Genomic DNA, 144179 nt, shown 5'->3' with positions numbered 1-144179 from the left:
AAAAACATAATAAAAGTTTTTGCTTTTTAATAAACTCAAAACTATTAAAAGTTTGTTTTTGCCAAATAAATTCATAGAGATATTAAATAAATTTGACTAATTAAAAGATATTTGTTACTGAATACTTGAATTTGATTTTATAGTTTTATAGGTTCAAAGGAAAATTATTTCTAGAATTTATTTGGAAAATAAAAATAAAGTTTTTAAGAGGTTTGGAAAAAATTTAAATGTTTTTGTAAAGTGTGTTTTTTAAGAGGCAGTGAAATATTAAATTGGCAGCACTGTGACAGCTTATTTGACAGTTTTTGGTTGTTTTGCGTTTAGTTTAGTTTGGCAATTTATCATTAATAGACTCGCGCCAGAGCAAACTCTTCGGGCATTACGTGCATTTTATGGTGCTTTATAGTCCATCAGAGCAATTAATTCGAGAAACTATGGATCGTTTTCGGAAAACGTTTGAGGATGAAAATGTATCAATTCGCCATCGTGCTCAACAATTAAACATCTGCTCATTCACTTTTTGGAACATTTTGCGTAAGAATCTTGGTTTGCGTGCTTACAGGAATTAAACTCGTACAGGAATTGAAGCCTCACGATCATCTTTCGGGCTGTACATTTGGCGAATGGGCCGCGGAAATATCGCTGTTAACCCACAATTTCATTTAAAAATGTTATTCAGTGTTATGTCAATATACAGAAATGCATCATTTGGAGCGATGATAAACATCAAGCCATTGTCGAAACGCCCTTACATCCAGAAAAACTCACTGTTTGGTGCTCTTAATGGACCGGCTCAATCATCTATATGACTTCACAAATAACGATGGTCAGAACGTTAGGGTCATCGGTGAGCGCTATAGAGACATACTTAGTAGCAGACATGTGCTCTCAGCAGGATGGTGCCAGAAACTTTTGGCAAATGAATAAGTTCGAAAAATCTTGTTCATGTGATTTTACGATATACATAAGATTTTCCTTTAAATAAACCGTATTCTTTTAATTGTAAACAAAAGCAGTTTTGTAGTTTAAAATTGTAACAATTCCTTATTTATTTAAATTTACACAACAACTTAAATAGGTACTCTCTTTTAATACACACACTTTAAAAACAAACGTTATAATGTACAAGAATACAGTTGATGTTAAGTCTAACAGCACCCACAATACACTGAATCAATCTGTAACTTGCTGTTATAATTTACACTGATGGACAAAATTCACCGCCATTTCCCTTTAGAATGTTTAAAGGACTGCCACGTTATAAATATAATTGAAACACAAAATTTTATTTTTTCAACAAAAACAATAATTCATTTTAATTATACTTCAGTTAAAACAAGTTAAATTATATGAGCAAACACATTTTTTGTATTTTAAAATTTTAATAATTTATTTTCGTGAGTGAATTTTTGAAGTATTTACCGATCGTCATAATATTTGGTCGTGTAATTTATATCTATATGAAACTTATTTATAGGATTTTACTCTAAAATTAACTGCTTTTTGATCCATATTAATTTTCGTACAAATCAAACTCAATTATTTTTCTATGCTAAACAAGTTAAATTATCTTCAACACAAATTAAAGTTTTAGCAAATCATATTCAAATTTTTTTTTTTCAAATTAACTTCATATTCATATTTTTAATATTGTTACCTTTAACCTTTTCAAAACGTTGGTTTATTTCCTTTAAATAAATCGGATACTTTTGATTGCATATAAAAGCCGTTTAGAAGTTTTAAAATTGTAACAACTCTTTATTTATTTAAAATGTACAACAACAGAATTAAATAGTCACTCAATGTTTTTTATACACGTTTATAAATTCGCAGATATACAGACACACTTTATAATGTACACGAATTCACTTGAAAAACACAGCACACTTTAAGCCACTCAGTTGATGTTTATTCCAATAGCGTCTCTGATAAACTCACTGACGACTACAACCTCTGCCACTATTTATAACACTGCCATCTGTTCTCTAGATTGCTCTTTAACTGTCTAGAGCTTTCTAATACATACGCCATCTGTGGTGTACTTTCTACAATGTTCTTAAACTGAATGTTCGAATATACGGTCGCAGCAAACAGCGTTACCAACTTACGATCAATGGTCAACTGAAAGCTTTTATTCAATGTTAGTAATGCCCACAGATATGTTACAGTTTGCTATTACAGCACTGCTATTTGAAAGCATTATGCTACTTTTAAATCAGCCGTGTTAAAATCGTTATATTTGAATTCAAGTACAATTTCGTAACAATATAAAGTAAAATACTTAAAACATAATTTTTTTATCTTAAAATTTAGACAAAGTTTCCATTACTTGCTGTATAAAATATTAATTTCTCCAGATGCAAATTATGATAAAGTCGTGGTCATGGATTCTATGGATTCTGGTCCATATTACTCTCTGGATCTATTGGGTTAAATATTGGGAAGAATGAAGACAAACTAATTTATGCCCACACTCACCAAGTCTATATATTCAGCAATTGTGTTTTGTGTATAAATTTACATTGTAAAGGATCAAGCACCTGTGATCTTGTATTCAGGTAATCATCCCTATCTCGAATCAATATTTCACATGAAATATTTTCCCTTTTTCTTTTTTCATTCATCAACTTTGTTCACGTGAAAAATTTCCCCTTGTTGTGGAATTTTTAGATGGAATTTTGTAAACAATAAACAGCTGTTACGAACAAAATTAACTACTGTGAATGAAAAGTTCATGGGAATATCACGATAGCAATTATCCCCTCGAGGAACATGGATATTTCATGGGGACAAAATTTCATTTGTTATTGCCGATAGGGGTGAATATGTTCAATAATTATCCTCTGACGGTAGGAACAATTACATGTGCTTCTATCTTTACATTGGATCTAGCCTTCTATTTCTGAAGGTGGTAATTGAAACCGGATTCGTCAATGAATATTATTTTTCACTTTCTTTTTGGGGCGTTTTGGACAAAATCCAATGTCGCTGAATTGTAACATCGAAATTTATGCGATCTATGTTAATTGTAGCAATTTTGAAGGCGATTTGCAAAAAGATTTTAATGCAATGAGTATAGTTGTTATACTTGAATTCAAAAACAAATTAATTTGTGTTCCAAAAATGTGGTCTATTTCAAATGTTTATCTTTTATTTTTACACATTTGCAAAATATAAATTTATTCAAAGTATTGGCCATTGTTAGCTATGGAATATTCCCATATTTCTGGTCCCATCAAATTCAGAGTATTACCTTAGCGCTATTGGTAATTTGGCTTTGGTGTCGATTCGGCTGGTTTGCCGGGCTTCTCGTTATCAAAATCCATTTTTCATCGCAAGTAATGATATGGTGTAAAAAATTATTTTCTTTTGTAGCGCATCATTTAAAATTGCTGCTTGAGTAACTCCCAATGATTTTGCAAGCTCTTGTTGAGTTTTACAACAATACTCATGTCTCCAATTCTTGGTTTTCACACTTTTTTGGCAGCCCTTTGCGATCTTTGTCTTCTATTTCAAAATCACCACTGCTAAACAGCCCAAACCATCCATCGCACGTTGAAAAATCGATGTGCTTCAGCGGCACTTTTTTTCAAATTAAAGAAGAGTTTTATTGAGTTTATTTCTAACTTATATGAATGCTATTTTCAAGAATGCACCGATCACAATGACATTAGATCTCTTTACTTCTTAACTAAAATACTTTTCATATAGAAATAAATCTCATGACGGTAGGTCTGTAATTGTTCATAGCTCTCATATAAGGTCCATTTCCGAAAATCACTCAGGAAGAAAAACTTATTGACATTTTCAAAGCACAACGATTTGCTCATGTACTCAGTTTAGGGTATAATATGTTCGGGCTTGACTGACTATACTTTCTTACTTGTTTTTATACATATATTATAAATAAAAATTATTTCAATTAAGTAGATATTTGTAAAAACTTATTAAGTGCTAAAAACTAAAAGTTTACACCTAAAAACCAAAAATAATTTCCTTTAAAACCAATTACAAACAAAGTTTCTTTTAAATTTCCAACATTTTGCTCAATTGCTTTAAATTTGACCGAAAACACCAATATGAACTCTGCTGAACTTTTAGTCAATACATTTTCTTAACCACATTTTTCAATAAAGCAGACGATTGAAAGAAAATTAAACTTCTGCTTGCAGTTACCAAAAATAAAAACAAAAATATTATAGACTAGATAAATCAAATATCTCTTAGCAAGAATTTAAGTACTATATATTTTTAGTTTTAGTTTTTTTTTTCCTTTCATACAGACGCAGTTATTCAACTAGAAAAAGCCAATGTAAAGTTGTTAAGGTTTTCAGGCAACAACAATTTGCTTTTGAAAGTGATTTGCAATTATTTTACAAACACACACAAAAACCACAAACACATTCATGTTTTCTACCACTAGAACTTTAAAAAAAATAACACCCTAACAAATGCAGTTGTAGTGCTTGCATTCATGGTAAAAAGTTGGGGGAAAAAGTTGGGAATTTACCCTATCAAATTTAACTAAAATTAAAATAAAAGCTAACTAATTCCAGTTTTATTTTAATTTAAATTGAGATATTTAGCACAAAAGTGTTGTATGATGTGATATTTTTAACTATGTATATGAGATAGCTGAGTGAAATCACCGCTTGATCATTGAAATATGTCCATATTTACAAAATGGTCAAAGTTTTCACAACCCGATGTGGTCAGTAGATTTCTATGTCCTCCTTTACAATTCGTTCATACATCATTTTGCAATTGGACCAGTAGTTTAGAAGATTCAGATTTATTACCACTTGTTTTGCTATTGACCCTACTGTATAACGTTAAGAGGTGGCCCTTAATAAACGAAAATTGGATTTTGGCCATTCTCACCCTCCAGTTTGGTGAACATTAGTAAAAAAATCATTCTGAAAAAATTTTAGGTAAATCGGTTGGGGTTAAGACGTGCCGCAAGCCCTCTGAAGTTTTGAGATGCATTTACAAGAGGAAAAAATGAATTTTTTTCAGTTTTTGTAAAAATTTTGCCATTAAAAAATTACTTTTGTAATTTAATTTAAAAGAATTGAAATGTGTACGTAATTGTCGTTCTAATGAGATATAAAAAATTGTTAGAAAATTGTCAAAAAATGTTAAAGTTATTAAAAATTCGCCAGGCCATTAACGTGTCTCAGGCCACTAGAACAAGAAATGTAGGAACTAAATTAACATATTTTGATAAATATTAAAATAAAAGCTCATTTTTACTTAAAATATGTCCATATATACTTGTATATGAGTTTTTGTCTTCGTAGAATACCGTTAACCTATTCTTAGGTATGAACAAAAAAATAAAAATTTTTTAAAGGCAGTTTCAAAACTAGATTTTCAAATTTTTAAAAATTTTGTTAAACAAATTTCAGAATTTTTTGATCATCTCATTGGGATTTATTAAGAACTAGTATATCCCGGTGCACTTCGCTACCCCTATCCTAGTAAAATTAAACTACGTACAATGGTATGAAAATAACACATGCAAAATATTGAGAATCTCTCAATTACTGTTTAGTTGATATTCAAACATTAACTAATTTGGTATGGGAGATACTACTTCACTGTTCTGATCCCAGCCATTTGTATGTACTTCATGTAAAAAAAATAACTCATATTAAGCTTCACTTTAACTTTCCTTTATTTGGGAGGCGTCATTCCAACTATGCCAATCATGTTTACCTAAACTTTGTAAAAGGATCAAGAATAAATTCGTTTTTAATATGGAAATAAATTAATTGATATACATTTTAAATACTTTTGGAATTATAGTTCTCCAGATATTCGAAATTAATTATTTACTTTGTATGAGAGGTGCCACCACTAACGCAATCCCGACTATTTTCAGCCAATCTCTGTAAAATGGTAATAACAAAGTTTGAAAAATCATGTAATAATAACTTTGTATGGGACGTGACTCACATCCTTTTCCGACCTCCCATTTTGGTTCCCCAGACATTCGAAATTAATATTTACTTTGTATAGGAGGTGCTACGTCCTTTAATCCAATTTCGCCTTTTTTCAGCTAACTCCGCACAGTAATAAGAAATTAATTCCCAAAAATTTTAAACACTTTTATAATTGTAATAGTTCTCCAGATATTCGAAATTAAATATTTACTTTGTATGTCACGCCCACTATTCCAATCCCGAACATTTTCAGCGAAACTATGCAAAATATAGAAGAGCCATATAGACAAAGTCTGAAAAATCTTGAAATTATAGTTCACAAAATATTTAAAAATAACTATTTACTTTGTATGGGAGGTGACTCGCCACCTATTCCGATCCATCTCATTTTTGGTTAAACTTCATGCAGTGATAATAAATTGATTCGTATAAAGTTTAAAGCCCGTCACAATTATAGTTCTGCAGATATTATAAAATAACTATTTACTCACAATTACAATATTGAGAAAATAAAAAAAACCTACAAAATATTTCTTTCAATCGACTTTAAATTATTAAAATATTGTTACGTTTTAACCTTTTCAAAACGCTGGTTTATTTTCTTTAAATAAACCGGATACTTTTGATTGCAAATAAAAGCCGTTTAGTAGTTTAAAAATTGCAACAACTCTTTATTTCTTTAAAATGTACAACAACAACAGAATTAAATAGCCACACAATGTTTTTTATACACGTTTATAAATTCTCAGAATTACAGACACAATTTATAATGTACACGAATTTATTTGAAACAAACACAACACACTTTAAGGCACTTAGATGATGTTTCTTCGAAAAGCGTCTCTGATCAACTCACTCAACTGCAACCTCTGCCACTATTTATAACACTGCATTACCATCTAGAAAGCTCTTTAACTGTCAAAGTTCGAATATTCTAGATCATACGCCATCTGTGGTGTACTTTCTACAATGTTCTTTAACTGATTATTCGAACTCGAAAACAGTGTTGCCAACTTACAATCATCAACTGAAAGCTTTTATTTAACAATGCCCACAGATATGTTACAGTTTTACAGCACTGTTACTTGAAATCAGCCGTTAAAATCGTTATATTTGAATTCAAGTACAATTTCGTAACAATATTCTTCTTCATTGATTTCTATAACAACTCTCACTTAAAACAGAGCGAAAGGTTCACATGTACACGTTTTTGCATATGTGTTAGTAACACCTTTAAACGCGTATAACTCCTAAAAAACTAAACCGATTTCAATAGAATATATATTCAGCACTTCTGTGAATAAATCTCTTTAAAATGGTATATTTCTTTCCCAAATTGAATGTATAATGTGAGCGTAAAAGGGGTCTAAAGAAATCGACTTGCCTATTAATATTATGATATAATAGGGAATAAAAATGTGAACAAATTATGAAAATATCTCTTATAGTTTTTCCGTACCTGCGATTTAAATTTTGAAATTTTCGAGAAAAACCAATTATTTGGCAATTTTTGGGCCAATGAGCTCTATTTCCTTACTCTTATGAATTTTAAGTAAATCCTATTGGGTTGTAAAATTCTGGGACAATACTAACCAGAGTACGAAAACAAACGTTTGCAAAATGTACAAAACAAATTAAAATTTTTATATTGTATTGTACATGAGCAAAAACAAAACAAAAACTTTTCAAGTGACAAAGAGAGAAAACGAAACGATTGGCTTTTCACTCATCTGCATTATTTAATTTACCGTTACAATCGTACATTTGAGTACAAAACTATCTGTATTTTTTATTCGTTTTGTTTGTTATTGTACTGTGTTCTCTATTATAATGAGTAAATCAATTACCAAACGTTTGGTAATTGATTTAGAATGTTTCAATATTGTTCTTACTCTTTTCTTTTATAGCTGCGTACGTTTATATTAATGTACAGTTTGCGATCATGAGCAAAACAATGCAAAACAAAATGGGACAATCATTCTCATTGTTTTTGTTTGGTTTTTGTTTTATATACTGCAAAGAACAAAACAAAACGATAGCAAACGTTTCGATTTGTTTATTTCCGTATTCTGATACTAACCCCTTAATATCTGCGGTCAAAATTGTCTAATACAGCAAAGCTAAACATCTACACTAAAAATTATTAAAAATGTTAAATACACAATTTCTATACTGTATTGAACTCAACTATTACGAAAGTAATATATTACTTATGTTTGTAACATATCGAAATATTGGTAGAACCAAAAAGTTTGTATATATGTCCGTCCGACTGAATGTTTATTGAAAATACGAATGGGCCCAAACGAAAGCAACTAGCTGGCTGAAATTTTCCACAAGTACTCTCTGTTGAGTATTTTTGTATGGTACTAAGAATGTGCAATATCGGTTCATGATTTCATCTTGCATACATAAAACTTTTTTCCTGTTCAAGAAACACCGCTTTTTGCCATACTCGAGACGTTATCACAGCACGCATTAAGCAGTTTTCATAAAATTTGTTATGTTGTCTCAAAGACCTAACTTCCCCAAAAAAAATATTAATTTACAAATTTATGTAAGTATTATAAATTTCTGTTTAAAATTCTTTTCCTGTACAAAAAATCGCAAATATACATTTCAGTTCTCAGAATTTGGGAACATCTTAAGAATTATAAAACAAAATGTTCTACTTCATTAAATATTAATTTGCAATTAAGTAATACTAAGTTTTTTACGTTGTTGCTTTAGTAATTGCATAACCTAATTTTTTTTGGCAAATCATACTGCCGAAAAGATTTTGTAAAAACCATGCCATCTATTGAAAAAGAAACATGGTTGACATTTAAAGATTGTTACGCGTCGTATACGAAAACAATAACAAAAATTGTCGAAGATTCGCCTTGATAGAAAAGATAGTAATATTTATTAGAATACTTGGTTAAGGGCAAAATTATGATGTTTAGCTAGCTCAGTGGTATTAATGGTTCTTAACCCGGTTTCATAGACGCTTAACATATAATACACTATTTTGCTTAAACTACCACAGAGTGTAAAAAAAAATCTTCAAATATTTTAAATAACAAAGCTATTGAGATGGCAAGATGTTGTGCCGATTGGGGTACATTTTTCCCTCCCTACTGACTAATAGACTGCCAGACGCCGTGACAGAACACATACCCTGAATTTAATTTCTGTCCCTAAAATGACATTATTATTTATTTACCAAAAGAAACATTTTGTATTGTCTATCCTTCCCATATAGTAAAAAAATTTAAATTGCATCTTTTTATATTTCATAACAACAATTAAAAGTATTTATTGAAAAAAATATTAAAATAAAAAGATCATAATGTAAACAAAATAAAGATCATAATTATTCATTCATAAAAACAGAATTGCATGAATGAGAAAGAAATTAAAGAAAACAAAAAAAAAAACTAATGAGTATCAAGAAACAAGGTGGTAAATGAACCAACAAACAAAAAGAGAATTACTTATGATAATAATACAAATTACAAAAATAAAGGGTTTTATAATTTACTCACAACCAAAATAAAATTTGTGTTCCATTTCATGATGTTCCGATTGTAGGGCCCAGCGATCAATTCATAATGATGGTGATGTTGTTGTTGCTTGTAAAATAAAAACTTTTTCTTGTAATTAAAATATTTTAAGATGTAGGTTTAGCAAATAATAAAATAATATAAAAGATATTTTATGTTACACTCGAAAACTTATGTTAGTATAATTTAAATTATAGTTATATTTTACATTATGATTTCATATACAAATTCAAACATTTAAAAGTATTAGATAATAAAAATTAATTTTAAGTTAATATAGTTGTTTTATTTCATCTTTTAATTCATTTTAAAATTATATATTGTGTTTTAGTTATGTTTTTATATTTGATTTTAATACTTTTAAATGTTTTCACATATTGAATTTGATTTATAATACAATAATTTAGAGTTTAATGTTAAGTTATTATATTAATTCACAATCAGATTTTTATTTTTGTAGTTTTGTTTAAATAATATTCATTTGTTTAAAGAAATGATGAATTAGGTTTAATTAATTAATGTTGTGCAATAATAGTTTTAAATATAAGTTAGATTGAATTTGTGTGTTTTATGAAAAATTAGGTTATTTTAAGTGCATGATTAGTTTAAGTTTTAGAATATATGTATGTAGTTTTATATGAAAATCTCAATTATGTATTATTAATTAGAAATTTTGAATTAGTTTAGCAAAGTTTTAGCAAATTTAGGTATTTTAAAAGAATTTTGTTTCTGTATGTGAAAATGTGGTTTTTCTTAAATTCTGGATTATGACCAATGATCACATGGTGAAGCTCAAGACGGTAGATTTTGGTGTCTCGCTAATAAAACGTGTGGTTTATGTGGAAACCTTCCACCACGAGTTGGAAATTGGGTACTGAACCAGACTTTTGATGTTTTCCAAATGATTTTTGGGTCGAGGAGAAATCCACTTAATAGAATTTTGTAAATGTCTTTATTTGTTGTTTTTATTAACACAGTGTGTTTTCTTTTTGTTTTAATAAAATTTACAATATTTATATAAATTTTCTTTAAATTTAAACACAATTATTAATTTTATGAAAAAACAATCAGTTTTAGCAGAATATTCACTTCTCTTCACTTTGACTTTTTGTCTTTACGGTCACTTTGATAATGAATTTGAAAGTTTTAATGAGATGATTAAGTGCATTTTAGAACAAAAAAAATGCGTTGTTAAATTAATATATGTAATAGGATTGTAAAAGACAATGGTATGTATATTTGTTTGGTCATTTGTGAGAAAAAGACAAAAAGAAATAAATTTATGAAACCAAAGTTATTACCAGTGTTGCCAGTTTAGCCTTTTTGAGGCTAAATTTAGCCTTTTTATTTACTCTTTAGCCTCGAAATTTTGGTTTTAGCTTCGTGGCTTTTTTCTAGCCTTTTCTAAATTTCAAAATAGCCTTTTTTTAAATTAAAAAAGGCTAAAAATTTCGAGACTAAAGAGTAAATAAAAAGGCTAAATTTATATTTGTGAACCATTTTCATTTTAATTCATTACTGATTTTCATTTAGCTTTTCAACATACTCAAGAATTGTGCAGTATTAAAAGAACAAATAACAATTGCCAATATCAAGTGGTTCAAAATGAAATAGAGTATTTTATATCTGAAAGCTTAAATGTCTAGCAAATTCTCTTTCAAGACAAAATTGTTATTACACATTATATTCATCATTATATAATGGACAAGAGCCCCACAAACTCTTGAAGGCTTGTGATACTCGATGGCGATCAATAGCCGTTAAACGTCTTGTGGATCTATGCTTCCAGTTAAAACCTATTTTGTTTTAATTTCGTCAAACCAGCAATTCTAAAAAGCCAAACTTTTAAGTAATTAATACACTGATTATAATTTGGCGTACCATCTTTTTTTAAAACCAGTATTGCACAAAGTACAAAATTAAATAAATCATTTGCTGTTTTCTGATTTAAAATTCAAGGAATTTGATCCATTATCGTCGCCAATTGAAAATTGTTTAATGTTTTTGACACATTTTTCATACTAGTTTGATGAATGAGAGATAAAAAAAAGAACGTTTTAATTAGTGAAGATTATGACAAAAATAATACGACAAACTAAACTAATTGAGCAATTGCGACAAAGATTACCATATGAAAACTCTACGCAAAATCAATTTTTTCCCCGTTGATAATAAAGTAGTAAAACCAAAAAAAATATATTATGTCATATTGATAGTGAAAAATTAAAGTGCTAATATAATTACGAAACTTAAGTCTCAGGGGCAGAATATATTAAACTACAAATGGACAAATATAGAACCAACAATGTCCATTTTCTGACATGGTTAATCTAGTATTTAACTTTTTAGTACTTCCTTTAAGTAAAGCAGATGAATTTTATGAACATATTTTCTAATTTTTTATTTAAAAATAAATATAAACCAAAATCTTAATTTATAATATTTTAGCTTTTTTTGGCTTTTTTTCTAAAGCAGTTTAGCTTTTTCTGGCCTTTTTTTGAAGCCAATATAGCTTCTTTTTTCGCCAGATCCTGGCAACACTGGTTATTACCATATATGGTAATGAATTTGATGATTTCAGTGAGTGTAATTGCAATGTTACAAACATAAGTACATACCTACACTAATTGAGTGAGAGAATTGATAGACTTAAAAAAAAAAATAAATAAATCTGTAGCATGCTATAATGAGGGAAGTAAGACCTAGTAGTATCAACCAACATACTGTTTAAATGTTTTCTAAGCAAATGTTAGTAATTGTAAAATAATCAAAATATTTCACAATTTAGCAAAAAAAAATTCATAACAAGATGTAGAGCCATATGCATAAACATTTACAAAAGGTTTATAAACCAATTATAAGGAGTGAGATCGAAAAATTCTTAACACACGTTTTTCATTACATTTTTTAACCCAAGTATTATTTGAATTTTTTTTTGATCAAGTTACCTTTGAAAAACATGTCAGTTATTATGTGTAATGTCAATTATATTAATTTTTTTGTTAATCTGATTAAAATGAGTGACCAGAAAAAAGTGCGTACTGAAATTATTAAATATTTTCAACAAAACCCAACTTGGTCTTACAAAAAGTTGGCCAAGCATACAAAGGTCTGCCGTCAAACTGTTTCCAATGTTATTAAACAGTACCGGGAGAACTTGTCAGTTGATAGAAAACCTGGTTCAGGTAGAAGGAATGGTCCACATGATGTTTCTAAAGCCAAAAAAATAGAACGCATTTTCAAAAGAGCTCCCAACACATCCGGTAGGAAAGCAGCCCGGTTAGCTCAGTGCTCGGACTATTTGGTACGAAAAGTTAAAGCTAATGCAGGTTTAAAAACATACAAGGCTCAAAAAGTTCCTGACAGGAACGCTACTAAAAATTTAGAGGCCAAAAACAGAGCACGGAAATTGAAGTCAAGTTTTATAAAAAAATATTCTTGCTGCATAATGGATGACGAAACGTATGTTCTGGCAGATTTTTCGCAACTTCCAGGTCAAAAATTTTATGTTGCTGATGCTCGAGGGAATGTTGAAGAAAAGTTTAGGACCCAAAAGCAGACAAAATTTCCCAGAAAGTTCTTGGTATGGCAAGCAATATGCAGTTGCGGCAAAAGAAGCCACTCATTTGTTACAACGGGCTCTATAAATACCGAAATTTACATCAAGGAATGTTTACAAAAAAGCTGCTTCCATTCATAAGACTTCATAATGTGTCCACTTATTTTTGGCCTGACTTGGCATCCTGTCACTATGGCAAACAAGCCCTTGAGTGGTACAAGAACAATAATGTGGTATTTGTACCAAGAGAGGCAAATCCTCCAAACTGCCCGGAGCTAAGGCCAGTGGAGAGATATTGGGCTCTTGTTAAAAGAGAATTGAAGGGTACAAAAAAGGTGTTCAAAAGTGTGGTAGATTTTAAACGGAGATGGACTACATGTTCGAGCAAAGTGACAGAAAGCACTATAAAAACGTTAATGGAAGGGTTTCCGAAAAAGGTTCAAAATTTCATCACTAGTGATTAAAACTATAAAAATAATTTTTTTTGTAAATTGTAATAATAATTTCAATCAAATAAAAAAAAAATTAAAGCTGTAAGTTTAGTGGTTTCTTTTTTATAAACATATATGTATGTTAAGAATTTTTCGATCTCACTCCTTAGGAAAATTTTCATAAAGTTCTATTCATAAACGATTAATATCTTAAAATAAATAAACAATTGTTAAATGTAAAAATTTTATAGTAGGTTCGACCCTACTTTTAACCTACTTTAAGGAATTCTTTTTGCTTTTTATCTTAAAAAAGAGGATTTTAAAGATAAATTTGGAATAATAGATAATACTATTGCAATTGCTAAACACAATTTCTACTCCGCTGGCGATTAAATTCCATTTTAATAGTATATGATTTTGTTTGATATTCCTCCGGCAGTGAACTATATGAGGTTCACAAGTGAGTTTGATTGGCATTTTTTTCATTTACTTTTAACCCGCAACGCCATATAGTAATAAAATGTGTAAACATTGTGGAAGAAGGTCCACAGAATCTAATATACCCACTCCGGAATTAAAACTATGTACTTCCACATAGAAATTCATTAAATTTTGTTAAAATTTAACAAAATGTCAATAAAAATAAATTAATAAAACAAATTATAAAACAGTGATGTTTATTTTATCACAGAATATTCGTCATTCGATTACTTTAAATAATAATTGAAATAAACTATATAAAAAAGTTTGTACATTAATACATTTTAGCTTAATATAAATTTACTAGAATCAGATATACATTTTTTTATCTAAAAATTAGTTGTTATCTTCAAAAATGTATTATTACTAAAAACAATTAATGAAAAAAATTAAATTAACGAATATTTTATCCTAATTGAAAGCAACACTAACAACAAAAAAGAAGCATTGCCAGCTTAGACAAAAATCAGTACATTAGTTATTGTACCTTTATCAAACTTTTATGAATACAATACTTTTATAAATGGTTTTTAAAGCTAAAGTGTTCGTTAACAATATTAAGGGTCCTCATGTAAACGCTTAAAAGCCTCGCAAACTGTGCAATCTGTGCATTTTTACACTCTCGCAAATGAAATGTCAAAAAATGTATGGAAATTCATTTGCACAACTCCGATAAGTTTGCGCTACAATTTAGACTCGCAAACTTGAATTTATTGTGCATTTGATGAATCAGCTGCTTTTGTTTACTTTTATTTATCAGAAATAAAAATCAAATAAAATATAAAAATTTTGTGCATGTGAAAATTGTGTATCTTTGGAACAGAATGATTGTATTAAATGACATTGTGTATGAAAACATTAACCAACAGCTAGAACATAAACAAAGTCCTCCAAACTATGTATACCACCGTTTGTTCCAAAGATTTAACTTTCATTCAACATTTTAAAATTAAAATTTACAAATTTGAAAAAAAATTATTAAAGCTTTTGTTGAATTTATGTATTTTTATTTGACAAATATAAATTTTCTGTATAAACTTGCACAAAATTGAAAAGGTGGGTTCATGAAACATGTCGCGCAAATTTGCCCATTTGCACAAATGGGAAACTTAAGCGTTTAAATGAGTACCCTTATTGTGTTTTAAATCTACAATAAGGTTTTTTTATGCATATAGCCGGCAGTATATAATTTTTTAGGAAACAATCGGTAACCAAAATTTAAAGCTATTGTGGCAAATATGTTAATAAGTTTTAAACGATTAGGTTGTTTAATGAGCTACATTTCCTTTTTTCTCATTCTGGAGAATGTAGGAGCATTCAGTGAAGAGATGGGAGAATATTTCCATCAGGACTTTAAAAAAATAGCGATGTTATCAAGGTGTTATATGGCGGTCTATTTGCTGATGTTTAAAAAGTCTCTCCATCGATCATGTGCTAAAGTTTTCTTGAAAGACAGTCATTTTTTTTATAGAATTTGTAAAAAAATCAAAAAAAAATATCTTACTTAACAAATTTTATCAATAAAGGTGAATTTGAGCTGTTATAATATTACGAATATGGCGAAAACCTAGTTTTCTTAAAACTCTAGGATAAGATATTTCAAAAACTGGTCCAATTCTGATTAAATTCGGATTAAATGCAGCTCTAACATTAAGAAAATTATACTCTGGTTTCAGGGTTAAAAATTTGTTGGCCTGTGTAATTTTAGATCAATATTATATTGGAAATTCTTTTTGGAAAATTTATGAACTTTTCGTCTAATTTTGGTTGGGTATTTTGCAAAATTTCATAGGAATCATGAATTTATATACTTTGAGGGGTCTTAGATGAAAATTTCTCAGTATAATCCTATGAATAACAAACAATCATTCACAACGACTGCTGGTGCAGGGTATAAAAACGCAACGCAACTGCTTAAAATAAAACAGTAAAGTAAACATCATGGAACTAAAGATGAAGTGGTTTACTGTCATTCAAATAAAAGTGTAAGTATACATAAACACTTTTGCTACCAATGCATATTTTAGCCTATGGGGGTCCTTTGTGAGCTTTTTTTTTGTGCTTATCATTTTCAACTGCTGAAGCCACACATTTACACTACACTCTTAGACCTAGAATTACTTTCGGTCTTTATGAAGGAAACGAGAGGAGAAAAAAATGTGAAACAGAAAACGAAAAATAAAATCTACAAAATTTAAACGATACTTAACCTAGATTCAGTTTTAGTTTCTTCTTCATTTCAAACCACAAAAGGCAAGAACTATAGTTGGATGTGATGCTCATACAACAATAACAACAACAACAGCAACGATAACAACAATCATAGGAACTATATAGACATACAAACAACCATTCATAACGCTATAGTAAAACGAAAATATTTCACTATGGGATGATGTTTCAAACAACTAATACTATGTGACAGAAAAAAAAAATACATGGGAAGTGAAAAAGATGGGGGATGATACATCCAAATATTTTGTCCATTAAAATAATGAATATTATCTATGGCTCCTTCTGTATTTGAGTATGTAAATTGCTCTTTTTATTATAAAAACTTTTTTTTGAACGAATTTGTCAGAACCGGACGAATCGTCTCAAACCACTTCTTCCACACCAAACAGTGACTCTTTAGGCAATATTGTTTGTTAAAGTACCCATTCATCCAGCAATGTGCCCCACCGGTAAATAAATTTATAATTTTGATAAAACAATGCAGAATCTCAAGGAATTGCTATTTATCTGATCACCGCTATATACAGGAAAGGTACAAATTGGGATATATTGACCTGATTGACCAACGATTTCACGCGACCTGACAGACTTCAGACGAGCAATAGGATGAATTGATTTAGGACTCAAGTTGATTTAGCAATCAACTTCACCTATGGAATATCCACGTGTGTCAGCAATTAACTGCGTATTTAATCAAATATTAAAATTGTCAAGAAATCTTAAAGCCCCGATCTCAAAATAATACACAAGCGAGCAATAGAAAATATAGATTTCTACTGAAAAACATAACTCATCCAATCCATTGTGCTTCGCTTAAGCCGAAAAGCAAGTGCTAAGAAAAAAATCAACAGTTGTACAAAGAGCAGAAAGTAGTAAATTTACATTATGAGAGGAAAAAAATTAAAAAATACTATTAATAGTAGGGACAAAAAGTAGATATGAAATTGTTTTTTTTTTCCTATTATTTCTTTGAAAATACAAATCACAACCCAGCCTAGTGTTAGGAAGGTGGCGATACATATGTATATGCAGGCATATATAAAATCCATTTTTTGTTATAATCATCTTAATATTGTACCAAAAAAAGTAAAACTACTTGGCCTCATACTTCTATCAAACAGGCTGTTAGTTGTCGTTGAATGTCTATGAGACTATTAGGAAAATATCTTTAGTGACTGAAATTTAAAAGTGATTTTTATTCCACCACACATAAGTATAGTCCCATTTGTAGGGAGGATATAAGGTATAGATATTCCAAACTAAAATGAAAGTTTAGTTATTTCTGAAAATGTTTGTCCTGGCTTTAGTGTATGGTAAGCTGGCTATCACCAAATTCTGAGCCCATGTAACAAATTTTTTGAAATGGTATCTTCAAATTAATTAAGTTTTTATTTTGGTTCGAAACATCTAGAAATTTTTTTTGGTGCCATCCTAATGTGCATGTACAATATTAAATGCATATGTATGTGCTGGTAAATGTCTGCATACATTAACGTGCAACCGTTTATTGTTGCATGCAAGTGTTAAGAGTCGTGTGGCTGATATGCGGCTCCTTGTACCATATAGCTCTTCTTATAACATAGATTTGAATATTTATGAGCAACAATGAACAACAATGACAGAGGTATAGTTAAAAATAGCTGAAAAACGAAAATAATGTTAAAGGACATATATAATAGTTTAGGGTAGTAAAACGAATGTAATGAAAAAAATAATCAAAATATATAGTTAAAATAACTGAGAGTTTTTTAAATTAGTATTAAATTTTTAATATTCAGAAAATTTGTGGAGTGAATAGTGTATTCTACAATTGTTGCTAGTACTAATAATAATCTTAATAGTTGCTTTAATCATAAACTCATTTGTGCCGAAATTTATTTCGATACCACCATGTTTAACTAAAGAAAAATATTAGAAATTATCTGTAAATATATCGTTTAACATAGGCTATAACAAACTTTATAACAACTTCGAACCAATTTTAAACCAACTATTGCAACCGCCACTATTGCATACACATCTTATTCTAACACTTTATGTAAAATGGCCTAAAGGAGGTAAATTGATACATTTCGTCACTATCTGTAGGTCATAAATGTAACCCAAACCGATTTCTTCTGTTTTGGTTTTAATTTATATTACTGAGTGTTAGAGTGATTTGCCAAAACGGCTCTTAACCCTTTGATGTCAAATGTTGCTTATAGGCAACATTGTATATTTTCGGTCATAGTTCCTATTAGGGTTCTATAGCTGAAACAAAAAGTCGACTTTTCGACCTTTCGACTTTTTCCGTTTATTAAAAAGTCGACTTTTCGAACTTTCGACTTTTGGTAGTTTATGAAAAGTCGACTTTTCGAACTTTCGACTTTTTAGTTCATCGACTTTTCGACTTTTTTGGACTATTTTCGACTTTTCGACTATTTTCGACTTTTTTCAACTTTTTACCATTTCTTGTAAAAAATACATGGTTTCTGCATTTATTGATGAGCCTTTTGTAATGTCTAGCACTAAAAATTAAATTTCTCAAAGCGATAATAGTTAGAATAATGTTGTAAGAATTTTGTGTAGAAAAAAGCTTTATTTTATAAACATTTAATTATTTATTATTTACATATATTAGCATACACTATAAAAAATGCAAGTGCAATATTTTTTTTTAACAATCTAAAAAGTCGACTTTTATCGACTTTTATCGACTATTTCGACTATTCGACTGGAATAAGTTGTTCTACAAAAATTCAAATAAAAACATATCACTCCTTTTTTTTTTGTTTATAAAAAGTGAATTTTACTATAAATAACAGATAACAGAAAATAAAACAATGTTTGCAAAACTTAAAAAAAAATTATTTTATGTCAGGAATTTTATGAACACAATGTTGCTTATAGGCAACATTTGTCCATAGTAGTAATTTATTTTTTTTAAATGCGCTTAAAAGGTCTCACAGAATCAGAGTTAAAACAGAAAATCGATTTCGATTTGAAAATTCTGATGATGCAGACGGTGAAGAAGAAGAAAAATTATAATTTGGAGAGAGTAATTGAATCAATAGTTGATCAAGTAGCTGAAAATCCAGTTTCAGAATGCAAACGCTGATGTCGTAACCAAAGAAGTATATGAATATACCTCGATCAAGACAGAAAAATGAAACATATGTCATTGTTGAATTTTCAATTGATGATAGCAAACGAGCTTCTACAAGCATCTGATATTATGCCAATAAACCAACGCAAAAAAGGCAATCCCTTCAAGCCTGCAATCAGATTCACCATAACCATCGTCTCCAGCATCATCTAACATTTCAAAAGTTTCATCACAAAGTTCATCGTCGCACAGTGGTATGAGAAAAAAAAAGGAAAATAAATCTGTAACTTCTAAACCCTTAGTCCGATTTTAATCAATTAAATTTTACATGCGCAAAGGGGAAGTGTCGTCGAGTTTGTGTTTTGAATCTGGACTTCATGAGCCCACCAGGAGCTGGGCCAGGGATCCCCAAATTGGGACACCTCGGGTATGGTCAATTTTAAAAATTATTTCTTCTTTGTGTTCCGATTTCAAAAAAATTACATACATATGTATATAGAATCTTCTCATCGAGCACTACATAAAACCGCGTAGCTATCAATTATCTCTTACAGCTTAGGAGATATCCGCATTTTAAAATTAAATATTCAACATTTTTACCAACCCTACTCCAGTTTTTTGATGACCGCGGTGTAAAATATGTCCCGATTTTCGCCATTTTTCTTTTATAGGATTAACAACAGATGTGTATATCATAAGAAGAAAGAATTGTTTAAAAATTATGACTGAGTCCAAAGTGACATGCATTTGAATTTAAAAAAATTAAAAAAATTTGGGAAAAAAGTACTTTTATTCTTTTTAAGTTATCTAAAAAATGTCTAAAAGGATGTATAATGAATTTGTACTTATTGAAAAGCTAACTTTACATCAAATATTCTAAATGAAAAAAACTGTATAATTTTTGATACCGAGGGGACCAGGTCCATTTAAAAAACGTCTATTTTTTCTATAAAATTCAAATTTAGGGCAAAAATTCTCAAATCGCATAGTCGATATAAAAAAATATAGTAACCCATTTTAGATGGCCCAATATGTTCTTAATTATTTTGTACAGGGTTCCGATAACCCCGTCCCTAGTATGGATATTATAGCCAAAAAACGATAAAATGTCATATTTGGAATTTTTCAATACTTTTTTGGGAATTGCGGGATTCCTCATTACAAATTTCAAAATTTGTTTTCATTTTTCCATTTTCAATAAAAAAATCTATGTAAGTGTAAAATAACAAAATATTCATAAATAAAAATTTTATTTCAATTTGAAAATTTTTATCTGTGCAAAAATTCAATAAAAAGCATTTTTTGTCATATTTTTCAAAAAAGTATTCCATGAATTTGTTCATTGTCAAAAGTTATATACATTATTGGAAAGTAGACAAAATCTTCTATCCATTGATATATAACATGTCATTATGTTTTTTACGTGGCAAATTAATTACGGAAAACTTAACAACTCGCAGATAATTTACCTAACATAGAAATTCATAAAAAAATGTACCTATTGTTCTCAGCAAAATGTGTCCCAAATAGTTTAGATAGCTATTTCATCAAACTTTTGAAAAAAAAAATAAAACAAAAATTTTGAAATTTGTTTTCCGAAATCAAAAACTGTTTTTTTTCAAAATGGGCATCTTTTCAAAAGATAACTTAGATATTTTCCTTGAAGTTCTATTTGGTCGCTTTGTGGGATGAGAGTTGACTTTTTTCTCAAATGGACCCTTTTTTATTTATTTTTTTGCCTTGAAGACCTTTTCGGCCGCTTAGTGGGATATCTATCAAAATAAATACATATTTTGTAACTCAAGACATACAATTTTAAACTTTTTTTTGGCAAAATCTAACTTTTGTTCAATTTTTTTTTCACAAATGAAAGCTTAGTTCCAATCCTTTAAGAAGTTTTTGGTGGGATGCCATTGGGATATATATTAAAATAAATGTTTTGTAATTCAAGATATAAAATTTTTAATATTTTTTTTGGCAAATCAAAAACTTTTTTGACTTTTTGTTTCAAAATGAGCTGTTTTTTTTAATTTTTAAAATGTGAAAAAAGTATGACAATTTTAGTGTACTTTTGATTTATTAAATTTAATAAATAATTTGAATGATTCAAATTTAAAAATTAGCACCATTCATATTGACTGCGTTTTTCGTGATTTTAAAAGTTGAGGGTCATTTTAACCCCTAGTGCTATTAAGAGTTAATTTAAAATGTTATGCTGTTTTTGTAAATACAAAACTTTGTGTTATATTTTTCTTAAGTTTCATCAAATCGTCCCAAAAATATATAAAACTTCGCTATCAGAAATTCCAAATATTGAAAAATTTGACTTTTACGAATTTAGGGTTAACGTTTTCCGATTTCAGTAAAACTTTCAGACTATATTTCAAATTACCTGGACTATAATATTATGAACAGACTTTACTTAAAATTGGGCTCATTCGCCAAAATATGGCAAAAAAATAGTTTTTCTCGAAAATCCCAAAACTTAAATCGCAGGCACGGAAAAACTGTCATTATCAATAAATTGCAATGTGATGATTAAAAACTTCTGAAATTGATTTAACAAAATTTTTAAAAATTTTAAATTGGAGTCTTGAAACGGCCGTTGAATGATATATTTTAAGAAGAGTAAGTTTTTGTTTTAATATTCCAAAATTTCTTGTTCTAGTAGCCTGACCTCAAAACTTTAGCGTTGTTGCGCCACCAGTTAATGTTATCCAATCATTCTAATATTGTATGCAACGTGTTTATACAATACATAGAGCAATTCTAGAGGGGGCACGGTCATAATTCGTAATTTTATTTTCGTGGAACACTCTAATATGTACATTTAGTGCAAAATCTAGAATTATCTATTGAAGGTAAATATTTAAAATTTCTTAATATTAATATTAGCTTGTAAAAAATTAATAATAAATATAAAATTCTTATGGAAATTAATATTTATACCACATTTCCTCAAGTTTTTTTAATTTTATTATATAAAATACTAGCACGACTTAAATATTTGTCATACGAATGAAAGGATCATATAAATCACAATTAGACATATTAAATCTGTGTTTTTGCTTAAACATTTCAATTTCATAGATTTGTCTGTTCTGTATCACTACTTACTCACAACTCATACCACTAGCGAAATAAAGAACTTGTAAATTTAATAAAATTAACAAGACACAGTCTATGTATAAATCATTTGAAATTTTATTGCACAATAAGGAGATGTCTCGTAGAAGAGGAAGAAGTCATTGTCGTCTTTCAAATAGACATAAAACTTATAAAGATAGAGATTTATTAGGGTGTGCAAGGTGAACATTTTTAAGTGAAAATGGGAAAATTAATGTTTTTGTGAGAGCACTGTAATTGTTTATTACACAATTTCTGCATTCTTCCTTAAAAATCTTATATTGAACACCTTAAGATTGTTTGGGACTCCCTAGTAATCTCATTTACACTTACACGTATTACATGCTTACATAGAAACTCGTACATATTACACAAAACATTTACATGTAAAAATACAATACATTTATTTATTTATATTTCTAAATTTATGTTTGCTGTTATTTATTTTAACCTCTTAAAACCTTTTGTAAATTTTAAACATAATTTATGTTCAACTTCCCAGCCAAAATATAACGTAACTTAAGAAAATGTGGGAATGAAGTGTCTGCCTAAAACATTTAATAAATTACCGCAAGCTAAATACAGAACATTTTCACATCGCATACATATTTGATGTAAAGATTTTATTAGCTTAGTAATGTCGACATATAGACAGATATACACGTAAATTAAATATAGCTGGCGACAAAATACAAGAAATCAGAACGAGAATGTAATTCAATGTGGAGAGTTATTAGCGTGATTAGTGAGTTAAAAGAAACTAGTCACGTGACTGGTTACTTAGGGATTGGGACAAGTTTTAGTTAAAATGCTTTAAAATGGTATTGTTATAGGAAAAGCAATTTTAATGATTTGGATACACAAATCGACAATTTTAGGAAGCGAACTACGAGAGCAGTTTAGTAAATTTGTGAACTTTTAACTGTCAACTAGAATCTGTTAATATATGTAAATCTGTATAAATTCGTTGCCTAATTCATGGATTTTTGCAATGGAAACTGCACTGTGTATCCTTTTATACACCCGATTGTCAGCAAATGTGTAAGCTATCTTCGAAAAGCTTACTCATTTTCAAGTGATCATTCAAAAATTTAAACCACTGAGCCATATGAGATACCTATGGCTTACACAATATCTCGCACTTTCAATCTCCGATTGGCCAACAACATATCGTGATTATTTTCCATTGTTTAATGTGTGGAGACCTCAACTGGGCGTACAGCATCTTTCGTGCTTGTATGAAAATTCATTGAACAGCTTTTTTACCATTGAAATTGATGGTGCAGAGTTCCCAGAGTATTTATCAAGCTTAGTCTTTATTTGAGTGATGATTTTTCCGCAAAAAATTATGCTTAACGAGCAGACGAAATTCACTTTTTTCCAGCTATGAAACCCAAACAGGCTGTAAACACAAACTAAATGACGCTGCTTGTTGAAATTTGAACAGGAATCAACTGACAGATGCCGGTTTGCAGTAGAAGTGTTGCCCTATCAGTTAAGCGCCGAGATATTAAAAAAGTCGCGGACTGACCCATCTTGTATGCTAGTCGACAGATGTGAATGTGATGTACTAAAAACGTATATCAATCTTTACATTTTTTTTTTAATTTTTTATTTATTGTATCTTCACAAAATAATAATTTGTTCAAATCTTAAATCCAAATATTAATTTTTATTTACGTCCCACCACAGTTGGACGAAAAATTACGTTTAATTTATAGATCTTATCATCAGCGCAGGTCTGTTGGATTCCTTCTTCTTACTGGATGTAGCCATTACTTCTCATTAATGTTCGTGCAAGTGTGTTAGGCTGAACTTCTAACTTTTTCAAATATGACTCCGCTTGCTTTTTTATTTCATTTATCACCAGGAAGGCAAAATAAGGTATAAATACAATATTTTGCCGTTTGAAAAATGTGTGGTCAAATTTGAACAAAATTGTGAACATTTTTCAAAATGGCTTCGTAATACTGTTTTCTAATACACAATATTTTAAAGTGTGTTTCCTATAAAAATAAAATGGTGTAATTTTAACCCCAAGTGCTATTATGGGTTAATTCTAACTTTTCTGCTGTTTTTGTAAATACTAGACTTTGTGTCATATTTTTCTTAAGCTTCATAAAAACTGGCCCAATAATATATAACATTTCGCTATTTTTCCAAGTAAGGAAATTCGGCACATGCGCCAAAATATGGGAAAAAAATTAGTTTTTCTCGAAAATCGCAAAATTTAAATCGCAGGTACGGAAACAATTTAGGAGGTATTGTCATACTTTTTTCATATTTTTATCCCCTATAATGTTCAAAAATTTGTTTAACAAAATTTTTAAAAATTTGGAAATGGAGTTTTGAAACTGCCGAAAAAAAATAATTTTTTTGGCTGTACCTGCGAATAGGTTAACGGTATCCTACGAAGACAAAAACTCATATACAAGTTAATATGGATATATTTTAACTAAAACTGAGCTTTTATTTTAATATTTCTCAAAATATGTTCATTTTGTAACTACATTTCTTGTTCTAGTGGCTTGAGACACGTTAATGGCCTGGCGATTATTTAATAACTTTAACATTTTTTTAACCAATTTTTTTGTTTTATATCTTATTAGAACGACAATTACGTACACATTTCGATTCTTTTAAATTAAATTGCAAAAGTAATTATTTAATGGTAAATTTTTTACAAAAACTGAAAAAATCTTATTTTTCCCTTGTAAATGCACCTCAAAACTAAATCGCAAGTCGGCACGGGTTGCAATCATGATAGAAAGTCAACATTTTATATTTAACTATAGTTTTATAATTCCAAAAAAAAAATTTTGGGACACTCTAACCTAGGTCCTTATGAATGTTAATATTTCTCACATACCAAGGCGCTGCTGTTATCATTCTTTATATTTTATATTGGAATCTTTGAATATTTTCAATATTAGAAGCTGAGGCCGTGCCCCATGTATCGAAAAATCGGACTATTGGTGTAAAAGTTACAGATTTTTTACCACTTTGGACGTAAAATATGTATCCATCTCAACACACCAGATATCAAAGAATAGTCAAAGTATTGCAGGTGTACAAACTTTACAGATACAGATGTGCAGATGCGAACAATCGCAAAAAATTGCATTAGATTTGCTCGGGAACACTTGAATTGGACTTCTCCTCTATTTAATACCTTTTAATTTTTCGATGAATCTAAAATTTATTTTGTGAATTTTTAGGAGTTCAACACTTGAACAGACTAAATCCCAAACACTATACTGCAACAGTTAATCATGGATCCTGACATGTTATGGTGTGGGGTTGCTTTTCTGGTGATAACTTATGACATTTACACAATATTTACAGTACTGTGAATAAACAAGCGTATTAGAATATATTGCAGCCTCAAGACCATGGAAAATTACCCACCAATGGCCAGATTCGACATTGATTTGAACCAAAAAAACAAGACCTCATTTGACGGAAAGATGTTGCCTTACAATATTGTTGACTTTACAGTTGAACGATATTTGATAAATTTCTAGTCAGTACACATACAAATCTTACCAGGGTCCAAATGTGGTCCTAGTATGCAGAATCCAAAAATTCCCTTTAAGGTATTCTTTTACATTTTTGTGAATTTACATTTTTGCCCTTTAAAAACGGTGGTTTATTTCCTTTAAATAAACCGTATTCATTTAATGGCAAATAAAAGTGATTATTAGTTTGAAAATTGTAACAAATCTTTATTTATTTATATTAACTCAGCTATTTAAATCGGGAATCTCTTTTAATACATACACTTTAAAATCAATCTTTATAATTTATAAGAATACACTGGTAACACACATGATGTTAAACCTAATATCGCCTATGACATACTGACTTTTCTACAACTCGCTGTTCCTATTTATATACACAGTGCCATATTCTAGTAGTTTCATGTATTATCTAACGAACAAAACCAGAATTAAAGCAAATTTATAGAAAATCTCCATCTGTAACTTTAATTTCTTGGTTAGTTATCTAGATTTTCAAAATATAGTACCAGGTTTCCTTGAACTTTTTTTGTCACTAACTCTATATCCTTCCATATGTAAATTTTACCAATGTTACTTACACATATCCATAGACAGGGGCTTGCACGCACACAGTAAAGATACTTACCACACCACTACCAAATTCTTTAGATATTTTGTGATATAAATTCATAAGTGTCATACACTACTATGTCTATTGCTTTGTTGCTTTCGATGTCTTCTCTTTAGGTACATACTCGTATCACTTGATTTTAAAACTGACATATAGCGGTTTCTTGGAGATTTACGGAAGAAATTAATACGTCTATTAATAAATCACAAACACACTAAATGCCAAATGAAAGTAAGGAGCTTTATATGCAAATGTAGTAAGTCGAATGTGTATGAAAATTTTAGTTTAAATACAAAAGTGAAGTTAGAACTTTAAGTAAAATACTTCAAAGATTTAAAATATTTAACAAAATTATCAACTTGTATACTGAGTAAAACTGTACATTCATCTTTACTGCTTCCTATCTTCCATATCTGATTAAACGTTAAATATCTCACTTTTTATGCTGTTGACACTCATCATAAGTAAAACGTCTTCCAACATTAATTTCCGAACTTTGACAGATAGATCTGTCTAATTGGCTGTCATTTATTCAGATTCAATGAAAATGATAGGAAATGTTTTATTAAAATGAGTGTTATTTTCGGGCAAAGTTCCGAGTTCTGCACCTATTTGACGATATGCCTTTCGTACTATTTGATTCCATGAATAAAGATTTGTTGTAAAGTAAGTGATAAGGTAAATAAACTCCAGTTTATATCACTAAGTTATCTCTTATAGTTTAAAAGATATTTAAGATTAAATTTTAAAATTTCCGTTTTTTACCATGATAGTCAAATTGAAAAATGTTCAATATAATTGAAAATATTATAATTATAGATCAATAGTTACAAAATCCTGTAGTAAAATCTATACATATTTCAAAGAAATTTGTGTTACATTTTTTGCGAGATAATGGATTTTACGGACGCACAGTGGGAGAACTGAAAAGAAGTGGAAATAAATCTGCTACTTCTAAACGAATAGTTCGAAATTTCCCACGGCTATAGAGGAAGTGTTGTTGATTTATGTTTTGAATTTGAGCTTACAACAGTAAAAGATGGCCGAGCCACAGTGCGCCAAAATGAGGCACCTCGGGTATATCAAAACTTAAAACTGATGACAATTTTTTTATGGCTATGGTCAAATATGGGCCGATCCAAGCAAGATTTCATTTTGGTGATTTTTTTAACATATAACTTACGTTTGCTGAATTTTGTATGGATACTGCTATTATATAGGAATTTGTGTACCATAGAGCCACATTTCGGGATGAAATTTGTATGAGTATTGGAAGAAATCATGGACCGATTCTTGCAATTTTCAATAGAGCTTGTTTTTTTATCAAAATAATAATGTGTGCAAAGTTATAGATATTATATGTAATTTATTTAAATAAAATAGCAACATATTATTGATAAATATAAATTTTGTTGGTGATTGTCCTACATATTGGTCCATAACTCTGATTATATTTCAACCATTTAGCGTTTATAAAAAACCGACTTTTTAAAAAACCGGTTTGTCGGTTAACCGAAAATTCGCCTTTTTTAGAAAACCGGCTCTTCGGTTAACCGACATTATGTAGAAAACAAAAAATATCCAATACATTTTTAGTTTTGACTAGTCAAGAATGGTTAATATTTAATAACTATAAATATGTAAAAGGGCTAAGTCCATTTTATTTTGTATAAATGTCAAAACTATTATCTCAGTCAAATGGAATTGAGTATAAATATGTTACTAAATAAATAATACTTGTTACAGCTCGTTTTTTGTCTTTCCCGTAATATTTGTGAAAAAGAACATAGCACGTTTGTACACTAAGCTAATGAAATGATAAATAAAATTAAATTTTAAGAACAAAACACACTAATGAAGTCAAATTTATCAAATTCTATTTAACATTTGGTAAAATCACCATTAGGTTTTTAATTAATCATTAGTTAGATTTTGCCTAAATTTCCAGAATTATGCGGAATTTAATGTTTCATAATTGAATTGTGTGTAATTGATTCTGAAAAAGTTTTTAAGGAAACTCATCGTACTCTACTATTTACAATCATTGTAATTATTAATCATTTTTATTGAAAGATCTTTATATCATATCAGAACAAATGTTTGATATAAATTGTATAAAATGACTATAAAAAATTCTTCAAAACATGAGATTTACTGATTTTAGTCCCAAATTTTAAAAACCGGTTAACCGAGTGGTATAATCCGGATAAACCATTTAACCGAAAATCAACATTTCGCACCGGTTCGCAAAAAACCGTCATTTTGAAGAAAAAACGGGGTTTCGGTTAATCGGTTAACCGGATTATAAACACTTCACCCATTTGGCCATTCTTCAATACCAAACATTTCTTATCAAAGGAAAACATTAGCAAAAAATTTCATCCTCAGACGTCTTTACCTCGATGCCCTATCGTGCCAGCAACAGTCGGGCGGACATTTTACTTAGTATATATACGACCAATATTTGTATATGTTACAAACGGAATGACAAACTATATACACCCCCCCCCATATTTTTGACGGTGAGTATAAAAAGTGATCTAAATTGACTCCAAAGAGTTACGCCGGAGAAAAAAAAGCAAATTATTTGTCTATCTCCCTGTGCACAGTGGAGAAAATGAACAAAGTATTATTTTAGCGATTTTTTTTTAGGTAAGGGGTGGGACATTTACCTATTTTAAATTTGAATCGGCTATAAAAAAGTACTGATTATTGTTTAAAATTTTTGGTTTTATTGTTATTTAAGAATGGAACACAACATCATTCATATGACTACCACGCCTGGCTCGGCAGTTCAACCCAATTTGCAAACATCGATGTTTAACGCACTGTTTTTGAAAATCTAATAAATTATGACGTCAATTGGCCGCGTTGGAGCTGTGAGTTGAGCTCTTTGGATTATTTTCTGTGCAGAGGCATTAAGGATAAATGTTACGCAAACCATCCATAAAAAATTCACAGTTTCGAATTTACAGATTTATTGCCACTTTTTCATTTCCTCCACTGTGCGGCATTATTATTAATATTCATACGTTATAGCTGGATCATAACGTATGAGTAATATATGTTACATATGTATATTAAGTACACTTCACATTTCTAACAATTAACACATATTAATCATACGCTACAATGGTCAATATAAATAAAATTACATCCGAGTTCAAATGTAAAATTTTGGAATTTTTCACAATTTACCTGAAAAACTAGTTGTTCTGTTAAATGCGAGATTTGAAAAGGAATTTATGTTGCATATTAAAATGAATTATATAGTTTACAGAAAATACTTTATTAAGCAAATTCTTATTTTTGCTTTCAATAACTTTGTAATTTTTTAAATAAGGACAATATTTTTTCAGTTTGAAAATAAAATGTGTTCAAAATATATTTAAATATGTTTGTGTCCGTTATAATAAATATAAATATAATTTATTACATCCGGAAGATACAAATAAAATCGTAATATACTTATATATGTTAGTAAGTTCATACGTAGTCCATTTCAAATGAATGTGAAATATACTCCTGGAAAATTGTGAAATATTTATAAAATGTACACATGTGTTTTTTGTATTACAAATATTAAATATCTAGTTTAATATATTAATATGTCAGTGCATTATATAATATTAATTATATTAGAATTATGAAATCTATTAATTAAAATAACGATTCAAATATCACAAAAGAAATTCTAGGAAAATGCTTTTTAGTTCATGCAAACAATAATATAAATATAACTCCAATATAATGTTTAAAGTTATTATTTTCAAATAGAAATAATAACAATAATTATGGTCTTTTATGCATTTGTATGAAAGTATTGTATAAATATGTGGCAGTTTATTCCTTTATTGTCCAAAACTTCAAACTCCATCATCGGAAACGTTTATATGCGAATTCAGGTAAAAGCTTATTTATGTTTAAAATCTTGGTTTAGTATATTTTTTTTTTTTTTTTGTAAAAGAAATATTGTGTGTTTTAAAAGCTAAAAACAGTTTCAAGTTTTAAGAGCAACACACAGCAACGACAAAAAAATCATAAAATACTTAAAGCCACATTATGCTGTTTCTCTTGATTTCTTTCTTTATTTTTATTTTTTATGCATTTTAGTTGTTGCTGTTATTTTGCCTTTAACCTACTCAACAATATTTTTATATATAAACTAAAAAAAAAGTCTTAAAGTACTTCCTATTGTACTACACAATGATTATGCATACATATCCGTTTGTGGTTGGTTTTCTTAACCTTACTTTCAGTTTTTTTTTTGTATGCTGCCATTTTATATATACTTAGTACCCTACAGGGGTGATGAGAGAAATTATGTATGTTGAGGACTTCATCACATTTGTTAATATTTTGGTAAAGCATCTACGAAACTCCTCAACATAAATTTTAAAGAAACTGTATTCTTCTGAGAAATACGCAGGCTTTATTTGATTTTCCGATTTTTTTTTATTTGAGAGCCCCAATATAATTTTAGACAGTTGGCCAGATTACGACAGATGAGGTGGTCATATGACAAAGTTGTAGCAGATATCTATATGTACAGTTCCATGATATGCCCTTAGAAAAAGAAACGAATGTATTTAAGTCAACTGGGATATTATATATGTATATAAATTCATCTTAAGGCCAGGGGATATACAATGTTTCTTATTTGGAGTAAAAATATTTAGATTATTTAGTTTGCCAACTCGGGAGCAAGCCAAATACAATTGACCGTGTGAAAACCATGAATTTTCCAAATGTAAGCCAACAATAGTCAACGATTGGCCTTGTGCTTTGTTAATGGTTATAGCAAATGAAAGATGAAACGGGAACTGGAGCCGATAGAATTCAAATTTTAAGTCGTTGATAATCATCGGTATGCATGGAACCTGTACGTTCCATTAAAATTAAAGACCTGTTTACACATTATGAAAGATGCTATACACATTCCACTCTGCCTGCTCTCAGTTGACGTTCTAGAAGGGCTTTGCTTCTCTTTCCAAAAACCACATTCAAAACTGCATTGCAAAATCAAACATGCTTGTTTTTGCAATGCGGCTGGCTGTCCTTGTGTCTGCAAAATAAGGCATTTAGGAAGGCCTCTTCACTGAACCTTTTTCCCGCTGGGAATACATAATTTTTGGTGGAATGTTGCGGATAAGCATTATAGGTGATCCAGCCTTCAATATTAATACATGTTGTGACATTTCGGCTTGTTCCAATAAATTCAAAAATTCAGCAGGATAATTGACGGCTTGTTCTTCGTTCATTACTGTATCAATCGATTTGTGTTTCATTGTTACGTCAATTGAATTTGCTAATTGTTAGTTTCAATTGAATCATTTTTTGGTGTCAAATTGCACTTTCCCACAGCTAATCCGAATTTTTGTAGTTGGTTGTATTCCTCGATATCGTGATTTTTTTTGACTCGATTCCAAAGGTATGAAGATTTAAATTTTGCACGTTTTAAGGATTATGGTCATGCTGTAGTTCTTGCTGATTGTGCAAGTTGGTGATTCTGTCTGGTTCAAATTCAATGGGAGTTGGTAAGTGCATCTGCTATTCAATAACGTCGATGAATTCCCGATTATGCCGCTGCGAATTCATTCCAATTCAGCATTCGAACCGACGCCAATATTAAATTGATGAGGAATACTTTGCCTGTCCCTCCTGGTGTATCGAGGAAAAAAAGTCCGCCATTTTCGTTTGCTATACGTTGCATAATTTTCTTCAGGAACCAGACGTTTAGTTTGAATTTTCTTATATTGTTTTTGCTGGTTCACATCAAAGTGCTGTTATCTGTCTTGTACTGTATATGTTCCGTATTGAAGCTGGCATTCCTAGATTAGTTAAGATATGTCCTCAATCAGCAGTAGAGCTTGGTTGAAAATATCGCATAAAAATGTCTTCACTTAAGATTTTCCCACACTACTCTTCTATGTTGTTAAAATAATCGCAAAAAAAGTGGGTATTTGTTTTGGCTGACATGTGAGTGATGCCTCTGTTTGTGTTGTGTTCAAATGGTGGTCACTTTCAAGCAGCCCCAATCAGAAAAACGATTCTTGATAAGTTTGGCATTCGTTTCCATCGATGGTTCTTAAGGCGGTGAATGATGTTGGAAATTTGATCCTATGCAATAACAATCGCAAATAATAACATTCAGCATTATTTGAATGAATGGTGTAGACACGTCTCAAGGCATGAGAAGAATACACACCAACATATTCTGAGGCAATGGCGCCATGAATTCTCTTCATTCATTTCTTTGACGAAGTGTTCCAAGTGTAATATTTGGGAGCTTCAGGATAAATCTTGTCCTGAAGTTTAAATTGTTAGTTCAACACAAATCGAATAAATCGGTGAGAGAGTTGTGTGACGGCTGCTCTGCTCTTTTTGTTTGCTGAAATAAACACGCTGGCCATTTTCCAAATGAGCAGGTAGATGAAGCCAAACCGCATCATTGCTGCTAAATACCGCGATGTCAATGCCTTTGTTGACGTATTTGAAAATGTATTTGATTGAATTTACAGAATTGTAGTACTCAACATTGATACATCAGACATTTTTGAAAGCAGCGGTTTGTAGTACATGATCTTATTGACGTCAACATTTTGCGCATTTTGATTGTGGTTGTGTACCCACCGTGATTCGGCTTTCTTCGCCTATACAGAGGATATCCATCGCCTTCAGTTTTAGTTTCTCGGAGCAAGCTCATAAGGATAGCGCTTTTTACAATTGCTTTCGTTCATGCATAGTGAATTTCTGTTCTGTTCACCTCAAAGCCTTAGGATAATGTATTTTCGGGTTGTTTCAGCTGGAAATCCCGTTATCGATTTGAGTTGGCATGATTTTTTGTTTAAGCCAGACTAAAATATGGGCGTGTGGCAGGCCTCGCTTTTGCCGTTCATCCCAGTACATCCATCATTGAGTTTCGCCAAATATGTGACTTTTGCTGATGATATCCATCTGCCTAATCAACTTTTGTTTGAATAGTCGGACGAGGAGTTCGTGTATATGTGTTAAACTTTGACCGGTGAATAACAGGTCGGTGATGTCTTTCCATGCTGGATTGCACGTGAAAGTGATAAAGAGCCATATTTGCGCACAGCATCTTGAGTGTACCCGTGAATTTGTTGCGAACTGCCGGTGGCAAGATCACCATTTGGCCGATATTTGCAGCGTTTCCATCATTGATGATCGCATCACTCAAGTGAACATATTCCTTGACGCGTAGCTTTTTCGATTCAACCAAATGAAGATCAGACGTTCAATGAATTTATTGAAGAGTTCGCGATATTTCAACAAATAATTATATTCATTTGGCCTGATCATAAGACGATAGGCATAAGAGTCCATACATAAGGTCTGAAATTGTTCTTCGTCATCTGAAAATCTAATGCCAAACATATGAGCCAAATCAGATAAAGTTTCAAAACAATTTCATTAAAAATAAAAACCAAACAAAAACATTTTCTGACCTCGATAAACAATTACAATTTGATACCATAAAAAATGTGAAATTTCATGCCTATTTCAAACCCTAATTTTAAATTTCAAATTTTTTTAATAAAAATATCGCTCAAATGTTCATCATTTGATTATTTTTCGATGACAGGAAACAAAAAATGTATGTAGCTCGCAATTAAATCAACCATTAGCCTACTGCCAGAATATCATACGTATTCTTCTATAAACATAATTTGTGTAGTTTTATGTTGATTCTTTTCCCCCAGCTCCTGGAGTATTGTTTCTAGTTAAAAATAGAAAAGGAAATTTTGTACTTAGTGTAGAGAACAAAATGTACTTGTGGCTAAAAAGGGTTCAAGCATATTTCAATAGAAGTACAAGCAAAGAACAAGTAAAATACAAGATTGCAGAAAATTTTTCAACAGAAGAAAGAAAAAATACAGAAAAACACAAAAACGGAAATGATGTTTTATTAAAGATTTGCTTTAAAAAGAAAAACAAAACACACTCACACATACACAGGCACACAGGAGAAAACGCACAAAAAAAGGATAATGTGTTAAAGAACTTTCTAAGAAAAATATTTTCTTATTTAAGAATTGTTGTAAGTAGAAGCAAATAGTTTTATTTTACAAAGATATTCACTTGTATTTTTAGAATAAGTATGTACTTAGTATTGAGGTTTTGCAAAATTTAGCTTTTGCTAAATATAATATACATACATTATGTTCAAAGTTTAGCTTTACAAGGTTTTGTATTGTGATAATAATTGTGTTAGGTTTTATGGTAAAAAACTTGAAATGCAATTCATTTTAAACCCCAACTGTGAAGGTTAGTTAAAAACATTTATTGACCTGTAGCAGATTATTATCAAATGTGAAGTCCATGGAAATATAAAGACACTCTTCTTAAGTTTAGCACATTCTTGTAACGTTTATAAAAATTTTACTTTTTGGAGCACTAGCACAAAGTAACATTGGGAGAACAGTGTAACTTTTGGTACACTAGCACTGGTTTTTGATTTATTTAAAAAATATTAACATCGTAATATTGACAACAGCTAAATAGGCTGTCCTATTTTGATGGCTCAGATCACATTTATTCAGTGGAATCTTCCTAATTTGCTAGACTTTGGCCAACTCTCTTAAGAACTTATAAATGGCATGAGCTATCCTTTTGAATCATACATAGATGACTCTTACCGACAGAGGCCAATATCCTGATAAGTTGAGCTTAATTGCAACAACCGAGCTTTCGTTTTAAATAAGTTCAGCTCTAAACGGAATATCATGAAGTATATGAAGACATCAAGAATGGCTTTTTATTAGAGTATTCAAAAAACCGAAAAATTTCAAAACCGCGGTTTCGGTTTTAAAAAATAGAAAACCGATCGGTTTCGGTCTGTTTTGTGATAATTTATTAAATATCAAGTATTATAGAAACAAAATCAGTTGATAATATAGGAAAAGCTAACAAATTTAAAATTCAAACTTGACGGGCGTTCAAGAGCATAAAGGAAAATCGGTACTTTTTATTTTAATGGTACTTTTTTAATATATTAAATTAGTTAGCTTATATGCACTAATGTTGGCTAATATGCTTCTCAGTAAAGAAATAATCAAGAATAGGTATTATGATACCAAACAAGGAGAACTAAACCAAACTAAGGAGTACTTTTTCGTTCTTCAAAATGGTACTTTTTGAATTTTCTATAATATTGAACCTATAATCAGGAAATTACTTTAATTACAAACTTGGCGGGGATTCAATTGTGGAAAATTGTCACTTTATCTTCTATTTTAACTTTTTATTATATTAAACTATTTTACTTATGTACACAATAGTTGGCTATAGTACTATTTCTTTATTGTAATAGTACTTTTGGAATATTTTAAAATAATAAACCTAAAAATTAGACACACATGATTCGCAAAAAGTGAGTTTAGTGGTACATTTCTTTTGCATTTTCAATAATAATCGGCCCAGCAATATGAAATTAGACATTAATGATGCTGAGTGGGAATACAAAATGAGGGTATTCATGGTACTTTTTTAATTCTAATAATACATTCTAATGAGCTAGAATCCACATTACATTGAACCAATAAACTTGAAACTAGAGATATGTTATCCTGAATTATTATTAATTCACAAAGGGAGACTTAATAGTACTATTTCTTTCTTCTAATTGGGGTGGCGAAGCGCACCGTGTCATCCAGTACTCCATACTTTTATTGGATATTTGAAAATAACTAAGTCTTTGTTAAAAACACTTTGGATTCCTTTTTTTAAATTAAATAAATAAACAGTTATTTGAATTTTAATTGCCAGGAAATACTTGGATGAATCTTTGGATGAAAAAGTTTGTTTTTTATTTCTAAATTTTTAATTTTTCTACTGAAAATAGATTAAAAGTAAAAACCGCAAAATAATTGTCGGTTTCGGTATTGGGCCTTGAAGAACCTCGTTTTCGGTTTCGATTAAAACCGAACACGAAACTCTACTTTTTATACCCACCATCAGAAGAAATTGACATTAAATATGACATTCCGTTTACATTTGTCGAAGACCCACCTAGGTATATATATTCTGGGTCTTCATTAGATTTCAAGACGATCTAGCTATGTCCGTCCGAAATACCTTTCCAGAAATACTCTCTGTTGATAGATTTGTTTGGTATTGAAAATAAGCAATGTCGGTCCATGATTTCACTAAGCCCCCATACAAATGTCCCCCTAAATACTGTTTGAGCAATGTAAATATGTTGATTATGCGCAAAAATTAGTTCTGAGTACTCTAAAATCATACAGAAAAGTATGGTGAAAATCGGGTAACATTTTTTCCTAGTCCCTGTACAATAGACCGTACATCAAAAAAAAATGGCCGTACACTCCCTAATAAAATGCAGTTCTGCAAGACAGTTTCGAAGAAAAACTTTGGAACAAGCTTTTCTATTGCTCCAAGAAGAAGCATTCGGACAATCAATTCCCCTATTCCCCATAAAATTGCCCTATCTAAAAATAGTTAAGTTCCCATAAATATCTTAGTTATACAGAATTCAAACCAAATTCAGCACTAATAAGTTTTAAATAAGCCGAACTCGCCTCACCAAATTTTGTGCGATCGATCCATAATTAGTCATAGCTCCCTTATAAGGCCCACTTCCGAAAGTATTCCGACTCTTTGACAGCATTGCAACATTAGTAACAAAAATGTACATTAATGCGTCCCAATTATTTTTATTTTTTTATTTTCATGGGTGCACAAACATGACTTAAAAGCTTATAGGGTAAAGTATTTTTGATTTTTTTTTTTCAGATTTTTTGGAAGAGGTTTAGAGATCGCTCAAGTCGAGTTTTTGCCAAAAATCGGATTTGTGAAAAAACCTAACAATGCAGTTTGAAATATCAATTAATCTATATATGTATATAAAAATGAAATGGTCCATGTATGTAATGGCATCACGTGAGAACGGCTGGAGTGATTTGGATGATTTTTTATACCCTGCACCACCATAGTGGGGAGTGTATTATGCGTTTGTGCAGATGTTTGTAACGCCCAAAAATTATTAGTCTAACACCCACCTATAACTATACCGATCGACTTAGAATCACTTTCTGAGTCGATGTCCGTCCGTCCGTCCGTCTGGTCGGCTGGCTGGCTGTCCATGTAACCTTGTGCGTAGAGTACAGGTTGCAATTTTGAAGATATTTCGATCAAATTTGGTACATATTATTTTTTCGGCCTAAGGAAACTGGCTGAAATCGGTCCATTATTTCACCTAGCCCCCATACAAATGTCCTCCAGAAATGGGACTTTATCGGTCATAAATTTTTAATTTATATATGTATCTCCACAAATTCCGCTCCAAATTAGTCATAGATCCCATATAGACCCGCTTCCGAAAATCACTTTAACGTGCATAAATCGCTTAAAAATTTTGGTATACTCACAAAATTCTGCATAATAAACTTTCAGATAGACATAAATCACACGACCTACTTTCATGATGATCGGTACATAATTGGTCATAGCCCCCATATAAGGCCCACTTCCGAAAATCACTCAAAAGTACAAATTATTGAAATTTTAAAAGAAAAATGTTTTTACTTTTTTACTTAGTGTAGGGTATTATATGGTCGGGCATGACCGACTATACTTTCTTACTTGTTTTTTATTCGATTCGAATTTTTCAGGAGATGGTTTGTAAAGAAAAAAAATTAAAAAATTCCGGGTAAAACTCGGAATTCTTTTTTTTTTTTGAGTCCAGTCAACTGTAATACAAAAGCTCCCGAAAGTATGCAGTATAAATTTAGATATTTTATTTTCAAATAAATAAGAACAGGCAGGTGAAGAACTAACATTAGTAAATGCTACCGGGCGAAGCCGGGGCGGTCAACTAGTTCTTAATAATTTAGGGATAACAATGTTCTTTTAACAGTTTTCTTTTAAATTATACCAACATTTTTAAGAGATATATGCCTGAAATCGGGAAGATGAAGAAAAATTTTTTTTATTTTTTTTTGAAAAAAGATTTTATGACAAAATAATTGTTTTATGAAAGAAAAAAAAACGGGTTAAAAAATATTTTTGCCGATTTTGACCCATTATAGGTTCAACTTAATATACTTATATATACCGTTGTTGTCTATATTAATCCAAGCTTATTAATCCAGATATAGATCAAAAATAGGCCAACAATCGAAGTTGTCCCGGTTTTTTTCCTTATATCTCAGCCATTTGTGGGCCAATTTTTTCGATTTTAAACAGCAACTGAGCCGGGAGAATTTCCGATATATTGATGTATGAATCATGTATGTAGTTATTTGGGGTATTTGATTTCAACATACCGACGGACATGGCTATATCGACTTCGCTATCTATAACGATCCAGAATGTATATACTTTGTGGGGTCGCAAATGAAAAATGTAGAAATTTCAAATGGAATGACAAACATATATATACCCTTGCCACTTATGGTGAAGGGTATAAAAAAAATGTACCAATAACACTTCTATCAAATTATTAAAATTCCCTTGCAATATCACATAAAAACATGAATGTTCCGTAACCAAAGTGACAAATAAACAGAGAGTTAGTTAATTGCAAATAAGTTATATTTGCGAACAAGATAAATTTTAATGCATTTAAATTTTCATATATTTTCAATACTACAAACAAAATAAAATTTAAAAAATTAATAAAAAAAAAAATATTTTTTAGTGCGAAAGGACTTACTAATTGTGTTGAAAGAAGTTATAAAATAATGTGTGTTAATAAATTCACAAACACAAATTTTACAGGAGAAGTTTTTTTTGATTATTTTTAAATTTATACATAGAAGTACAAATGTTATGAGCGATATAATATAATTTCTAGCTATTTGTCTATTTTTCAAAAATATTTATATATAACTTTTGACAATTAAAAATTCATGGAATACTTTATTGAAAAATATGACAGAAAATGATTTTTATAGAGTTTTTGCAAAGATACAAAATTTTCAACTTGAAACTAAATTTTTATTTATGAATATTTTTAAATGAAATTTTACAGTTATATAGATTTTGCTTTTGAAAATGGAAACATAAACACAACTTTTTAAATTTGTAATAAAGAATCCCGCAAAACCTAAAAAAATTTTCAAAAATCTCAAAAATTGGATATTTTAGTTTTTCGGCTAGAATACCTATACCAGAGGAGAGGTTATCGGAAATGTTTACAAAATAATTGAAAACATATTTGGTCATCTAAAATGGGTTACCATATTTCGATATCGACTATGGGATTTGACAATTTATGCCCTAAATTTGAATTTTACATAAAAAATAGGCTTTTTTTGATGGACATGATTAGTTTTTCAAAAATTATAAATTCCTTATACATCTTCTTAGGAATTTTTTAGATAACTTAAAAAAAAATACTCACCCTTATCGTGGTTGGCTAACCGTCATACACCTACGGCAGTTTCGTACTAGATTAAAGAAACAGTTTGCATTTTATCTTTAATCTAGTACGAAACAGTCGTAGGCGTAAGACGTTTATACCAACCACGATAAGGGTGATTATTTCCCAAAAAAAATATCGAAAAATCGATTTTTGTCAATTTAATGCAATTCTATTTTTATTTGACAGGTACATTTTTTATTAGGCCAACAAATAAAAATGGAGAAAATCTGGATATATTAAGACCCGCTGTTATAAAAAAAATGGAGTAGAGTGGGTAAAAATGTTAGAAAATAATTTTCAAATGCGAATATCTCCTAGTTATAAGAGATAATTGATACTACGACAAGGTTTTTTGTAGTGCTCGATGCGGAGATCGTTTTTATACCCTACACCACCATAGTGGCGAGGGCATAATGCGTTTGTGCAGATGTTTGTAACGCCCAAAAATATTAGTCTAACACCCACCTCAAAATATACCGATCGACTTGGAATCACTTTCTGAGTCGATTAAACGATGCCCGTCCGTCCGTCTGGTCGGCTGGCTGGCTGGCTGTCCATGTAAACCTTGTGCGCAGAGTACAGGTCGCAATTTTGAAGATATTTCGATCAAATTTGGTACATATTATTTCTTCGGCCCAAGGACCAAGCCTATTGCAAATGGCTGAAATGGGTCCATTATTTCACCTAGCCCCCATACAAATGTCCTTCCGAAATTGGACTTTTTCGGTCATAAATGTTTAATTTATAAATGTATCTCCACAAATTGAGCTCCAAATAAGTTTTTTATATACAAAATTCATGTCGCCAAATTTTGTTACGATCGGTCCATAATTAGTCATAGCTCCCATATAGACCCGCTTCCGAAAATCACTTTAACGTGCATAAATCGCTTAAAAATGTTGGTATACTCACAAACTTCAACATAGTAAACTTTGATATTGACATAAATCACACTACCTAATTTCGTGGTGATCGGTCCATAATTGGTCATAGCTCCCATATAAGACCCACTTCCGAAAATCACTCAAAAATATAAATTATTGAAATTTTAAAAGAAAAATGTTTTTGCTATTTTACTTAGTGTAGGGTATTATATAGTCGGGCTTGACCGACCATACCTTCTTACTTGTTAAAATTTAACATACATACCTGAAGTGTTCTAATTTGGGGACCCCTGTGCGCGCCCCTGGTAGGCCCATGTGGTCCATATTTAAAATTTAAACATCACTTCCTCTTTGCGCATGTGAAATTTCATTCAAACCAATCTAACCATTTAGAAGTTACAGACTAATTTTGAAGTTACTAACAATTTCGATAGTCTGAGAACGCTAAAATATTAGTAGGTCCATACAATTTTAATTTCTGCAATAAAAACAAAATTGAAAATGTCGCTTACGACAATTTGGCGCTAAGGGCTCGATATATTAAACATTGATTATACGAGTTACCGTGAAATAGCTCCCAAATGAAATAACTCCCAATGAAATAATTCCCATCAAAAATGAAATAATTCCCAAACTTGAAAAATTAAATAACTACCAAAGGGTAAAATGAAATTACTCCCAATAATTGGCGGTTTCATAATTTTAAAAATATTACTCCCAAAATAGCGCAATAACTCCCAATGAAATAAATCACAATAGAAAGGAAACAATTCCCAATCGGAAGCAACTTATTTATGTAATCTAAAAAAAGGAACTACAAAAGTGAAATTATTCTTCGCTTACCAAACATTTTTTGTATTGCGGGCTTGTGGCGTAGCGCAAAGTTTTATTCCCCTGAGATGTGTCAAAAACTGGCTTCACTCAGAAAATTTGTTTTGCATTGCCGGCTTTCGGACAGGCGCTATGGTTTTCTCCTCTCGGGTGTATCAAAATCTGGCTATAATATTTCAGAAAGCCGATTTTCATTTCGCACCAGATTAAGAAATCGTTGCAACCTGACAAAGGCCGACGATGCAAAAAGAATATTTTCTGAGCGAAGCCGGTTTTTGATACACCCCAGAGGAGAAAACCTTTGCGCACGGCCAAAGGCCGGCAATGCAAAAAACTTTTCTGAGCGAAGCCGGTTTTTGATACACCCCAGAGGAGAAAACCTTAGCGCGCGGCCGAAGGCCGGCAATGCAAAAAACTTTTCTGAGTGAAGCCAGTTTTTGATATTTATTGGTTCTGCTTTTGCAAAGTAGAACCCAACAAAAATGAAATAACTCCTAATTCCCAAAATAAAATGAAATAAAACCCAAAAAAAATTTCATTCGGAGTTGTTTTATTTTGAGTTATTGCATTATGAAATAACTCCCAACAAAAAATTATGAAATAACTCCCTATGCGTTAGGAGTTGTTTCATAATGAAATAAGTCTAAGATGTGTATGTAATTTGTGGTATGTTATTTAATTTTTTCTTGGGGAGTTATTTCATTAGGGAGTTATTTCACGGTACCATTATACGACACATTATAGTTAACATTTCGAGACTTATGAATTGTTTACATCTCCCACAAGGGTGTTGCGAGAGTAAAATAGAAAAATAGAGAGACGGACTACTTGTTATATTTTAGTTCTAACAGTCTTACAAACGACTGACAGAAGCCTATTAAACACGAGAATACTCAGTATTGTAATACTGAGTATTTATCAAAAACTTATGTAGAATAATACAATTTAATCGTCTAAACAGAAATTGTATTAGATTTTCAAATATACAATTTTTCGGATTTACAATTGAAACAATTTATATACTCATATTTACGCGTATGTATTTATAAATACAAAAAAGGTACAGTATGTCATCTGTTAATATCTTTAATATAAAAAAGTATTACCTAATGACATATTTTTGTAAAAGTAGAAGAAAATAATGATTTTTTTTAGATTTAACTAATTTTTAAGCACTGCCTTCACATTGTACTTATTTTTAATGAGAATATTTTCTCTCAAGTTTATTTTCTGATTGAATTTTTATTTACTTTTTATTTTAATTTTAATCATATTACTTTATATAATTTTTTAGAATTTATTTTTTATTTTATTTTCTAAAGTCAGCAAATACTTGTTCATCATTAAAAGTTTCGTACTTCTTGTACTTTTTCTTGCAAAACTTTCAAGAATGTTCACAGTGATTGCATGCATGATGATGAATGGAGAGGGAACAAACATGAGAAAAAAAAGAATAAAGTACTTCTTGTGCTACGAGTAGATGGATGGATAGAATGGATGGATGTATGTTTGTACTTGAACAAGATGAAAACATGAACATGTGCACTATAAAGACAAACTCTCGTTAATGTGACTTTTATAAGATTTGAGTTACATTAAAAATTTAACCCTTAAGGGAGAATAATGTTATGAAAGGTACACGGGGAACATAAGTGTAAACTTAAGACCTTCCTAAGACAAATGCTCTTAGGTTAGCTGGACAAAGTAAGTAGGTTGTCATTACTAGTAACAAATAAATAGCAATTAGGATATTTCTGGTACTATTGAAAACCTGCTGGATTTATCCTTTGGTATCCATAGCACTTTCGTTTACATATTTAGTATTGAATTGCTCCAAAGTGTAAACATTATAGCTTTAAAATTAAATATGTATATTTAATTTATTTGCATACTTTCTCAACACAAAAGTCAAAAGTGGTTTAAGACTTTTCAGAATACATTTAAATCTTTATTGCTTTAATTAATGTATGTACAATGTACAATCAATAAAAATAATAAAACATTTTTATTTATTTAACAGTTTCTGAGTTGCAAATTTTTAAAACAAGTACTACAACTACAAAAATGAACAGAATTATAAAAAAAGTCCATGTTATGAACGTAATTAATAATTGCAACAATTAACATTAATTTTAATGGACATTAATAGTTTTATTTTATTTAATATTGTATTATTAAACACTGGTAATAACGGCTTTAAACACTCATACACAAACAAGCAAACTCATTCATACATTCACAGATACACACTTACGCATACACCCATGTAAACAAAATAATGACATGATTTTTTAAACCATTGAGGGCTGGAAATAAAAATAGTCACATAATTGTTAAGTGGTAAGTTGTAGGACTTCTTAGCAAATCGCAGTATAAACTTAGGCTATGAAAATTGTTTTGAATAACTTAAACCTCTAACCCGCAAGATTGCCTCAAGGGATTAATTACAAACCACCAATTATCTCAAAAAGTAATTATAATTTTTTTTTTAAATTTAACGGTGATTTCGTTATAGATTTCTTAACATTTCACTCAAAGGTAGAAATGAATTCTGACTTTTAGTTTTTGTTCTGTCAGCTGTTGTGTGAGTGATGTCATAATTTTTGCACATGAAATTTTTGTGTTTAGTTTTTATACCCTCCACCACCATAAGTGGTGAATATATAAGTTTGTCATTCCGTGTGTAACATTGAGAAATATTCATCTGAGACCCAACAAAGTATGTATATTATTGATCCTTATGAAATTCTAAGTCGATTGAGCCATGTCCGTCTATCTGTCCGTCTCTGTCAAACACGCTCACGTCCAAAATACGCAAACAAACTTAGTAGAGTTGCAAGAAAAATGTTTATAATTGTCCTAAGCAGTTTGGTATTGAAATTCAGCGAAATCGGTATAGTGGAACCAAAGTTATCAATTAAAATGTGGGACAACCTCAAAAAAAAATTGATAATTTTCACATACTTTTGGAAATTTTTTGTAAATATATTGCAGCTAATATCATGACATTTTGCACTTGTTACTTTTATGATAAAAGGTAAAAATTATAAGAATCGGTTCATGATTTCTCCTAGCCCCCATACAATTTTCTTCCCGAAATATGGTTCTATTTTCTATAAATGCCTACCAGAATAGGAAAATCCATATAAAATTCAGCAAAAATAAGTTTCGTGGTAAAAAAATTATATTACAAAATTTTTCGTGTATCGGCCCATATTTGACCATAGCCCACATATAAAGTACACTTCCGAAAATCTCTTAAATAAGCATAAATGTCTTATAAATGTCGCTATCAAGTTGAAATTCGACACAAATAATATTTATATATACCAAAATCGCTGTACCTAATTCTATGAAGATCGGCCGATAATTGGTTATAGCTCCCATATAAGGTCCACTTCCGAGAAACACAATAACCTACATAAATATCTAAAAAATATCAATATCAAAACAAAATTTCACACAGATCCGTAGTTTATATATAGAAATCATACTGCAAGATTTTGTGAATATCGGTCCATATTTGACCATAGCTCCAATATAAGGTCCACTTCAAAAAATCAATTAAGTACTCATAAATCTCTTATAAATACCTTTATCATGCTAAAATTCGACAAAAATAATACTCATATCCATATATATGACTGTACCAAATTTTATGTAGAATGGCCGATAATTGGTCATAGCTCCCCTATAAGGCCTATTTCCAAAAATGATATTAACCTTAAAAAATATTTAAAACATATCGATATCAAAATTGAATTATGAACAGATCAGTAATTTGTATCCAGTAATCATACTTCTGGATTTTGTGAATATCGGTCCGTATTTAACCATAGCTTCCATATAAGGCCAATCCCGAAAATCACTAAAATCCTTATAAATTTCTTACAAATATAGTTATCAGGTTGAAATTCAAAACAAATTTATTCAATATATACAAAAATCGATGTGCCAAATTTTATGATAATAGGCATAACCTACATAATTGGTCATAACCTCCATATAAGAACCACTTCAGGAAAACACATTAATCTGCACAAATATCCATAAAAATCTATACTGAACCAAAATTTTACACCGATCAGTAATTTGTACCCAAGAATCGTACTACAAGATTTTTTAAATATTGGTCCATAATTCGGCATAGCTCACATATAAGGTCCACACTTGTTAACAGCGTTGTTTATATGAAATTCTACAAAAATAGCCCTCAAATACTTAGGACCATAATAGGTCATAGCATCCATATATTAAACCAAAATAGTACACAGATCAGTAATTTTTATTCAAAAATCATAAAACTGAATTTTGTGAATATTGGTCCATAATTGGCCACAGCTCTCATATAAATACATAAAAATCACGTTAAAATATTTTATGACAATCAAACGATAGTAGGTCATAGCTCCCACATAAGTCCCACAACCAAATATTTTGAAATTTGTCTAAATATATTTGTATACTCTGTTTCTTCACTTGATGTTAAAACGGAAAAATGTTGTTCCAAACGTATTAACTAATTATTAAGTATATAAATAGGAATTTCGGTTATAAATTGCTGAATTAGATACAATTTTTTGTACATTTGAAATAAAATATAGTCTGCGTAAACTAGTCTTTCTAACAATTGAGATATTATTTCAGTTGCTATACCATCATATTTAGGTGGAGGGTATTTAAGATAGTACTCTTACTTGTTTTTTTTTTAAAAAATCAAAGTTTTTCTAACTTTTATTCGCCCGAAGTATTTTTTAAAAAAAGTAAGATTTTCTTCTTTCAGTCTATGAATTTGTAAATGTTAAACAATTAACAAAAAGTGTGTTGAGAACTCAAAAACTAAGGGGTGCCTCAGGGCACTGTTGCGTATTGTGGCTAAATTTATCGGCGTGTTATATTGTTTGGTATTTTACTTGTTTATTATATAACAATTAAGAGAGATATATTCGGCTGTGCTGAATATTATATACCCTTCACCAAATTATACTTCAAAATAAAAATTTTAAATATTTTTAGTCAAACAAAATTAATTTTTTGGAAAATTTTTTTTTCGAATTGTTATTATAAATTTGTTTTCTTTAATTTTAAAACTTGTTTTTTTAAATTTAAAATTTTTTTTTTTAAATTTTAAAATTTTTTTTTTTGTTTTTTCAGTTTTTTTTTGTGAAAAAAAAATTCGGTTAAAAAAATATTTTTTCCGATTTTGACCCATTGTAGGTCCAATTTACTATGGTCTTATAAACGTCGTTGCAAAGGTCTTTGAAATATCTATCATTAGATATCCATATTGTCTATATTAATGACTTAGTAATCCAGATATAGGTCAAAAATCGAGGTTCTCCTGGTTTTTTCCTCATATTTCAGCCATTTGTGGACCGATTAACTGATTTTAAATAGGAAACTTCTCGAAAGCATGTCTGACAGAATTATTGAAGATTTGGATCCCGAAGATATCTGTGGTCTTCAGAAAATTGATTTCAACAGACAGACAGACATGGACTAATCGATTCCGCTGCCTATAAGGATCCAGATTATATATATTATAGGGTCGGAAAATTATATTGTGGAAATTACAAACGGAATGACAAACTTATATATACCCTTTTCACGAAGGTGAAGGGTATAAAATGATAGCAATGGCAGATAAATACCGCAGACGGATAATTTAATCCGCCTTGAATCATGATCAGTTGGTACTCCACAAGAAGATCAACATCCAGTCATTGACGTCCATTATGACAATATCGACCACTTTCCAATCTGGTTAGATAAACAAGATGGTGCAATCTATGCAAAAAGTCACAAACAAAGTGTGTTTGCTCAAAATGCGATCTGCATTTATGCTTCGCAAATTGGGTCAAATTACCCTAAAAAAAATTATTCGACAATTTGTTTTTAGCTTTTTAAAGATTACGGGTAAGATGATTAATCGTCAAGTAGGGTAGTAGTGGTATCATTTGCCATAGGGGCATATCTGCCAACACCGAATAACTTAAAATCCGAGTAATCAAGTTATGTTTTCGTTTATCGATTATTTACCAACCCTGAAAGTTGGAAAATTTAATTTTACATATGATGTGAGTAGGGTTTGGGGTTCCGGGAATTCCCGTAAAATTATTGCCGGGAATTCCCGGGAAATTTAAATTTTTTTCCCGGGAAAAGCGGGAAATTTAAAATAATTAAACATACTTTAATACATTTAAATATAACATCTCAGTTTGATGAATGGCTTGTTCCAAATATTAGTGGAGGGTTTAAACCCCATTGAGGATACAGTAGAAGCATTAAGCCGACATTTTGCTATGATGAACACTCTTTATGAACAGCTGTTATCTAAAAATTCTACGATTTCTCAAAAAATGGTTCATGCAATAAAATGAAAAGTTAATAAACAATATAACAGCAAACTTATGTAAATTTTCTAATAAATTCACAACATAATAAGCTAAATTATAATACAAAAAGTCAATGTTCACACATACGCCTATTTGACCGCAATGTTCCCTCATCAGTTCAAAGCGATGATGATGATGTTTCCGAAATACAAATGGAGCAAAATTTTAAAAACGAATCAATATTGAAAAAGAAAATCCTAAACATTTAAAATCAAATGCTGAAAGTAGTTTTAAGCGGGAATTAGCTTTAGCAATCGTAGAAAAAATTTAGTTTGTGTTTATAATGATTTATTAACGATAAAACCACCACCTGTTTAAAGCGAAAAAGTTTCCTCGGTGTCTGAGAACTTTGCCACTAAAATAAAAAATAGTCAAATGACTTACCGAATGGATTTTGAAAACTCAATTTTTTAAAAAAATAGTTCTATGACGAACATATAACATTATTTGTATGAAATAATAATAGAAAAATTAAAAAAATGAAGCTAAAAACTGCATTGCAAATGCAATTAAAATATTGATCGACAGTGAATTATAAAGGTACATTCACAATTCATAAAGTTCTGTGAAACTTTTGTGACACTTAATTGTTCTTTTGCTCTATTACCAGCACAAGAGCTCTACATCAATGAAAATACAAAACTATAAATTCTGTTTTACTTTTAAGAGTTTCAATGTCCCTTAAAGGGTTGAAATAAGCACAATATTTATTCACTTAATAAACGAAAATTATAATAAGCAATTATGTATTAATGCGTTAAAAATAAAAACTTGTATCGATAAAAAAATACATTTTATTTAAAGGAATACAATTTAAAAACGTACATAAATATTTTAATATGAGAAAAATACAAAATATTTGTTGAATCGTTGAAACTGAATTCAGACGACTCGCTATTCTTTTGGGTTTCGAAATGAAAACAATCAGTAAACAATAAATGAAATTAGTGTTTATTCAACGTTGTTTAATTAGAAAATTATATGTCCAATTAAAATTTTAATTCTCAGTTTTTAATATTCAGTATATTTATACCCACACCACCATAGTGGGGAGGGTATTATGCGTTTGTGCAGATGTTTGTAACGCCCAAAAATATTAGTCTAACACCCACCTTAAAATATACCGATCGACTTAGAACCACTTTCTGAGTCGATTAAACGATGTCCGTCCGTCCGTCTGGTTGGCTGGCTGGCTGCTGGCTGGCTGCCTGGCTGGCTGTCCATGTAAACCATGTGCGCATGGTACAGGTCGCAATTTTGAAGATATTTCGATAAAATTTGGTACATATTACTTTTTCGGCCCAAGGACAAAGCCTATTGAAACTGGCTGAAATCGGTACATTATTTCACATAGCCCCCATACAAATGTCCACTCGAAATTGGACTTTATTGGTCAGAAATGTTTAATTTATCTATGTATCTACACAAATTTCGCTCCAAATAAGTTTTATATATGCAAAATTCATGTCACCAAATTTTGTTACGATCGGTCCATAATTAGTCATAGCTCCCATATAGACCCGCTTCCGAAAATCACTTTAACGTGCATAAATTCAAATTTTTCAATATTTGGAATTTCTAATGTAATGTTATATTTTTTTTTGGGCCTATTTTAATGAAACTTCAGGAAAATATACATTCGGGTCTAGCATTTACAAACAATTTTTTTTATTTTTTTTTAAATATGTTTTTTCGAAAGATTGAAGAAAGAGCTATCTAAACTATTTGGGACATATTTTGCCTAAGAACAATAGGTAATAAGTTACATGGATAAGAAAAAACACCTGCTTGAACAAAATGTCAAACTTTGACCCCCTCTACCTCAGAGAGTTCTCGACCGATCTTGTTGAAAAATTGTGTCTGAGTTACTATCCCGATCGGAAGACATCGATTTCAAAAGTTGGTTCACTTGACATGTATAATTTTCCTAATAATACCACTTACCTTTAACATATTTGAAAAATATAACATTTCTCTTGACTGATTTTATTGAAACTCAGAATGCGTTCTTCTTTTGTTTCAAAAAATATATGTACCAAATTTCTAGACTTTTACTTGGATAGGATAGAATTTTATGCGAAAAAATCTATTTGGATTGTATGGGAAGTGGGCGTTGGGCGTGGTCGGTTTTGATAAAATTTAATTTTTTTCTTAATTTAGTTCATATAATTCTTATAATTTTTGGAAACAAATGTATGAAGCCATCCCTCTGGATCAGCGAAATGCAAACTCACACCCAGCGTTGCCACTCATAAAATATTTTTCCTACCAAATTTCTAATTAAAAACTACCAAAACCTACAAAATCCTACCAAATTTAAAATATTTGAGAAATGCTATATGGATTCGTTTCAAAATTAATAGTTAACTTAAAATTATATTATTGCTGCTATAAAATTACCCAGAGGAAGAAAGTTATTTAATTACACTACCATCATAAATATGTTAAAATCGTTCAGTTTTCGAGATTTAATTTTTGAGTCGATTTAACGATGTCCTTCCGTACGTCTGTCTGGCTGGTTGTCCATATATTTCACATAGCCCCCATATAAATGTCCTCCAGAAAAAAGACATTATCCGTCATAAATGCTTGATTTATATAGATATTAAATAACATTTTTACAAATAAATTACACCTAAAAATTGAATTCATAATTGACCATAACTCCCATATAAGGCCCCCTTCCGAAAATTACTTAAACGAACATAAAACACCTAAAAGTGTTGGTATCCCGAAAAAATTCAACACAAATAAGTTTCATATAGAAAAAAAGTACGCGTCCTAATTTCCATATTTAAAGTGTCAGATGAAACTGAAATATTGAAGCAGAGTTTAACACATATTATTAGAAAATAAAAGTTTTGAGAGCCCTTTGGCATTTTTTGAACTCAACACTACTAAATAAATACACATTGACCTGACTAAACTAAATATTTAAGAAAAAGCTATCTTCATATTTTGCAAATATGTAGTTTTATTATTTTGGCATAACATAAGTAGTTTTTCGTTATTATTTTAATTATTTTGTTCTTAAAAATACTTATGTATTCAGCAATATCGTAGCCTACCAAAATTCGACAAATATCGGAACAAACCAACCAAACTACCAAAAGTCAATTTGTTAACTTGAAACTACCAATTTTGGTCCAATTGGACCAAAGCGGCAACGCTGCTCACACCACTACAGTTTTTAGATATTGTAGTTGTATGAGTTGAGTATTATTCTCTGGCAAAAACAAATAGCTGAAATAATGAAATAAACAAACACAACCTGCTTCTATCAATGCTCATGAGAGACTGACTGTTTTTATACAATGTGTGTGCTTGCGTACATGTGAAAACAAAAATCAAGAGAGCTCATTTGAGAGCTCACTGGATATAGAAAATCTACTTAGGCGTATGAGTTTTATTTTATTTTCACGATAATAATCATACGCCTCAGTGACACGCTATAACACATTTTTAATGTATTTGCAAATTGTTAATAAAGATCTAAAAGAAATTGTAGTAATAGAAATTAAAAAAATAAAATTATTGAATAGACAAATTTTTGATAATTGATTAACTACTTAACAACTGTTGCCATTTTTTATACCCTTCACCTTCGTGAGAAGGATATATGTATATAAGTTTGTCATTCCGTTTGTAATTTCTACATTTTTCATTTCCGACCCTATAAAGTATATATATTCTGGATCCTTATAGATAGCGGAGTAGATTAACCATGTCCGTCTGTCTGTTGAAATAAATTTTCTGAAGACGCCAGATATCTTCGGGATCCAAATCTTCAATAATTCTGTCAGACATGCTTTCGAGAAGTTTGCTATTTAAAATCAGCAAAATCGGTCCATAAATAACGGAGATATGAGCAAAAAACCGGGACAACCTCGATTTTTTCATTAATATAGACAATATGGATATCTAATGATAGATATTTCAAAGTCCATTGCAACGATGTAGATAAAGCTATAGTAAGTTGGACCTACAATGGGTCAAAATCGGGAAAAATATTTTTTAACCCGAATTTTTTTTTTCCTCAAAAAATTATTTGTCAAACATTTTTTTTCAAAAAAAAAAAATTTTAAAACTAAAAAAAAAAATTTTAAAAAACAATTTCCAAAAAAAAAAAATTGTAAAAAAATTAAAAAAAAAAATAAATTTTGTTTACCTAAAAATATTTAAAAAAATTTATTTTAAAGTATAACTTGGTGAAGGGTATATAAGATTCGGCGCAGCCGAATATAGCTCTCTTACTTGTTCCTATGTATGATAGACATGGGACTTAATGAAATTGTTTACAATAAAAGTTAAATTTTAAATGTTGTATTATCTGACAAAAAAAAAACTAAAATTATAAATAAATACTACAAGAATTTCATGATAAGATTAAGTTAAAAACTTAAGTGTTTTATATGCAATTAAGTATATGTATGTATCGTATTAAATTATTTGTTTTTATTCTATTCTAAACAAACCCCAATACATCAGCAACTCAACAAACGAAGTGCAACAGCACACAACACTTGCAGCTAAAATGACTTGTGGCACAAGTATTCACTCCAACACTCATTTGTATTTGAACACACAAACACTGGAACATATTAAAGAATTTGCAGCTCATAGTTATATAGTGTATAGTATTTTGTATTTAAAAAAACACAAAGTTAATTTTCTTTATTTTTTTTTTATTTTTTATAACAATACACCAGCATACAATAAACAATTTAACACATAGACGCTTTTGTATAATAAAAATAATAAAACGTTAAAGCAAACTAGTGGAAAAAAATAAACGAAACACAAAAGCAAAGCAAGAAAAACTGCTGTGAAAATGGAAAACTTTTGCTCAGCATGTTTGCTGTTGTTGTGGATTTTTAGTTTTGTTCTTTTTGTTTAACATTTCACACATTTCTATTTTTCTACTTTCAGTAGCACTTTTTTTAAATTTTTGCACCTTTGAAAAAAAACTGCAAGCTCATATAGAGTCGATTTTTTCCACTTGTATTTTGTTCTATTTATAAACTTTATCCCAAGGAGTTTTTCATACTTCAGACCTGTGTAATGCATACATATGTTGCTATAAGGTTCACTATAATATACATATTGTAGGTTTGAATACTTATTATTTTCGATTTGTCTTAGAACTTGCAATTCATTATATTTATAACACTCATAAGTAACAAGAAGTTTATGGGTATAAGGACCTCATCGAATCGTATGTCACTCCTAACAAAATCATAAAAATATTTGAAATTTTATATAATTGTAACATTTATGTGTTCAGTAGATTTCAGGCCAAATACTAAAAAGGCAAAATCTTCAAAATTAAACGAATGCAAATTTTCTGGAACAAAACAACAGCTCACTTTATTCACACTGGGGTGTGTTCTTATTTTCCCGGTCGAAGTAGCATGTATCGTCCCTTTTAAGCTCCTAATAATGGGTCTTCCTATTGGGACAGTTGATAGCTGCCATATTGTTGAAACTTCGCGGTGGTTTTGATAAAAAAATTATTTAATTTTTCAACATAGTCTCCTTTGAGCTCTATGCACTTTGTCTAAATTTCTACAATTTGTTTTATCCTTTCCCAAAAATAAGATTTGTCGAGTTATAGTTATTTGTTTGTGGAGTCAAATCTCTTTTCGTCGAAAAATTTCTTCAGGTTTGGAAACAAGGAATAGCCACTTGGGGCTAAATTCGGTGAATAGGCAGATGAATGAGAAATTCGTAGGTTTTATTTTTGGCATGTAAACTGCACATTCGTGCATCTTTGCATTGTCCTTGTGAATAAGAACTTTTTTCTTTGCTAAATGAGGTCGTTTTTTTTCAAATCCTCAATAAATCGACCCAATAAATTGGCTACTGAGTCGCAAATAATATTCGCCATTGACTGTTTTACCCTTTGAATGCAGTGAATGTGGATTACAACATGTTCATCCCAAAAAAATGGTCTCCATGACATTGTCCTTCTTTGGAGCCGTTTAACCCCGAGAAACTCACTGTTTTGCTTGTTGTTTGGTCTCTGGTTTGTTGTAGTTGATCCACTCATCCATATTGCGGTTGAACTACGCCCAACACTCATGCGAAGTTGTCACATGATTACCTGTGTGGTCAATTGTGAGAAAATGCGGCACCTACCTTGCGGAAAGTTCAGTTATTCAGTTTGTTTTGATTCACCTTGGTTGGATATAGCATTTAACAACACGTGCAAATGACCAAATTGTTTTATTAAAATGGGTGTTCTATTTGGGCAACATGCCGCGATCTTCGTCCTTCTATGGATAAATGTGTAAGTCGAGAAACAAAATTTTCGAATTTGGGACGATAGTTGTCCAGGCTATCATAAGAAATGACGATTTTGACACCAGCGAAAAGTGGTTTCAAAAGGACGGCGCTGCGTGCCACAGAGCTTATGCCACATTGGACATTCTGCACGAGCGATTTAAAGGCATGGTAATCTCACGTGTAGGCTACCGTGATTGTGCGATTAGACCCCGTTATACTTTTTCTTGTGGAGTTTCTCCACAGTCCACAGTTCTACTTTAGCCTGATTTATGCGCCAGAGTCATTGAAAATTTTACATACATATATAATGGCAGCGATGGTCCCTTAAAATGAATAAAACATTTCGATTACTTCCCTCTGTTGCAGTGTTAGTACGGTTAAACTCTTTTAAGTGGAAATTCTACAGAATTTCATGGAAATCCAGCTTAAATCTCAACCCCTTATTGATCTCGATGTTGTTTCAAGAGAAGGAGTAATGTATCAGTTGCACGAACGAAAGCCTTTATCCTTAAGGCGGCCATATCCAAAAGATTTTTCATGACATGCACAAATATTCCATCCAGCAACTCGAATCTCCTCCTTTTCATTCTGAAAGCTTCTGTAGAAGTCATAGTATGGAAGATTTAATGGCCTGCTAATCAGTGACCAACGTTTTTAGATTTTATATGCAGGTGCAGACTCTCGACCGACTCAGACACTTACTTAATGAGAACGGTATCCGTTAAATTGGTTAACTTCTCCCTCTAGGAGTAAAATGCTTTTTTCCATTGAATAGGCGATTTGATAAATTGGTACAAATTGGTGACCTGGTATCCAGTAAAGTTCCAATCTAGAATGTCTCTCCATCTCCTTAAGAGATGCCCGGTGTTCAAAGGTCAAACTGGATGTTGTATAGATTTATACAATGGATTTTTCGGCTGCCTCTCTATCCGAATGTAGATCCGAATATCAACTCCATTTATCCGAAAACAACTTACAATACACTGCCTTCTCAAGGGCTGAAAAATAAGCAGGTTTATCATTGCATTGTCTTACATCCTCGTTTGTCTTTGAAACATCAGTGAAGATACCAGAGTCTTCCACTTCATTTTATACAGCCACAATCTGTCGAAGCTAGTTCTGAGAGTGCAATAATTAATACTATCAGGGACTTCTTCTAAACGAGCACAACCGCATGACCATTGTGCACACGATTCCATACTACCATAGTACAACGTCTAATGGAAGAGTTGAGAGCAACTACCTTCCCCATAAGATGCAACCGTTTCAAGGAGAGTCAAAATGAGCTATTTTATTACACTCACACAAACAGCGAAGCATTTTGGCGTGTCTGTAGAGACAATCGGACGATTCTCTGAAATGAATTGCGACTGCAGAGATATTGTCCGCAACCTTTCTTCTTTTGGGCTATTTGTCTCCCTCTGTCTAAGAGCGATTGCGCTTGGAAGTCTCTGTGTCTTCGGCTGTTGCATTAGATGAGCTGGGTACGAAATCCAAAAACGTTTGGTACTCATCTACCACAGCTTGATATTTTGCACAATCTTTCTCATCACATTCATGGCGACACAGTAGAGTACTGTGTCGTTCAGTCACGCTGGCTGACATTTCGACCAAATTCTCTTGGATAGTTCATTATTGTTAATTTTAGGACCCACGAGTAGGCACGTTAAGGGATGGGCCATCCATGCAGTGACGGCGTACATAGACTAGCACTGAAGAGGAGCTGTTAGCGACTAATCCTCTTTTACCACTAATTAGGCATTCAGGTTCTCGACACTGCTACCAACCACGTTAACCTTACTAGTGGGGGAAGGGATAAAAATCGGGAAGGGATAAAAGAGAGCTTTTGAGTTCATTATCTCAAAAGTTGACCCTACATCAGCGGTATACACAACCAAGATAAGAACCACAGCCAGCACTAAAGCCACCACATGGCGACAAGATTGTTATCCAGGTGGTGGATTCATGAAGGTAATTTCTCATGATTCGTAACAGCATTGATCACTCTGTATTGTGTGTTTAGAAATCATGACTGTTTTTAACCGAGGAAATCATATATTTTCTACATTCAAGCAAAACTGTGGTAAATATAGGGATCTTGTATGTTCTTCTGAACAATTTTAGTCCGTTTGGCTAGAGCTTATACTGAGACATTTTCGTCGCTCGAGGAATAAAGAGACCGCAGTGCCGATCCCATTATTTGCAAGCTAGCATCCAAATATGACCCTGATTTATTCAATTGGGGTATTCACATGGTCTGCAATTAGTCATATTGTCATAATGTCATAATATTTTATAATAGTTGTTGTTGTGTTTTAAACAAATAAAAAGTATTATTTTATGACAAAACAATAAATATATTTCAAATAGTGTTAATTAGTTTAGAACTTTTTTGTTTGAAACACAACAAAAATTTTATTAAACTATCAAAATATATTAGGACATTATGACAATATGACCAAATAGTAGACCGTGTGAATACCCCAAATACAAAACATACCAAACTAATGTGATAAAATTAATTAATGAGAACATTTCAAGTACATGAGAACATTTCTCCATGTTTTTATGACTTAATGTAGTGCAACAATTTAACGACTATTCCCCACTATAATTATTGTATTTCCTTTCTTTTAATGATTACAGTGCCTTAACACTTGCAATAGTATGCAGGTGTATCGGTAACTTTTGGTTAGCTATATGTCTACCTGTGTTAGTAACTAAATAAATGAGTGAGTGTTAGAGTCTAAAAAAAAATAATACAACAACAAAAAATGAATAGAAAAGACTGACTGGCATATAATAATTGCATGCTGTTGAAAAAACAAAAACACAAAATATAAAACAAAACGCAAGAAATTCAAAATAAAAACAATGAAAACAAAAACTAACATATGCAAGGAAATTCTTGTGAATGGAAGAATACTCTCTTCGACTGCAACGTGCAACATAGAGTGGTTTGGTTTATTTTGGGGAAAAAATAACATTATTAAGATTGCATGTGGCACGAGGTTAACAATGTTGACGCTGTAAACATAAACACAGGTTCCTGCAACTTCTTCTTGCATCCCAACATTCTTATTCAGTGAATCAATGCCACCACATCTTGTACTCGTATCAACTGAGTGACTTAAAATGGAACAGTGGTACAGATTAGTAGCATTGGGCAGCTGAGACATCTTTACTTTAAATCTTATCACAATATATATTTATACTAAACCATGGAATCATAATGATACACTACTGGACATTTTCCAACTCATATAAGTATTAACAAGTAAGATATTTACAATCAGCTGTGCTGAATCTTACAGGTTCTTAACTGAAAAGGCAACACTGCTTCTATAAACAGGCATTTGTCAGTTGACTCCTGTCAAAATTTGTTTGGATCAGACCATACAGATACAGATTTATTAGAACTTTTTTCCCATTGATCCTACTGTGCAAGGACGGGTAAAAAAAGCTGAGGTCGATTTTAAAACTTTTGGAAATATGAGAGTTTCTTGTACTTAGTTTATAAAAAATGTTCGATGCCACTGTACCTTTAACCAAAATTTTACTATACAAATTGTCTGCATATGTTTCTGTTTGTCTAGGTAGTTTGTTTATAGGTTGATTAATACTAGGGTAGTATACAATTAATAAACACATAAATGATATGACCATTGGCATATCACTTATTTAACAGTTTTCGCTTTTATATTCAGTACATATTTCTTATAATTACGCTGTGCAACAAATTTCGGGTCATCGTCGCCAGCCTCAACAACTCCAATGGGAAATGAAAGAAGACCATTAAGTAAACTGAACTGCCAAAGGGTATTGAAAAGTTGGCCCTTTTTTGACCATTTTGCACTATGAGTGTAAATGGAAAAAAGACGTATAAATATATAACAAGTAAGAGTACTATATTCGGCCCTGCCGAATCTTAAATACCCTCCACCTAAATATGATGGTATAACAACTGAAAATGTGTGACAAAAAAAAATTTTTGATGCAAAAAAATTCGGGTTAAAAAATATTTTTCCCGATTTGGACCCATTGTAGGTCCAACTTACTATAGCCTTATCTACATCGTTGCAATGGACTTTGAAATATCTATCATTAGATATCCATATTGTCTATATGAATGACTTAGTAATCCAGATATAGATAAAAAATAAGTCAAAAATCGAGACTGTCCCGGTTTTTTACTCATATCTCCGTTATTTATGGACCGATTTTGCTGATTTTAAATAGCAAACTTCTCGAAAGCATGTCTGGCAGAATTATTGAAGATTTGGATCCCGAAGATATCTGGGGTCTTCAGAAAATTGATTTCAACAGACAGACGGACATGGCTAAATCGACTCCACTATATATAAGGATCCAGAATATATATACTTTATAGGGTCGGAAATGAAAAGGTAGAAATTACAAACGGAATGACAAACTTATATATACCCTTCTCACGAAGGTGAAGGGTATAAAAAAGGTATACAAATATATTTAGACAAATTTCAAAATATTTGGTTGTGAGACTTATGTGGGAGCTATGACCTATTATGATTCGATTGTCATAAAATATTTTGAGGTGATTTTTATTTATTTATATGAGAGCTGTGGCCAATTATGGACCAATATTCATAAAATTCAGCATTATGAATTTTGAATCCAAATTACTGATCTCTGTACTATTTTGGTTTAATATATCGATGCTATGACCTATTATGGTCCTAAGTATTTGAGGGCTATTTTTTTAGAAGCTATTAACAAGATTGGACCTTATGTGGGAGCTATGCCGAATTATGGACCAATATTTAAAAAATCTTGTAGTATGATTCTTGAATAAAAATTACTGATCGGTATCAAATTTTGGTTGAGGATATTTGTGCAGGTTAATGTGTTTTTCTGAAGTGGTGCTTATATGGAGGCTATGACCAATTATGAGCCTATCATCATAATCGATTTGGTACATCGATTTGTGTATATATTGAATAAATTTTTTTTCAAATTTCAACCTGATAACTATATTTGTAAGAAATTTATGAGAATTTTAGTGATTTTCGGGAGTGGACCTTATATGGGAGCTATGGTTAAATATGGACCGATATTCACAAAATCTAGAAGTATGATTACTGGATACAAATTACTGATATGTGCGTAATTTCATTTTGATATCGATATGTTTAAAATATTTTTTAAGGTGAATATCTTTTTCGGAAATGGGCCTTATAGGGGAACTATGACAAATTATCGGCCAATCTGCATGGTATAGTGATATATATGTATATGAGTATTATTTTTGTCGAATTTTAGCATGATAAAGGAATTTATAAAAGATTTATAAGTACTTAACTGATTTTTGGAAGTGGATCTTATATGGGAGCTATGGTCAAATATGGACCGATATTCACAAAATCCTGTAGTGTGATTTCTAAATATAAATTACGGATCTGTGTGAAATTTTGTTTTGATATTGATATTTTTTAGATATTTATGTAGGTTATTGTGTTTTTCGGAAGTGGTCCTTATATAGGAGCTATAATAAATTATCGGCCGATCTTCATAGAATTAGGTACAGCAATTTTGGTATATATGGGGATTATTTATGTCGAATTTCTTCTTGATAGCGACATTTATAAGACATTTATGCTTATTTAAGAGATTTTCGGAAGTATACTTTATGGGGGCTATGGTCAAAAATGGGCCGATACACGAACAATTTTGTAATATAATTTTTTTTACCACGAAACTTATTTTTGCTGAATTTTCTATGGATATTCCTATTCTGTAGGCATTTATAGACCATAGAACCATTTTTCGGGAAAAAATTTGTATGGGGGCTAGAAGAAAACATGGACCGATTCTTATAATTTTCAGCAAAGTTACTCCTTTTATGATAAAAGTAACGAGTGCAAAATTTTATGATATTAGCTGCAATATATTTACAAAAATTACCAAAAATATGTGAAAATTATTAATTAATAACTTTGGTTCCACTGTACCGATTTCGCTGATTTTCAATACCAAACTGCTTAGGACAATAATAAACATTTTTCTTGCTACTCTACTAAGTTTGTGGAAAAATATATATTTTCCTTTATTTTAACAAATGGTGGATGGTATAGGCGTGGTCAAATATAAATAAATTATTAATTTTGCATTAGCTTCTGATTCTTTAATGATCTTTTGTGCGTTTGTGTGTTAACATACAACATTGAGTCTTGTTCGATTTTTTTATATTTTTTATGAGGCTGGTATTGAGCTGTCTTTGTTTTGTTTGTTGTGATGTTTTCTGGTTTGGAAGTTTAATGTAGAAGGTCGCATAGAAAGATAATAAATATACAGTACGAGACACAAATGTGTAAATAAATTTGGAAATATCTATAATTTGAATTTTTATGCTCAACATTTACCAATCTGACAATATTTTTTACACAATATGAAGATCATGATTAGTGAAGTATAGCAATACAAAAAAATTAATTTCAAGTAATGGCATTTAAATACCAGGATATCAAAAAGTTAAAAACTGAATTACACAATTTTGTCGCATTTTCTTTAAAGTTAAATAAACTTGTTATTATTATTTAGAAAAAGAACAATTTTAATCACTTTCATTAATGACAGTTAGTTAAAACATGTTACTAGTTAACAATTTACAATTCTTTAAGGAATATTGAATATGAAGAAGATTATCACCGAAGTTGCAAATTCTGTTACCGAGCAGCTGAAAAATGGTATCTCCCATCGAAAAATATCCACCAAATTCAATATTTCTTTTAATCTGTTGAGAACATAGCGAATATATGTAGTTTGGCTTTTCCAGCACCAATTTGTGGACGGAATTCAATTCCATTGTTAAAAGATGGTCTCACTGTATAACGTCTAGTTGCATCAGGAGAAGAAAATAGTCCCCGTGAGGTACAACCAAAACTATCTTCATGCTACCAAATTAAGATTTCAAAACGTGCATCTCTTAGAGAAATCAAAAGATGTGGTTTTTATGCAATAAAGATTGTTAAAAAAGCTCGTTTAACTGAAAGACACAAGTCTCTTCGACTAACATTTGTAAATTTTTTTAAGAAATGGACCTTTGATGATTGGGAAAAAGTTATCTGTACAGATGAATCGAAAATTAACCATTTTAGAACTGATGGACCAAAATATGACTACCAAAAACGAAATGCGCCATTAAAAGACCGTGATTTTATGACGACTATGAAATATGGTGGTGGAATATTGCCATTTTGTGGTTGTTTTTCTGCGAAAGGTGTAGGAAAACTCCATAAAATTGGTAGTAATATGAATGCAGAAATGTATATAGACATTATCAAGACAACAGATGTGGATAGTCTGAATGATTGGCGTGGACAAATTGAAAACACTGTGATACTACAAGATAACGACAACAAACATAAGTCTAAAAAACCACCAAAATTACATTGCTAGATTGACTCCCACAATCTCAGAATTTAAATCCGATTGAGAATTTGGTGCGAATTCTAAAACGTTGCGTTTATAATTATCAAAATGCATTTAGAAACACAACTCAGCTCTAGGAGCGCTCCCATGATATCTAGGGATCTATAATGCAAGAAGAGTGTCGCAAACTGGTGGAGAGTATGCCCTCCAGAATTCAGGCTGCCATTGACGCGAAAGCTGGTTATTCGAAGTACTAAAAAAGTTACTTTAGTAATCAGCGCCAAAAGTGTGTAAATGGGTTGCAGTTATTTTTTTTAGATTACTGGAGTATAATTAAGGAAATATTTTATTTATTTAGTCCTAAAATATCCTTAATAAATATTGTTTAAAAAAACACAAAACGTTTCTTTATAAACATTGCACTTTAAAAATGGTGTCACAAAGTGTAAATATATGACCATCATTTACACATTTTTGTCTTACACTGTAGTAGGAGAAAGTATAGAGCCTTGCGGTACCCCTAGATTAATCTGAAAATGCTCGACATAAATCGAGATAAGTTATTACCGAAACGAATACCAATAAGTTTTGATAAAAACGCACAATGCCCACTGTGGTTCCAAATCAAAATCTAGGTGGACAAAATTATTTGGCGCTCTTTTTATATAGAATTGGTGTCTCTGATTCCATATAAAAATTAAAAAAAGGATTTCGGCGGGTGCTGGCGGCTACAATTTTTTTTACAAAGACATTCCCCAGAATCGATTCAAAATTTTCAGGAGATGGTTTGTAAAGAAAAAAAATTAAAAATTCCTAATACTCGGATTTTTTTTTTTTTTGAGCTCAGTCAACTGTAATAAAAAAGCTCTCTAAAGTATGCAGTACAAATTTAGAAATTTTATTTGCAAATAAATAAGAACAGGCAGGTGTATGTGGGTGGAGAAACTTGAAGAACTAACATTAGTAAATGCTACCTGGAGAGGCCGGGGCGGTCAACTAGTAAATTATAAATTTGAAAGCTCGCGAAGTTTCTAAATTTTTTCTGTGGCCTGGAAATTGCGGATGATATTATTCGAGATACTTTGAAATTTAAAGCATAACAAGCATATTTGGACCAGTCTAATAGACATATATGTATACAAGAATATTTACTTAACATAGCAGTCCTTTCTATGAAAAAATATATATTTTTTTGGATTGAGTGCAGGTCGGAGCATTGTGATATCTAAAACTTAAGTCTCTGGTTACATGTGAGTATGTGTATGTATGTATTCCGGCCCTTCAGTTACTGCACTGTTTCTGGCTGTTACTCAAAAGATTTGCATAATAGAATAATAATGAATTTCCTGTAGTTGCCTTGTATTTTGTTGTTTCATTCTGCAAAAAGAAAATTATACCATAAAATCAAAATAAAAAACTGAAAGAAGTTTTTCATTCAAAGTAATGTTTTTATAACCATAACTATTTTTAAAGTAAAGTAAATGATTACTTTTCTTTTTCATTACTATTATTATTATTATTGTTAGTGTTGCTTTTAATTATAACCCTTTATAATTTGAAAATACTTATTTCTCCAGGTTTAAGAACAAAATATTTTACTATTAAAATTCATATATCATGCCAGTGAAATTTGAGATTTAAAAAATACTTTATAATCCAAATTTTTGCATACTCATAAATTTACATTTAAATTGTTAAGTGCATACTATAGTGTATGTTGTCAAAAAAGAAATTGATTAAAAGATATTTCAAAAATTAAGGTATTACAAAAATGTTAATTGAAATGTTAAATTTAATGAATATGGAGAAGGAAACTGACACAAAACTAGAACTTTATGAAAAAAATCATTAAAGATTATTCACTATTAATACAGTTAAGAAAATCACCTGAAAGTAGGAAGGAAGTGATTCGGGAGAGAGGGAGAGTAATACGAATATATCTTGGCCCTCCAAAGGACTTGTAAGTATTTATATAACTAGAATATTTAAGGAGAGTTGTTCATCAATATAAAACTCAAAATATTGTTACGAAATTGTACTTGAATTCAAATATAACGATTTTAACGGCTGATTTAAAAGTAGCATAATGCTTTCAAATAACAGTGCTGTAAAACTGTAACATATCTGTGGGCATTATTAAATAAAAGCTTTCAGTTGATTTGATCGTAAGTTGGCAACGCTGTATTCGATTTCGAATATTCAGTTAAAGAACATTGTGGAAAGTACAGCACAGATGGCGTATGTATTAGAAACCTCTAGACAGTTAAAGAGAAATCTAGAGTGCAGATGGCAGTGTTATAAATATTAGCAGAGGTTGCAGTCGTGAGCAGTTTTATCAGAGACGCTTTGCGAATAAACATTATCTGAGTGCCTTAAAGTGTGTTGTGTTTTTCAAGTAAATTCGTGTACATTTTAAATTATGTCTGTATTTCTGAGAATTTATAAACCTGTATAAAAAGAGTGGCTATTTAATTCTGTGGTTGTTGTACATTTTGAATAAATAAAGAGTTGTTACAATTTTTAAACTACTAAACGGCTTTTATTTGCAATCAAAAGTACTTATCCGGTTTATTTAAACGAAATAAACCAGCGTTTTGAAAAGGTTAAAACGTAACAATATATAATAAAGTATTATGTCAAATGGAATATTTAGAAATAAACTCCGAAGCATTTGTAAATGCGGAGTTATATTTACAAACGGGGTATTAGCTTCTAAGTTCCCTAGTCAAATTTTAAGAGTGACACATCCCATTATGATAACTGATTAGAAAAATCCCATGAAGTAACCAAACCATGTACTTGCTATTCTGGTCAGTGTGTGTCGGGTAATGACAAAGGAGGTGATTGACTTCATCTTCTTTATTATGACTTCAGAATTCATTATATTTTAGATTCAATGGCCCTTATTTTTAACTTTTTAAAATTTCGAATATTGTTCTCTTGTTAATACTTATAACCTTAACTTATAAGCATACGACTGATATTGAAATGCATAAATACAAATATATATATTTGGTTTATTATTTATTTTATATATATATAAAATAAATAATAAACCAAGTGCTGAAAACTTGAGGAATAGTTTTGAATTTTCGAGTTTTGATTCAAATAACCAACCTTTAAAAAAAAAATTATGAAAAAACAAGTAAGAGTGCTATATTCGGCTATGCCGAATCTTATATACCCTTCACCTTTGTTGTGGATGCATTATTATTTTTTATAATTAGTATATAGGTATGTATGTACATTGCCCACTTTCAGCTTACAGCATCCTAAATTTATCAAGAACACAAAAAACAACAACAACGCCAAACGAAACAGAACACCAAAAGAAAAAACAAAAACAAAATACGCAAGGCAATGAAACCAACACACATCCAAACATACGTTTAATTGTATAAAAAACAACAACAACGCCAAAAGAAACAAAACACAAAAGAAAAACAAAATACGCAAAGCTTGCACATCCAAAAATACGTTTTGTTGTTTTTTTGTCAAAAAACCAACACACAACCAAACAAACGTTTAGTTGTATAAAAAACAACAACAACGCCAAAAGAAACAAAACACAAAAGAAAAACAAAATACGCAAAGCTTGCACATCCAAAAATACGTTTTGTTGTTTTTTTGTCAAAAAAACCAACACACAACCAAACAAACGTTTAGTTGTATAAAAAACAACAACAACGCCAAAGCAACAACCATACGTTTTGTTGCTTTTTTGTCAAAGCATGCAATACATTGTGTTTTTTGATGAAATTTTCAGAGGTTGTCTCGGATTTTTGCTCATATCTCCGTTATTTATGGACGGATTTTGCTGATTTTAAATAGCAAAATTCTCGAAAGTATGTCTGACAGAATTGTTGAAGATTTGGATCCCGGAGATATCTGGGGCCTTCAGAAAATTGATTTCAACAGACAGACAGACAGACGGACAGACAGACAGACAGACAGACAGACAGACAGACAGACAGACAGACAGACAGACAGACAGACAGACAGACAGACAGACAGACAGACAGACAGACAGACAGACAGACAGACAGACAGACAGACAGACAGACAGACAGACAGACAGACAGACAGACAGACAGACAGACAGACAGACAGACAGACAGACAGACAGACAGACAGACAGACAGACAGACAGACAGACAGACAGACAGACAGACAGACAGACAGACAGACAGACAGACAGACAGACAGACAGACAGACAGACAGACAGACAGACAGACAGACAGACAGACAGACAGACAGACAGACAGACAGACAGACAGACAGACAGACAGACAGACAGACAGACAGACAGACAGACAGACAGACAGACAGACAGACAGACAGACAGACAGACAGACAGACAGACAGACAGACAGACAGACAGACAGACAGACAGACAGACAGACAGACAGACAGACAGACAGACAGACAGACAGACAGACAGACAGACAGACAGACAGACAGACAGACAGACAGACAGACAGACAGACAGACAGACAGACAGACAGACAGACAGACAGACAGACAGACAGACAGACAGACAGACAGACAGACAGACAGACAGACAGACAGACAGACAGACAGACAGACAGACAGACAGACAGACAGACAGACAGACAGACAGACAGACAGACAGACAGACAGACAGACAGACAGACAGACAGACAGACAGACAGACAGACAGACAGACAGACAGACAGACAGACAGACAGACAGACAGACAGACAGACAGACAGACAGACAGACAGACAGACAGACAGACAGACAGACAGACAGACAGACAGACAGACAGACAGACAGACAGACAGACAGACAGACAGACAGACAGACAGACAGACAGACAGACAGACAGACAGACAGACAGACAGACAGACAGACAGACAGACAGACAGACAGACAGACAGACAGACAGACAGACAGACAGACAGACAGACAGACAGACAGACAGACAGACAGACAGACAGACAGACAGACAGACAGACAGACAGACAGACAGACAGACAGACAGACAGACAGACAGACAGACAGACAGACAGACAGACAGACAGACAGACAGACAGACAGACAGACAGACAGACAGACAGACAGACAGACAGACAGACAGACAGACAGACAGACAGACAGACAGACAGACAGACAGACAGACAGACAGACAGACAGACAGACAGACAGACAGACAGACAGACAGACAGACAGACAGACAGACAGACAGACAGACAGACAGACAGACAGACAGACGGACATGGCTTAATCGACTCCGCTATCTATAAGGATCCAGAATATATATACTTTATAGGGTCGGAAATGAAAAATGTAGAAATTACAAACGGAATGACAAACTTATATATACCCTTCTCACGAAGCTGAAGGGTATAACAAGTAGCAGTGCACACTGTTTTAGAAATGTTATTTTTTAATAATTCGGTATCTCGGGAACTATTAGAGATATTGTTAAGAAATAACACATGGTTGGAGCTGAGGTGTTTTTAGATTGCCTTGAATTTATTCAGCTTCGTAGCGCTAAACGCGGCCACTCTTCAACCAATGTGTGGCTTGCCTACGGAGAGTCGAAATTTATTTTTAAAACTAGCTGACCCGACAGACGTTGTCCTGTCCAAGCAACTACAGCATACATGTAAATCAATGTACATATTTTGAGTTTTTATATAAGTAATCGAATTTTGGTCTGAAACATGAGTGATCACAGATCGAACTCCTTTTCTTGATTAAACGCTTATTGGCCAAGTTATTAGCAATTTTAAATATTGTGAGTTTTCATAAAAAAAATCGAGTTTTTGTCAGAAATATGAGTGATCACAGATCGAGCCCCATTTCTTGATTAAACGATTAGATATTTTGAGTTTATATATAAAAAATCGATTTTTGTTCAGAAATATGAGTGATCACATATCGAGCTCCTTTTCTTGATTAAGCGATTATTTGCCAAGATATTAGCGATTTTAGATATTGTGAGTTTTTATATAAAAAATCGAATTTTTGTCAGAAATATGAGTGATCGCGCACTTTTTCCTGTTTAAACGCTTATTGGCCAAGTTATTAGCAAATTTAGATATTTTGAGTTTCTATATAAAAAATCGAATTTTGGTCAGAAATATGAGTGATAACAGATCGATCTCCTGTTCTTGATTAAACGCTAATTGGCCAAGTTATTAGCAAATTTAGATATTTTGAGTTTCTATATATAAATTCGAATTTTGGTCAGAAATATGAGTGTTCACAAATCGAGCTATTTTTCTTGATTAAACGCTTAATGGCCATATTATTAGCGATTTTATATATTGTGAGTTTTTATATAAAAAATCGAGTTTTCGTCAGAAATATGAGTGATCACAGATCGAGTTTCTTTTCTTGATTAAACGCTTATTGGCCAAGTTATAAGCGATTTCAGATATTGTGAGTTTTTATATAAGTAATCGAATTTTGGTCTGAAATATGATTGATCACAGACCGATGTATTTTGCAGTATTTAATAAGTGGAAGTGGACAATTTTTATTTATGTAAAAACTTTTGCGGACTATGTATTGCGATCATTAAAAAAAAATTAGTTAAATTTAGATATATCGAAAAAAATTTGGCTCATTTTTTTATTCAGTAAAAACTTAAATTGTTTTACTATGATCATTTAAACAAAAAATTAGCCAAATCGATGTAGCCGTTTTCCGGTTTTAGATAAATCGAAAAAAGTGGGCGTGGTAAATTTTTCATTCCGTAAAAATTTAAGTTGGGCTATGGTTAACATTTAAAAAAAAATTGTCTAAATCGGTCCGTCGATTCTCTACTGATGCAATTACCAACGAACGACAATTGATTTTTATTTATATACAGTGGTGGCCACCAATTTAAGACAAATACTTGATTTTTTTTTATCAATTGAATTTTAAGTGCGATAGGGCCAAAATAAAAGGACTTCTAAGGGTATGAAATTTATTATTAATGTTTCTAGTTTCTGAAAAATGTTTGGAAAAATCGGTAAAACATATATGGACAAAGATATGTGGAAATACGTTGACCCACCTCAGCGAACATCCGATGTTAATAACATGATATGACCGAAACTAATGGAACTAAAAATACAAAATTTGGTCCGAATATTTTATAATAATAAAGTTATAATGATATAAATATAAATTTAAAAAAAAAAAATTTTGGTCAAGTTGTAGACAAATTTTATGTGTTCATGGTGAATATGTATGAATTGACACAGTCGAATATAACACACTTGTGTGTTAAAACAGTCCTCATGCATACATATTTGTGGAAATATTTGAAAAAATAATTGACAATAACGTGGAATTTAGCAAACAATTTTTGTCATAAATTCCTGGCCACCACTGTAGATAGATATGATGGATTGTAAAGGAAAAATATTTCGTTTATTGTAAGAAATTAAAAGAAAACATAACGCCTTTTACGAGTCGAATATTTTCGCATATTTCTACATATACCTCAAAATGAGTTCCGTTTTATGGCACGTACGATACACCCTTATTTCGCTCAATATTTTGGACAACAATATTTCGAAATAACTTTTTACTATTTTAAAATATAGTATCCTCTGAATGGAACATAAACACCAAATTATTTTTTAGATATTCTTATTTTTGCAAAATCTATTCCACTCTATGGGCGTACAAATGCTATGTACGATGATATGAAATTGCCCATATGACAAATTTAAAATGTTGCCAAATTTTTATTCTCGAAAGATTTTTATATATATAGAATCTACAAATACAACAAATTTATTAGTATTCTCAAAAACGTATTATTTTAAAATTAATACTGTTTCAAAAGTTATGTGCATTTAAATTTTAAAAATTGTACAAAGTAGTTATTTCGATAACACTATACAACAAAATGAAATTTTTTCCAAAATTATAAGGTCCGACCAATAAATTTTGATAGAGGAGACAAAAAAAAGACACGTGTATCAGCGTTTTGAAACTTTACATCTGAATTTCATTTGAGGGCGGGTTAAAGTTTCCCAACTCTGGCACGTTTTTATTGTTAATCTTCATAAGAAACCATATGATCCTTACATTTTAGGTATAAAATGTGTTCCGCAAAGTTATGTCAAATGTTACGGAGAATATTTTTGTAGAATATGTTAACCCTCTAAATCCCCAAGGCATGGCTCTTTTTTTTCCTTCTTTTAAAAAAGATCAACAAACACCATTAAAACAGGGATTTAAGGGGTTAAAAAGTTCCGCAAAAATATTATCCGTGAAATTTTACTATGAGTCCCTAAATACACCAAAACGGAAAATTCAACCAGAAGGTCTGAAATAAGACAAAACAAAAGAGAGCTTAGGGTTAATTTCTGGATTACTAAGTCATTAATATAGACAATAAAAAAATAGGAAAAAATACTTTTTAACCCGATTTTTTTTGTTCACCAAAAAAAATTTTTTAAATTGAAAAAGAAAAATTTTAAATTGAAAAAAAAACAATAATAAAACAACTGGGAAAAAAATTAATTTTGCTTACTTAAAAATATTTAAAATTTGTACTTTGATGTATAATTTGGTGAAGGGTATATAAGATTCGGCACTGCCGAATATAGCTCTCTTACTTGTTTTTAAGTGTTCGTCATAGTCCAAGGTTTTTCGGAAATAAAAATAGTCCTGTAAATATATGACCAAAGGCAGTGAAACACAGTGCTTTGTTTTCATATAGGCAATGGACAAAAATAGAAGGAGTTATTGCAGACGAATAAAAATTTGTAGAGTATTACCTTTTGGTAAGGTTAAGAAAAAATATAATTCTTGAAAAAATCCGTGCAAGGACACGGGTACCTCCCATATATCCTGAACATATAATTTTGAATAAAATTCACAGTTATACTCCTAACATTTTAAAATTTGGTTATAATCATTCTAATAAAAATATTGTTGTTTGTGAAAATTTTTATTACAATCGCATCAAGGATTCGGGTGGCTGCCATACATCCTTTTCCTTAAAAAACCTATAAACCTGAAAAAAATTATTAATTTTCAGAAATTATTGTTCTCTTATAATATTAGATGCAAAATTATGAAAATTTTATCGGAAGGATATTCATAATTCCAACACATCAAGATTTCAATATCCTGTATAACATCTAATTTTTTACTTACATTTACGGTAAAAATGTATTATTTATGAGTGCCATCAAAAACAACGTTCTAGTCAAAACGGACAAATAATGATTTCACATTATAATAAACAAAATTTAGGCAATACACAGAAAAAAGAAATTCATAATTGGAATGAATTTTGTAATAAATATTATTAATCGAACTTGACTTTTTTTTCCCAAACTTTTTTCATTCAGAATAAGAACATGTTCATAAATATTATAAAATTGTTCATGACGGAAAGTTTTGTTTTTTTTTTTTTGTATAAATTTAATAATATTTTATAATAAATTGCATTATCTAATGAATAAATTCAAAAATATTTGCATAATAGCCATATATTGGCCAATATTTTAAGATGAATCAACAATATCGAAAATTAAAAATATCATTAAACATAATAAAATATACATAAATATACATTAAGCAAATCATCCCCTTAATAAAATTTAATAATTTTCGCGCATATTGGCTCATTTTGTAGCTGAAAATCATAAAAATAAATAAAAAATTTTCTAAGAAAAATTTCAAACATTTTTCAACAACATAAAAATATAAATGAAATTGAAATTATATTTTTCAAGCCTTCTAGATTTAATTTGAAAACATAAAATATGAACAAAATCTTAATATTTAAGAAATTATTTATAAATGTTATGAATTGAAATCAATGAAATCAAATCATAATATTTATGTTGAAACTTTTTTCTGTGTAGATAAAATTAAAGAAAAATTAAAATTGATTAATATGTTTTTTTTTCAAAATTAAATCAAACTTTCGCAGTTTTTTTTTTATTTCAGCAAAAAAACATACAACATCAAGAACCAAATAAAGACCCATTAATACACTTTATGCCATTAAACTACTTTTGTTAAATAACGCAATATTTCTTAGTTATTTAAAAGAAAAAACGGTATAATTTTATGAAAAACCACAAATCTGGAGCTATTTCCGCAAACCATCAAATTGAAAATTTACGAAATGGTAATTTATACATTTAAACAAAAACAAAATTTTAATAGTTTTCATACGAAAGGACAACCATTGATTACATTTTCTTATAGATAGTACTTAAGGCTATTCTATAGTAAAACATAATTGAAATAGATTAATATATATTTTACTAATATTCCAACAAAGTTTTAGAATTTCAGGATTACAATAAAAAAAATGTTAATTATTAAAAATTGCGCAGATTAAACTGTTAAACCTTTTTCGAGAAAAACATTAATTTCCCATAATTCCACATTAATATTCTTTCATTTGTCGTCAATCGCAAGTTTATATCTTTTAAAACGAACTTTTAACAATTATTTTAGTTAACCATAAAAAAAATATATTTTTCTCCATAAAAATTATGTTGAAAATTTACTAACTTTAGCGACCTCTAGTGACGACAAAAAGAGATATTTATAAAAAGTATTTTTTACACGAATAAGTATTTAGTTGTCTATTGAAAAATATAAATTTCATTAACATCAGAGACATGATCTTGTTTTTGATTGTTGTCCATTGAACAAAGCACTGTGTGACTTGGCTGAGAATTCCAACGATGAAGTCACTCAATTTCAAATAGACCGCTATGTTAGCAGTAACGAAGTAATTTGGCGCATTGTATCATTTGCTATTCATTAAAGACATCCAACTGTTGTTCATTTAGCCGTAGATCTGGAAAATTATCAAAGAGTGTATTTTACTGATGAGAATGTATTGCAACGAATTGGTCGACCGCCATCAACAACATTGACCAGATTTGCCCGAACTATTGGAATCAATCGTGAAAGAAATTTTAATGGCGGAAATAAGGAAATCCAGTTCCAGGTTTCCCCATTTATTTTTCACCGCCGCATTAGGTTACATTTACACAGTCCATTCAAGAAACGAATACACCCTCGGATATGCTGTGCTTTCGTCGAATGCTCATCAAATACGAACATTGTTTTCGATAATTATCTTAAAATGCTTCCCATCCAAACCGACTGATTTGTGGAGAAAATACTAATATGCCATGTCTGGTGATAGTTGGCATGCGTTGATCGCGTTGATTTTGGCAACGATACGTTCGCAGAATAATATTGCGCAAGTGCTTCATCACGAATTGCAGCTACGTTGTTGGAAGGCGCTCGATCTGCTCGTTCAATACTCAAGTTGTGATACGAAGTAAGAGCTGTAGTTAATATATTTAACAAAGATAAAATTCCTCAGCCAATGTTTAGACTCGAGTTGGAGCCAGAAAAAAATAAATTGAGGGGAAATGAAACTCACCCAATTTACTCAACACGATATCTGTTAAATCGTATAATAACCATTGAGGAGCCTCTTAAAAGAAATCGTCCTGTCCAATGTGGCAATTGTCAAGAGTTTGGACATACTAAAAATTATTGTACCTTGCGAACAGTGTGTGTGGCATGCGGAGACCTTCATTCTTCATCACAATGTGATATCCTAAAGAATGGTCTCAGAAGAAAATGTGGTAACTGTGGTGGCGATCATTCAGCCAACTACTGCGATCATTCAGCCAAAAGCTAATAAGAGGGAAAACATCTGAAGTACCAGCCTACAAATTTGAAAACACCTATCCACCAGTCAATTCTGAGGTTCCGCTATTGAACAAGCAAGCAGCCTCAACAAAATTAAATTCACAATCCATTCAAATTGATCAGCCTAAGAATGTAGCAGGTTCTTATGCCAATGTTTTGAGAACGGGTTATCAGCAGCCTGGTGTTCCCCAAAATACGGGTGGGTTGGAAGCACTTATGCAAGCGCTTACCCAGAATATTACCTCTCTTAATCAAAATATGACAAATTTTATGTCATCCATGCAAAACACAATACAAGAGCTTTTAAGAGCGCAGAACCAAATGATACAAATCCTCTTAACAAAAAAATGAGTTATTTGAGACAATGTTTCTGGAATGCAAACGGTTTAAACCAACACAAATCAGAGGTATCCCACTTCATGCAGAATAAAAACATCGACGTGCTATTGGTTTCGGAAACTCATCTTACCAATAGGTATAACTTTTATATTTCGGGTTATACATTCTACTGTACAAATCATCCTGATGGTAAGGCACATGGCGGCACTGGTATTTTAATTAGAAATCGTTTAAAACATTATCCCCTAGATGAATTCTCAAAAGACTATATGCAGGCAACATCCATTAAAATATAAGCGCGATCTATTGCCCACCACGCTTTTCAATGACCAAGGAGAAGTTTGAAGAATTCTTTAGCACGCTAGGAGGTCGCTTTCTGGCATGTGGTGACTATAATGCCAAACACACTTACTGGGGCTCTCGACTAATGAATCCCAGAGGTAGACAGCTTTATAAAGCATTAGTTGATCGCAACAATGGCCTGGATATTGTGTCCCCTGGACAACCAACATACTGGCCTGGTGATCCTAAAAAAATTCCTGATCTCATAGACTTTGCCATAACAAAAAATATTAATCGAAATTCAATATCTACAGAAATGTCATATGATTTATCTTCTGATCATTCCCCAATTATAGTATCTTATTACGGGAGGACTAACATTTCAAAATTTCATACTGAAACATATTACTTTAAAACAAATTGGCTTAAATATAAGAAATATATAAGCAGCCATATCCACACAGATCTTTGTATTCAGTGTGAGGAAGATGTAGATAAAAGTGTCAATGACTTTACGTCATTAATTGTATCGGCTCTAAATCATTCAAAGAGTCAAATATTTCCTAAAACTGATATGCACATTTCCAACTCAGATATTGAACGACTTCTTTTAGAAAAGAGAAAACTCAGAAGAGAATGGCAACAAAGTAGATCACCTGCTGCAAAGCAGAGGCTGTCTGCTGCTAGTAAAAATCTGAAAAAAGCCCTTAATTAGAGGAGGATTGCAGAAATAGAAATTACATTCAAAGTTTAACAAATACCAAACACACAAATTTTTCCCTTTGGAAGGCAACGAAAAATATCAAGCCACCGGTAGAGGGGCAAAGCCCTTTAAGGAAAGCTGACGGCACCTGGGCTCGCAGCACGGAGGAAAAGGCTAAAATATTTGCCGATCACTTAAGTACAGTCTTTCAACCAAACTCGCCAACTACTGTTTTTGAACTTGTAGAGCCACCTGTGTCAACATTATCTAATGATGACATATTAGATATAAGCCCAGAAGACATTAACGAAGTAATCAAGGATAATATAATATTAAAAAAATCACCTGGAAATGATTCTGTTACACCTACTATGATTAAAAACTTACCGAGTGTGGCAATAATGGTGCTGTCTACAATATTTAATGCGATCTTTAAACATGGAGTTTTTCCGACAAATTGGAAAACTTCTCAGATAATAATGATACCAAAGCCAGGTAAGGACTTGACCGTACCATCCTCCTATAGACCAATAAGCTTGCTTCCTTGCTTATCGAAACTGTTCGAAAAAGTGTTCCAAAAGAAAATACCATTATTACATGAGAAAAATATAATCCCAGTTCATCAATTTGGTTTCCGGGAACGCCACGGAACGATCGAACAAGTTAATCGTATAACCGGAGAGATAAGAAAATCCTTTGACTTAAAGAAATATTGTTCAGCTATATTTTTGGATGTCGCTCAAGCCTTCGACAAAGTATGGCACAAAGGACTGGTATATAAAATTAAATGTTTGCTGCCACCATCTACTCATAAACTATTGGAATCTTATCTATCGGACCGTATATTTACAGTTAAGTACAATGATTACGTGACAAGAATATAGGATTGGAGCAGGAGTGCCACAGGGAAGTGTTCTTGGACCTACCCTCTATTTGATTTATACCTCTGATTTGCCTACGAGCGATGAATTGACTATTTCTACATTTGCTGATGACACCGCAATTATTAGCTCGCATGAAAACCCATATATAGCATCTAGTGTACTAGATGGCTACTTAAGATGTGTTGAAACATGGTTAAACAAATGGAGAATACGTGTAAATGAGTTAAAAAGCAAACATGTTACGTTCACACTGAGGAGGGGATGCTGTCCACCTGTCACACTTAACAATGTTAATATACCTCAGTCCGATTATGTTACATACCTTGGTATTCACTTAGATAGAAGACTTACATGGCGCCGTCATATAGAAACCAAGAGACTTCACATGAAGTTAAAAGCATCTAGCCTTCACTGGTTAATAAGTGACCAATCAAAGTTGAGCCTGGACTATAAAGTCACCCTGTATAAAATCATTTTAAAACCAATTTGGACATATGGAATCCAATTGTGGGGAACGGCCAGTAATTCCAGTATTGAGCTTATACAGAGGGCCCAGTCGAAAATTCTTAGGACCATGACGGGTGCACCATGGTACATAAGAAATGAAAACATCCACAGGGACTTGGAAGTGCCACTAGTGAAGGATGAGTTTAAGAAAGTCCGCGATAAATATATACTGAAACTGCAATCACACCCAAATCCGCTTGCTCGGCTTCTCGCACAGAGCCAAACCAGATCAAGACTTTGTAGAGGAGATCTACCACCCCGCTAAGATGTGGTCCATCCATCAAACAATGCTCTCTTTAGAGAGCAATTAGTTTTAATTTTAGTTATAAGATTTAATCACTTATTGTTAGGCCTAATGATATAGGCAGATTCAATAAATAAATAAAAAGTTAAAAAAAAAAGTTGTGATTGAATATACAAATCAATGAAAATCCAACATTCTACATTTTCAAGAACAGTGCGGTGCATAAAAAACCTTTGGAGGCATTAGAAAATATGTTGCAAGATTTACGAAACAATCAATGCCGGTTTGGTGGTGTGATGATTCTGTTGGCAGGTGATTTTCGGTAAACCTTGCCAGTGAATCCACGGTCTACGCCATCCGATGAACTTAAAGCATGTTTAAAGTCGTCCGAAACAACAAGAAACTCAAATTGACTGTGAACTACAGAACGATCAATCTGGTGAAGTATTTTCAAAACAAATGCTGAAGATTGGTAGCGGCAAAATCCCGTTTGATATTTCGACCGGCTGCATTCAATTTCCCGTCACTTTCTGCCAGTTCACCGAACAAAAGCCGTACTCGACCGAAAGGTTTTTTCAAACATTGCACAAAATTTCATCTAATTTTTTACTGATTATAAATAAGTTTGATTTTTTCAAACATTTGCTGGCATTTATTGCACAGCATATAAAATCGATCAATTTCCATGACCCCCTGTGTATACTTGAAAAGTATTTATTTTAACAATTAACGACGTTTGTTGTCAAGACAAAAATCTGAACAAAATCACTAACATTTTTGTCATAACGAAGCAATAAAACTAATAAATGGAGACCACACCTGATAATTTTTTATCTTGACAACCATTTTGATGTTTAGCATGACAAAAAATTTATCAGGTATAGACATAGGGTGAAATACCAGATATTCTATAAAGGGGTGTAAAAAATTAGTTCCAAACTGATATATATACATAAATTTTCTTTGATTTATTAAACCTCTGGCATCTTTACCCAACCTCTTCTCATAATTTACAAGAAGCATGAAATAAAGTTTTTTAATGATGTTGCAATATGTCTGCCACCATCAGAAATCACAGTTTTCCTTCTCTTTTACTGGTAAAACATACTTCAGAGAAACAACAAATCTTATAGTTTCTGCATAGAATGCATTGAATTTTACAAAATTTTAATGATTTCATGCTGGTCTTTAGTTGTGTATAACTTTTTGCTGAATAGAAAAAAAATATGCTCAAAAACTAAGCAAAAAAAAAACAAAAATTCAAAACTTTACTTTTCAATTTTGTTCCATTATATTTTTGATTTGTACCACAATCACAAAAAAAAAAGAAAAAAAAACGAAAGAAGTCTGCAGTGAAAAGATGAAAAATATTTGGTTGGTCTCTGTGTGTGTTGTAGAGTTCAGATTGTGGCAATTGATTGGAATGAAGATGCAAAAATTAGTAGTGTTTTTGAAAAGTTTTTGATTAAAAACTAACATTTTGGAGTTTTCATATTTAATGTTGAGGAATTTAGTAGTTTGATTTAGTTTTTCCTTTCATGTGACTAAATTGTCAAATGCACAAAGTGAACAGATGCTGCTGTGCAAATACCAATAAAAAGAACTAAAGGAAATACTTAATAACCTACAAAAGTTAGTGGACAAAATATGTATTTGAACATGATTTCTTTCACATTTATCTTTGGAATTTGAATGATACAAATTTAATCAAGTTTAGTATGTGTGATTCTATGTAGAATTTATAAATCCAGTATTCGCATAAATTGCAAACTTGGCACCATTCGTTTTTGATTTGGAATTCCAAATTAAGTTTTAAAGTGACTCAAGTCGTTTTCGAGTTTGATATATAGTTTATCTCTCAGTGTATTCCAGAGATTGCCTTTCATTAGGTTAGATTACTGAGTCTCCCGAGAATACCCGAATATCATGAGGTTCAGAAATAAAATCGGCCACCCTATTTATTGTGAGTTTGTAATTCATGGGGCTTCCATGAGTTGCATCAGGTACTCCTTAGGAAGCTGATTAGATCTATCAGCGACATTTAAGATAATCTCGTGGTTTTTTCCATGTTAAAATGAGAAACAAGTTTCTTAGTATTCTACAAGTGGCAATCATGCTCATTAATTAATCGAAAATATCAAATTGAGCATTTCGATTTATCTAAGGAAACCCAGTAGATCGGCGAAATGTATTAGTGAGTTTTATAAACGACGGAAACAATTCGGAAGATATGTAATTTCATCTTTGGTGAATAAAAATAATGATAAGTGCTATATATCTCAACCTACAAAATAAAAAGCGTTTTGCATTACTGACGTCATTGGAGAAGAATTACGTTACAAAATTTTTACAGACTGGGAAGTTTAAACATGGAATGTCAAACGTATCGTAACAAATGCAACGAGTATTGGGAACATTGGCTTTAGAAATGGATTTCTGGGACAAGTTTAAAATTCAAATTTTCACAACCAATAATGTCAATGAAATCAGTTCTCGGGAAACTTCTGAGAATAATCAATCAGAATGCCCAACATCGCCGTGGTCATCTCCTGGATTGCTAATTACACAGTGCAACAGTGAAAAAAACACACGATCATGACTATATAGGTTCGACTCTACTGCCCAGATATGTTCGGATTGCATTGATATATTCACAAGAGTTATTCAGATTTACTGTAGCTACAAATTTGCAAAATATTGTTATTGAAAAATTAGGAGTCCCTGGAAGTTATTCTAAAAAATGTTTCTTCCTATATTTTTTCAACAATAGTGCACGAAAAAGCTATCTTTTCGAAACAAATTTTAACAAAATTTATTTGGCGGACTCTTAGCTATAGTATTGCCATATAAAGTTAAGCCGTATCACAAAGTGTGAATTACTGATGACACCTTTTTTTGTCGCCCCACTGATTTTCAGAAACCACCAAAATGGACAAACTGAGTATAGGGTTTTACTACCCTTTAGTAGTAGAGTCGAACCTATACTGTCATGATCTTGTGTTTTTCCAAAATTCTTCATTTGTTGCATAGTGTTATTAATCCTGGTAAATACTAATGGAAAAACGCTTGAAAAACGATGCCAATTGCAGGCAGTCTTACAAATACCCGTAAATATTGTTAAATAAAATGACCAAATCACTTCACTTTTCCGTTTTTAAAACATCAAATCAGATTTAGATCGCTTAATCCCGATTTATTGAGTTTGTGGGCCAGTCTTCTCTGGTCGTTATTCTCGTCTTAAAATGTTCAATAATAGACATTTTGATTTACCATATTCTAACTGAGAGACTTTATTGTTGCTAGATTGTTCACGAAGATGTCAATGGTTGAAAACTGCAGATTGTGTAATTTTTGCAACTCTTCAATATAGTTTGCAAACCGGTTTTCTCTGGTCGGTATTCTCGTTAATTCTGTCAATGAACACTTTGACTTCATGTCACCACATTGGAACTGAGAGCTTTGATTATTGAAAGACATCACGATATTGGACAGTCTGAGAAATACCCAATGATTAAGATCATCAGAGAAAATTGCTAAATCACTGACCGTTTCCTTCTTTGAATTATCAAACTGTGGCCCAGAGTTTTCTGGTCGGTCCATACCCTGATTAGCATGTTCATGATTTGTAGGGTGATGGCATACCAAATAGGTCTTAGTCACTAACTTCTTTTTCTGCTCTTTACGACATATTCCATTCTAAAGCGACTGTTAAGCATAGGTTTACGGAGAGTATGTCCTATCCATCTCCATTTTCTTCTTGTAATTTGACGAACTATTGGTTCTTCCTTTGTAAGACCAAAATATTTGACATATTATTCGTACACACTTGATTATAAATACTTGGAGTCTCTGTTATATAGTTACTGTCACCAGCCAAGATTCGCTTCCTTAAAGCAGTGTAGATTTTACGCAAGCATTGAATATGCGAATCTTCTTGTTTTGTGATATTTGCGGGGCCCTCAACGTTTTATTTAGACCAAATTCTGGCTTTGTCTGTATTAGTCTTCCTCTACACCACCATCAATTGGCATCATGCTTCCCAGATAACAAAAGTGATTTTCAAATTAAATCATATATTTTTATATTCTGAATTGATTATCGGTGGTAAAAGCCCCACACAAGCCCATCTTTTCTTTGCGTATATCGACAAAAACCAATCGAGAAAGAGGACAACCTCACCCATGCGTTTGTGCTGAAGGATTCATTTGTGATACCATTGGTATGAACTTGTAGTGTGATATTCTTGTACGTAGCTTTGATGAAGTTTATTGATTTTAATGGTACATCCTTAGCTCTTAATCTTGTCCCATATTGCGCCAAGTCTTATAGAATCGAATGCTTTTCTAAAGTGGTGTGTGCCACTCTACATACTGTTATATTATGACACGAAGAGTATTTTTCTGAAACCTGCCTGTTCGTCTCTGTTAAGCAAGGTGCAGCCCCACAGTGGGGGATGTGAAAAAAAGTGGAAATAAATCTGTAACTTCTAAACGAATAGCCGGATTTTAATAAAATTTCCCATGGCTATAGAGGAGGTGTCGATAAGTTTAAGTTTTGAATTTGGGCTTAAACATCCAAGGGGGGCCGAGCCACAATGCCCCAAAGTGGGGCACCTCGGGTATATCAAAAATTAAAAATGATGCCAAATTTTTGGTTGCGATCCGATTTGAAAGATTTTCAGATCCCCCACTGTGCGCCCCTGCATTTATTGCAGTTGGTCAAATCGTATTTCTTTGAAAGCTTAATGATGGTTTCTTTTGTCCACGTTCTAGGAAATGGTTCATTTGCCCAAGCATGACGAATATATGGTTGTAAAACGTCTGGTGATATTACAGAGTTATCTTGAAGGAGCTCTTTTGAAATGCCATCTTCCCCAGGAGCTTTGTTTCTTTTATGTTTTAAAATAGTGCATGTGTCTACATTGCTGTCTGCAGCGTTATTACTAATGCTCTCGAAATGTTTCTTCCAGTTTGATATTCTAGGTTGATAAGTAGCTGACGATTTATATCCTAGTTCATAGTGCTTTTTTATATTATTCACTCCTGCAGCTGTTTCTGCTTGAATGACTATGTTCCCGATGTATTTTCTTTTGTCCAATCGGGCTGATGTCTTAATGACTTTTGTTACGGTGTTGTATTGTGGTTTTAGATTTGAGTCTTCCAATTTCTGTTGTTTTAAGCGATTTCGTTCCTGTATTAAATTTCTGGTGATGTCTGATATCCATATTTTTCTATTTTCTTTACATTTGTATCCTATTTCGTCCTTTGTCACATTCCTAAGCAGGTTTTTGGTAAATAATATCGTAACAATTCTCCAACTCTATCATTCTTTGTTTTATCTCGTAGTTTGGTGGCATCTAAGCGTTTATGTATTTGCTGTGTATTTTTCTTGTAAATGCTATTAAGTTTAATTTTTATTGTGGCTACCACTAGCTCGTTGTCGCTGTCTATATCGGCGCTTCTTTTAGTGTTCACATTTAATAATGTTCCTTTGTAAGGAAAAATTGAACCACCAATCAGCAGATCAAATGTTTGACAGAATTCTATAAATCGATCTCCACACTGAGGGAAAAAAGACGTTGCAAAATCGACAACGGTTGGTGTCATTTTAACACCATACGGTGTCACTTTTTTTCGACACCGTACGTTTACAATTTGTAAAACAAGTAAAAAAGTATAGTCGGTCAAGCCCGATCATATAATACTTTTAAAATTTCAATAATTTATATTTTTGAGTGATTTTCGGAAGTTGGCCTTATATGGGGGCTATGAACAATTATGGACCGATCACCATGAAATTAGGACGTGTGATTTATGTCTATATGAAAGTTTACTAAGTTGAATTTTGTGTGTATACCAACTTTTTTAAGCGATTTATGTACGTTAAAGTGATTTTCGGAAGCGGGTCTATATGCGAGCTATGACTAATTATGGACTGATCGTAACAAAATTTGGTGACATGAATTAGGTACATATAAAACTTATTTGGAGCGCAATTCGTGCAGATACATTTATAAATTAAACATTTATGACCGATAAAGTCCAATTTCGGAAGGACATTTGTATGGGGGCTAGGTGAAATAATGGACCGATTTCAGCCAGTTTCAATAGGCTTGGTCCTTGGGCCGAAAAAATAATATGCACCAAGTTTGATCGAAATATCTTCAAAATCTGCGCACAAGGTTTACATGGACAGCCAGCCAGCCAACCAGACGGACATCGTTTAGTCGACTCAGAAAGTGATTCTAAGTCGATCGGTATAATTTAAGGTGAGTGTTAGACTAATATTTTTGGGCGTTACAAACATCTGCACAAACGCATAATACCCTCCCCACTATGGTGGTGTAGGGTATAAAAACGGGTACGAATCGACAAATCAATGTTGTTAAATTATTCGCGACGCATTTCAACGTGAGTTGCTTTTTATAAATAAGTGTGATTTAATTTTATTTACATTAAAAAATTTAAAATATTTTAATAATACCCCATTCACATACACTGAGGGAAAAACTACGTTGCAAAATCGACAACGGTTGGTGTCATTTTGACACCTTACGGTGTCACTTTTTTCGACAACGATAACGTATGGTGTCAAATTGAAAACGGTCTGTTATAAAATCGTACACGAACGGTGTCAAATCGATAAGGGATGGTGTCAATTCTGCAACGGAATGGTGTAATTTTTTCGTTGACAAATTGATACCGTTCGTGTAAAATTTGTACACATATCCTTCGAGATTATAAAATCTAGGAGCGAATGTGGCTCCTATTTTCTTTCCCACTGTATATTACAACGATACTTTTTGCATATATTATTTCACCATTACACCACGGCATTTCACTTATACCCAGGACATAAACGTTAAATTTAACCAATTTTGACTATAATTGTGCGAGTCTTGATGTTTGTCTAAGCGTTCTTATGTCCCATTGTCTAATTCTTATCCGATTTTGTATGCCAAAGGTCGTTATCGCAGTAGGGGATTCTTCAATTTCTATTGTATTCATTGTAGTAGTTTCATTAATCATTTCAGTTTAAGATAAACGGATGATTAGTCCATTATAACCTATAATGGTACTGGGGCTGCCAGTTTATAAACGCCATCACGATTAAAATACGTGTTTATATAGGGGACCGCTTGCTCCAAGACCGACGCCCGCTGTCAATGAAATCATTGACTATAACCACGGTACAGAACGCCGTTTTCGTGGCTACCACTGCACCGCCTGCTTTCCATAAGTAACCACAGCAGTTGACGTAACCTTTCCTTGCATATGGTACTAATAAGCCAGCTGCCATTCCTTATGCTAGATTTTGATCACCCCTAGGTATTCTATTTCCCCAGAAAAATGTGATGATCTTCTCCAATTCGCCAATGGGAGGGTCCCGTTTGAGGCTCTCGTAATCCCCAAACGGGTTTGACTTACATCTAGGACACATAGTCATCTGGCTAAAACCGAGTCATCTGGCCAATTCTTAAACTAGTGGTGACCCCAAATACAATCACTAGCATAGGATACTTAGACAGAATTGTTATGTTTTATTTAGTTAACTAGTTAAATAAATATTCTGAATAGTTTTTCAACACATTCACACCCTTTTATGCATGCATGCATAGTGAATATGTCATCACAAAATGATTATTAAAAGTTTTAAACTAAACTGCTATTAAATTGATTTGTTTGCAAATAAACAGACAGTCCTATATTGGGAATATAACTTTTTATATGTCAAATTTTATGGCGTTTATTTTTTAATACTTTTTTTAAAAAATATTGATTTGATAGGATTAACGCTTAAATATTAAAAATCAGTTGCATTTGCATATAACATTTTAAATTTAAATTGTCAAATACAATTTGTGTATTTATTAGAAATGATTTTATAAAATGAAAAATTTAACGAATTTTTTATAGTGATTCAAACTATTTTTACTAACTCATATAGATTTAATGGATTTGTTAAATTCTGTATGTTTTTTTTGAATACAATTTTGTAATAGACAGAGACATGAAAAAATAGAAATAAAAAAAAACTATTTACATGTAAAGAATTAAACACAATTTTATTATTTATTAGAGTTGAATTGTTCATGAATGGAATCAGTCATTTGAAGGATTTAGTCAATGTGGAAATAATTAGAAATATTTGTGGTATTCACACGGTCCACTATTTGGTAATATTTTCATAATGTCCTAATATATTATGATAGTTTAATAAAGTTTTTGTTGTGTTTCAAACAAAAAAGTTCTAAACTAATAAAACTATTTGAACTATGTTTATTGTTTTGTCATAAAATAATATTTTTATACTATTATAATATATTAGGACATTATGACTAATATCAGACCGCGTGAATACCCCAATTATATATTAAGCATTTTGTAAAATTTACATAACGTCGAAATGAAATGAAAGTAAAATGAATACATAGAGAAAGCAGTCTTGATGTTCTAAATAATGTATAATTGTAAAAAATATTATTTTCTACATATTTGCACTCCCTAATGTTGCTACAACACCAAAGCCCAATATCTATTTACCTACAAACGCAAAATGTTTAAATTCTTTAAAATCTCAATAAACTATTTACAAGGATTTATGTTTTATTCTATTTATGGCAAAAAGACAAGACCAGGCAACTTGTCATAGAATATCATTTGGTGCCAAAAAACAAGATAAGACAAACACACTTCCTTTACCACTTCTATACACGGAGAAGGATGATGTCTTGATGCATGTATGAATATAACCATAAGCTGACATGATGAAAATTTATGAAAAGTAAATTTAATAATAAATACATAAAAAGTAAATACATACATACAAAAATTTGTCTCATGATGACAATGAGTATGAATGAAAATGTCTGCATTTACATACAATAAACATATTCTTAATGTACTATGAACATAAAGCTGGACGGACAGAATCATGTAAATACAAATATTCTTAAAATATAAATTTACACATGTTCATAAATGTAAGTATACGCACTTACACCAACATATACAAATGTATCCATGATATGTATACATACAGTATCGGTCAAAATATCGAGCCCTTAGCGCCAAATTATCGTAAGCGACAAAACACAAATTTTACAGGAGAAGATTTTTTGATTATTTTGCAATTTATATAGAGAATTAAAAATGTTATGATGCGATATATGTAATACTAGCTGACCCGGTGCGCTTCGCCACCACAATTAGAAGAAAGAAATAGTACTATCAAGTCTCACTTTGTGAATCTAATTGTAAATGTCTAATTTCATATTTCTGGGTCCATTATTATAGAAAATGCAAAATGTGTTCCTAATTTTAAATGTTTAGGTTTATTATTATAAAATATTCAAAAAGTACCATTGCAATAAGGAAATAGTACCATTGATTATCACTTTTAAATTCGCATTCACTAAACCATAACCCGTCAAGTTTGAATTTTAGATTTGTATATCATTTCCTATATTATCAACTAATTTTGTTTCTATAATACTTAAGATTTAATAAATTATCACAAAACCGAAACCGCGGTTTTGAAATTCTTCGATTTTTTGGAAACTTTAGGTCCATTATTACAGGAAATTCAAAAAAGTACCATTAGAATATATAAAAAGTACCAAAAATCCCCCACTTGTGGTTTCCCACTTATATAAGCTTAATTTGATGGCTTTAGGTTCATTGGTGAAGAAATTACAAAAAGTACCATTCGAATAAAGAAAAAGTACCAAAAAGTCTCCCCCTAGAATTCTCACTCACTTATGACCATATATGTTTAATTTCGTGTTTCTAAGTCCATTGTTATAGAAAATTCAAAAAAGTACCATTAGAATATAGAAAAAGTACTAAAAAAATACACTTGTGGTTTTCCAGTCACTCGGGTTCATATAAGCTTTATTTCATGATTCTAGGTTCGTTGGTGAAGAAATTACAAAAAGTACCATTCAAATAAAGAAACATTACCAAAAAGTCGCCCCCTAGAATTCTAGCTCACTTAGGACCATATATGCTTAATTTCATGTTTTTAAGTCCATTGCTATAGAAAATTTAAAAAAAGTACCATTAGAATAAACAAAAAGTACCAAAAAGCAGCTATTTGTGGATTCCCACACACTCTGGTCCATATAACCTTTATTTCATGTTTCTAGGTTCATTTGTGAAGAAATTACAAAAAGTACCAATCGAATAAAGAAAAAGTACCACAAAGTCTCCCCTAGAATTCTCACTGACCTAGGACCATATATGCTTAATTTCATGTTTCTAAGTCCATAGTTATAGAAAATTCAAAAAAGTACCATTAGAATATAGAAAAAGTACCAAAAAACCCACACTTGTGGTTTCCCACTCACTCGGTTTATATATAATCTTTATTTCATGTTTCTAGGTTCATTGGTGAAGAAATTACGAAAAGTATTATTCCAATAAAGAAAAAGTACCAAAAAGTCTCCCCCTAAAATTTACACTCAATTAGGACCATATATGCTTAATTTCATGTTTCTAAGTCCATTGTCATATATAAAATTCAAAAAGTACCATTAGATAAATAAAAAAGTTCCTATAGTTCAGTTCTCACATTTTGGTACCTAAATATTATCCCCTATTCCTAACACTAACTTCAGTCAGATACATATCAGCTAACTTTAATGTCGATAACTGAATTAATTTAAAATGTTAAAAAAGTACTATTAGGAGAAAAGTACCAATTTCCCTTTTCATCCTTGAACACCCCTCGTTTGAAATTTAAAAATATACCATTTTCCAAAATTGTTTATGCTACAGGCATGTCTGAAAATATTAAAATCTGTGTTAATGTGCCCAAGAATAAATATGTTTTAAAAAAAGTACCAAACTGTTTACCCGGATTTGGCCCAATATCCAATAAAATTAACTAACACCCTGTTAGTTAATTTTTGTATGAATCCAGGAACCAACTCAAAAAAAATTATCAAAATTGGCTTAATAATTTCAAATATAATGTATTTTCCCGATTTTATCCCCTTTTTGGTACCTTTTTTATCGCCATTGAGGCGGTACAATTTTATTCAAATAAGTTTCTGTAACGTGGTGGGAGCTCATAATAAAATATTCGTATGTCTATGTTAAATTATAGAAAAACATATTTTATGAAAAAGTACCAAAAATAAACACAATTTTTATCCCTTAAGGTTTCGAATTTTCAAAAAGTACCAAACTTATATTTTTTATTTTTTGATAAGTAAAGAATACGATTTAAAATTTGATCCTATGTTTATTGGTTTAAAGATACATAGAGTGCCAAAAAAGTACCAAAATACAGTTTTTACCCGTTTTCTCCCCTAAAAGTTTCGAATTTCGAAAAAGTACGAAACACCTGTCAGCTTAGTTTTTGAATAGAGTAACATGCAATTTTAAGTTTTTTTGTATCTTTATTAGTTTTTAAGATATAAGGTTACCGAATTTACCCGTTTTTACCCCCGAATTTCCAAAAATCCCTTCTTAGTGGATCGTTTTGGGGAGGTTAAAATTTCATGATTCTAGCTTCAGTCGTTTGGGCTGTGCGATGATGAATCAGTCAGTCAGTGAGTCAGTAACGTTACTCTTTTATATATGTATATAGATAATTTCGTTCAAGCTATTTGCTTATTTTTCAAAAATATTTATAACTTTTGACAATTAAAAATTCAAGGAATACTTTATAGAAAAATATGACAAAAAATGTTTTTTATTGGATTTTTGCATAGATAAAAATTTTTCGAATTGAAATTAAATTTTTATTTATAAATAGTTTTTAATGAAATTTCACAATTATGTAGATTTTTCTATTTAAAATGGAAAAATAAAAACGAATTTTCAAATTTATTATCAGCAATCCCGCAATACCCAAAAAAGTGTTGAAAAATTCCAAAAATGCTAATTTTTAGTTTTTTGGCTATAATATCCATACCAGGGTCGGGGTTATCGGGACCCTTTACAAAATAATTAGATACATATTGAGCCATATATAGGCGGTTACTATGTTTTGATATCGGATACGCTATTTGAGAATTTTTGCCCTAAAGTTTTATTTTACATAAAAAATAGGTGTTTTTTAAAAGAACCTGGTATCCTCGGTAACAACAATTTTGAAATTGGTTTTACTTTAAAATATTTGATCAAAACTTAGCTTTCAGAAAGTAGAAATTCCTTATACATCTTCTTAGAAATTTTTTGCGATAACTTCAAAAGAATAAAAGTTCTTTTATCCCAAAAAAAAATAGCGAAAAATCTCTTTTTAAAAATTGTTTAAATTCAAATGCATATAATTTTGGACTTAGTCATTATTTTTAAATGGTTATTTTTCCATTTGACACACCCATGTGTTGTTAGTCCAACAAAGGAAAACTGGAAAAAATCGGGAAATATTTGGAAACGCTGTTATCAAAAAACTGGAGTAGGGTGGTTAAAAATGTTTAAAATTTAATTTACAAATGCGAATATCTCCTAAGCTATAATAGATAATTGATAGCTATCAGGTTTTTTGTAGTGCCCGATGAGAAGATTCTACATGTATAATGTTTTTGAAATCGGAACTCAAACCAAGAAATAATATCGTTTTAAAAATATAACATACCCGAGGTGTCCTATTTTGAGGGCCCTTGGTCGCGCCCCTGTTGGGCCCATGAGGTCCACGTTCAAAACTTAAACTCGATAAGACTTCTTCTTTGAGCATGTGAAATTTCATTCAAACCAATCTAACCATTTAGAAGTTACAGATTTATTTCTATACCACTGTGTGTCGCTTACGATAAAATTTGTTTACTGTAAAATATAAACATTGACTTACGATAAAATCTTACCCCCTATATTTTGGATGTTATTCACAATTTTGATATTCTGAGAACGCTAAAACATCAGTCGGTCCATACAATTTTAATTTCTGCAATAAAACAAAAATTTTAAAAATGTCGCTTACGATAATTTGGCGCTAAGGGCTCGATATAAGGGACAAAAATCACATTATAAAATTTATATATATATAACCTCTTTCAACACTTTTGGTGGTACAGGGAATAAAAACATGTAAATTTGTTTTCCCTATACAAATATTATGGATGTAATTCGTGTGTTTTGACCGACACTGTATATAAATGTATGCATGTGTGTTGTGCATGAATGAAATTTATTTATTTGCCAAAAGGCAGCCACAAGGAAAATTAAATAAAATCAAAAGTGTTGCAAATGTTACAGACAACAATAACAGAATATACAGACATACACACATACAAAAAACAAACAGCACCAACAGAATGAAGAGGGAAATCTACAATTACAACAATAACAATGACAATAATAACCAAACATTGCAAAAACAAAAGACGAACCAGTGAAGGAAAGACATGCTTGTCTAGCAGAAGATGCAAAACAAAAAAAATATTTGTAGAATGAAATGAAAAACTTTTTACTGAGTGAATAATATGTTGGCAGTACAATATGATGGATTCTAGGAGAACTCCAAGTACTCTGCTTATTACTTTGTTTATTTACAATATTGGTAGAGCCATTGCATGTACTGGAATAATTTCTTAACACAATACACTTAATATATGGAATGGGCTGGTCATAATGTGACCAAGATATGCACGTATTAAGGTGTTCCATGTTCTAACATCCATCTCCGTCCTACCCGTCAGATCATTAAATAGAGAATCGCTTAACATTATCAATATCTGGCCAGCCATGTTGGTTAGTGGTGGAGGAAGTGGCCCACCGTTTTATCCTCTCTTTCAACTCCATTTATATTATTATATGGGAAATTCAATATCCTATCATGCACACCGAACAGACATTGACCAGTGATCACATCCACTAAATCGCGAGATCTTTTCAGCCTTGCTGAACGACAACTGTCATACTAAAGCCAAATGATCCTTGCCATCTGTATATCTATCTCGAAATCGCATAGTTCACCCTGGTCCTATCGGTATACCAAACAATCGTTCAACCTTATGATCATCTAAAATAAATCAAAATATTCTCCACTTAAACTTTCCACGGCTGAGATCCCCGCCTAAAAGCATTACTGGTTCTGCAGTAAAAAAAAACACACGCGTTCCAGATCATGCATTGAATAAAACTCCTCTTCTCACTGACCTTCAATTTCGAGCCACCAATGAAGATTTCTAATGGTTTTCCTTATAGAGATTGTTTCCCTCCAGTCCGCGAATCTGTAATCGACACTGAAGAATGATCTGGGTAAAGAGTGAGCCAAAAATAACGTATATTTGTATCAAGTTAAATAAAACTTAAACCGTTCGATATAAAAATTCTAAAAAATACGCAAATTTATTAAAATATTGTACAAATTCATTAAATATTAAAATATTGGCATATTACTCGGTACTTACTTTTTCAGGAAATTCTCGCATTAAAGTTTTCTAGTTGCTGGCGTTACCTTTTGGGTGAGGTGGTCCACTTACGTTTAAAATCGGACATGTCCCGGGATACCATTCCTGTGTTCTTCAATTCTGTTTTTACAAAAGCCCAATACCTTTCCACTGGCCGAATTGGTAGGTTTTGCCTCCTGTGCGCAGTGGATAGTATAAGGTGAATGCATATCATAATTATTTTTTGCAAATGTTTGAAATTATCCATAAAACAAGTTCTTTCGAAAGCTAAGATATCAAGCAATAATTATTTGCAGACATAATAGTTATTTGTCAACAGAAGTATTCGAATATGACAGAACACACTACTTTCGACTTTAAAGATTTAGGGAGTTAAAATTACACAATATCCAAGAGCTTTTAGTATGAAAATTAGTTTTTTGCATCAGCTTTAATTTAAAAAGTTATAAGCTAATAAAAACAAGTAAGAAAATATGCTCGGTCAAGCCCGACCATATAATACCCAACACTATAATTTATTGTCGTGAATGATTTTCGGAAGAGGGTATTATGTGGGAGCCATCGCCATAAAATTAGGTCGTGTGATTTATGTCTATATGATTGTTATTTCTGTTGAATTTTATTTTTACACCAACATTTTTAAGAGATTTATGCTCGTTAAATTGATTTTTGGAAGCGGTCCTTATATGGGAGCTATGAATAATTATACACCGATCATCATGAAATTAGGTGACATTAATTCAGTATATATAAAACTTATTTGGAGCAAAATTTGTGGAGATACCTATATAAATTAAACATTTACGACCGATAAAGTATAATCTGAAATAATGGACCGATTTCAGTTAGTTTCAATAGGCTTTGTCCTATTGAAACTAAATTTGTACCAAATTTTATCCCAGTATCTTCAAAATTGCGACTTGTACTTTGCGCCAGCCTTATGATCAGGTAAAATAAAAATAGAAAACATTTGGGAGTAATTTCATTCAAATGAAAAAAGAGTTCAGCAAACAGGTCAACAAGTATAAATGGGTTTAAAGAGGATACTTTCACCCTTCTCCTGCTAGTAAAATTAGTTTAACCCCTTTTAACCCTAAAGAATTCTATTCCACTGAAATTAAAATTTGACTAAAATATAATACCTGAGAAAAAATTGAATAACAATTTTATCTATAACAGTTGGCGAATAATTATAATTTACTTCTGATCAAATTTACAAAAATTATAAAATAACACAAGTAAGAAAGTATAGCCGACCATATAATACCCTACACTAAGTAAAAGAGCAAAAAAATTTTTCTTTTAAAATTTCAATAATTTATATTTTTGAGTGATTTTCGGAAGTGGGGTTATATGGGGGCTATGACCAATTATGGACCGATTTATATTCTATGTCTATATTAAAGTTAACTATGTTGAATTTTGTGTGTTTACTAACATTTTTAAGCGATTTATGCACGTTAAAGTTATTTTCGGAAGCGGGTCTATATGGGAGCTATGACTAATTATGGACGGATCGTAACGAAATTTGGTGACATGAATTTTGTGTATATAAAACTTATTTGGAGCGGAATTTGTGGAGATACATATATAAATTATACATTTATGACCGATAAAGTCCAATTTCGGGAGGACATTTGTATGGGGGCTAGGTGAAATAGTGGACCGATTTCAGCCAGTTTCAATAGGCTTGGTCCTTGAGCCGAAAAAATAATATGTACCAAATTTGATCGAAATATCTTCAAAATTACGACCTGTACTCTGCGCACAAGGTTTACATGGACAGCCAGCCAGCCAGCCGACCAGACGGATGGACGGACATCGTTTAATCGACTCAGAAAGTGATTCTAAGTCGATCGGTATACTTTAAGTCCAATATTTTTGGGCGTTACAAACATCTGCACAAACGCATAATACCCTCCCCACTACGGTGGTGTAGGGTATAATAAAATATTTGTTTTTAACAGCATGCCACGCTATGATTACTAATTTTGGCCGATGAAATTAAGTTCTGAGCCACCATGCATCGTCCATCAGCAACAAAAAGATCTTGACGCTGAAGTTGTGAAAAGTCTTCCAGTACATAAGTTTCATCATCCATCACACAACATGTGTATTTTTTAGTAATATTTGAACTCAATTTTTTCGCTCGTTCTTTTGCTTAGAAGTTCTTTTAACGCTTTCTGAACTTTATATATTGAATTTTTTATATAAACTAATTAAAACGACCTAAGGGTATGGAAATTAGTATTAATATTTTTAGTTTCACATTCAGATCTTTTGCTTCTTGCCCCTCAATTCATTCAATATGATTGAGTCTAACTTTGACCTACCAAACATGCAGTCTCGTATCAGAAAATGTGATCGTCTTCTGACTAAACTTGTTCATCCCGATGCAGAGCCTCCGTTGTCTTTACCACAATAGATGTCTTGAAGACATTAAAAGTGCCTCGAAATCATAGTGAAGCTTTTACACTTCTCCCAAATGCAATATATCCAGGATTTCAAATGTATCGACGTATTGCTTCTTCCACAGAAACCATTTCGAGTAGGGCTCCATTTACGCGGTTTGTTGGGCCCAAAACAAATAGCGTGTAAATCAAATACGCGTAAAACAAGGTTCTAATTTAGAACGAAATGCTTTTGTGAGGCCAACAATTTTTTATTTCGGGTAAAACAATACATCATATCATTACCTTAAATGAAAGTGGAAGTAACTACATAAAAATTCAAAATCGAGTTTTTGATTGATTGAACAATTGCCAAGAATACTCTATTATTATTATTGATTTTATAACGTATCCTGTAAATACAATAAAAATGTAGTTACGTCCATTTGCATTTAAGGCGACGATATATACTTTAAGTAAACTTATTTTATTTTTACTTTTAAAAACTTATTTAAAACAAAAGTAAACTAAAAAAAATATTTTTTATCGAAAATTAAGGACAAAATTTCAATTAAAAAACCGAAATATTCTAATACATAAAAGAGATCAAAACATAACAAAAAATTCATAAAAATTAACGATGTTTTCAAAAAAGAAATCTGTTATTCTCTTGTTTCTTATTGTTTTTTGCCGCGTTATATAAAAATCGTGTAAAAAAGTTGAAAAATAGGTTGCTAATTTGAGTTCGCGTTATATCGAATTCGCGTAAATAAAGTAGCGCTTAAATGGAGGCTTACCTGTATATAAAACATTTACAAGAGCAGTCGCCTGCTTTAATATCAAAATTTATATTCCATTGATTTCAGAAAACCTCCATATGTTTTCTATAGACTTATAAATCAGTTATTCCTCCTATAGGGTATAGAAATTGTCTACAAAATATGAAACCACTTACAGGACACTTTTTCCTGTTTGTGATAAATTACGTGAATGTATAAGTGTACCGTACCTTGAGCAAAAGTTAACTTTCTCAAATTTCTTCTTCTCTTCTTTTGTGTATATAAGTAAGAATGAATGTGTGTAAGTATTTGTTGTGTATACATATATATATATATGTATGAATATGAGTAATTAAAAAATACATTTAAATGGTCATGGTAGACATTGTGCACGTAGACATTTTATACACATACGACGACTACAGGTAATATAAAATAAAATAAAGAATTTGTATATGCAAGTGTGTAATATTATAAATATACGTTACAAGGAATTTTCTTTATAGTTTTATATACAAGTATATTAGAACGACTCACAGAATAAAGCGATTTTGTTAAACCCTCCAAATAAACCTTGGTTGGTTTTATGCTGATTCCCAAAAAGTTTTGTTTCTACAGTAAGAATCCATATCAAACCGAACAGAAAACTGCTATTGTTGGATTTGACATCTTCGATTTTAATGAAATTTACCACACATATTACGGTGGCAAAGGGTTCCTCAAATCGGAAACCCACTCCAGTTCAAAAATATCGCGATTTTAAAACTGAAAAATATGTTAAAATTGTCTAAAAATACATACACCATAACTATAAAACCTTCCAGAGTCCAACATAATTTTTGATTCCATTTTAAAAGCAACGATATTGTCTTTAAAATGCTGTGAATAAAATTGTTTACATCCAAAAGGTTAAAGGTCAATTTTGGGAGTATATATTTCAATATAAATAATATCAAAGATATCGGTGTTAAAAATTAAAAAAGGATCACTTTTTTCTTCACCCCACGAAGTAAGTCGCTCTAATGAACATATGTATATATTTTATGTGAGAGACTGCATGTTGCATGTAATTGTATTTACTTGCTTTTTATACTTTTGTTCACATGACCATCATCATCATCGTCATCATTGTTCAAATTAATGTTCTCTGTAATTTAATTATATATCTCAAAAATAAACTCAAATAATACTTACATACCTTTATACACAAATACACGCAAATAGTCACTTTACTTTTACACTTACGTATATACATACATATGTATGTAGTATACATTGTATACCCAATCATCATATAAAACAACAACAAATTTACAATGTCGATTAATGTATTTTTGTGAAAACAAAGTGAAAATCTACAATGTTATAAAAGTGGGGAAAATTCCTTGTGAGAGTGTTAAATAAATGTTGAAAATAAATGCATTTAATTGCGAAATTCAAGTAAATTGTGTAAAATTATTACAAAATTTGTAAATGATCATCACATGCAAGTATATGCTTGTTTTCTCATTGTTGTTGTTGGTGTGCCACGAAATGTTTTTGCAATTAAAAGTTTTATCATGTATGGGAGTTTTGAGAAGGAAACATTTTTTGTTTTAAATGATTCGATTTAATTTAGTGTGTTTTAACATAATTTATAGCTGAAAATATTTTTTTTGGGAAAAAGTCTTTGTTGGAAAATGTTTCGTACTTAAAAGGGTTTTACGACTGAATTGTGTCTCTGGAATTAATTTTGTTTAAAATTTGTGTCTCTCCCCAGAGCTATTTATAGACCCATTTATAATGTATTACTTATTTTTATATATTATTTAGGAGCATCGGAATTTTATTTACACAGACATATGTCCTGAAGGTCAGACGGACATTGTTATATCGAATCCGATTCAGTTTTTTACTAGCAGTGGCATTCACAGTATAGGTTAGACAGCCAGTTATACCAGCTCACTTGGATTTATGGATTGGCCCGATGCACGAACGAACTAATCCATCATCCTTATATCCACACCCCATATATTCATATCTTGCTGAAAAGGACTACCCATTGTCGTAGGCCTAGTTCCAAATATAGCTGGACAAAGACAGAGAAGATGTTCCACAGTTTCCCCTTCGTCTTCATTATGACAAATTCTATAATGCCTCTCTTCTTTCAACTCCTAAATAATGATGCTGTCATCAGACCGTCATCATACAGTGCGTTGTTTCCATAGAACGATTTTTCTACAGGGGCACATTTAATCGCCTATTAACAGTGTCCTGTTCAAACTATCAGCAGCTGTAGAAAATCACATGAGAGCCTCACAAAGACACCAAGTGGTATAAGCCGACCATCTGGTCTGCTGAGAAACCCATAAAGATCGCGCAGGATATAATGTCCTTTCACCGCGTTAAGATACAGCCGACATTTATATACTAATCTGGATATCGTGTAGATGCCAGATAGAGGGATTTAATTGCAGATTTGCTAGAAATACATATCATGTTATTCTCATCACGTACCTCAGCCTATTTATTATCCTCTGGATTACACATTGATCATACAGCCTAAAGGAGAACCTCTTCCGAAATTGGGGAATATAGAAGCCCCAGTTGGAGACTTCTACCTCCTTTACATATTTAGAATGCTGGATAATACCCGTACTGAAAAACGTCTGCCAAGGACGGGAATGGGTGTGAGATATTAGATACACATTGCAAAATAGTCACATGGCCGGCAATCCCAGAGCTCCATGAGACAGACAATTGAATTTAGTACCAACTATTTGTCCGTAAGATTTGCTGGTAGCCTGGGCATCATAAAGAACAAAACTGGCAATGCAAGGTTCGCTGAATCCTTGAGATAATCCCGTAGTAGCTGGATTTATCAAGTGACAGTCACCAAACTAGTGCTCGATACATTAGTATGGGTTTACCATTATGTCAAAGAGCCATTTCGCTTTCCTTGGATTTATACCACGGATACTCACTATGGCCCTTATGAAAGCATATGTGGCAATAGCTGTCTTTGATGAGATCGCTTGGATAGTCAGGTTCCAGAAGAGTTTGGTGTCTCGAATGATTTCCAGATACTTTTCACTCTAGAAGAGCGTGAGCTTCACCCCATTCAGGAGCGATAGTTGGAAAGAGAATGTCTTGTACTTTCTTGAAAATGGCATTGCTAAAGCGGATATTTAGTGAGGTCTGTAGGCATTGTGAGACAGTCACCAGATATTTACAGAAAAGATCCACAGCAACTTCATCAGCATACACAACAGTTTTAAACATCATGGAGTCTAGTTCCAAGAGTAAAAATATAATGACAACATTCAACAGGAGTTCGCAACTCCGAAACTGTAGCTTTCCCCAAAATATCCTCTCAGAGATAAGGTTTGACAAGTTGTTTTGCCATTAACGCAGCTTACTTGAGTCGTGTTAAGTATCTTTGTAGTACCTGAAAATAAAACTAAGAGAAGGAAAATTTTGTCCGCAGTGGGCAGAGGATAATTCAATAGAAGTTGAGGAATATACACAAATATTAATAGTTTAATATACAGTTGTAGTAACGGAATCATATATCAGAGCCCAATCTAAGCCGTCCTAATAGGATTATAAACTCGCTCAGCTGAAAAATAATTTAGAAAGATTAGAAATATCATCAAAGAAGGAACGTACTAGAACACGAACTCGCTTACTCTCCAGCGTGCGACAGGGACACGTACATAGAAAACTAATTATAATTTCATAGAGACGAGACACTACGATTTGTCAAACAAAAATACAACAAAAAATATGTTTGATACAACAACAAAATACATTGACTAGCATGTATTTTGTTGTTGCGAGAGATAGGTTTTTGACAACAGACTTAGATTTTTGACAATTACGTCTCGTCTCTATGTTACCCTATGTATAATTTTATAACCCTCCACATTGTGAAAACCTCTACAGTAATCATTAGATTTACAGCGGTAATTGCTACTAGGTTCATAAGATACCTGCGTTGTAATCACAGAAGTTATACAGTTTGCACCAATCGAGTCCAATTGAGGCCAAATGATCCTTGTAATAGCACATGTTGATTAATTTGACCATCTTTCCTGTTACAAATCACAACATACGCTCCAAGAGAGATTTGCATGAGAAGAGAAGGATATCAGAAAAAAAACTCGGAGGTTTTTTTGGTGCTTAACGGTATAACTATGTCTGTGCAAACCTATATGGGATTTGTATGGAAATTCATAGTCAGGTCTCCTAAAGGTATGTGTAAATTTGTTTGTTTGACATTCAAGGCTCGAATACCTGGCATGTGAACGCAGTAAACCACAATTATGTACATGCATTATTAATTTGTGAATCCCCTTACATGAAAAACAATAAAGTTAGACACAAAAGGTTTGCGAAAAGGTCTGCACAGACCTGGCTATACCTACTAAGGTTAAAATGGGACTCTCCCTTGCAATGTCATCGGCAATATTATTGTCGCCATCATCCTAGTATCCTTTCACCCATATTATTGACATTGTCGTATGTCTCGCCATCTCTGTCAGAGACGCCTGGCATTTACGGACCAATTTCCATCTTATATACACACAAATCTGGGATTTAATAGCAGCCTCGTCTCAGTATAAATACATATCGCTCATTTGCTGCAACAACGTCATAATTCAAAAAAAGTTGTTTCGAGAAAAACGACTTTGAATTTTTTATGACATTTTACTATTTCTTAAATAAATGTTCAACAAATCATGCGATTTCAGAAATAAAACCTGATTTAAATAATAGGTATTAATATCTTTCAAAATTTTTACTTGTCAAATATACAAGAAAACATGAATTTTAATTTGGACGTTTACAACGAAAAAGCACTCTCATACAAAAAATAATTGACTTTTTTTTAAACTGATAAATCTATATGAAAGACTAAAAACGGCGCATGTTTTGTATTACACAGTTCAAAACACCCGAACTTTGAGTTATGACGTTGTTGCAGCAAATGAGCGATATATAACTGCTACAAATGCGATCTCTCTTCATTCAAGTCATCAATAAAAATGCCATCATCAGACCTCTCCCCATTTGGAACAGTTCCCATAGTCCCGATGGACAAAATTACAAGGACCTGTCGTAGACAAATTAAGTTTTGTACAGCAATTTCAAAACCTTTACAGCAGGATTCATCCAAAAGCAGGGAAACTGAATACGAATTGAAGCCGAGATGACTTAAAAGACGATTTTGCATGTCCAAAATGATGCTTGAACTCTATAAAGCCTAAGATATCATATGTGAAGCCCTACCAACCAGCCGAATCGAACCGATCCCATAGTCCCGATGGACAAAAATACAAGCAGCTGTCGTAGACAAATTAAGCTTTGTACAGCAATTTCAAAACCATTACAGCAGGATACATCCAAAAGCAGGGAAATTGAATACGAATTGAAGCCGAGATAACGTAAAAGACGATTTTGCATGTCCAAAATGATGCTTGAACTCTATAAAGTCTAAGATATCATATGTGAAGCCCGACCATCAAGCCGAATCGAACCGTTCCCATAGACCGGATGGACAAAAATACAAGGAGCTGTCGTAGACAAAGTAAGTTTTCTACAGCAATTTCAAAACCTTTACAGCAGGATTCATCCAAAAGTAGGAAAATTGAATACGAATTGAAGCCGAGATAACTTGAAAGACGATTTTTCATGTCCAAAATGATGCTTGAACTCTATAAAGCGTAATAGATCGTATGTGAAGCCCGACCAACCAGCCGAATCGACAACAAACCCAAATATCCATGTTCCTAAGGTAATTCTTTGTATTTGGAGGGGTCCTATCTATTATTGAGTGCTGAAATCTGATAAGACCATCACAGGGAACCTGTACTGAACGCAACTGATTCCTTTGAAACGAGCATTGTACCAAAATATGCGGCCTGGCATATATATGTTCCCGTTGATCCTATATGGAGCATAGGGCCTCCTGGCATGAAACCGTAATATTCCATCATGACAACGCTCAGCCACAAGTTCGCCTTAGAGTCCAGACCATGCCACGTCCGACAACTATTTGTTTTGATCGTTGCAGAACGCTCTCTCTTCACTTCAGAATAGATTATCTGAAATTGACTTGATACATTCTTGGCCTCAAAAGATGAGCAGTTCTTTTGGCTCGGAATCCATATGTTTCCAGAAAGACGGGAAAAGGTCATAGCTAACATTGACCAATATTTTGAATAAATTTTTATTGTACAAAAGTCTCAAAATAAAAGCCAAACATTTAAAAAATCCTGCATTTTTAACTCACACACTCAATAGTTTAGCTTCCAAAACTGTTCAGTTTCTAATATTCTTATGCATAAATGTTTAATTAAAAAAGTGGTAGTATTTTAATAATTAAAATCATTTTTTTTCAGTTTTTAAGATTCTCATTTCTTACTAAACTCACCTACTGTAAAGGGAATTCTAACCATTCAACTCACAAATAATTAAATATAAACAAATTGTCTACATCTCTAATGTCTTATAGGGAATTTCCAACATTTTTCTATGGAAAAATATTAAAACCATGAGAAATCACATTGGGAATTCCACACAAAGACAGTCTGTCTGTTAAAACTTTCAAAAAATCTAGCACAAAATTAAAAGGCAGCTAAGCAATTTTAATTATTAAGTTGGTTTATATTTAATATACAAACTTGTTTTCTTTAAGAATTTATATTTTACTTGTAACTATTTCTTCTAAAATTTGTATTTTTTTTTAAAGCGACAAGGAAATTAATCAAGGTTGTTGAAAATATTTATATATAAATCTTAATTGACAGATTTTATTTATTTTTTATTTAATTTTGTGCATAGCAACGCATGGAATTTTTCCAGACATTTTGCTTGATTTTTGGTGTGACGACCCTTTTCAAATTATGAAGAAAAAGTTATTTTTTTTTTTTTTTGCTTTTGGCTTATAAGTCTGTAACTGTATGAACAAAAATTTGTTACGTGTAAATGAATTTTGTATAAACATAAATACATACACACATATTCATTTATCTCAAGTGATAGGCTGGATAATAAAGTAAGGTTATCATTTCAAATATAAGGGGTATTTCATATTTGAATCGAATCCCAATAAGCTCCAAAGCCCCAAAACTTTAATTACTTGAATATTTTGTTGGAATTTGACTTGAATGCAAATATAATTATCAGGGAAACCGGAAATATGCTCTAAAATCTTTAAAATATGCTCCTAAAATTAAATTTTCAAATAAAAATCGTTGTCTATTGGATCTGAAAACATTTTTATACATAGAAAATGTTCTTTCGACATCAACTGATGTTATAGGAGCAAATTTAAAAGACAATATTTCTTTAACCCATTTCGCTCCGAGATAAAATTTTTATTTATTTTTTAAACAAAAAAACCCCTGATTGCAAATATCTGGTCAAACTAAATTTTGCGATTTTTCGTTTTCCCAGATCAGCAAGTTCAAAATTTCGAACAGTTAAGTTTGCACATATGTGATGTCCCGCATTTGCATGTAAATCATGGTTTTTATATCTTATGAAACAGTTACATATGGCACTAATTCCTCAAGTTTACTATTTTAATTTTATTTTTGTACCCTTCACCTTCGTGAGAAGGGTATATATAAGTTTGTCATTCCGTTTGTAATTCCTACATTTTTTATTTCCGACCCTATAAAGTATATATATTATGGATCCTTATAGAAAGCGGAGTCGATTAAGCCATGTGCGTCTGTCTGTCCGTCTGTCTGTTGAAATCAATTTTCTGAATACCCCAGATATCTTCGGGATCCAAATCTTTAATAATTCTGTCAGACATGCTTTCGAGAAGTTTGCTATTTAAAATCAGCAAAATCGGTCCATAAATAACGGAGATATGAGTAAAAAACCGGGACAACCTCGATTTTTAACCTATTTTTGATCTATATCTGGATTACTAAGTCATTAATATAGACAATATGGATATCTAATGATGGATATTTCAAAGACATTTGCAACGAATTTGAAAAAACAAACAAATATTTTTTAACCCAAATTTTTTTCATCAAAAAATTTTTTTTTTCATACATTTTTTTCCAAAAAAAATTTTAAATCTAAAAAGAAAAAAATTTAAAAAAAAAATTTGGAAAAAACTTTTTTAAAAAAAAATTAAAAAACCATTTTAAAAAAAAAAAAAATTTTAAAAAGAATTAAAAAAAAAATTTAATTTTGTTTACCTAAAAATATTTAAAAAAATTTATTTTAAAGTATAATTTGGTGAAGGGTATATAAGATTTGGCACAGCCGAATACACAGAAAAAAGTTTCAACATAAATATTATGATTTGATTTCATTGATTTCAATTCATAACATTTATAAATAATTTCTTAAATAGTATGATTTTGTTCATATTTTATGTTTTCAAAAAAAAAATCTAGAAGGCTTGAAAAATATTATTTCAATTTCATTTATATTTTTATGTTGTTCAAAAATGTTAGACATTTTCCTTTGGAAATTTTTTATGATTTACAGCTACAAAATGAGAAAAATGCGCGAAATTCACTAAATTTTGTTAAAAGGATGAAATGCTTTAATGTTTATTAATGTTTTATTATGATTAATGATATTTTTTTAATTTCAGATATTTATAATTCATCTCAATATATTGGCCCATATACGGCTATTATGCAAACATTTTTAAAATAATTCATTAGATAATACAATTATAATGCAATTTATTATAAAATGCCATACAATTTACGTAAAAAAAGCAAAAAAATCCGTCATGTACAATTTTATAATATTTATGAACATGTTCTTATTCTGAATGAAAATAGTTTGGGAAAAAAAAGTCAAGTTCGATTAATAATATTTATTACAAAATTCATTCCAATTATGAATTTTTTTTTTTCTGTGTATAGCTCTCTTACTTGTTTTTTCTATTTTTAAAAATTAATTCAAAAAATGTCTATTTTTAAAAATTAATTCAAAAAATGTCTATTTTTAGACAATTTTTTTAATTTAATGTAATTGCTGAAATTTGCCCCTAGCAACGAAGGGGAGGGGGATGGTCACGTCGGGATATAGTTATTAATTAGATAAAAGATGTGATTTAACATTCATACCAAAATTTTTCAGAAATTCCACCGTTTTCACATATAAACATTTTTTGAAAAATTTTATTTTTACTGTTCAAAAAATCTAACAGCTCACTGTGGTTCCAAATCAAAATCTAGGTGGACAAAATTATGAAAATCGATATCTTCAGAATTTGAAAAAACTAAGTTTTTTAGGAAGCTGACAATCTGCTCTCCTCCAATACAAATGGGTTTTTCAATTGGACATTTCTTTTTCTCGACAGACGCGCCAGAAGTTCAACAAATTTTGAATCCTATTTTCATAAATTTTTTTTAATATTTTACTGCTTTACTAAATTATATATATCTCAATGGTTTTACTATATAGAAATTCATACTGCAAAACATAGATAAACATTGATATAGGCTTTTATTAAATGTATATCTTATATTTATGGGCCTCTCCATTTTCCTGTTATAGTCCTTTAAACTTGGTTCTTAAATATACTGACATTTTCTTTATAAGAATGTTATATAGCTTGCCAAAAAAAAAGACCGTCGAAGCCCGTCCAATGACTATATACATCATTTAAAGAAACTTCTGGGAAATGTCTTTGTAAAAAAATTGTAGCCGCCAACACCCGCCGAAATACTTTTTTTTTATTTTTACGGAATGGAATTTTTAGAAATATTTCATTATTTATTTTTGATTTTTATATATCTATACCCTACTGTAACTTGAAATATAGTAAATACAGAACTTTTTAAAAATTTAGTTTCAGAGAGACATGAAAACGTATTTTTTTTAATTTTTTATTAATGTTTTTTATATGTATATGATCATTTAAAGAATTTTTTGGGAATCGGAGATACCAATTCTATATAAAAAGATCGCCAAATAATTTTGTCCACCTAGATTTTGATTTGGAACCACAGTTCAGCGGACTGAATTAGAACTAAAATTTGATATTTATATTAAAAATAAACAATCTATTTTACAATTTTGAAATTTAAATAAACGAAGTAAAAACCTGTAACACAACAGCGAAAAAGAAGTAAGACAGAATTTGTTTTTGATAAAGTCTAAATATGCTATTAAACAGTAAAATATGCTCTAAAAACGCATGATTAAATGCATGATTTTTACTTTTATTTTTCTATAAAGTATCAAATATTTAGTTGACTTTTATCGTACTCCATTTGATTTTTCTGAATTAGAATCTGAATTAGTATCAAGCTTATATTCGTCTAAAATTAAGTGGAACTGGAATGTATGTAGACAATTGGCAACAATATGCATTAAAGGGTTAAAACAAATATATGCAAACAAATTAATTTAAGGGTAAAATATGCACTAACAAATCGATGCCAAAATTCTTAAATAGTTCTGAAACGTGTAAATATCTTATCCATGTGCTCATTGGACTCACCAGAAAAAATATGCATTTGAATATTTTGGTTTCCCTGGTAATTATGTTTTAAACTTGAAAAAGGTTTTCAAAATTAAATATTTTTCAAAAATTTATGTTCCCTTGTTACTGAAATAGTGTGTAATACAAATCTAATTCAATTGCTTGACTATAATTGAAGGCTTCAATTACACTTGCTTTCAACTTGAATTCCAGTAAAAATGCTAATTGGGAATTATTTAAATAATAGATTGAGGATATTAAAACATAATTTTTCCCAAAAATGTCTAATTACTATTTGTTGAGTCTTTAAGAATTTGTCATTATTAAATTCAGTAATATGGATTTCATAACTTCTTAATATGAAATACCCCATATCCAAGTTACATGTTGTGCAAAAGTATCATTGTAACCAAAGTTACACACAGACACATTATTGTAGACATAAACACAAACCCAACAAATTCAAATACAACGTTTCGCAATAGATACAAGTGTAAATGTTACGTTATATTTTCATTAATGACACTTGACTTTTTGGCTCGTGTCTGGCCCAAACAAAATAAAATACAAAATAATTTACATGGGGAGACAGTAAAAAAGGCAAAATTATTTAATGTCTGCAACAGACGATTTATGAGAAATATGTATTTGTGTTTTTGTATCATTTTAATTAATAGCACAATGTGTTTGTATTTATTAATAATATTTATTTCTTTGGGATTAGAAAAATATGTTTCTTTTTTTGGAAATGTAGTATACGCCAGTGATTCTTAGAAATAGTGGTGTAAGACATGTATACGTTTTGAGATATATTAAAGGTTTGTATTTTAATCGTATGCAAAGTCAACCGGGTTAGCTGGCTGACCCGGTTGACTATTCGATTGGGTTGGACGAGGGAAGGCGGAGCTCACAGACATATCAGGTCTGTCTGAACCTGATAGGTCTGTGATCTGTCTGCGGTCGATCTGAAAAAAAATCGTTATAAATGTGTATCTTCTAAACAACTGTACGATTGCCAAATGATGTACAAACTAATCGTAAGCTTTTACAAACTGAAATTTGTAAACACTCTGTTAGAACACAAAGTAAGATGGAGCGATTGAAGCTCATAATGAGCTTTCAATTCCAGTTTTAATGAATAATAGAAAGAAAATACAATTAGTACAGTTTTTATCCAATTTAATAAAACGTCTATTTACTCTGAAAATGGTAGATACATTTCAATGAACATGTTTATTATAGTGTGTAATGAATTGAAAATCTAAACGTTTTCTGTTATTACACCCACCACCAACAAATACAGGGTTTGTGTTTGCCATTCCGTTTGTCCGTCCGTCTATCTATTGTTGACACGATAGGGAATCGATGAAATAATATACGCACATGAAATTTCCTTAAAATACTATCAATTGATCAGAAATACTTGGTATTGAAAATGGGCAAAAATCGATCAAGTAGAACTAGAGTTATGTTTGCTCCATGTGAAACAACCTACAAATATGAGATGCCGCAGAACAAAAGGTACTTTTTCGAATTTTTTTAACATTTGGATTGAAATCTTCTAGAAAAAATCAATTTCTCAAAATTTTTAAATTTTCAAAAAAGTACCTTCAAAAAAGTAGCTCCCATATTAGGTCAACCTACAACTCAGTTAAATAAATCTCTTATAAATATCATAATCAGTTTTAAATTCCAAATAAATAATCCTCATGTACACAATAATGGCCCTACATAATTTTATGAATATCGACTCATAATTGGTCATAGGTTTCATATAAGGACCACTTCCATAAAACATCTTAACCAAAAAAAAAAGTCTTATAAATATCGATATCGAACCAAAATTCCACAAATATCAGTTTTATTAGAAAATCATACTTTGGTTTATGTAATTGCAAAAATTCCCATATAAGATATATATATAGCACTTTCCAAACTGTTATGACAATCGGCCCGCTAATAGGCTCACTAGCAATGTGAAATTTACAACAGATTCTATATTGTTTCAATTCCAGTATGTGAATGATTATGTCCTCCTGTAGTATTCGGAATACCAGTTTAGAAGATATAGACTTATTACCATTTGTTTTGTGCGATCGACGAGGAAGTGGACTTTATATGGTGTTTTTTTACACCAAATTAAGAATTTATTACAAAAAGAAGGCCAATCTTATATATAACCTTGACACTCATGGTGAAGGGTATAAAAATATGACAACACCTACATAATAATAATACAAAAAAATAATGTTACTTATTTACCTTTTAAAAACGGTGGTTTATTTCCTTTAAATAAACCGGATAATTTTGACTGCAAATAAAAGCAGTTTAGTAGTTTAAATATTGTAACAACTCTTTATTTATTCAAATTTACACAACAACAGTTTAAATAGTAACTACGTGTTTTTATACGTTTATGATTCACAGTCTATACAGCAAACTGTAAGGCAGTTAATTTGTGTTACGATGTAACGATGCTTCAAATTAGACTGACTGATCGTCGCTATTTACACTTAGTCATCATTTTCTAGATAATTCCCGATAATTCACCATCTAGTGACACCTTCCGGGTATTTCTAGCATTCACTTCTATAACGATCAACTAAAAGCTTTTATTCAATGTGGTAATATTGCATTGCAATGTTAACAATATCCACAGATATGTTAGTCATGTCCACAGTTATGTTAACTGATATAAATCCTCCGGTAAACAACATTCTCCACAATTCGAAGTCTCCAGAAATAGAAAGGTTGAGAAACACGTCATTCAATTTAGAAAAAGCGCGAGGAATAATAACATCAAAACAAAGACGAATGCAAATGAAATGCGCATACACTGAGGGAAAAACGACGTTGCAAAATCGACAACGGTTGGTGTCATTTTGACACCATACAGTGTCACTTTTTTCGACACCGTACGTTTACAATTTGTAAACAAACGGGTACGAATCGACAACGCAATGTTGTTAAATTATTTGCGACGCATTTCAACGTGAGTTGCTTTTTATAAGTGTGTTTTAATTTTATTTACATTAAACAATTTAAAATATTTTAATAAATAATAAAGGGTAATAGTGATGCAAATAAATGGTTAAAAAACAAAATATAAAAGAAAGTGTAATTATGTTTGATTGTGAATTTGTGTTGATGCATATGAAGATCCAGGCAGTGCAGTCAGTGAAGATCCAGGCAGAGAAGACCACCGAATCCAGTGACGACATACAACGCCAAATGGAAACTTATAGTTTTTATATTTAAGTATTTATAAGTATTGTATTAAAAAAATGTAAAAAATAAAGAAATTGTTATTTATATTAATTACCAAAAAAATAGAAAGGAAACATTTTCAGGTGTCAAATCGTACACGAACGGTATCAAGTCGACAACTTATGGTGTCAAATTGACAACGGTCTGGTGTCAAATCGTACACGAACGGTGACAAATTGTCAACGGTCTGTTATAAAATCGTACACGAACGGTGTCAAATCGACAACGGATGGTGTCAATTCCGCAACGGAATGGTGTCATATTTTCGTTGTCAAATTGACACCGTTCGTGTACAATTTGTGCACATACGGGGTTGATACACTATTGACACCGAATGGTGTCAAATCGTACACGGATGTGTTCATTTTTTCTCTGGGTGTAGGCAACATTTAAGATGAAGAAAGATAGTAGAGAATTTTTAACAGTAGCAACATGCGCAGCAGTATTTCGGTGTACTTTTTTTTTTCTTGGACCAGCACTCAGGTTATGGGATGGAGGAAAGTGTTTGTGAACATTCGATTTGAACTTTCCCACATTAAAATGACAGGAAACACTTCAGCGGGATGTTTGTTCCACATACGTACAGTACCAAAATATACTTTGATAACAGACCTTTGATTGTTTGGCCAACTTTTTGTAGGACCAAGTTTTGTTGAAAATATTTAATAACACTGTCCAACAAATTGAGACTTTTTGATTGGAACAGAATAGCGACCCTCATATTTATAGAAAAACGAACCACCCTAAAGTAAGACAGTTTTTTTACAAAGTTTTCATTTTTTGATCGAAGGGAGCAGTATACTAACTGAAAAAAATGTTATAAGCTATGTCTAAGAGAATTCTTATTTTCAGAGTTATATTGTGGAATTTTATAGAAGATTTTATTCGACGAATATTTTTGCCGGAAAATTTCAGTGGGGGTCACCAAAGATAACAAAGATGTAGATAAAGCACTTTACACTTAATTAGCAAAATAGCACGCCACCTTGGGTCTCACATTTTTTAAAAAAATCGACAAAAATCTATTTATAATCCGAATGAGCTGATATTTAAAATATAAATATCCCTAGGGAAGATCTACAAAAATATATATACATATGTAGATGATCACTTTAAGGTCAAGAGTTATTTAGGTTTATTTATTTACTTTTTTAATTTTGTTCGATCTTTTTTTAGTTTTTTAGATATGTCGGGCCTACGGTGGTTCGAAATTGGTTTTTTAAAATATCATATATATTCGCTATAAAATTTCGAATACTATAAAAACAACTTCTTAACAGTCTTGTCGTCCCTATAAAAAGTTACACACATCCAAAGTTGGTACATGTAAAAATGGCCGTAATTTCTACGTTTTTTTTGTAGAAAAAAATTTTCTTCGGGACTATATAAAATTTGTATAGATTCAAAAATAGAACCTAATGCAAAAGCGTAGAAAGTAAAACTTGGCTCACTTAAGTGGACCTAGTCGCCTCCAGACTTATCCAAACTTTTCCAATTAAAAGAAAATTTGGGTTTGAGCAAAAAATTCTAAAAAGGCAAAGCACCGATCCCCGAAAAAGCTCCACGCATTTATAGCCCTATATCTTATTTAAACACGTACAAAGTTATTTTACTATCACATAGTAAATAACGTCGCCGTAGCGTGTTTTCTAAAAAACTCAGTTTTTGGAACACATTTTCCCCGTATTAGGAATTTTGATATTTTAAAATAAAAAGTGTTAAAGATTATAATTCCATTGCTTTAAGGACATTTGGATCTACACTATTTCCAAATTTTGTTATAATATCTTTAACCGTTAAAATTTTACATTAATTAAAATTTTATATTTTTGTTCATGGAAAATCCCAATATTAAAATTTTCTAATTTCTAAGGTAAATGAAGTCCGAAAGATTCATAAAATTATTTCATTTCACTAAACTGTTAATCTTCAAGTCCTAAGGTTTTCGCTAATACCAACTACTTATACAAAAAGCTTATATTTGTTCATCAGGAACTCCACAAACCTTGCTCCCTTTTGAAAAATTTTAACGTTTTTTTATATATTCCAATCAAAATGTGTTTTTTTAAAAAACGTAAAAAATACGGCCATTTTTACATGTTCCAACTTTGGATGCGTGTAACTTTTTATAGGGACGACATAACTGTTAACAAGTTATTTTTATAGTATTCGAAATTTTATCGCAAATATTGGTGATATTTTAAAACATAATTTCGAACCACCGTAGACCCGACATATCTAAAAAACTAAAAAAAGATGGAACAAAATTAAAAAAAATAAAAAAATAATATATATATTTTTTGTAGATCTTCTCTAGGAATATTTATATTTTAAATATCAGCTCATTCGGATCATAAATAGATTTTTTGTGATTTTTTTTAAAAAACGTGAGACCCAAGGTGGCGTGGAATCTTGCGAATTAAGCGTAAAGAGCTTTATTTACAACTTTGGTATCTTTGGTGACCACCACTGAAATTTTCCGACAAAATTTTTCGTAGAATATTTGAATCCTTAAATGTACTTTTTGAAAGGACTTTATTTGATTTTCTCAAAAAAAGAGTCAAATTGACCCCTAAAGAGAGGAGTTAAAGGGTTAAGATTGTTGCGAATTTTGTTTCATGTACCTATTTCAAACGTTTTTTTCTTTGCAAATTGTAAGATAATGATTTTTTTATGCTTTTATTTGTATAGAAATAGAGAAAATAAATCATAATGAAAACATATAACAAATTGTATTTGATAAAAATTGTTTGCTGGGTTGTTTACTTATTATGATTATACCTCATTTATTCTAATACAAATATTTTTCTAGCATGCTACAAATTCTTTTAATACGGGAGAAAGAGTAACTAAATGAACATGAGTTCATATATATATTTGCATGTAGATATTTATATACGTATGTACGTTTATGCTGAGAGTGTTACACTCTAAAAACTTCATTCGTTTTATGGTAATATCTCTGTCTTTCTCCACCTTAAAAGATTTATTGATATTTCCATTGTCATTAAAGTCTCCTACAGATATAAAACGCAATTAAGAACAATATTAAATATTTCTATCGTTGTCAAGTTGAGATCATTGCAAAGAAAAGTGTGGTATAGTCAACAAGTAATAAAGATATTTTATATATGTGCTTAACTTAGCCATCATATTCTCAAAGTTTTTTCTTTTTGATAGTCAATTAATCAGTATAAAATAGTGACGTTAATCAAATTAATTAAATTTAATTAATATAAATTGTGTAATCAAGCCACAATAATATAATATTTAAATCATAAAGTGATTTTTTCAAAAGGTAAGAAGTTTATTGTTAAACGTTGTCCTCGAGTGATAATAAGACCATTTTTCCTTCTCCAAGGAGCCTCTTTTCATAGATTTGCGAGCGCTGTGTATCACATCAACGTTATACTGGGTGAAAAAGGTCCCACAAATCTAGGAAAAAGGTACCACGAATCTAGTGGTGTAACACACCACATCGATCTTAACCTAAAATCCCACAAAAGAAGTTGCACACGTGTATTTGGAAAAGCTATATTGACATATATGTATTTCAATTTGGATAACAATCAAAACCCACATGGTATAAACCGTCCAAAAGTCCACATCATATTGACCGATAGCAACCAAAATTTAACAACTATAAAGTATCCATATTTTCACCAAAGGCAAAAGTCTATTCAAATATAAGTGACATCTCCAAAATCATCAAATTCTGATTTTCACATAATTTTCTGTAAAATATTACATATTATGATATAATTCTTATTTACCACAAATGTTCTAATCATATATATTATCACAAGTTTTCTATTCATATACAATATTATCACAAGTTTTCTAATCATATATATTATCAGAAATTTTCTAATCTAATACATACAAATTTTCTAACATATATGTAAATCCAAATTTATGCAAATTGTCAACTCTAAATCAAAATCAATTTACCTTAAAATGAATTATATAATTGAAATATTTACAAACTATTCTAAATTTGCTAATTAAAAATCTACAATTGAACTATTTAAAATACTATAAACTTATACTAGATTAACTTATTATATCTATTTCATTTATATACAATTGATCTTAAGTTTACTAATTAAAATTATTTAAAATACTTACAACCTAATCTTAATTAACTAATTATAACTATTCTTTATTCACTAATTAAAACTATAAATCATTTATATATCTATTAACATATTATTATAACTATTATATTATTGAATATTAATTATATTTAAATTGCATTTTCATAATTTAGAATTTAAGAACTATTTCAAATCTATAATGATAATCTTATTATAATTACTTTTTTTATATTTATATATACACTATTGCTAAATTTTAATGTAATTAAATTTGAATTCAATATTATTAATTACTAACTATTTTCTCCTAGTTTATATAATGTTATAATATTTTATAACATTTCATTATTTCATAATGTCATAATCATTATTTGCTTTCATTTATATAATATAATTATAATTAACTAACTTTTCACTTCGAGTGTACAATATATCTTTACTTTTTACTTAAGTTTTTTTTATTATCTTTATTTCTTTATTTTGTAAAAAAATGTAAATATCATAAAAAACTAATAATTCTTCACAAGTAGCAGAGATCACCATTAACAACAACAACACTCATTGATTGCTGGGCCCATCATCTCAATCGAAGTGGAATGAAATAAACAATGTTTTTGTAAGTGATGTTTCTCTCTATTATTTATTTTTAATTATCTCTTTTATATTATTCCTATTTTGTAAATTCTTATTTTGTCAGTCCGATTCATATTTGTCCCCATAGTCCGAATTATAAATTTAAAACAATACTCTTTACATTCTAATTAAATATTGTTAATTTAGTATGTACGTTTTACTCAATGAGTAACGATCAAACGTCTTTATTATATACCATTATTCTTTTCCCCTTTAATTTAATAAACATTTGTTAATTTTGATTTTTAAGAAAATTAAACTCTAAATTATTTAGTATGGGAAAGGTAGCTATAGAATATATGTAAGTATGGTTTAAAAATTATGTCTATTATAGGGACAGATTTCAATTTCAGGGTATTAGGTCTGTCATAGGTGTCTGTTTTTGAACAGTTGGGAGGGAACAATGTACCCTAATTGGCATACCATCTCGCCATAGACTCATCTCTTTAAAATTTGTTTTTCAAATTAAATTATTCTCGGTTCAGATTTACATACTCTATGGGTGTGAGATTATGTTATGTGTTTACGCGTCAAGACTCGGGTTAAGAACCAACGATACATAGTATAGAGCTAGCGGGTTAACATTTGCATGCCCCTTAACCATTGTAGGATATTGTTCGGTTATGTTTGTTTGAATATGCTAGAAATTGTTTGAAATTTTTATTATTCGAGATTCTAGCCGGCGCGTAACAAGATCTTCCACAAAAATGATCCCCATAAAATTCCATAATATAACTCTGACCATAAGAATTCTCTCAGATATTAACTTACAACATTTTTTTCAGTTAGTATACTGCTCCCTTCCATCAAAAAATTAAAACTTTGAACCACTGTAAAAAAAAAATTCAAACCAGCTGGACTATAAGTTTATTCTACAAAAATGCTCTACTCAACATGCCCTTTCATAATTATAGGGTCGCTATTCTGTTCCAAAAATGCTGTTGGACAGTGTAATTTTAACAAATTAACAACAAATGAACATAATTGACCTTAAACATAATAAATGACATGCTTTACAAAGATAACTTGATCAAAAAAAATCAAATAATACTTGGGTTAAAAGTTTTAATGAAAAACTTGTGTTAAGAATTTTATGATCTCAGTCCTTAATGTAAATTTATATTTAAGAATATTTCAATAAACGTTTTAATGAAGAATTTATTTATCAGTATGCTGGTTCAAAAAATACATATATGGATATTTTTAAGCTCTTATTCATAATGCAATTTTTATTTCTTTTTAATGAAATATAAATAAAATATATATTATTATAAATAAATCGTTACTTATGTAATATTATTTACTTTTCGAAACAATTTTTCAGTTTTTTTTGAACAGAATCCAAATTTCATTTGTTTTCATGTCGAGATAGAAAAATTTCTACATTTATATTCGCATATTAGGAATTTTTAAAGATTATCCTAAAATAATATTTTAAAACTTACCTCAGGCAGTATCCTTAAAGCAATTGCACTACACACTGCAGAAAAAAATCAATGATTTATGTACACGTCTGCAAATGTACGAGTATAAATTGTCAAGAACAGAGAAATGTTACTTTTAACTAAATAGTTGACACTGCATTGTTAAAATGTTTATGGAAAAGAAAACAGTAACTGCTAAAAATAATGGAAGTTTTTTTGAGTTCATTTATGGTTTATAGTAAGAAAGGAATCGTGCTCAAATTAGTTATGGACAGAATTGATCTGTCAAAATTGTATATTCAAAATGTAATTTAGAATATACAATAATATATTCTAAACGTGACTAGATAATCAGTAGCTAAGCAAGTAATCAGATTATCCCTTATAGACAGTAATTGTGCCTAATGTCTGGCTAAATCCAACTGATAAGGAGTGAGATCGAAAAATTCTTAACACACGTTTTTCATTACATTTTTTAACCCAAGTATTATTTGAATTTTTTTTTGATCAAGTTACCTTTGAAAAACATGTCAGTTATTATGTGTAATGTCAATTATATTAATTTTTTTGTTAATCTGATTAAAATGAGTGACCAGAAAAAAGTGCGTACTGAAATTATTAAATATTTTCAACAAAACCCAACTTGGTCTTACAAAAAGTTGGCCAAGCATACAAAGGTCTGCCGTCAAACTGTTTCCAATGTTATTAAACAGTACCGGGAGAACTTGTCAGTTGATAGAAAACCTGGTTCAGGTAGAAGGAATGGTCCACATGATGTTTCTAAAGCCAAAAAAATAGAACGCATTTTCAAAAGAGCTCCCAACACATCCGGTAGGAAAGCAGCCCGGTTAGCTCAGTGCTCGGACTATTTGGTACGAAAAGTTAAAGCTAATGCAGGTTTAAAAACATACAAGGCTCAAAAAGTTCCTGACAGGAACGCTACTAAAAATTTAGAGGCCAAAAACAGAGCACGGAAATTGAAGTCAAGTTTTATAAAAAAATATTCTTGCTGCATAATGGATGACGAAACGTATGTTCTGGCAGATTTTTCGCAACTTCCAGGTCAAAAATTTTATGTTGCTGATGCTCGAGGGAATGTTGAAGAAAAGTTTAGGACCCAAAAGCAGACAAAATTTCCCAGAAAGTTCTTGGTATGGCAAGCAATATGCAGTTGCGGCAAAAGAAGCCACTCATTTGTTACAACGGGCTCTATAAATACCGAAATTTACATCAAGGAATGTTTACAAAAAAGGCTGCTTCCATTCATAAGACTTCATAATGTGTCCACTTATTTTTGGCCTGACTTGGCATCCTGTCACTATGGCAAACAAGCCCTTGAGTGGTACAAGAACAATAATGTGGTATTTGTACCAAGAGAGGCAAATCCTCCAAACTGCCCGGAGCTAAGGCCAGTGGAGAGATATTGGGCTCTTGTTAAAAGAGAATTGAAGAGTACAAAAAAGGTGTCCAAAAGTGTGGTAGATTTTAAACGGAGATGGACTACATGTTCGAGCAAAGTGACAGAAAGCACTATAAAAACGTTAATGGAAGGGTTTCCGAAAAAGGTTCAAAATTTCATCACTAGTGATTAAAACTATAAAAATAATTTTTTTTGTAAATTGTAATAATAATTTCAATCAAATAAAAAAAAAATTAAAGCTGTAAGTTTAGTGGTTTCTTTTTTATAAACATATATGTATGTTAAGAATTTTTCGATCTCACTCCTTATATTTTGGGTTATTTGATACGTATGTGCTCTTTGTATTGAATATAGAAATCAATTGGTTACTTTATACATCCCATTGAATCTAGCGTAAATTCAACTATCACTTTAGTGTCACTAAGTAACCTAAAGTGTAGTCACTTCAAACGTTTATTTTGTACTGCACTTTAGAGAGTAGTTATTTTACCCACCAGAAGTAATCAGTTGGAGTGGGAGGAAGGTTGGTTGACAAGAAAATTGATTATTGTACTTATGACATGGCATCTTAACCATTTATGTAGCTGATCAAGTGAATCCAATGAGTTGACTATCTCAGAAAAATCTTTTTATGATGATAGGCAAAATCGCTAGTTCGGGACAGTCTCCTAGAACTGCTGAGTAGTTAAAAGTTGTCTATCTCTACCTATAAATCCATACATACGTTTATGTATACTTTGAATATAGTATATTTTCTGGTGAGTGTACTATACGTTAATGCAAGTGCATAGAATTTAACCACATGAATATAAGACAAATTACATTTTGGATGACAACAAAGGTGTAAGTAAAATGTGTGTTAAACGAGTAGAAAATGCATTTTCAAGAAATAATTCATTTATATTTATTTTGTAAATGTATTTATGCATTTGCAAACATACATTTATAAAAGTAACTAAAAATTAGGGTAGTAATAAATTCAAAGCGATTGTTTTTTACGAGAAATAAGAGAAATGCTGATAAGTCGAAGTGTTAATGTCAATAATCCTTATTAATATATATATAGACTACTTCTTCAGATTGCCCGACTCAGGTGAATTCAATGTCCAGAATGGATTAAAGAAGATTTTCTGAGGAAAACCAACAAACCAAATAAGTGAAGTGGCGTTGGATTACTTATTTCAAAATAGGCTTATGGAGCGCTAATGGAATGGAAAGCATACGCTAGTCGTATAATATCAGATTTACAACTGGAGTACAGAAAATTCATCGTTATACAATGTTACGCCCCAACTGAAGTCATCGAACGTGAGCAAAAACACGACTAGTACTCTATAACATGAACTGAGGGGACACTGTCATACTTCTCGGCAACTTCAAAGCTCATCTGGGCAGTAATAACACCCGCATGTAGTCCATGGCAACATTCCGGAAAATGGGGAACTTTTTTCGGGTTTCAACACTATTGTAATCGGCTGCACTCTATTCCCACACAAGAGAATTCATAAGTTAATGTAGATATCACCTGACAGTTCTATGGAAAATCAGATTGACCACATTTCAATCCACTAAAATGTTGCTGATCACTTCTGAACTTGCGCAATAAACGCGGTACCGACATCGCTAGCGATTGTGATCTTCTGATCATAGATTCGATCAAAAAGAATTTCTCAAGATGGTTTGATGTTGATAAATTGGCAGATCCAGCCATTAAAACCATCAGAAATTCTAACGATCGATGGCCAAATATCAAAAATACTTAAAGCTGGAGTGGAATTTATTGGCTGCAAAAACACTACAGAAGTTGGTGAAAAAAGCGCTAGAAAAGACAAACCGCTATGGAATCAACAAATCTCTACCATTAGCAACGTCTAAAGAGGAGCAAATCAATATCTGTAAAGAATATTACAACAAATTTCCCAAACCGAAATACAGCAAGAATTTACTCCTGCCAAAACCACGAGGAGTTTGTCCAATTCAATATAAACTGTCCAGATATATCGGAAAGATAATAGGAAATATCTGCAATAGCATCTCTTATGCAGAATAAAGCTGCTGGACCTTACAAAATACAATCAGAGCTTATGAAAGTGGATCATATGCTGAGCATTGAAATGTTATACACTTTCATTGAAGACTTCTTTTTTTGAATCTTTATTTTAAGAAATTTACAATAAGTATTAAAATCTTAACCTAAACTAAAACTAAAGTTGTTACTAATGCTGCAATGTCCAACATAAGTACTCGGGTGATTATCTGGCCACATCCAGTGTTTCCAATCGCCTCAGTCGTTTATGACCCTCAAATGAAAGCAATTCCCTGCCCAGAGGGTTTGGGTGATCCAATACTTTTGACAGGTAGTTTAAACTGGAGAGTTAGATCTCATCGCGTATTATGGGGACATTGAGATCCCTATGGTTATACTATTGCGAATGTACCACGGGGCACCTTTTATTGTCCTTAACAGTGCTGACTGCCTTCTTTGCAATTTTTCAACGATAGATGAGGACTTTGTTTACCATAGTTCAATGCCGTATAGCCATAACGGTTTTATAACTGTTTTGTACAAAAGCAGTTTATACTTCAAGTGTAGAGCAGACCGTGTGCCAATTAGCCAGTGCACCTTGGCTTCAATATGGTTAGTCCATGTTAGACGGCGATCAAGATGGTTACCGAGATATCTCACATTAATATGTTCTGCAATTTTAATATTATTTATCTGTATGGAAGAACAACCTTCTCGTCTTAGAGTAAATGCAACGTGAGCACATTTTATTGCATTGACTTTTTTCCATTTGTCCAGCCATTTTTCTAAATCGCCGATATGAGACTGAAGTTGTTTATAAGCTATTCAATGTAAAGTGAACACATTTCCATTTGTCCAGCCATTTTCCTAATCGCCGATATGAAACTGGAATTGTTCAGAAGCTATTGAACAACTCTATTCTCACATTGGAGTTGAAGATTTCTTGGCTGATGAAGCACTGCCTCCTGAGCTTACCTGAGTACCATCACCCTGCTGCCAAAGACAAAAGTCACGCGGATAAACACCACTAACCCCCAGCCAATTATAACCTTACACCCACACAGAGAAAACAAATTCGTGATAGCAACCGAATTTGGTGCCAATCGAATGATTCTGTCTAAGTGACCGAATTTTACAGTTGTGGCTACAATATTTAGGAATATTCAACGCGAGCATTAAATCCATTCCTATACGTATGTGAGCGCACGGAGAAGGAAAATATATCGTGTCTTTTGGACAAGAACGATCTTCGGGCAATTACTTACAAATTAAGAGCTCGTCATTACGGAAATCCGGCGCCGCAAATAGATATAAAAATTCCAAGACAATATTACCGCTACATTTCTTGATTGGAACCCGCAGATCAGCCACAGAAGATGAGGACATTTGTAATCCTGTTTAATTTTCCAGCTAAGATCTGTCAGTCTGTACAGGTTCGACTTCGAGGTTTGCTTCCTTTAAAATAAAAATACTACTTAAATTTACAAAGTAATTTTGCAATTCAGATGCGTTAAAGGAAGGAAACGGTGGATTCGGTACGGCTGACTGGTAAGCATTGGATGATAGTTAGAGGATGGAAAAAGTGGTTGAATCTCAGCTTAGCGTTAGAGAGATTCGAAATCCGTTTTTGAGTTTGGCAACGGATGCAAAATACGAATGTAAGAAGTGTTCTTACAATCGGCTAAATTATAAAGAAATCAAGAACAATTCCGATGTTCTTGAATTCGAATACAATTACTAAAAAAACATACGAATGTAAGAATAATTCGGAAGTTCTTACAATCGTCTAAACTACATCGACGTAAAGAAGAATTCGGAAGTACTTGAATGCGGCTGCTAAAAAATAGGAATGTTAGAAGAATTCGAAAGTTCTTACAATCTGCTAAACTACAACGAGGTCAAGAGGAATAAGAAGGTCTTTGGATTTGGCTGCGATTACTAAAAATAGAAATGTTAAAAGAATTCTTAACACCGAAATCATGAAGATATCGGAAGTTCTTGAATTCGACTACGATTACTAAAAAAATACGAATGTAAGAAAAATACGGAAGTTCTTACAATCAGATAAGCTACAACAAAGTAAAGAAGAATTCAGAAGTTCTTGAATTCGACAACGACTACTAAAAAATAGGAATTTTAGAAGAATTAGAGAGTTCTTACAATCGACTAAACTACAACGAAATAATGAATAATTTGAAGGTTCTTGAATTCTGGTAACATTACTAAAAAAATACGAGTGTTAGATGAATTCGGGAGTTCTTATAATCGGGTACCATAATTCTAAACTATGGGTAGTAAGAATTGAACATAAAATCGGAAGCAGGTATTGGGTTAGATTCGGCTTGCTCTTCGGTAGTGCAGCACGAAGACAATATTCGGGGGTTTAATTTTTGTCAACTTTTTGTTAAAAAATTGTAAGTACTACCCCAATATTTTTTTCATATCTGAACATATGAATATGAATTTACAACTGACTGTGTCTACACACCAAGTTTCTGTATTTGTTTATAATAAATGACTTTTGGTGCTAAAGATTGCAGTTAAGTAAAAAAAACCCAAACTGGAAACAAAAACATTACGAAAAAGAGATTTTATTTGCTTCTTCGTTTAAAACAATTTTCACTCAAAAACATTTTGATGTTTGTAAAAATGTTACATAATTTTTCTCTTGTTTTAAAATTCTACTTTTATAAAACACTCAACGAATGCATAATATTTACATCTAAGTCAGCCATGTTAATATAATAAACAATTTTGCATAACAGTTTTTCATTATTTTGAAAATAAACTGGGTTACAACGGCAGAGACAAAAGAAGGTAACCAAATAATCAATAAACAAGATACTAAATTTTATGTAAATTATTTTCAATGAACTTGCTGTTAGAGAAAATGTTTTTTGCAAAGAGACAATAAATGTGGGAGGACTTGATAATATAAAAATTTGGTAACATACATATAAATTTATTTTCTTAAAATTTAAAAACTTTTCAAAAAAAAATATGGGAGGTATATTGCTTTTGTCATTCTGTTTGTAAGGTATAGAAATATTGGTCGTGAAATCAAAAATATTCTGGGTTCTCATAAGATTTTAATACGATGTAAACATGTCCGTCAGTCTGTCTGTCTGTCTGTCTATTAAAAACACAAATAATCTTTAGCCATGGGATATTTTATTAAAATCGGACTATGCGTTTAGAAATTACAGATTTATTTAAATATTTCAAACCCTTTACCATGAGTGACAAGGGTATATACATATAAGTTTATCATTCAGTTTGTAATTTCTTCATTTTTCATTCGCGACCCCACAAAGTATATATCGAGCCCTTAGCGCCAAATTATCGCAAGCGACATTTTCTAAATTTTTTTTATTGCAGAATTTAAAATTTTTTTGGACCGACTGATGTTTTAGCGTTCTCAGAATATCAGAATTGTTAATAACTTCAAAAATATAGGGGGTAAGATTTTATCGTAAGTTAATGTTTACATTTTACAGTAAACGAATTTTATCGTAAGCGACACATAGTGGGATAGAAAAAAAAGAGGGAAATAAATCTGTAACTTCTAAATTATTAGAATGTTTGAAGAAGAAGTGTTGTCGAGTTTAAGTTTTGAACGTGGACCTCATGGACCCACGAGGGGCGCGACCAAGGGTCCTCAAAGTAGGACACCTCGAGTATGTTACGTTTTTAAAATGATCATATTTCTTCGTTTGAGTTCCGATTTCAAAAAACCTCATCATAGCTGTCAATTATCTCTTATAGCTTAGGAGATATTCGTATTTAAAAACAAGTAAGACAGCTATATTCGGCTGTGCCGAATCTTATATACCCTTCACCAAATTATACTTCAAAATAAAAATTTTAAATATTTTTAGGTAAACAAAATTAATTTTTTTTCCAGTTGTTTTTTCGAAATTGTTTTTTTAATTTTTTTTTAAATTTTTTTTTTTTAATTTAAAAATTTTTTTTTTTAAATTTATATTTTTTTTTTTAATTTTAAAAAAAAATTTTTTTAGTTTTTAATTTTTTTTTTAATATGAAAAAAAAAATTCGGGTTAAAAAATATTTTTTCCGATTTTGACCCATTGTAGGTCCAACTTACTATGGTCTTATATACGTCGTTGCACAGGTCTTTGAAATATCTATCATTAGATATCTATATTGTCTATAATAATGATTTTGTAATCCAGATATGGGTCAAAAATAGGTCAAAAATCGAGGTTGTCCTGGTTTTTTCCTTATATCTCAGCCATTTGTGGACCGATTTTCTCGATTTTAAATACAACCGAGCCGGAAGAATTTCGGAGATATTGATGTATCATTCGTGTATGTAAGTTATTTGGGGGCTTCAGAATATTGATTTCAACACACAGACGGACAGACGGGCAGACGGACATGGCTATATCGACTCCGCTATCTATAACGATTCAGAATATATATACTTTGTGGGGTCGCAAATGAAAACTGTAGAAATTACAAACGGAATGACAAACTTATATATACCCTTGTCACTGATGGTGAAGGGTATAATTAAATTTTCAACATTTTTACCCACCCTACTCCAGATTTTTGATAACAGCGTATCCAAATATTTCCCGACTTTCTTCAGTTTTCCTTTATTGGACTAACAACACATGTATGTGTCAAAGAAGAAAAATAATTATTTAAAAATAATGTCTAAGTCCAAAGTTATATGCATTTTTTGAATTTATAAAATTTTATCGCAAAAAATTTCTTAGAGGATGTATAAGGAATTTATACTTTCTGAAAGCTAAGTTTTCATAAAATATTTTAAATGCAAAAAAAATTTAAAAATTGTTGTTACCGAGGGGACCAGGTCCATTCAAAAACACCTATTTTTTATGTAAAATTAAACTTTAGGGCAAAAATTCTCAAATCGCATATTCGATATCAAAATATAGTAACCGATTTTAGGTGGCATAATATGTTTCTAATTAATTTGTAGAGGGTTCCGATAACCCCTACCCTGGTATATAGCCAAAAAACTAAAAATTCCCATTTTTGGAATTTTACAACACTTTTTTGGGAATTGAGGGATTGCTGATAATAAATTTCAAAATTCGTTTTTATTTTTCCATTTTGAATAGAAAAATCTACATAACTGTGAAATTTCATTAAAAACTATTTATAAATGAAAATTTAATTTCAATTCGAAAAATTTGTATCTATGCAAAAATTCAATAAAAAAATATTTTTTGTCATATTTTTCAATAAAGTATTCCATGAATTTTTAATTGTCAAAAGTTATAAATATTTTTGAAAAATAGACATATAGCTTCAACGAAATTATATTATATCGCATCATAAAATTTTTAGTTCTATGTATAAATTCCAAAATAATCGAAAAAACCTTATCCTGTAAAATTTGTGTTTTGTCACTTACGATAATTTGGCGCTAGGGGCTCGATATATTCTGCATCGTTATAGATAGCGAAGTCGATATAGCCATGTCCGTCTGTCCGTCTGTATGTCGAAATCAACTTTTCAAATCCCCTAAATAACTTACAAACATGATTTATACATCAATATCTCCAGAATTCTTCCTGCTCGGTTGCCATTTAAAATTGAGAAAATAGGTCCACAAATGGCTGAGAAATAAGGGAAAAACCGGGACAACCTTGATTTATGGCATATTTTTGATCTATATCTGGATTACTAAGGCATTAATATAGACAATATGGAAATCTAATGATAGATATTTCAAAGTCCATTGCAACGATGTATATAAGGCTATAGTAAATTGGACCTGCAATGGGTCTAGTGTTTATAAAAAACCGACTTTTTAAAAAACCGGTTTGTCGGTTAACCGAAAATTGGCCTTTTTTAGAAAACCGGTTTTTCGGTTAACCGACATTGAAGAAACCGGTTAAACCGGTTAACCGTCATTTATGTGTAAAAAAACTAAAATGGCCAATAAAGTATATACAGCTTTAAAATTTTTAGTTTTTAGTAATCAGGAATGGTTAATATTAAATAACTATGAATAAAAAAAAGTGCTAAGTGCATTTTTTTTAAAAAAAATTTCAAAATTATTATTTCAGTCAAATGGATTTGAGCATAAATATGTTACTAAATACATAATACTTCTTTATTCATTAAATTCCAACCAAAAAATGTAAATCAATTTTTTAATTAAATATTTGATAATTTTGAAATTTATTATCACCTCGACTTTCTGATATGAAACAGAAAATATTACAAGTCCCAAAAAAGGACTTATAAGATGCAAACGCACTTCTTCTTAGCTGTTATTATTTGTCATTAAAGATCATACTAAATAAGTAATAAAACTGCATTAACAGACTTCAAAAATATTTAAAATCAAGTATTTTAGAACGTTTTGTGTCTCCCCTGTAATATTTCTGAAAAGGACTTTGTACACTAAGCTAACGAAATGATTAATAAAATAAAATTTTAAGAACAAAAGCAGTTATGATTTCAAATCAGACCAATAATGTGTGTACAATGAATATAAAAAATACACAATACCATGAGATTTCTTAAATTTAGACCTAAATTTTAAAAACCGGTTAACCGAGTGATAAAAACCGGATAAACCGGTTAACCGAAAATCAACATTTTAAATTAACCGGTTCGCAAAAAACCGAGATTTCGAAGAAAAACCGGTTTTTCGGTTAACCGGTTTATAAACACTAAATGGGTCAAAATCGGGAAAAATGTTTTTTAACCCGAATTTTTTTCCCATAAAATTTGAAAAAAAAACTGGAAAAAACTTTTTTTTAAAAAAATAAAAAAACTAAAAACTATTTTGAAAAAAATAATTTTAAAACATTTTTTTAACTAAAAATATTAAAAACAAGTAAGAAAGTATGGTCGATCAAGCCCGACCATATAATACCCTACACTAAGTAAAAGAGTAAAACTATTTTTCTTTTAAAATATCAATAATTTATATTCGTGAGTGATTTTCGGAAGTGGACCTTATATGGGAGTTATGACCAATTATGGACCGATCGCCATAAAATTAGGTCGTGTGATTTGTGTGTATATGAAAGTTTACTATGTTGAATTTTGTGTGTATACCAAAATTTTTAAGCGATTTATGCACGTTAAAGTGATTTTCGGAAGCGGGTCTATATGGGAGCTATGACTAATTATGGACCGATCGTAAAAAAATTTGGTGACATGAATTTTGAATATATAAAACTTATTTGAAGCGGAATTTGTGGAGATACATATATAAATTAAACATTTATGACTGATAAAGTCCAATTTCGGAAGGACTTTGTATGGGGGCTAGGTGAAATAATAAACCGATTTCAGTTCAGTTTCAGCTTGGTCCTTGAGCCGAAAAAATAATATGTACCAAATTTGATCGAAATATCTTCAAAATTGCGACCTGTACTCTGCTCTGCGCACTAATCGCACTCTGCGCACTTAATCGACTCAGAAAGTGATTCTAAGTCGATTTGTATACTTTAAGGTGGGTGTTAGACTAATATTTTTGGGCGTTACAAACATCTGCACAAACGCATAATACCCTCCCCACTATTGTGGTGCATGTTATAAAAATGTATTTTAAAGTATAATTTGGTGAAGGGTATATAAGATTCGGAACAGCCGAATATAGTTCTCTTACTTGGCACAGATTTTTTTTTAAGATGATGAAGATTAATTTTAGACCTTCAAAGCATCAAAATTAGGTCGTACTTTGGATGAGAAATAGTGTTTATAAACCGGTTAACCGAAAAACCGGGTTTTCTTCGAAATCTCGCTTATTTGCGAACCGGTTAATTTTAAATGTTGATTTTTGGTTAACCGGTTTATCCGGTTTTTATCACTTGGTTAACCGGTTTTTAAAATTAGGTCTACAATTAAGAAATCTCATGGTTTTGTACATTTATTATTGGTCTGATTTGAAACCTAAACTGCTGATTTACAATACAAACCTATTTAGATTGATATTTTTAAGAATTACAATGATTCTAAATAGTAAAGGACGATGAATTTACTTAAAAACTTTTTTCAGAATAAATTGCACTTAATGAAACTATTAAAAATTAAATTCAGCATAATTCTAGAAGTTAATCTTAATCTTAATAATGATTAATGATAGATTTAGTGATGATTTTACCTTCTTTCAATAAATTTGACTTCATTAGTGTGTTTTGTTCTTAATTTTTTTTTAAATTATCAATTCTTTAGGTTAGTGTATAAAGTCCTTTTCAGAAATATTACAGGAGAGACAAAAAACGTTCTAAAATCCATGATTTGAAATATTTTTTAAATCTGATAATGGAGTTTTATTATAATATTTTATTATATAAGTATACTTACATATTTGGTGTGATTTATGATGACAAATAATGACAGCTAAGATGAAATTCAAAATTATCAAATATTTAATTAAAAAATTGATTTACATTTTTGGTTAAAATTTAATGAATAAACCAATAATTAAAACAAGTATTATATATTTAGTAACATATTTCTAATCAATTCCATTTGACTGAGATAATAATTTTGGACTTAACTCATTTGTACATTTATAGTTATTTAATATTAACCATTCCTGATTACCAGGGAAACCAAAATATGCAAATGCATGTTTTTTCTGGTGAGTCTAATGAGCACATGGACTTTTAAATATCTTAAACGTTTCAGAACTATTTAAGAATTTTGGCATCGATTTGTTAGTGCATATTTTTACATATTTTACCCTTAAATGCATATTTTTGCATATATTTGTTTTAAGAGCATATTTATGTCATATTTTTGCGTTTTTAGAGCATATTTTACTGTTTAATAGGATATTTTGACTTTATCAAACAAATTTTGTCTTACTTATTTTTCGGTATTGTGTTACAGGTTTTTACTTGCTTTGTTTAAAATTCAAAATTGAAAAATAGATGGATTTTCATCAAAAAAAAAAAAAATTAAAAAACAAAATATTTTTTTTTTAAATTTAAAAAAAACAATTCGAACATTTTTTTTCCAAAAAATTAAAAAACTAAAAAAAAAAATTTTGTTCAACTAAAAATATTTAAATTTTTTATTTTGAAGAATAATTTGGTGAAGGGTATATAAGATTGGCACGGGCGAATATAGCTCTCTTACTTGTTTTAATATAAAACAAGCACTATTTTAATAATAGCGCCATCTAAATATCAAATTTTAGTTCTAATTCAAACTTAACCGTTCTAAGTGATAAAGAAATATTGTCTTTTAAATTTGCTCCTATAACATCAGTTGATGACGAAATAACATTATCTATATATAAAAATGTTTTCAGATCCAATAGATATCGATTTATGTTACTTTATTGTGCTCTTTTACTACACTGCCAGGCCAAGTACTCTACATTGTGAATACCGCTATTGATTTTTTTTAAATAAAAGTATATTTTTTGGTTAAAAATTATATAAAAGTTTGTATTTTTAAGAGCATATTTTTTAAATTTTAAGAGCATATTTTAGAGTTTTTACTGCATATTTAAAGCGCTTAAAACCCTTTTTTAAGAGCATATTTCTGGTTTCCCTGCTGATTACTATATTTTATTGTACATTTTAAGTTTTCTACACATATATGACGGTTAACCGGTTTTTTCGATGTCGGTTAACCGAAAAATCGGTTTTCTAAAAAAGGCCAATTTTTGCTTAACCGACAAACCGGTTTTTTAAAAAGTCGGTTTTTTATAAACACTAATGAGAAAGCATTTCCAGTAGACAGACGAGCGGATGGACATAGCTCAAACGACGGAGATCTTCATACAAAATTTCACAAAGGTAAACAGAAGTTTGGTTGCTTAAACCGAAATTCTTTTTTATCAACTGACTTTCTTTTGATAGAACCGAAAAATTCTATGTGTCCAACCGAATCATTCGATTGGCAATAACGAATCGTTTTCTCTGTGTATGTTGGGTTTCAGATTAATATTTCTATGTGGGAGTAGAAAATGTGTCTTTTGGCCGTCTATGCCGAACTTGTTGTATATACCTGTTCTAAGTAATTTGTGTTGTATGTACACAGAGAAAACAGATTCGTGATAGCAACCGAATTTGTTTCCAATCGAATGATTCTGTATTAGTGACCGAATTTTACAGTTGTGGCTACAGTATTTTGGAAGGGGCAACTAAAGCTTGGTTTCCTCAACTGAAATTCTTCTTTATCAACTGACTATCTGTTGTTAGAACTGAAAAATTCTATGTGTGCAACCGAATCATTCGATTGGCAACAAATTCGGTTGCCATAACGAATCTGTTTTCTCTGTGTATTTTAAACAATAAAAAAGTGTCATATTGTTTCTCAGTTTTCAATGGTTTATTTATGCAAATTTTGTGCAAATTTCTAAAAAAAGGAAAACAACAATTTTAAATAGAAAACATTATATTGTTTGCAATTGAATTAAACAGTTTTTTGGGGACAAAAGTCAATGTCTTTATGGCAAAGTAGAAAAATGAATTGAGGTAATTTGTTGATTCGGCATAAACCTAAAAATATGTAAAAATTTGTAAAAACAAAAAACAAATTATTTTATGTTTTTGTGGGAGCAATAAGTTTAGTAGTATTACACAATTGTCTTAATAATAAATTGATGTGAGACAAATTTAGTTTTTCTTTTTTTTGCAAAACTTTTAAATTATCTCTACTTTGGTCTTATAATAAGTACCATCACTTTGTTTCTAAATAACTAAACATTACCATGCAATACACAAAAAGTTAATCGTTTGTAATACTTTTTGAAAAATTACAAAATTTTTTTAGCTTTTCATTTTGTACACGCATCTCTACCTGGTTTAATTCGTCGTAAGTACGTTTAATCCTTAAAGCTTATACTTAAAAATGTTTAATCCATTCAAGATGTTTTTCCCCACAATTTTATTTATGCTTGCTTTACTCTGCTCTGTTCTTTTCTTCTCCGATTTAACCATTTTTTAGTTTGAAAGAAAAACAAAAGAAAGTTTTGTTTTAAATATTTTCGAAAAATCTATATTATGACTGCGCATAATTTGCGTGTAAAGAAAAAAATTGCTACGAAAAATCAAGTTACGTTTAAATTGTGGTGGGAGTAAGTGTGTGATGGCATCCATATGTTGTTTGTTTGCTAAGGAATTTTCTTTAATATTCATAAAAGTTTTCAAAAGAATTTTGTTTTTCTTTCATTCTTTTATTTTTGTGTAAGTGTAAACATTGTGATTTATTTTACCAAAGATGGGGGTTCATCTTTATTACTTCCTTGTAATTTTACACCTTATTCTAGATAATTACAGATTTTTAAATTGTTCGCTATGTGACTCAACATCAGGTAACAAAAAATATTTTCCAAACAAAAAAAAAAAAAAAATTTTAAATATTTAAATCATTTAATAACACAATATTTTCTTAAATATTTAAAATAAATAAAACCATTTTTGCTGCAATTTACTTCTATTTAAATTTTTTGTTATTTTTCCAATGTTGTACTTTTTTGTTATCCTTAAACAATAACATAATTTAGGTAAACATCTTGTTTATCCTTCGATTTACTCTATATATTTTATTTTGTAGATTAAATAAATTGAAAAATTTCCAGCTGAATGCCTCAACTAAACATACACTCAAATTATAAATATTGTAAGATTAAAATGTATAAAAAATATGTATTATATTAAGTATTTATGTGCTGAGATATTTTTACTTTAAAAATTCCTTTTAAATGTAAATGTAAATGTAAATGGTTATGTTCGTGGAAAGGCATTGGAAATAAATTGTAATATCCTACCGGGAAAAATTCTATGAAAATTCAAGCAAAGTTGTTTATTTATAAATATTGCTGTCAAGGCTAATAATGATTATTGCATGTTGTTAACCCTCATCTCACACTTCTGTGGGAAACCACATAAAATTATTTTTTTTTTATAAATTTATTCATGAAATTTCTAGACTTTTCCTGTCAAGAAATGGCATTAATTTTTTAAAAAAATATTTTTTGATTTCGATATATTTAAAAAGTGACTTTGCTTAACCTATTGTGTGGTTTTCCACACTTCTAAGCATTTTGAACTCTAAGACCCAACAAAGTAAAGAGTGTCTTAGTAAGAATGCACTTTTTCATTTTAAAATAAAAACACGTATTTCTTGAGATATTTGTAATTTTTCTATTGGATTGTAATGAGACATGTTAAGATTAAGTATGCACAGTGGTTTAGAAATGTTTTCTTTTGGAAATAATTCGGTATCTCGGTAACTATTAAAGATATTGTTACGAAATTGCACATAGTTGGAGCTGAGGTGTTTTCTAGTTGACCTACGTTTGTTCAGCTTCATAGCGCTAATGAGGACCAGTGCATAGCCTCTCAAAATTGTTCACCTCGGAACTCAAATTAAAAAAAAAAATCGCCAAAAATGCATTAATGATAAGCTGAAATTTTAAATATAAATAATCCTTGAGAAGTTATTTTTTTTTAATTTTTTCCGATCTTTTTATGGTTTTTTAGATATGGCGGACCAACGGAGGCTCGATATTTATTTTTAAAATATCAGTTATATTGGCGATAAATTCTATATTCTAAATAAAATAAAAAAAGCTTGCTAACAATTATCTCATCCCTATAAAAAGCTATACGCATCCAAATTTGGAACATGTAAAATGGGGTGTATTTTTTTTGCGTTTTTTCCCAAGCCCATATTTTTATACCCTACACCTTCGTGAGAAGGGTATCTATAAGTTTGTCATTCCATTTGTAATTTCTACATTTTTCATTTCCGATCCTATAAAGTATATATATTCTGGATCCTTATAGATAGCGGAGTCGATTAAGCCATGTCCGTCTGTCTGTCTGTTGAAATCAATTTTCTGAAGACCCCAGATATCTTCGGGATCCAAATCTTCAATAATTATGTCAGACATGCTTTCGAAAAGTTTGCTATTTAAAATCAGCAAAATCGGTCCACAAATGGCTGAGATATGAGGAAAAAATCAAGACAACCTCGATTTTTGACCTATTTTTCACCTATATCTGGATTACTAAGACATTAATATAGACAATATGGATATCTAATGATAGTTATTTCAAAGGCATTTGCAACGACGTATATAAGGCCATAGTAAGTTGGACCTACAATTGGTCAAAATCGGAAAAAAAAGAAAAAACCAACTGAAAAAAAATTAAATTTTATTTACCTAAAAATATTATAAGATTCGGCACAGCCAAATATAGCACACTTACTTGTTTTTTCTCATTTTTAGAAAAAAAATTTCTTCGGCAATACTATAATAATATATAATATAATATGATCCGGAAAAATAACTTAATGCTAAAGCGTGTAAAGTAAAATTTGGCTCTCTTAAGCGGACATAACATCCCCCAGACCTATCCAAACTTGACAAAACTAAAAAAAACTACTACTTCAAAATTTATTTTTTTTCCAATATTGTTTTTTAATTTTTTGTGAAAAAAATTTTATTTTAAATATTTTTTTTGTAAATTTTTTTTTTGGTTTTTTTAATTTTTTTTTTTAATATTTAGCGGAAAAAAACTTTTGGTGAAAATAAAATTCGGGTTAAAAAATATTTTTTCCGATTTTGACCCATTGTAGGTCCAACCTACTATGGTCTTATATACGTCATTTCAAAGGTCTTTGAAATATCTATCACTAGATATCCATATTGTCTATACTTATGACTTAGTAATCCAGATATATGTAAAAAATAGGTCAAAAATCGAAGTTCTCCTGGTTTTGTCCGATTTTCACATTTTAAATAGCAACCGAGCCGGAAGAATTAAGGTATGAATCGTGTATGTAAGTTATTTGGGGGCTTCGGAAAGTTGATTTCAACAGACAGACGGACTGAGAGACAGACATATATAAGGCACACTTATATGGGAGTTATGAGAAATTATGGACTGATCACCATGATATTATATGAAGCACGATATAAAAATATTTATTCGCTATAAAATCGGTATTTAAATTAATTTTATCATACATTTATTCCATAATTTTTTTACGGAAACTGCTGCTTGTACGTTTAGATAATTTCTAATTTCAGAAAATTTTGTTTCTTTCATATTTTTGCCTATGAAACGAATCACAGTGTGACAAAGCCAAATGTCTTGTGAATTTGATTCCGTCCCGGGATGGTTGGTGGAATAGAATTCCTATTAGGATATTTATTTAGTAGGTATATTAATGTTCAGATCACTGCAGTGTTTCTAGATAATCTGTCAAATAATGACCATGATAGTTAAAAAGCCGATGTAGAGTTGGAATTATTGCTAGGTAGAGGGAGGATTTATATGCAAATGCATGTTTTTTCTGGAAAGTCCAAATAGAATTTAGACTTACTATTTATCGGAATCGCAAATTTTGCTGTAAAATGGCATCGATATGTTGAAGCATATTATTGCATATTTTATTGATAATGCATATTTCTTTATATTTAACTTCAAAATTAGAGTCACAATATTGTTTCAATAGATGGGGATTTTAAAAATCGAAAATGATGCTGATTATATTTTTTGTAGAAATAGTGTGTTTAGAGCAAGTTCTAATACATTCCTGTGAAATTATAATATTTATTTTTAATTTCGAGTGTTTCTTTAGACTTACGACGAGTTTATTTACCAGTTTGGGGTTCACTTGCATATTACAATCATAGTAACGCATTTAAGCTTTAAACCGAATAATTTCATATAATATTTTTATACATACTACATAAATATATAAACTAATAAATATGTGGAAAAAACGTTTACAAACAAACGAACAACCAATATTGTTCTATATAGATAGCAAATTTATTATAAAGTTTTCTTGTTTTTTACATTTAATAAATAGTTATTTGTTATTTTTTTTTATTTGTAAACATCTTTAGTTCGAATTAGAAAAAATAAATAAAAAGAATAAGTTGGAAAAAATAGAATATTGTTATTTTTTTTAACAAAATAAATGGTTTATCTCTTGCAGTAAAAATATAAAGTGCATATACAATGTAGATATATATTAGAGCGGTCCTTATTTTCCCCGTTTTCAAAAACCTTAATGAAAAAAATGTTTAGCAAATCAGATAAAGTTACAGATTTTATTTAAATATTCCTGTTTTGGAACAAAGTAGGAATATTTTCCAATAAAATTTTGAATGTTGAAAAAAAAAATTCAAACAGATTATTTAATAAAGGCAATCGGATGAATACTAAAAAGATTTTCACTGTTTTATTTCAAAGGTCTCCGCTTCTATAAAAACACCCTTTATAAAGGATCGTTAACCCTTTATAATTTGTACCTAAAGAGATCGATTTGAAATTGCTGAATTACGAACATACGACCACGTTGGAATTCTGAGTCTACTACCTTCGATATTGCCAGGAGTAATCTCGTGTATTAATATGACACCAGCATAAATTTTTAAGATTATGGTAGCTTGTACACTACATGACCATAATACTCGTAGCAATATTGATATTTTTGTCGAAAGTCAGACGGCACTTCTCTCACTAACACGACTTCATCTTCTTTAGTCAGACAATTTAAGAATGCTCTGTCAAGCCGTCTATCTGACATTACTTTAGTTTGGGTCCCTGTGCATAGATGGCAATGAACAGGCAGACGTGATCTATATTTCCAATGTGGTTTCAGTAGCAATTCCACTGGGGACTGTTAAAAGTATTATCTTCAGAGACTTTCTTACAAAGGCTGAGAATATATGGCGCTACTTGGATACATCTGGAGTGGTCAAGTTAATGTAATAAAAGGTATATATCAATGCTACTGGCAGTATTAACGGGGCACTGGACGCTAGGCAAGCATTCAAATTACCTTTTACTCCATTTTAACAACCATTATCGTAGCTGTGTGGTTTTGTCAAAACGGGGTATTGTCATACAAATGCCTGCGTGTTCCTATTTTTTTCAAACATAGTTCACAGTAACTAAAAGCTATTATTTTTGGTGGCTCGGAAATAAGACTTTTAATGAAAGACACAACTTTATAGATTCAGTTAATGATTTAGAAGCAGTGACTTGGAAATACATATTTTGTTGCCTTTGTGAAAAATTTCTTAGGAAATCAGAATGATAGCATCACTGGATTCAGCGTACTCGAATTAGATTAACCCATTGGGTGCCCCGCTTGACAGTTTTTCCAACAAGTACAGTGAAATTGGTCAGAGCTCGCATATAAGGCCCAAGTCTGAAAAAGACTTTAACTTGAATCTCTTAAAAATAAAATTCAATACAAAAAAAGAAAATCATGCATCTTAAGTTAAATACAATTACATCATATTAATAGTGAAACTTCAAAATAAAATGTGCAATCTCTAAAATTTTCAGTACTTTGTTTTTATATCAGGTCAACCATTTAAGATCTTTGAAGCATCGACTTCGAAAAAGTGAAAATTAAAAGCCATCCTAATGTAGTTATACATACATCCATATATTGCACAGGAATTTTTAAGTGTAAAAGTGATTGGGAGAGAATGTGTTTAAGCGTTTTAAACACAATTTTTATTCGTACATAACGTAATCAGAAAACGGGATCTGATATGGATCATTAGTTAAATAATGCTAAAAAAATATGAGCTATATTTGCATATGTGAAATAAAGACTTCGTGAGTGATTATATAACATTAAATTTGGAACAATAAATAAAACATGCGTTTTGCTAAAATTAATCTGAGCCATCACATTCTTCTCCGACAGTGCAGAATACTATTTGTCACAGCAGACAAAAATCCAACTCTGTACAATTTTCCCAGAGTTTCAGCAGCCAATTTTGGTGATCTGGCTTTTCTAGTTATCATATTTTATTCCACTAAACGAGCATTTCTGTCAGATGACAATGTAGACCTACCTCCTATGTTAGCAGCCACAACCACATATCGCCGTTTTCTTACAAGGCTGATAGTTCGATGGCACACATTTAGCTTCCCTGCGATACTACGGTTTAATCTTAAAATTTCATCCTTAAGATTTTTTGAACTAAGTGAACAAATTTTTGAAATCGTTGTCTTCCGACCGGGATGATATATGTACCAACGTCAGTCCTATTGAATAGTAATTCAGACACTACTTTTCATCAAGATCGGTAAAGAACTCTTTGAGCTAGAGGGAGTCAAAATTTTACATTTTGGCCAAACAGGTGTTTTTCCTCATCCATGTATTGTCCACCTATTGTTCTTAGCAAAATGTGTCCCAAATAGTTTATATAGCTATTTCTTCAATCTTTCGAAAAAAAAATCCAAAATCAAAAACTGTTTTGAGTTTTTTTTTTTCCAAAAAGTGCCCTTTTTTAATTTTTTTCCCTCAAAATAATGCTTAGTTCTATTCCTTTAAGAGCTTCTTGGTCGCTTAGTGGCATGTGAGTGGGATATGTATCAAAATTACTGTTTTGTAACTCGAGATATACAATTTTAGATTTTTTGGCAAAATCAAAAACTTTTTTGACTTTTTTTTCAAAATGGGCCCTTTAGGTAATAAGTAACATGGATGAGAAAAAACACCTGTTTAGCCAAAATGTCAAATTTTGACCCCCTCTAACTCAAAAAGTTCTTGACCGATCTTGTTGAAAAATTGTGTCTGAATTACAAATTGCACAAATTTCATACCGATCAGATGACATCGATTTCAAAAGTTGGTTCACTTGATATGAAATACCCCATTTATATATCGATAATGGTATTTATAGGCAACGGTAGCCAACATTGTACCTCAGCTGAAAATTACATGACGTACAAGTAGTTCAAACAGGTGTTTAATTGTTAACGAAATTGTTAGATTTAGTTAAATTATATATGATTTTAACATTTGCCTGTCATTGAAGATCATGACTTTATACAAAAATAAATATGACAGCTACTTACTTTGCTAAAACTCAATTACATTTAATAGTCCTTAAAAAACAATTCCATTAAAAATCTCTTTAATATTTCTAAGCAATTTTATTTTAGTAATTTAATATTTTTCTTGACTTTTGTGTCTTGTTTCTTTTTTTTTTTTTTGCTCATTCTTTCTAGTTTTCATCCTGCAGGTTTATTGAACCATATCGATAAACGCTTAATTCTTCACCTTAAATAAATAAAATTATTTTTCCTTCCCCCAGTACAGAGAGTAAAAAAATAAAGACGCAAAAGAAAAGTCTATTGTCAAGCTAGAATGTTGGTATTGAAGTCAGTATGAATGTACGTGTACAATATTGGCTCTATGCCAAACGTAAGGAGTCTTAATAAAATTTAGATTTTTTGCTGCAATTTCTTTTCATTTTTCTAAAATTTTCTACCAAAGAGCAGAAAGAAATACAAGCAAAAAAAACGTTAAAAGAATTTTAATTTAATGTCAGTATGTTAAGTTTCAAAGAACCGAACAAAAAAAAAGCAAAACTTTTACGATCAATTTCATTAATAGAGTCTCCAGTAAAATATGCACAAAAAAAAATTTAAATAAAGTTTAAAGTTGTCCATGATTCTGTGTATGGGTCTGACAAGAATTGAGTGTGAACGTAAATAAATTTAAATAAGAGTTTAAGAATAATTAATAAACTGCAGTGTTTTTTATTCTTTGGGCTGTAGTTAACGTTTGAGCTATTTTAAAATAAAATAAATTTTAAAACTAAAATAAACATCTAATCATGGTTAAGGGTAATAAAGTTGCAAAAAAAATTACTCCCACCTGAGTCACAAATGTTATGTGCAATGTGTATTCCTTTTCTGTTTCATTCTCAGAAATCACTTTCTAAGGTTTTACATTGACCAAAAAAAGCCTTTAAGATGGCTGGCTTATTTATGAGTAACTGAGCATTAGGATGGTTCAAAGTTGAAATAATAAGGTAATAAATAATTAATGAAGAGCTTTTTTGCTATTACTTAGATGATTAATTTGTAAGATTACTTTAACATCTTGACATTCGAGAAAATTCGAATACAGGATCGTAGGATTTTTTATTGTAAATATTAAAATTCAATATTTTAAGTTATTTTTCAAATTATTGAACCAATAAGTAGTACACTCCGAACTTTTAATAGGAAAATCTAAAAAAAATAAAAAAAAAATTACTTCCCCACAGGAAAAAATCTAGAGGTGCCAAATCGCACGACTTTGGAGGCTAATTGACAGGTCCATTTCTTGAAATCAAGTTATCGTCAACATTTCGAATTCCTACCAAGAGACAAAAGAGTCCTATCCTTTGTCAGAGTGCGCCATATCATTCTGGCTATTCTACAAGTGATGATATTTGACCAACTGATATGATTTTATTTATTTTGAACATTTCATTCGAAAAAAAATATATAACAAAATCCGTTGTGGAAAGCAACGAAGAATACTTTTTAATAAACAAGTAAAATGGTATAGTCGGGCGAGTCCGACCTTGTGATACTCTACACCGGGTATATGATTATAAAGGGTTTTCTTTTGACATGAAACTGCGAATATATGAAACATATTTGTGTTGAATTTTGTTTGGATACTGACATATTTCAGAGATTTATGTATATTAATTACATTTTCGAGAACGTTTCTTATATGGGAGCTATGGAATATTGTTGACCAATCGTCGTGAGAGTTCGGCTTACATAAAACTTAAGGTAGGGTCACACATGGTAAATATTTGCTCAAAAAAGCAAATATTTTTGTTTACTCTTATAAGCAGGGCAACCAAAAATATGCAATATCATATTTATTGCTGTGCGTCGTATAAACATATGAGTTAGTTTTATATCCGTTTCAGACAATTTTAAGAATTTTGGCATCGATTTGTTAGTGCATATTTTTGAATATTTTGCTCTTTACTGCATATTTTGCGTTTTATAGCATATTTTTCCATATTTAGCTCATAACTGCATATTTTTGTTGCTTATTTTCTTTTATTTTAATTTTTTTATTTTCCTGATATAATTTTATTGTTTGTATTGTAATTTTTCATTTCTATATTTTACTATTTTGTTGAAGTCCAATGATAATTGGTCTAAGCTACTTAAATACAAAAATAGAGTACCCATAATCGACTTATCTTCATAGAATTTTGCTTAGTTTCCATATATTTCAATTAAATTAAAAATATACACACACGAATATTAAAATTTAACAAATAGTAAAAATACGTTAAAAATTAAAAGAAAATTCCAAAATTGTATGTTATTATGGGCAACTTCAAATTTTTTTCAAATTTTTGGATACATTTAAAAGAAGGAATTTAAGTCAGCTTGAGACAGTTATGGTTGGGCATTAATAGTTTACCAATAATGTAAAATTTAATAAGTATTCAACAGATGTTCAGAATATTAAGATCCATCGAAAATTTCGCGTTCAAAACCCATTGATATATGTATTTACATAACTTGTAAAAAAAAGTTATTAAGAAATCATTAAAAAACAATATACGTGGATATCGATAGACTATAATGGATAAGAAAGGAAGAAACATGGGAATTTTGAGTCCCAATGATAAAACTTGAATAAAGCGTTTTTTACATTTTTTAATAGCAGTCATTCCACTATTGAAAGGCTATTTTTATAATTCTATTTAAATTTTAGAAGCCGTATTCAGATATTAATCTAGATACATGATGAATGCTCCAAAATCCATTGCAATTTTTACCATAAAATGACACAGGCTATTCATAAAGTTTTTGAAACATTATTTAAATGGTAAAAAAGTTTTTAAAGTTTCATATAGAATAGAAACATTTCGAGAAATTGATTGGGTACATAATCAGTAGGGATCCTATAAACATTGGGACACATGGATTGAGAAAGTAAAATATTATGCCACTAATTACCAAAAAAAAGTTTTAAGTATTAGGCAGTTTAAAAGATGAGACAAATCAATTGATTAAGATTGTCTAAGAAATTCAGAAATCTAAAACAAAGATTTAGTTTAAAAATTTTAAAACTTAAGTAAACACATAGTAATTTATTGCTAAATGCAATAAAATGAATTGTATCAAACTATTTTCATGTAGTGCCAAATTCACTAAAATTGAAATTTAATCCTATAATAACCAATTTTAATTTATGAGCTCAATATTTTATTTACTTCATATATATTTTTTTAATGAAATTTTGAAATCAAACAATAACCAACTATTTTTAATTGCATATTTTTAATTTTTAAGTGCATATTTTATGCGCATAAAACACTTTTTTTAGAGCATATTTTTGGTTTTTGAAATAAATAAAAGAATTCAAATGTATTTTATATAGTGGTTACGTCTTTTTCGTTAAATATTTGTCATGTGTGACCCTACCTTTAATTGTGCTGAATTTGGTTTGAATATGTTTATAATTAAGATATTTATGAGATCTTAACTATTTTCAAATACGAAATATTTTACAACACTTCTTGATCATTTGACACCAAATTCGACATAGATATCAGAAGTATTTTAAAACATTTTTTTAAAAATGTACTCCTCTGAAAATTTTAAGTTCTTTTAAAAGGAAACAGATCACGAAATGAAAAAACTGAAAACGCAGTTTTCTCCATTTAATTTATTGTTTCAGACGTATATCATCCGGTTCGTGTGTAACAAATTTTTTCTCTATTTGTCGGACGGTGTTATATTTATTAAATGTTATGTTATACTCCTGCAATCTCAATATGTTTATTTCTAGAAGACTTCAGGATCATTATAGTGGTTTTCATTTGCAGATTCTTTCATTAAGGATGTTGCAGACTAATGGATATAATTTGTTCTCACTACAACTTCCATGAATGTCTATTATAACAAACGAACTACCATTGTGGACTTGACACTCTCTTTCCTGAGGATGAGAACAGCCCATAACTGGAGATCATCTACTAACTGGAAAATGAGCCATTTATCATAATAACCCAAACGATTCTGTAGTTGATTTCATTCTACCAAAGCCGGTTTAAAAACACAATTACATTAACTTACCTATTTTACAACTTGAACCAACTTATTCTACTTCCTGCCACACTAATCAACAACGCTCTTCAAACAATGACTTTAAAAGCCAAAAGAAAACTAGGAAATTCTTATTTAATTTCATAAAAGCTGGAAGCCAGTACGGAGATCCCATGGAAAGACAAAGGAGTGAGAAGAAAACACAAAGGAAACTAGAGTGGAAACATAAAAAAGCTGCTAATAAACAGGATGCTACTTTAACACCAACTTTATTTTATCATTTCCGTCTACTTTATGAGTAAAGTGTTGTTTTACCGTTACTGTAGGGATACAACACAATGCAAACACACTGACACACATTGCAAATAAAACACAAACAACAACCAACATACAAATACGCTTAAATTGTTCTTGTGTATTTATAAAAAAGAAACAGTTATTTTAAAGTAGCTAAAGGTAAATGGTAACTGTATTGGTATATGTCAGTATGTGTGTGTGTTAGGGTGACACCTATTTATCACTTTTGCGATTGTCAGTGCTGTCAAGGTCAAGAATTGTTCTCTGTCCTCTAATGATTAAAAATATGAGCAAAATTTGATAACGTTAAGAGATTGCACATTTTATTTGAAATTTCGTGTTTACGGTCAAAGTGGAAATATTTTTCAAAAAGTTTTAAAAATGAATTGTCAAATCAAACCTAGTTTTACATATCGATTGGAAGATCAATGTTCAGGTAACCAATTAAAATAAAGAAGTACTTTTTTCATTGAAATGCTCTATGATATACATATGACATTTTTAGTTTTTTGTCTGGAGCGTAAACAAATAATAATGTTGCCTGTTCCCAACCCGGGAACCGGCGACATATAATTAACCAATCGGGAAGAATGAATTTACAATGCTAATGCCGCAAACACGCAATGACTACCATTGAAATTTGTTAATTGTCATTGCGAATGCAAGCCGTACCGGAAACTGAAAATGTTTAAAATCGAATTGCATATTCTTCGGAGCCATTGTGATCAGTAGTATCAAAACGTCTTCTCCTTTAAGTATTGTTGCTTCGATGACGTTATTCATCAGGTTTTTTCAAATTGGGAAGTAACGGAACCTGGGAAGTATGACATCAATTCGACAGCAATTTTACTTTGAATCTTAAAACTTAATTCGTCGATATCAATGTTTTTCGCAGCAAAAACAGCACGCACGCTCAACCAATCATTTTCATAATTTTTTTAAATGTTTAGAAACAAATTTAGGATGAGTTCGGATTTTGATTCGGTGAACTGGCAGAAAGCGACGAGAAATTGAAATTTAAACCAGGTTTTTATCTTTGCCAATGTCCAGCAATTGTTCGGAAAATACTTCTGCAGATTGATCGTTCTGCAACTCAATACGCACAGACAATTTGAGTTTCTTGGCGTATTTCCACAAAACAGACGACTTCATACATCCATTAAGTTCATCAACTTGTATTGACCGTGGAATCACTGGCAATGTTTTGCAGAAAATAACCTGAAAGCAGAATCATCGCACCACCAAAGCAGCTTCGATTGTTTCTTAAATCTTGCAACGTTTTGTCTAGAGCATCCAAAGAAAAAGCTTTGGCTATCGCACTGTTCATGGAATTATTGCATATTAGTTTTCATTGATTTGCATATTCAATGACAACTTGAGTGCTGAATGAGCAGTTTGACCGCCTTCCAATAACGTAGCTGTTATTCCCGATAAAGCGTATCATTGCTAAAATCAACGCGATCAAAAATGTTTTCCAGTTTCACCGGCAGCGTCCAAAAAAAAAAAGCTTCGGACGGTTGAGAGCTGTCATGTCTAACACATTAAGCATAAGTCCTCAATTAATATCAAAGCCTCGTTGTAAATTTCCTCGCCCAGTTTCAAATTTATATTAGATGTTCTAATACGCATCCGATGCAAAATATTTGCATCACAAATCAGTAGGTTTGGATGGGAAGTATTTTGAGATAATTATCGAAATCCGTGCTCATATTTGATGAGCATTTGACTAAAGCATATTATCTCCTAGGGAGTATTCCCAATGAGTATCATTCTCTAACAATAGCAAGCGTTGATACGCTTCACACAATTCACCATTTATAGTTTGCACGACGTTGAATAATAGCAAACGCAAATAGTTTCTTGGATGGACTGTATAAATGCGACCTAATTTGTCGGTGGAAAATAAATGGGGGAAACCTGGAACTGTATTTCCTTGTTTCCGCCATTGAAATTTCTTTGACAATTGATTCCAAGTATAATATCATGCCATTTCGGAGTATATCGGACAAATTTATCATTCTGGCACAAATCTGGTGAATGTTGCCGATGGCTGTCGATCAAGTCGTTATAATACATTCTCCTCAATAAAGTACACTTTTTGACCATTTTCCAGATGTACGGATAAATATGCAATAGTTGGATGTCTTTCATGAATAGCAAATGAAAAAATGCGCAAATTGTTTGGTGTTAGCAGTAGCGTTCCATCTGAAATTGAGTAACATTCTTGTTGCAGTTCTCCGCACTAACTCAGCCATGTCATGTATTTGATAAGTGGGCGTGGACAATTTTTCTTTCTGTAACAAACTTTTGTGGAGCGTTTCGAACATTTAAAATCGGTCCAGACGTTCTGCGATTTTAGATATATCGAAAAAAGTGGGCGTGTTTAATTTTTATTTCAGTACAAACTTAAATTGGATTACTACGAATATTTGAAAAAAAATTATCCAAATTTTCAGTTCATTTTTTTTTTCAGTAAAAACTTAAATTTGATTGTTATGAATATTTGAAAGAAAAACAAGTAAGAGAGCTATATTCGGCTGTGCCGAATCTTATATACCCTTCACCAAATTATACTTCAAAATAAAAATTTTAAATATTTTTAGGTAAACAAATTTTTTTTTTTTTTGCAAGTTCCCTGCAGTTCATTGCACTAGTTCCGCTACGTCGAATTCGTTGGCCACTAAGAACTACTACTAGTGAATTTTCAACCCACTCGCAACGTTATTGACTGGTGAATTTAACACGGGGATGTCATTGCAAGTGGCCGATTGGCACACTCTGCAGTGTGGGGTTGAACACAACCTCTCGTTTTCTAGTCAAATGCTCTAACCACTGAGCTCTTATTTGTACTGCTCTCTAATTGTTATTAAGAATAACATGTGAGTCTACTCTCTATTTTTGCATTTTCCATCGCCATCGAAGTGGTATATTCTAGAAGATTTTATTTTTCTTGAATTTATTTTCAAAAACTTAGGACAAATAGCTGGCTATTGCTTATTACTGAATATGCTGGTGAAATGTAGTGCAATTGATAACCATTTAACTACCACTTTAACAGCCACAGTGAACTAGTTTGTTGTTCAAGTAGTAATATAACTAGTATAAGGTTTCCAATTGGCACTTTTCAAACTGCTGGGTTTTTTTTAATTTTTTTTTTAAATTTTAAAAAATTATTTTTTTTAATTTAAAAAAAAATTTAATTTTAAAATTTTTTTTTTTAATATTTAGTGAAAAAAAATTTTGGTGAAAAAAAAAATTCGGGTTAAAAAATATTTTTTCTGATTTTGACCCATTGTAGGTTCAACTTACTATGGTCTTATATACGTCGTTGCACAGGTCTTTGAAATATCTATCATTAGATTTCCATACTGTATATATTAATGATTTAGTAATCCAGATATGGGTCAAAACTACGTCAACAATCGTGGTTGTTCTGGTTTTTTTCCTTATATCTCAGCCATTTGTGGACCGATTTCCTCGATTTTAAACAGCAACCGAGCCGCAAGAATTTTGGAGATGCTGATGCATGAATCGTGTATGTAAGTTATTTTAGGGCTTCGGAAAGTTTATTTCAACACACAGACGGACATGGCTATATCGACTCCGCTATCTATAACGATCCAGAATACATATGTACTTTGTGGGGTCGCAAATGAAAAATGTAGAAATTACAAACGGAATGACAAACTTATATATACCCTTGCCACTCATGGTGAAGGTTATAACAAGTAAGAGAGCTGTATTCAGCTGTGCCGAATCTTACATACCATACCCTTCACCAAATTATACTTCCAAATAAAAATTTTGGATATTTTTAGGTAAACAAAATTTTTTTTTTCAAGTTGTTTTTTCATTTTCGTATTATTTCTTAAAATTTTTTAGATTTAAAAAAATATTTAAATTTTTTTTTGTTTTTTCAATTTTTTTTAATATTTATTTTGGTGAAAAAAAAATTCCGGTTAAAAAATATTTGTTCCGATTTTGAGCCATTGTAGGTCCAACTTACTATGGTCTCATAAATCCAAAAAAATTTTGAAAACGGTCCAGGCGTTCTTAACTGATGCAATTACCAACGAACGACATTTGATTTTTATTTATGTATATAGAAGAAGATGGATGAAACATCTATTGGTAAATTAAATTCAAAAACAATTTTTAATATTTAAAATTTGAAAATATTGCTACTTTGAACCAAATAAAATGGTCAACATCTAAACTATTTCCGGTTTTTCTCAAATTTGGAGCATTTGATTTTTAGATGAAAGGCGACAATTTTAGACCTTGGGAGCATTAAAATCAACAATGTACAAAATAAGAGCCACCCTAATAGAAGCAACAATACTTATTGTTGTATGTAGGTGAAAGTACATACATTCAATATTTTCCTACTAGCGTTTATTTTGAGTCTTCTTCCATTTTTTTTTTGTTAGAGCTCGTGTATTTGGTAGCAATTTCATCTAAATGACTGTACTTAAGGATGCCTTTGTTTAAAATAATTTATGAGATTTTCATTTATTTTATGATCCTTTTGTTATGTGTACCCGTACATACCGTAACGTCCGAGTTTTCTGATTTTTCTTTTCATTATTGTCGTTGCTGTTTTAGGTGCCCCTGCGCTTCATTCTTTTCACATAGAATGAAATGGAAAAAAAGGTAACATTTTTCATTACAACATTCATTAAATACAAGAAAATATGGAATTTTGTAAAAGAAATATGTATTCAATTTGTTTTTATTCTTCTTTTGCTTCTAGTTACTTGGCCTTATTATTTAGCCCTTTTTTCTAAAATACATATTTTATTATTATAATAATAT

This window comes from Calliphora vicina, chromosome 5, assembly GCF_958450345.1.
Source record: "Calliphora vicina chromosome 5, idCalVici1.1, whole genome shotgun sequence".
Classification (NCBI taxonomy): domain Eukaryota; kingdom Metazoa; phylum Arthropoda; class Insecta; order Diptera; family Calliphoridae; genus Calliphora; species Calliphora vicina.
Note: the sequence above shows the minus strand (reverse complement) of the source record.